The sequence below is a fragment of the Protopterus annectens genome, chromosome 1.part1 (genome assembly GCF_019279795.1).
Source record: "Protopterus annectens isolate FY-2018-M chromosome 1.part1, PAN1.0, whole genome shotgun sequence".
In the NCBI taxonomy this organism is placed as follows: domain Eukaryota; kingdom Metazoa; phylum Chordata; order Ceratodontiformes; family Protopteridae; genus Protopterus; species Protopterus annectens.
The window spans coordinates 1,939,149,616-1,939,293,794 of NC_056726.1; positions in this window are offsets into that span (position 1 = coordinate 1,939,149,616).

A 144,179-nucleotide genomic window follows, 5' to 3' on the forward strand; every position below is an offset into this window, starting at 1 on the left:
AATGTAATATACACTTATCTCATTATTCTGTTCACCCTGTGCATCAGACCATATGAGCATGTCCCTGCACTGATGGTGTGGATGACAGGGATGTGGCACAGGCATCATCATATGCACAGGGTGATAATGTTTGCCAGGGGCATAGGCTTCACCAGTGGATGACATCATGTGTGTCGGTAAGGTCCGGTGATCTCAATGGACATGTGTGGTCGATATGCATGTGGGTGTTGCGGTGCCCTACAGATGTTTCTGCTGTGTGCGTGTATGTGTGCACACAGTTCTGCCTTTTGTCTGTCCTACACAGGGGTATTATTGACAGCTCCAGATTGTACAGACCAGGATGTACAGCTCACTGTGTCCAGCCACAGCCACGTGACCTGTGCCTGCCAGGGGTTGCACGGGCACTACCAAGCGGAGGTACAGATTGTCTACTGTCTGATGACACATGTCCACTGGAACCATGGCCCCTCTAGGAATGTCCAGGGCCACGTCCCCATGGCCTGCTGTGTCCTGGTGTGAACAGCGCAGCACCAGCTGCACTGCTACTGCTACCGGCACTATGGGAGTGGGCATGTGAGGTGGCTCATTCACACTGACCTGCACTAGGTGGTGTAGCTGGCCTACGTCCACTTGACCTATGCCTCACTCCTACCAGATGTTCCAGCACAGACAGCTCACGCTCGCGGATTCCATGCCACTGTCAAGGATTCCAACCATGTCACCCAATCACCTGTCTAGAACATCAGCAATCTGCTGTTGAGCATTTGCCAATGCCTGGATGTTGTCGTTTAGAGTAATGATAGCAGCCCTCTGAAGCCTCTGCCCTTCACTGTTCTGCCATTCAGCATGTGCCTGTGCCGCCATTACAGTCTGGAACATGTGTCTGGTGACACCAGCTGCTGCGCTCTGTCCTGCAGGTGCAGGTCTGCCAGAGGTCCTCCTACGAGCATCACTGGCCACATGCCTGTGTGGCACATCTGCAGTCATTACACTGACACCATGGTGTGGAGACACATCTTCAGTGGCCACCACACGTTCCTGTTCCGAGCTAACAAATGCTGACTGTCCTTCCTCTATGGCCACTGGTGAAGGAGTATGTGTTGGCATGAGAACTGTGTGTGCGGAAGAGGGGGGCATAGTTGGGATGGCAACCACTGGCACAGATTTAGCCTCTGACAACCCTGCCTGTACCTCATGCATATGTTCATCACTGCTAGTATCTGTGGGGACACTAACATCAGATGGACCGCAGGAGGGTAACACACCTTCATCACCTGTGAATGCAAAGAAAGACTCTACATTACAATAGACACACAGACACACAGACACACCATGCATGTGATTTGACAGATGGCATGCAGCATGCATATGATACTGCAGACAGCATGCAGCTCAGACATTAATAGTGGTAGTTAGCATACCTCCCTGGGTTGCACACAACAGCAAGCAGGTGTCATATCAGTAGCAGACAGCATGCAGCATGCATGTGATACAGCAGACGGCATGCAGCTCAGACATTAATAGTGGTAGTTAGCATACCTCCCTGGGTTGCACACAACAGCAAGCAGGTGTCACATCAGTAGCCATGCAGTTCACACAATCATGGTAGTAAGCATGCATCCCTGTGATACACCATGTGGACTAGCACAGGTTAACAGTACACATGGCTGAAGTGACTTTGACATGTAATCTGCTGATGTGTGCATTGACATGCATACATGTCTGACACAATGGTGTCCTGACACATGTACAGAGTTGTAATGGGTATCACATTGCAGTGTTGTCTGTATGTCCTACAGATAGAATGCACTTTTAGCAAATGTGCATGAGCATTGAAGGGTAGTGTGAGGTATCTACATTGTTTTACAGTGTGAAGTACACTGTGCCATTGCATGGCATTATGAGGCATGTATAGTGCTATACAGTGTGTAATATGCACACAGTACATAGCCATAACTGTGTGCATACACATTACATAACTGTGGATTGTGACCCACGTCGCTTTGGTGTATACACACCAAACCATGCTGTGTCATGTGACATGACACTGGAAGACCTACTGATGACACCCCTGCACAACTACTACAAAGTCTTAGCTGCCTGGCAACCATGTCCACACATGGCAGACTTGTCAATACACCATGTCCCACATGACATTAATGTACCACACACGAGGTGCATGGCTGACAGTGATGTCCTACAGCAGCAAGGGAAATATACGGTATCTATGGCCTGATGTGGTGTTAATGTCTGTGGAAGCTGTACAGGTGACTGCTGTCATGCTATGACACAGTCATGATGTTCCACACATCTTATATGGTTGAATTAAGTGACACCTCCAATAGCTGTGCACAGGCGTTTAGGATGTCCAGTGTTCCACATCAACTATATAATCAATCAACTAAGGCTATAGTTGGACCATGTGTGGACAATGTGCAGCAGGGTGTATACACATCACAACTACTGTGTGACTACATGTGTCTGGCCATCCTCCATGGCCATGTGTGAACATGTGTTGGCCAAATGTTTGTGATGGCCATCTATCTCACATGTCTGTGTTGTCCCATATGACATACACCCATATATGTCAGATATGTCACTGTCCACAGGGCTATGCAGACAACGGGTTGCATGTTTGGTATGTGGGATATGTACTATCGGATAGTGAGACAATATTACAGCCGGAACACTACATGTCTGGGACATGTCAGATGGCACATCACAATGTGTGCACCCATTGCAGGGGCATATTACACAATGGTGACTCCTGTGGGCTGCCCATATCCCAGCTCACTGTGTGGTACTGTTTGCGTACCACTCATGTGTTGTTCCAATGTATAGTACATATGCCTACATTGAACACCTCCACCATTGTATACACAGCTGTCCACACATCCAGCAATGACAGGTACTGTGGTTTCATGTTGGTGTTTCATTTAGTTTGTATATATTGCACATGGGTAGCCAGCATGAATGATGACAGATGCGACCTGTATATCATGACTGGACCATACATTATGTGTACATGTGTTAACTGGCCACATGGTGTATAGATATATGCATTAACATGCCTGATACTGATCACTGTCTCACCTGCAATGGACTGATGTCTGTGCGGCATGCCAGAGGTACATGTATAGGGGTGACACAGCAGTTTGAACATTATCCATGACTGTATGACAGCCACAGGGTGCACTGTGCATGTTAACACATTCGTCTGTACAATAGCATATAGTATGTACATGTGTGCATACACAGGGTAGCATACTGTAGTATGTGGCATGTGTGTAAACATACCTTGCATATGATGTTACATTACATATTGTACAGTGACACATGCAACTAAATGGGATATAATAGTCATATGTGCAGTAGTGACTTACCAGGCAACTCCAGGCTCATTGTTTGGGAGACACCCACCTCCACCATGGCAGCTAGTGTTTGTGGATGCTGTTCTGAGGGTGTCCCCAGGCTGGCCAGTAGTTCCTCGGTGTGTGTGAGTGGGGGCTGGGTTGGTGGGCCACCACCTGTTCCACCTTGTTCCCTGGCGATTGCATTGGCATGTTGTTTCGCATGTCGTATCAGGTCCATGCAGTGTCTGTGCACCTGCTGGTAGGTGCGGTTATGGCCACCCACATCATTAACCCTCCTGCAAAGGTCCTGCCACAGGTCATCACACTGCTGGGCAAGCTGTGGCACATGGCTGAATAACACCTCGTAGTTCTCATGGAGGTACGGGATGAGGGTATCATCCTTCTGGCATCTATACACTGGCAGGCGTGAATGAGGCATTATCTGGAAGACATAATGATGGAGACAGGTCACAGTATTACAGAGATGTACAGAGATACAGCTGCACATACATTTGTATTAAATCTAGTACATCTGAACAGTTATCTTTGCAAATCGTCATGACACTGACATGACTGCCATGTTTGTGTCACACACATGTAACACCCGTTATGCATTGGATATCATCACCATATATGTGTGTCACCTCATTACATTGCTCATACTCCATGCGAATGCTGTCCTGATGTGGGCATATCTGTTTGCCTGTACTGGTGTTCTTACCTATCAGCACATGCCTGGATGTGTCCATAGTAATGCTGTTGACCTTGATGCTGTGTATATGTCACATATCAACACATACACTGCCTTAATGGACATGAGCAGTGATAATGCACACATACACATGGAAACCTTTACATGCATGTGTTTTGCCATATACATCTACACGGCACTGTACAGCAGTTCAACATCCTGCCACATATCGCCTGTGTTGCACATGTGATAGACATGGGACAATGGCTAGCTGGACATCATTCGCAGGGATGGTTATCAACTATGGCATGTACCCGCAAGGTTTTCTAGCTGAATCTGACAGCCATTTTGCCACCGCGAGGTGCATCAGTGCCACATTACTGATCCAGACAGTTAATAATGCATCTACCATGTGGTCATCGCATCATGTATGACAGAGATGACATGTGCAGCTTTGATGGACAGGGTTGCATGGTATGGCAGGAGTATGTAACATGTATGGCACAGGGATCTATCCAGCATGTGGTGATCCTTGTAGTAGGACGGTTGCTGTCCATGCCATATGTCTTTCGGATCAGGATACGTATGTGTAGCATGTTCAACATCACAGTGTAGCACATGTCTTTATGCAAGGTAGCCAGCATGCTGCATAGTGGAGGTGAGGATTGTGAAGGCTGGTATCGCCGATCCACGCATGGCCAATACCCCATAAAGGTGATATGTGATCCGATATTGGTCACCCGAGGGCTGAGTATGCCTGTGCAATGATCTCCATGCTCATGGATGGCACCCTGTCATGACATGGGTGCCTCGTATGACTACCTAATAGGCCTGGGAATGTCACCAAATCAGAGAGATGAACTGCATAGCACCATCCCGTACACAGTGTCCATAATGTTGACCACTGCGTAGGTGGTAGTTAATGGGTACAGGGTTATTCACCTAGCGGTGACAATGCTATTATCAGCTGTCAGATTGTCCACATATGTCACACACCTCACCCACAAAGCCCATTCTGTATGTTGCCCACAACACTGAGACAGCTATTGCTCCTAGGTCATGGACATTCACATCCTGACATACACAAATGCCCCCCATTTGTCTGTGTGGTATGGGCTACACTGAGGGGGGAGTACACAACATTAACCCTGTTTTACGGTAGCTCCCACTGGTGTGATATGCACATGTCACTCAGACACCTTTTTGTAGTGTTGCTTCTGTCAACAAGCCACTGGTAGAGCACTCCTGTGACAAACAAAGGTACATCTAGTATACTCAGTGTAGCTGGAACACGGTATGGGTGATGATGCCCTATGACCTGTCACAGGTATGCTATGCATTGTGAAAATATTCCATACTGTTATCTACTTCTGTACTGCTAACATCTACGTTGATAAAGGTTCATAGACTTGCACACCATACTCAGCAGGGTAATAGTGCAGTGCCTCCAATTATGACTGCCATCTCCACTTGTGGGTTGCAGTGGGTTGATATTATCCAACACCCTATCTGTATTGCATATTCATGCTCAGCACTTGTTCAGAACATGTGAGAACTTCATGAGCTACTGATTACTATAGCACCCATTCCAACTCATGTCTTACAAGTACACTGTCTGTCCTTACATCTCAGTGCACTTGTAACTCATGTCTTACAAGTACACTGTCTGTCCTTTCCAGCTTGCTTACAGTACAACAGCTGTTGTATACACGTAACTCACATATCTTGTGAGACATGGTTGAATATACAGGCATGTCCAAGTGTCACGTACCAGTGCTATTGCCTGTCTATATGATGAATATGGCAAACATGTGGCAATAGAGCAATTGTCTCATGTACACAGTCAATGCTCACCTCCCAACATACAACACTACAGCCTGTGGGAGATGCACATATGTGACCATGCTGGGGGTAATGCTCTCACCAACCCAGACTGGACCTGACATTCATGTGGGGATGTTTAAAATTTGCAACACACCCCACTTATCACATAGTCTCACTAGATCTCCACCACCACAGGCCACACATAGTATGAGTATGACATTTGCAGAACCTCTCCATACTCTGTGTAGGCACCAGAGGCAGCCCCCATTACCAAACACAACAACAATTACTTATAGCCCACAGACTCATGTGTGCCCATCAACTACAGCCAATAGGGTGTTATAACATACCCAACATACCGGTCATAGGTGACTCTGTAGGTGGTCACACTGATACACCAGGGATCACTGCAGTGGCCATTCTGTATGGAGGTGCAGGTAACACATGGCTCTGCTGTTCAGACAGGACACTACCTTAGAGAGGTGCCACCAGTGTAAACACTATAGTTGGGCTTACACATAGACTTGCCAGACAGCATTGTACCTCACTATGTACCTGTGAAGCTGTTACATGTCCTTTGTGCATGGTTAATTGAGTTGCTCTTCCATTTCAATTAGCTATCATGCTGTTACAGTGTCCCGTGACTACAAGCCATATGTATCCTGTTATTGTGTATCGTACATGCCAATTGATTATACCTTTTGTTTGCATGATATAACAGTTGTGCTGTGTAGAATATCTGACATATCTACCTACAATACTGTACATTACACAAACTTTACACATTATCCCATAATGCAAAACATACTTGCACAGCAGGACCACCTTAGGCATGTTATTGTTGGTATATGCCCATACACATGCCTACTGTGACGGTATATCAACATATACTATCCCCTCCTATGGCACGTACTTGTTGGACATACCCTACCACTGACGGCGGGTGGTGTGGAATTGTTCTGTTTGAAGCCCTCATGTAACATCCCTTGTGGTGTATGTGATGTTTACCTTGTGGCCCACAGCAGGACACACAATTTCTACAAGCATTGCTATGCTCAACAAGACATCACTACAGAATACCTTTTCCCACTTTATGCATTGCATACACTTTTATTTAATACAAAACAGGCTCTACGTACACTAACATACTGAGTGTTCTACATACCTTGTTAGCATTCCGAATCTTCGTAAATATCTCTCTTACACCTTTACTGTTTAAACGGTTCTATGGTATGAGCATGCGGTTTGAATGTATGGCAAGTAATCCTTATATACGTCGATACCTGTAACATGTGGTTTCCTGCCGCCAATTGGTGTTCCTGAGTAAATTATTACATGCACATCAGCTGTGCAGCTACTCCATTCACCAATTACGTGGCAACAGTGGGGTATAATTTAATTCTACACTTGGGCATTACCCTTTTGCTCTACCTTCGGGGAGACGGCCTCTATGTGTTTTGTTGTGAGGAATTGCAACTGCTATTTGTAGAGACATGGATATTTTGAATTCAAGTCCCCCGTGGATTGTGTGTGATGGCTAGAGTATGTGGTTCTACATGTGAGTGTACCTGTCATCTCAACCATCTAATAAGGGACTATTGCAAACAAATCCTGTAACATTGCCGTCTGTTCCATTATACAGCAGCTACAATTTCACTTGGCACCTTTACAAATGTGTCTCTCACAAGGTATATTAATGGTTCTGCAAATGTAATTGAGTGAGTGGATGTTTGTGATGTTATTACAGTCTGTATTGCAATTGTTTCAGGTGTGGGGGAGATGTAGGTGGGTGTACATAGCATATACAGGTTTGTGGGGACTGCATTCCTACATATTCCATATATGTGTGTGGGCGCCTTCCCTAATTGAAGACCTATCACTTAGTAGACTGAACTATGGTTGTTACGAGCTTATATATTGAGCCATTGTTAATTGGTTTCTATATAGTATGCAGGTGAGGTTGATACTTCCATACCTCCAGAAATACAGCGATATGTAAAGGAATGTTACTAAATGACAGCTGTCTCATGTATTTTTGACACAGATATTTGCACTCATTGCAGTTGTGTTGGTGACTGAGCCGTTTTGGCATGGGTTGCCACCTTTTCAAATGGCCATAGTGGGACATTTGCAGGACACACATCGGTGTTTACAGGCCGACACATACCCACGTTCATTACACAGGATAGAACATACTTTTTATCTTGAATACATACTTATTCTTGTAGCACTTTAGCTACTTATCATGTTTCATGTAACGTTTACGTTTTGTAGATACAGGCATAACTATTTAATGCAATTGTTACATAATATATGGGACATAATTGTGTCCTACAATCTTGGACATTTGCCTTTTCTGTCAGCACACAACTGCCCAGGGAGGGGCTGTCCCTCTCAAAGTGGGACAGGTGGTACTGTATGCCTTCGGCCAACTATGACCACATCTACCGTTCTGCTCTACCTCCGAGTTAGCACAAACAGACACACGATGCAAACACACACACACACACACACACACACACACACACACACACACACACACACACACACACACACACACACACACACATTACAGTCCCACGGAAATGCACATGGCACCCTCAACACACACATACACAGACTACAGCAATTACGAACACAGCTGAACACAGTACCTACGTGGACTGCAACACCGGCAGCAATAACTAAATGTCCCTTAATACTGCATTAATATTACACGCGGTTCCAGTGTCCCGGTATTGTGTTCTTTTGGTCTTTAAGCCTCGTGATTATGCGTGTCGGTTTGTGACACATTCCATAGTTGGCAGTATCCTATTTATTTCTACCTCCATGGTTGTGTACATGTCGTTGACCTATCTATATATTTGCAGATATAGGTGAATCCATATATATCAACATATATCTCTCTATCTCCCTTTCTATCTGTATTTTATATATATATATATATATATATATATATATATATATATATGTATATATATGTATATATATATATATATATATATATATATATATATATATATATATATATATATATATATATATGTTAGAGAGAAAGTGAGGGGGAGAATACACCTTTCATTGTGTACATGTCGGTGTGTACTGTTTCCTGGACTCCACACGTTTGTGTTTGAACCTGTCACATTACACACCTGCCATTGGTATATCTTGGGTAGTTTAGTGTTAGGTGCTTGTGTACATGATTGCATGTTCTACTCCTGGCAGTGGTCGTTTAGTACAGGGGTGAATAATGCTAGTTTCACCTGTTCTGGACATCACTGACCGTGATCTGTGCGAAATTCAGAGAAGCTTAGCCCTGTTTCGCGCATATCCGTATGGTCATGTTTAAATGACGCTTACCAGCACTGGGCAACGTATATTCCCACTAACATGTGCTAAACCTGATCTGATGACCTGCATCCACCATCCATTATTCGTTCCTTCGGGATTACGTAGCGTCCCTTGCAGGATGTGGTACCAGGAACATGCACGACAGTCAGTGCATTTACCACTTGGGCATCTGGGATTTGTACACGTGTTATGGCGTTTTGTATATGGACTGTACTATGGCTGTTACTCCGTACTGCAATCAAATGGGTAACTCAGTTAGTTTACATATGGATGAGACCTATTAATGGTATGTCCGAGTGATGTTTAATGGATGTGCCCCAGCATTGGGAATGTATGTCACAGTGAGCCACACACTATAATGTGCTACACCTTCACACAACCACAGGTGGAGCATGCTGGGGTGATAGATACCTGTCATGGGTACACCCCATGCTTTGCCACTACATCCATGATTACATTGTATGGAGTCCCTCATTTACATACCAGGGAATCCATGCAGAGTGTGTGGGGAACAGTGATTACACACATGGATCCCGCAATTGGCTCTGCTGCACTGAGGGTCAGTTGGTTACTCGATGTGGTGGTGACAACAGACACTGTTTGCCTCGATTGATGAATGGCCTCTAACAATTGGGCGTGTACCTACCGATGTACCTAATAACCTATACATACAGTACCAACATATGCTGATAGGTGCGTGTACTGTTCAGGTGATGACATTTCTTGTTCCAATAGCTGTTGTGTGTGCAATGGTTGAGGGCTGCCTATGTAGGATTCACACAGTAGGCCACCTATACATTACAATTTACAGGTGGTCTTGTGTGTGTGCCATCCATTTGACTGTGTGTGCAGGTGGAGAGGTGTGTCAGTCCGTAGGGGCCTACACTGTCAGAGTATGTGCTACACATTCCCTCTTTGCCAAGGTGTAGGCATATTGAGCATGCCTCCTTCTGCCTACTGGGGCTGGCACAGGGTGTTCGTGTTCTGAACCCCTCTGTGCCTGTGATGGCCTTGGCAATTGCGGTGGGCTGTGAGGGCCTTCACCATTATGTCCCTGCTGCAGCTGTTTCCGCAGGATCATATTATGTAGCATGGCACATACTATGAAGATGTGAGCACTCGTGCCTGGAGAGTACTGCAAGGCTCCACCAGATATGTCCAAGCAATGGAACCATGATTTCAGCATCCCGAACACACGCTCTATGATGATTCTGGTTTGTGCGTGTGCCTCATTATGGCATTCTTGCATGGGTGTGTGTGCATTTCTGATGGGAGTCATCATCCATGGCTCCAGTGCATAGCCAGTATCCCCCACAAGGTGGCCATGTGGGATGTCCCCCCTTACAAATAACTGATACAGCTGTGAGGCATGCCAGATGTGGGAGTCATGGTAGCTTCCAGGGCTGCCAGCACACACATCCATGATAATGCCCTGGGCATTGCACATGACCTGGCAGTTTATGGAGTGGTATCCCTTGCGGTTTATGTAGCACCTACCATGCTCACCGGGTGGTGACTTGATATGTATGTGCGTGCAGTCTATCACACCCAGTACCTCCGAGTAGTGTGCTACATGGTGGAAGAGACTCATATTGCTGGCGAACTCCTCCTGAGTTCGGGGGAAGTATATATGCTCATTGACATGTGGTAACATGGCATCCAGGAACTGGTGTAGTGTTGTATGCTGATGCCTGTGAGATGCCCATTATATCTCCAGTTGGCCTTTGAAAGGTACCTATGGCTAGTATTCACAAGCTTACACATACCTTCATGCCCACTGGGATGGGTTCCCCTCTGTTGTTTCTGGATCTCAGGCGTGGCCGGCACAGCTCAACTATTTGCTGTAAGATGCCCCTGTCCACCCTGTAACGCTCTACTATCTCCAGATCATTTAGCCCTTGGTAGATTACCCTTGGTCTGAACACTCTTCTCCTCCTCCAGGGCCTGCGGTGGTTGTCAGCATCATCCTCCACAACACCTTCAGTCACTAACACATGGTGATGAATCACAGCTATGGCAGCTCCCAACATGTACATTGTAAAAGTTCCCCATATGTTTACACCTATGGTGCAGTGTCTGGGAATACACAGGTGTGCGTGAGGTGCTTTCACACTTTATACTATTGTGCTGTGAACACTGATGATGTCATAGGGTGTGTATGTACGATCGTAGCTACAGGGTATCTTATGTGTTTTACGACAGGAACTACTATTGTGGTGCCTTTGGTGTTGAATTACATTTGGCTGCCGTGGATTACCTCTTGCCCTTCCCTTTACATTTCTTCACATTTCACCTCTCATTTTCTGGCATGCATCCAGCAGCCTGCTTTCATTTGTACTTTCCTAAACCTCGCTTATCTTGTGTAATGTGTTCTGTGGCCGGTCTACTGCAGGTTTGCTTTGCTCTGCTATGACAGTTCTCTTTTCTTTGCAATCCGACACCTCCCCTATCCTGTTTTGCAGGTTTCTGTGAGCAGACTTGTCAGCTGCCGTCGATTGCCCGCTGTGAGTTAATAGGTGTTAATTGCTCAGTTGTACTCCAATTACCCTACTGCGGCATTTCCTTATTTTCTTCCCCTGAGCTTCCTGTTTGAGCTATCGTGCATGGCACGTACGTCCACTTACCGGGTTTCGGGCATGTTTTCATTCCTGTACACATGCGCTTTCAGGCACCATATGTGCTCGCAGCTAAATGATGCTATACCTACCTCCCCACCCCTGTCCTGCAGCTTTGCTTTGCAACAGCCAGGCCAGATTTGCATTACTGCAATGTGCTTACAGCTACAGTGGCACACCCCACTGCTGATGTCATATATACCTGTAAACCACTCCTTGGTGTTGTAGCGCTGCGCCGTATGGTACATTCCTAGTCCGGCGGGACGTTTGCGATTCACTATTACCTGCCTCATTTGCATGGCATTGGCTACTAATTCCTAGTTACCGTGCCGAACACTGTCACAGACCCGTAGCGACCCTTGAAGTTCGGTTGTGGTGTACCGTGCATACCATTGAGTATTATGGTGAAATCATGATTTGTATTACTTGCGATTTTATGACATTTGTATATATTTTCTTTGTGTTCCCATTTGCGCACACATGCCCTGCGGTTGCACTTTGCGTTACTGTGGACATGACATTAAATGTTGTTTTTTAGGTGTTGTGCATTTTTTCTTATGCCATTGGCTGTATATTTAGCCATTGGCATATGTTAACTTTGTAATACATGAGTCTGGTCCACTTTCATATCTCCGATGTTCTGTTTGGAAAAATGTAAACCGTGTTTTTTGGTTTACATTTCTGTGGGCTTATGCTATGCCTGCACCACTTCTTGAATAGCTATGTACCTTTATTTGCATGGTGTGGCACTGTGCATGGGGTGATTAGCATACCTAAGCCAAGGGTTGTGCAGATCTGGCATACGCCGGTAGTGCACGTGGATTTGGATCGTACCTGAATCGCTCGGCGTCCATATTTGGCATTATACCACCTACGCTACGCCTGTGCCTGGTGCAAGCTTCATGAATCCCGGGGTGTATTTTCAGTCAATAGTTTTTATAAGTGGAACTAAGAAGTACAATTCACAGAGGGGATATCACCCAGCTTTATATTGTGGAATTCTTTCAAAAGAAAGAAACTTAACAGAAGGCTTGAAGCTTTGGAGATTTAATCCTCAGTGGAAGTGGACTATCTGAAAATGCTGAAAAAATTCAGTGTCCAGCATTCCTGCATATTTGCTGGAGAGGAAGACAAAAAGTAGTTAAGTCTATTATTTTTTTATTAAGGATATAGACTAAATAGCAGGAGTTAAATATGGTAATTGTTGCCATCCCAAAAATAATTTCCATTTGCTATTTTTTTAAATAGTAAAAGATCCTACAGAAACTATCAAATGACGTTTTTCTCATCTGAAGAATAAAATGAAATAATGTGGATCTAATGAGTTGCACAATTCTTTAATGGACTGATTAGCTTCTGATATATACATTATGAACCAAGAGGCAGGTTTTTAAGAAAAGCAGACCACTATACCAAAAGCTGTTGGTATGTAAAAAGCAAGAAAAGTTAAAGGATAAAAGTGATGTGTGTAAAATAGAGTGTGAATCAAATAATATGGAAAATGAGAATCAAAGGCAGGGAGAACCATAAGGTTGTGTAATGTAACAAGTCAAGGATCCAAGATAGAATATTTCAAATTATTTTAATTAAGGTTTGCAGTAAGTGTGGATACTCATGTGAGAAGAAACATTCTGGTTTTTAATCAAGCCTACACAATCTCCACTTAAAATAAACATTTTGAAAGATGTATAAAAACAAAACCAAGTTTGTTTAAAATAATATGCAAGTTGTTGAACATAAATATAGAAATGAACAGTATTAATAATAAACTGTTCTGATTGGCACAGTGCATGTAAAAAGGACCTGGTACACTGATATGTAAAAATATCAATTTTTTAAGATGACAATATTTAAATATAAGAATCATCATAATATATTTGGATTTGTGGCTTACAAGAAAATAAGAATGGGAAAAAAAAAAGAATTCACAGTGCAAAACCAAAGGGTATATGCATCCAGAATCAGTCACACTATTAAAGAAATTTCAGACACGGTGGAAAGCCACAACAGTGATAACCAAAATGACCATTACCATTTGATTATATGCCTAGGAAGATTGTCAGTGGAATAGTATACACTAGTAAAATATGAGAATATGATAGTGATGCATTTTCCTATGAAAGTATCTACAGAAATCAGAAATAACATAGTATTATGAATAAAGTGAACAGGGTGCTTGCATCTCATTAGCAAAAAAAAAAGGTAACAAAAAGGTTAAATATTATTAAAACTGCTATGAATAAGGGCAAAAAGGAAGATGCAATAAAACCTACACAGTCTGCCAAAACTGTGTGTGCATAACAGTGCAATACACACACACACCCAATAGAGCACCATTTTGTATTCAGTAATGGGCTCTACATACCATGTAGAGTTGCGCAAACATGGTAAATATCCTGACATGCTAATTATAGAATAAGCAGCTGAAATGTATGCTAATCAACCAATTCAAAATGGAAGACTTATTCAACTAGCTATAAAGCAACAGTGTAAACTCACTGCTGTTTTTTCCTATGAATTCCAAAACCTACTGGAATACAGTCATGGAAACTAATCCGCATAGAAAGACTGTTAGGGACTGCTGTTAATCTCATTCATGTGAGAGCATGTGCAGCAAGCCCAGATCTATGCTGCTGCTGCTAATAGATCGTGGCGAAGAAGGAGAAGGGTGTTTAGATCCCATTTAGTGTTTCATAGTCTGCATGAGGTGGAAATCGTAGAGCACTACAAGATGGGATACAGACATACTACAGCAACTCTGCAGCTTCTGTCGTCCTCAACCGAGAGCATGACAAACCAAGGGGAATCAATCCCAGTGGAGACTAAGGTATGTGTACACTTAGAATTTTAGCTACATGTACCTTCAGGAGACCAACAGGGGACATGCTGGGGATGTCACAAACATGAACATCCAGGATCCTCCATCAATTCCTGAATGTCATGCTACAACAAGCCAGTGAGTACATATATTTTGTCTGTACACCTGAGGACAGAGCCAGAACTATGCAAGACTTCTACCCTGTAGCACACTACCCTGAAGACTTGGGTGCCATATACTGTATGCTTGTAGAAATCAAAGCACCACCTGGGGAACAGGGAAAGGTGTACATAAATTGAAAGGTTTACTACTTAATTAACTGCCAGGAAATATATAATGGTAAGAGATCCATCCTGAATGTGTGTGATGGCCACCCATGCAGTTACCATGACTCGCATATCAGGCACAACTGTCAATTGTATGAAAAGTTTACTAAGGGAGTATATCCCACAGTGTAAATTACTGGGGGCTGCAGGTTATGGACTGAACTGTGGCTGATGACACCTATCAGAAATACACACACACACAATGAATAATGCTATAATGAGACACGTGCTCAAACAAGACATATCATAGAGCATGTGTCTGGGCTGCTGAACTCACAGTTTCTGTGTCTAGATAAATCTAGGGGACCCCTGCAGTACAATTCCTGTACATGTGTTGAAATATTCACCATCTGTGTCATGCTTCACAACATAGGTTCATTGGTTCATTGGAGGTTACTAGGCTAGTGGCCCTCGAACCTTTACAACACTTGTTATGTTAATCCCAAGTATCCCCATTTGTTCTTTTCGTTTAGATTACAAAAGGAATTTATGAACAGAGCATGTATGTGATTAACACTGGCTATGCCTGTCCATGAGGGACATGGGTGCCAGCCCAGGGGTGAATTTGTGGTATCCCATCCAATTATCTAGCTTGTATATGAATAGGGTCAGTGTGGAGCGCTTCCAGAGAAGTGGCCATCTCTGGGAGACATATTTGTCTCTCCCACATATTCTGTTAATGTCACAAGCTAGGTTGAGATCCCTAGAGTGAGTGACCTTTATGTCACTTGACTTTGGATATGCAGAATTTCCACTAGGGCAGGGCTGGAGATTGCTCTATAAGTCAGGCACAAGTCACCTCTCAGCAGCCTATAAGACATAGAGTAAAGTGACATAGCTTTCAGCCTTTCCATGTTGGTCATGGTTTGGAGTCCTTGTATTTCCTTAATGAGAAACCTCTGAGGTCTCTCCAGCTGCTACACATGTCTGGTGAGGTATAAGCAAAAGGCTGCATTATACTGTATTAGTGTTCTGATGAGGTCGATACAGTGGAATTTTAACATCCCTTGACCTGGATGATATGTCCTTGATTATGAGATGCCCTACATAGAAGGCTTTTCTTACCACTCTGGAAACATGGTGGTCAAAGTTCAGATTGCTATCAATCTGGTTACTCAAGTCTTGCACCACTGGGTTGGAACTTGGAGGGGGGGGGGCTGCCAATATTGTAATTTATATGGAATTCCATTTTGCCAAAGGTAATAATAATACTTTTTTTGCATTTAACTTTAGACCATGGATTTGGCACCAATAATTTATTTGTATTAGCCCTTCTTGTAATATTTTGACATAATTGGGGGAACTCAATGATTGTTCCCAGTTTGCAATCATCAGTGAACTTGGTGAGCCAAAGGCTATCACCTTTGGCCTGAACTTCTGAGAAATAGATACTAAACAGTAAGGGGCACGACACAGACCCCTGTGGTACTCCACTGGTGATGGGTCTACTGATGGAGGTGGAGTCAACAATTTTAAGAGAGTGTTTTTTGTCAATGAGCCAATTGGCTACCCATCTAGTAATGTAAGGGTTAATCCATATCTGAAAGAGTTTCTCAATGATGGCAGAGTGAGGAATTGTGTTGAAAGCCTTGGTAAGGTTGAAATAGGTTGTGTACACTGTCTTATCTTCATCCATGGCTTTGGTGACATTCTCAAAGAAGTCTACTAGGTTTAATAAGCATGATCTACCCTTAACAAAGCCAAACTGGGTATGGTCCAGCATTTGGAAGCTGCCTATATCTTTGTTGATAAGCTCCATGATAATTCTTTCCATGACTTTGCAGATGCAGCTGATTAGACTTATGGGTGTGTAGTTTCCAGGGTCAGTTGATGCCCCCCCCCCTTTGTGCAGGGGGATTACTGCTTCTGTTCTCCATTTTGCAGGAACATAGCAAGTTCTCAAGCTATGATTAAAAAGAACACCGAGTAAATCCACTAAGTCTTGTTTTAGATTGTTCAATAAACAACCTTGGATGTTATCTGGTCCCACTGAGGCCATATTTTGGCCTTGGTGAGTGCAGAAATGGCCTATTCTCTTGAGATACTAGTCAGAGGGCTGGCATCCGGTATGGTTTGGGATATGGTAGATGGGAATAGGAGGGTGATGTTTACACTGAATCTGTCAGCTAGGAGGTTAACGATATCTTCCTGTGTAGTTTGAGTGATCCCATCTACAACTAATTTGGCGCATAGCTGGGCATTCCCTTTTAGACTTCATATGTAGTTAAGGAAGGCTTTATTATTATCCTTGGCTAGGGATGTGATATTAGTTTTGTAATTTGCTTTAAAAGACTTTACAAGATTTCAGATGTTCTTGTTTGGGCTAAGGAGGGAACTCTTCCTCTGCAGAGTGATATCCCTCTTGCTTTTAGACAACAGTTTCTTCTTCTTGTTTATTTTATTTATTTTATTTTATTTTACATTTGTTGACCGGGCTAGTCTAGCTGGATATATGTCCATTTTCAGTAGAGGCCCGGGGAGATAAGCTCCAAATTTTAAAGTGAAATTACATTAAAGAAATACATGAAAATAACAGAGTAAAAGAAAGCATTATAACTGGAGACATAGTTATAAAGTGTAAAAATGCAGTAATTACAACATAAATGGTAAAAATACTGTGACAAAAAAATATTGTTACAAGTGACATTCTGAGAGAATACTAGCATAATGTATAGTAATAGAGGATAAAGGAAATTAAGAGGAACATAATATATAACGATAGTAGGAAGGAGAAATAGGTCAGTGGATGTAAATAAGAAGTAGATTTTGGGCTTTAAGTTATAACTTTTAGTCAGGTGTCAAGAGCTAGAGTTAGTCGGGATTAGTACAGGGGCACAGCCATTGTGATTTGAGGTAGAGCTTAAGTCTCTTTTTCAAGAGAGATTTTGAGGGAATAGTAGAAAGCTCAGAGGGAAGCAGGTTCCAGTGTTTTCCAACAGTGTTAGAAAAAAGGGAATCTCCAGCCTTGTTGTTCGCTTTGTCAATATTTGCAAGACGTTTGTGTGCAGATCTAAGGGACTTTAGGTTATGGTAGGGGTAAATAAGAGTAGATAGTATAGGTGTTTTGTCAGGTTGATAAAGAATGTGGTGGGCTATGGCTAGTTGATTAATTTTTAGTTGCTGCTGAAATTCAAGCCAGCCTAGTTGCTTTAGATTAGTACAGTGGTGGGTTCTGAAAGGGTTACCTGTAGCAAATCTGGCTATGTTGTGGTAGGAGTTTTCTAATTTCAAAAGATTCTTTTTTGTCAAGTTAGTAAATATGGGTGAGGCATAGAGAAGGGGAGAGATAAGGTGAGAGTGGGCAATAGTTATTCTAGATTCTGGCATGAGGAAAGGTTTGATTCTGTAAAGAGAGCCTATTTTTTTATTAATAGTTTTCAAAGTATTGCATACATGGGTATCGAAGTTAAGGTTATTGTCAATGGTAATGCCTAGTAGTTTGGTAGTAGGATCTTGTGATATAGGTGTGCCATTTTTAGATGTTATTGTAAAGTCTATATGGGGAGATTTACTGGAAGGTGTAAAGAGAAGTAGTTTAGTTTTTTTGGGTTAAGTAGGAGACAGCGTTGTGAAAACCATTCTTCTACAGAATTAAATATGTGTTGTGTAAGGGAGTGAAGATCTAATACAGATGTGGCTGAGCAAATGAGTGTAGAGTTGTCTGCGTATTGTATGCATGTAGCTAGGGAACTACTTGGTGGAGGTCATTGATAAATAAAAAAAAACAGAAGGGGACCCAGTATGGACCCTTGGGGGACACCAATGTTAACAGGTAGCTGGGAAGATAGAGTGGAGTTCCAGAGTACTGCTTGATGTCTGTTATTTAAGTAGGATTTGAACCAGTTAATAGGTTGGATTTCAAGTGACAAAGATTGAAGAATGTGTATGAGTATTTGGTGGTTGACCATGTCAAAAGCTTTGGACAGGTATAAGAAAAGTGCAGAGGAAAGGGTGTTATGGTTACCATTTTTGTTGATTGTGTCTGTAAAGGAGAGGAGGGCAGTGGTGGTACTGTGGGAAGGTCTAAAACCATGTTGGGTATTAGAGAGTAAGTTATTTTGGATAAGATGGTCAAGCAGTTGCTTGTGTATACATCTTTCCATAATCTTAGATAAGGGAGAGAGTAGGGCTATAGGGTGGTAATTTGAGATTTCAGTAGAAATTCCACCCTTATGAAGTGGGATGATATGGGAGACTTTCCAAAGTTTAGGGACATATCCCTCAGTGATGGTTCTGTTGATCAGTATGGAAATTGGGTAGGCTATGGATTTTGCTGCTAATTGCAAGTATTCTGCAGGTAGTAGGTCAGCAGAGGGAGTACATGGTTTGCGTTTTTGATAAGGGAGAGAATGTAAGTTGTTGGGACAGGTTGGAACAGAAATGGGGGAGGTGGGTTTTAGTTGCAGTTAGATATAGTTGTGTTTTTACTAGAGAGTTGACTGGCTAGAGTTTGAAATGTTTCGGTGAAAAAGGAATTAAAGTCATTAGCAATTTGGTTGGGATTGTTTATGTCAGAGCATTGTGGGTTGGGTGTGATAGGTTTACTTGGCTGTAGTAGCTGATTTATGTTTGCCCAGAACTTTTGTGGGTTATTTTGGCGAGTTTGCTGAGATTTCAGGTCATAGTTTTTTTATCAGTCATTATTGCTTTTTTGGTCTCATTTCTCAGTTGTTTGTAGTGTTGGTAATCTGTTGTGTTTTTAGTTAAGTGAGATTTGTTCCAGATTTTATTTCTGAAATCGATATTTTGCTTAGTTTCTTTTGAGAGCCAAGGGGCAGATTTAGTTCTAATTCTAATAGAGCAAGTGGGGGCGTGGTGGTTAAGTATGGCTAGAAACGTAGCATTAAAGAAATCTACAGCTTCATCGAGACAAAGGTGTTTTAAGGGGGACTAGTTACATGCATTCAGTTCACTTTGAAATAGCTCCAAGTTGAAGTTTTTTTTTGGTTCTGATTGTTCTAGTTATGTTTTGGGTAGGTGGGTTGGTTTTGAGCCTGATAATGTAGGTTAGTAAGTGATCACTTATATCATCAGGGAGGGTTCCTGTTTCATAGGTATGGGGTTGATTGTTGGTGAGTATCCAATCTAGGGTACTTTCTTTTTTGTTAGTCTTATTTATTCTAGTGGGGGAGGTGATAGTTTGTGAAAACCCATAAGGATTAATATGGCTAGTAGGGTGTTTGCTGCTGCAACATTGCCAATCAATGTTTAAGTCACCTAGAATGATTGTTTCTTGGGGTAAGTTTAGAGATAGCCAACATAGGATGTTTTTAATGGTAGAAATATTATTTCCTGGGGGGACATAGATGCAGATAATAAAGATAGATTTGACAGAGTTTAGTTTGAGTTTGGTAATAAGAATTTCAGCATTAGAGTCCTGAGGAGGTTTTTGGTGGAAAGTGGTTATTTGAAGGCTAGATTTAAATAAGATAGCTACTCCACCACCTTTTTTTGATACCCTGTCAAGACGCAAGATATTATAGCCAGAAGGGGTGACTTCAGTGTCTTTTGCTGAAGGTTTTAACCAGGTTTCTGTTAGACAAATAATATCAAAGGAATAGAGTTCTAAGAGAGCATGGTGTTGTGTTGTTTTGTGATTAATGCTACATATGTTGAGGTTAGCTATTGAGAGTGAGTTGTTATGATTTTTAGGTAGGGGACTAGCTGTGGAGTTTTGGTTAAAGGTCTGATTTATAGAGGAGCTAATTGGACCTGGGTTTGGGTGAATATCGCCATTGATTAGGGAGAGTAGTAGGGTTAGATATGCAGTGTTTGTATATTTACTTTGAGGAAGGGGTAGCCTTCTAGGATTTAGGTGAACATATTTTATGTGGGTCGTCCTATGATATTTAGGTAAAAGATAGCTAGGTGTGGAAGTAATGCTGATGTGATGGTTTTGGTAGGTAAGAATTGAAGAGGTAGAATGTTTAGTTGGGTTGGGAAGGTGTGATAGTAGTGGGTGTTCGTAGGAGGTTATAAGTAGTGCTATTATTAAAGGGGGAAGAAGTGAGAGTATGAGTAAGGTATGTTTGAGTGCTAGGGTGGGGAGTTTATACATTGCAAAGGTTGATATTTAGTTCTAGTTACTTGTACAAAATATAGTGGGTGTGGTACTGCAAGATAAAGGTAAAGGAGATAGTGAAAGGGAGTGGTTAAAAAAGAAATATGGAGGGAAAGGAAAAGATTGGATAATGGTGGTGAGGTTGTGATTGGAGAAAAAGGTGAGGGGGTGTGGCTAGATAGGTAGAAATGTAGAGGCACTGGGGGTGGGTGGGATTTGGGGGTAGGGTATGGAAGCGGAGTGAGCCCGCAGGGCGAACGGATCGGGTAGAGACAAAGGAAGAGAAGTTAGCAAGGAAACAATCAGCAATGTATGTAGCTACAGGTTGGAAGGCAGGACATGAGTGGAGAGGTTTAAGATAGAGGGGGAGTCTAGGGAAAAAGACTGCTAGAGGAGTACAAACTGAAAGGCACCATGTAAGTATGAATAGGAACAGGCAAGAAGCTTAGTAAAATAGATTGAGTTTACAAAAGTAGCACAGGGAGAGAGGGAGTGATAGATGGATGGGAGAGGGGTGCCCCCTAGTGGGCAGTTCTGATATTGTAGGTGAGTTTGTAAGGGAGCTGAGAAGTGTAGGAGAGTGGAGAAAAAGAAAACTATAGTGAGAGAGGGTGAAGGTAAGTGGAAGAGGTGTGTAGGCTGTTAGATAGATACAGAATAGGGGTAAGGCAGCTGGCTGCTCAGGCTCCCAGTGAACTTTGGAGCCCTGAAACAGGTCATGAATAGGGGTCTGCTTTACCATGTAGATTTAGTCCATAACATACTTATTTCTTTCCTTGATAGAGGGTTCAGAAAACAGGAAACTGGAGGTTGAGGCCACTGTATTTGGATAGGGTTCTTAACACACCAGGTAGGCTGTGGTTATATCAGGAGAGAGCTGGGTATTATTTCTTTCCTTGATAGAGGGTTCAGAAAACAGGAAACTGGAGGTTGAGACCACTGGATTTGGATAGGGTTCTTAACACTCCAGGTAGGCTGTGGTTATATCAGGAGAAGGACAAGGTAGAGCTGGGTACCTGAAAAACATTGATATATTCATTGTCACAGAGACCAGGAAATTATAGACCCACAAGTCTAATGAGCCTCATCTCATCATGCTCCTAAATCTGATACTCATTTGTGTCGTTCTCTACTTTATGTTTATTTGTCAGCAAATTTAACTCAGCATTGTCTGAATGCTTCATGTCAATGTTCACAAGGCTGTTACATTTTTTTTTTTTTTGCATTTTGTCTGTGCGTCAATCTAGATGCCTGATGTAAAGATACCTCAATGGCAACAAACTGCATTAAGATATACAGTGTTTTAGTTTTGTGGTGGTGCTGTGGTAGCATTGTCACCTCACAGTAAGACGCTATATATATGTTATATAATCTGTTAATACATGAAGTCCAACAGTGGTGGCTAATTTTCACAGGAAGAGCTGGTTTGATCCAGTCAGGTACACCAGAATTTATGCAGTCACTTAAGTGTTTGTACAGGGCATTTGTTTGCACTTCTGCATAGTGATCATTGTTGTCTGCAATTGCGGGTGGTATGAAGCTTTTTATACCATTGTTTATTAGGCTGTAGTTAGCTTTGGCAAAATGTTTTATAACTGTTTTTCTTGTGAGGATATCAGTTCCAGTATTAACTTCAAACAAGAATGATGTGTGGTCTGTCCTAACCAGGGAGGGCTTCACACATGGGGAAGTACAATGACCCCCCACCTTGGTGAGTACTATGTCCAGAACATTAGAGCCCCTAGAAGGAGTGCACATTATCTGTTCAAGAGCATTTGTGTTAACAAAGTCCAGGAACCTCTGGGTGAGCATGTTTTTTGCTCATGTATGTCCCCCAGTCTATGAAAGGATAGTTGAAATCTCCCATGACTGAGGTGTTGGGCTGTATGGCAAAACATTCCAGTAAACTGAGGTAGGTGCTGTTTATCCCAATTTCATGGTGGGGAATCTGTAGCTAGCAATGATGTGGTATGGTACATTCCTAGGAGTTAATTGGATATGGAGTAGTTTGAAAGAGTCATGCTGTTTGACCAGTCTCAAGGTGTATTTGGTTTTAATGAAGTTGGATATACCTCCACCTTTGGTTCCGTCATGCTTATTTTGAGGTCTGAGTGTGTGTAAGGCATTGTAGCCTTGCACAGCCAGGGTGCTCTCAGTGGCCTTTAACCATGTCTCAGTAACTGTACAGATGTCAGCATCCTCCAAGGTGAGGAGTGCTTCTAGGGCATGAAGTTTCATGTTTATACTCCTAGCTTTAAGCAACATGACCTTGAGTTTGTTTCAATTAGATTTTGCTATGTTGTCAAATTTGTTGGGTTGGATTGCCTAAAAAGGCACTATAGGGGGGATGCAAAGGTCTTTGCCAGTATCCCAAAGCCTAGGGGGGACAGCTGCAGACCATCTCAAGCAATGCATATCCTTCAGAGCTGACAGATACTGGATCCTCACGCCTGACACCAGAAGCTGAGCCAGTTGTTGAAAATATTTATTTTTTGTATATATTGTGGCATCATCCTGGGTGAGGGTAGGATACAGCTTAGGACTAGGGACATACATGTCTGGGGCACATAATCAGAGAGTTCCATCATGTCTCTCTTCATATAGTCCAGAGAGGTATGTCTCAAGTCATTCACTCCAACATGGACTATGGCAGAGTCATAACAGTACTTGTTGTTGAGTTACTTGAGTGCATGGAGGATTTGTCGGATCCTAGCACCTGATAGACAGCTGACCGTGACTTTTTCCTTGCCAGTCAGGTGAGGGGGACTTCTGTGTGCCTCACTATGGAGTCACCTAGAAACAAAATATTTGATGTTTTTTGCCTTAGGGGCGTATTTATTCAAACGTGTGTGTGTTGATATGTGTAGTGGTTTCTTTTTGCTTAGTGTTGAGTGTGGGTGGTGTGCATTTGAGAGATCTCTGTTCTTTTGTTAGGGTTTTAGTGAATACCTCTGTGTATTGGCCATTTATGTCAATACCTTATTTTGTGTGAGAGGTGAGTTTTGCATGAGATGTGAAGCATTTGTGCTGACAATCTGTGTGATGTCTAGTTTGTTTTTGCATAAGAGAATTGACTCCATTTCCATAGTGTATTTGCATCTCTCATATAGGGTGTTAGTTTGCTTTAGGAGTAAACAGTTGTCAGTATACTTGAAGAAATTGCTGTATTGCCTCAAGATGCTCATATCAATCAAGATGTCAGAAGAAATGATGGGAGACTGCCTGTCCATTGTGGCAGGATTTTTATGAATGTGGTATATGGGAAGGAAGTGGGCTAGCTGAACTTAGTTGCAAACAGCAAAAATTAAGCAGTAGTTCAATTAAATGCCAATAACAAAGTGCAGAGCTGGCTTAAAATATACTTATTTTTCAGTGTATACCTAGAATTTCAGTGCAAAATTCTGGCTAAAGTTGTCAAATGTTGAGAAGCTTTGGAAACTGAGATCAAACCCATGAAAATGCAAGGCTTTTATACAACCAAATTTAAACAGTTTTAACACAACTACCAATGGAAAACCCCCAAACTGAGCCTTTCTCCTGCAATCCCCAACTCAGATGGATTCTGAGCTACACACTTCTGCCACAAGGGTGCAGGGATGCAGTCTTAATGTACAATGGCTGGTTTAAGAGCATAGTGATACCAAACAGTCTAGATTGAGCAGGTCCAAATCTAGCCCATACTATGTAAGGCAAGCAAACACAATTTCTAGATGGGAGGGAGTAAATGAGAGTTGCTTAAAGGTCAAGGTGAGAGTATTTAGTAGTATACTATTAGATGACCTGCAGTGGTACCACCCTATGCACAAACTGACAGCTCTTTGAACAGCTGTGAACAGTGGGAAACTATGGAGAGTGTTTCCTTTACAGGATTTTAAACTGTAGATGTTTACTTATTTGAGCGATGTGCAAATGTAAGCCTTTTATACCAGCAGGATGAATTACTTCTATAACATGAAATCCTCAGACCAATCAGATAAAAGTACAACAAGCTATAGATCAGTAGTTCCCACCTTGGATGGGTTGAGTTTAGTTCTCTGCTCTCACCAGAGTGCAAAAGAATCCTCCCAATATAAAACAGACTGGCTTTGAGCACAAGTGCACTAACAAATGTTTTGCAACAGAAGTAAGAATTCCTGCAACATCAGAAATCCTCACCAACTCTGTGAAATGTTCACAACACACAAACTTTTGCAAAACTTAGAAATATTTTGACAGACGCAAGATAACTTTGGCAACTCAGAACAGCTTTTGCAGTATCAGAGAAGGTTAGGAAATATCAGAATACTGTTAAAACTACCTAAGAGCAGTAAAGTAACAAATCAATGGAGTTTCTTTAACAAATGCAGGCTGAAAAGCAGTTATAAATTCAACAAAATAAATGAATGCAGCACAGAGGTATTAAATATCACTGAAAAAGTAAGATCAATTGCAAAAAATATACTTTTATCAGCTTTATAGGTCCAGATGGTTTCAGAAGCAATCCAAGTCTTGCAGTCATGGGCGTCAAGGCAGGCACAAGGAAGCTTTGAATAAATGAGCACAATCCCACAAAAATGTAATTCTTTTATACCAGCAGAATGGAAGACTTCTATAAAGTTAAATGTAAAAGCCAGTCAGATAAAACACAATAAGCTATCAACCAGTAGTTCCCACCTTGGATCCTGAGAAAACAGCTTCAGCAGGAACAGCAAGGTGAAGGACCACACATCCCACCACCACTGGCAATGACATCATAACTACATGCAGGTGAGGAGTCAGAGGAAGAACTAGCAGCTGCTGAGGGTATAAGCAGAGGTATGTGTGCACAATACAGCCTTGCACTGACCAAAAGGCAACAGCACATACACTTACCACCTATGGGGTTAAAACCTTCATTTTATGCACATACAGTAACATTGATGCCAGGCAATACTCACAACTTTTCTTACCTATGTAATGGCTGTGTACTGCTAGCATCAGACAGAGTCAGCCCTGAACTAAAACTCTTTCAACTGCCAGATTTCCAAGGGAAGCATTGAACCTGGAATAGAAAAATTAATATCTAAGAATACAAAATAATGGCATACCCTTCCACACTATAACTTGGTAATGTAAGTATTAGATGGGTGATTTTTACACAATTACATCAACATGTGACAGTAGTGACTTATGTGAATACATGTCCTCTGTCAACTAATAGGTCTCATGTATCAAAGATTCACACATTCATACATCTAAAATGTACAGATTTTCCTCAAGTGTACACAGTTAGACCTCATACTTTTGTAATGGCAAATCATTAAAGAGGGAAGTTAGAAAATAATGACACACATTTCAGTTTCAGACTTCATATCTCTCAGGAAAAAAAACAAAAATAATAATGCAAAACCTGTTATTCTATCAATTAAGTTTTTAAGACCACAATTTTTAAAAACTCTCCCAGTTCTTGGGCCTTTGTCACACTTTTATTTTTTGGCTTGGTCTAGCTTTGTTGGTCTAAGAAGTTGGGAGGGATGCACACTTTACAAAACCTGTAAGAAAGAAGTACAATTTGAAAAACAGTATCACAAGCACAGATATACTAAGCACTAAGTTAGCTATGCACCATAAACATCAGACAAAAGACTTGCGCATCTCTGAATCCAAAAGATAGAAAACAAGGATACTGCACAGTTATCATAATTTTCACAATTATCATCATTTGCAGGAGGCTTAGGCTGACAGAAAAGGTAGTGAGAGCATGTCAGTAAGAAAAAGAAACAGGCAGACATTTGGATAAAGTAGCAAATGGCCACTGAGGCAGAATGAGCTGTAAGCCTCACAACTGACCCATTTAACTGTTATGTGTGTGTGTCTGCATGGGCACTCCAAGTGAAATTATTGCATGAGTGTCTGCAAGAACACAGACAAGCTCTGTGCTAGCCCACCATCTTGGTTTGTTGGACAGCGTGAGCTGTGCATGGTAGATGTGACAGTTCGTTATCATCCCTGGACCTGAGAACTGGCTCTGCAAACAGTTGCACTAGCACATACATGCCCACAGTCAGATGCACTGCTGCTACCTGAACATGACAGATGTCTGCTGGACAAGCTCTCCTCATGAGTACACCCAGGACCATGAACCCATGGCCTGCCACATCTGGGTGTGGACACCTCAACCACTGATGGTGCAGTGGAAGTATTGCCACTATTGGAGTGTGATCAGGAACGTCTATGTCGGCTAACATCAGATGATGTGGCTGACCTACATCCGTGTGGATTCTGTCCCTCTTCCAGCAGATGTTCCATCACAGTTACTGCCCATTCCAATGTATTATTCATCCAATCCATTAAACTGGCAACATGATGGAGGCAGTCATGCATGTCAGCCTGTGCCACATCTACTACCCTAAGTATTTCCTCGGAGGCCCTGTTGGAACATGTCTGTGCCTCCATGACAGCTGTAAACACACATCGAGTGACACAGAAAGACATACAAGGATCAGATGGAAGATGAACATCAGGCCTCCTCCAAGCACCCTTAACATCCCTCCTGCATGACACCTCACCCATGCTTTGGCTATGGCCAAAGTCAACAGGCAATGATGTCGCAATAACCACACTACACTGATAAAGTGTGTGAACCCCCACCTTTCCATGAGGGCTCACTGGAATGGGTTTGCATAGGCCTAGTGGCTGTGTCTAATGGAATTGCAGGAGATTTCTGAATGTCAACCTCAGTGTTAGATTCAACATTTGCAACCCCCGACTGTGCCTGTGTTTGGTCACCATCATCATCAGACTCTGCCGATTCTCTGACATCAAGTGTTAGGAGTCCTACACTTCCACTGTTAGGATCACCTGTGATAACACAGGAAAGAAATTAATACCTGAACTACTACAGTCTAATGTGTGCAGCAAATTAACACTGGTGCCACTATCACAGACAGTACAACTATATACACACACACACTCCTGGCACCCACCTCACACATATGGATAAATGCATATTTCTGTCAAATGCTCATCAGTACTGAAATAAAAATGTTTGGCTTACCATGTGCAGATGACTCCACACGTGCTATGGTCCTGGAAGAAGTTAAGCAAAATGTAAGGACACCATCATCACAATAACAATAACATGGGGGGAGGGGGATTTTTGGCCTTTATATGTCCATCAGCAATACATTTAAGTGAAACTTTAATGACACATCCAACCTAAGCCCATGTGTAATGAACCATGGTGTTTTGTTAACCGTATCAATCTATAAATACCCCTCCCAAAAATGTATTTAACCAATTTAACTATTGCTTTTAATATTTTCCTACACAAAAAAATCATTAAAAATTGACATATGGAATCCTACATGGAAGCTCCTCCTGGGGCATACTTGTCCTCCCAGAAACAGCAGCACCGGCATCAATCACATGTGCACTTTTCCTTGAGCTCTCTGGATCCCTGACAGTGTACAGGAGCTCTTCATTTGGTGCCAGTGGTGGCTCTGTAGCAGATCCTCCATGTAGCCTAGCTGTCCATGGGCCACTTAAGCTGCTCTCCTACTGGGCCAATTAAATCATGTCAGTGCCCCTTTGATGCACCTGATCATATGTCCTGCTATGCCCCCCAAGAGCATTGACATCATTCACTATCTGGTTCCAAATTTGCATTCTTTCACACATATCCCATGTCCTCTCTCAAGCAGAAAGGCACCATTTTGATGAAAGGCTTGTACAATCATATATTTTTCTGAGTCGCTGAAGGGGGGGTGTTGCAGGGTTTAGGATACTAAGGTGCCATAGTCCTAGGTGACAGAAAACACAAAAGAAGGAAATTGCACATAAATATCACATAAATCTAAGTCCTGCTTAGATATAACACATATTATTATTTTTTCCATATGACCCACTGGTGAAACACAAAACTTCAGTTATTCAAATGTCAAAGACAAAACCATAATGTAACAATTCCACAGACAGTTGAGCAAGTTCTCTTTTGCAAAAAGAAAACCAGAACACCAAAGTAAGGTTATAAGCACTTTTGTTCCCTTTATTACTTTAAAAAAAAAAACGGAACTTCATCAGATGAAACAACCTTATGCATTTCTTCTTTTTATATACATATCAAAAATCATTCACCGATAAAAATTCACCATGAATAACACTTATATAAAAAGGTATATATACTTGTTTTAAAATAAAACACACTTTTTCCATTAATAAGGCACTCATAAAGAATAATGTATTTTTCTTTACATTTATGCTCAATAAGTTATATTTTGTACTTTAAACACAATTTTTCTAGTCCATACTTTGACTGTTGAACTATCCTCTTTGCCCCCTAAAAAATCAGTTTGTTCATATAATTAACCCTGTTTCATTAAATAATTTTCACCTTACATATTTATTGTATAATATTATATACTAAAGTTCACTTGCCTTTAGAGCCAGAAGACTACTAATGGATATGTTAGCATTGATCTCAGGGAAACATGTGGCAATGAGTAAAGCCTTCCAGTATGTTTCCCTGTATTCCAAGTAACTTGACCAGTCCCCCCTCATTTCTGTCTCATCACCTCTTCCAAAACACAAAAAATACATTTTTTGAAATGTATACAATTAACACTGTTCCCAGGATTCAGCAAACTAAAATTTCCATGCAGGAACAGTGTAGCCATTCCTGCATGGAATATGGCCACCAAGTGATCCAGCAAATAGCCGATCTTATGTGCAAGAGTGTGGCTACACTGATCCTGCATAGATATAACTGCAAAATGCTAATTACCTCATTTGCTGGTCAAAACCATGCAAATAATGTGAATTAGTGATTCATCAAGCAGCCAGGTATCTGTGCAAGAACAGTGCTATTTGAAGAAATGTATTCAGTTACTAACCGAATACATTTCTGAAAATAACAAAATGAAGGCATGGCAGCTATCAAGAAAGCATGTATTACACTGGTTAGGCATGCCAATGGCCACATATATGGCCATTGGTATGGAAAACTGTTAATTTTTTATAAAAATCAACTTTTTTTTGGCCGATCTTGGCTATTTAAGTGTAGGGCAGCAGTGCGCAAATGGGATCTGGTGGAAAATATTTAAAAAAGGTGAAAACTCGATTTTAAGGGAAATCTACATTTTGCCATTATAGTCTATGGCATGCAGAATGAAAACAATACCAGGGAACAGTGGTTTTCAAGGAGAAAGGTTCTGTGTAAGTGCAGTAACTATGGACTAAGGAAGACATTTACTGAATCACAAAAATCTTCTAAGTGCCAAATTGCACCTAACCATGTAGGTGCTCTAGCATGATGGTGTAAACTGGAGGAGCAACAGACATGAAAAGGGTGTGTGTAATGCATGTTGTAAGCACATTGGAGCCCTAAGGCTCAGAGATAAGCTTAGCTAAGCGCAGCTAAGCAACGGGGTGTGTCTGACACTGTATTGTCTTATTCCATGAACTGAGGAGTGTGTTCACCCCCAGGGGAGGGCCATTTGTTACTGTTTACATAAGCTAAATGGGGTTGCAGGGTGCACACCCGGTCTATAAAAAAAATGTAAATAGCAGGACTATTTACATTTGGGCACCGGGTTTGCGCGGCGCACCTTGGGGATAAATAGGGGAGGAAATGGGATGGGGAAAAAGAAAAAAGAGAGAAATAGCAGAATTAAGGAAATCAAGTACAAATAACATAGCTGGCAGGTGGAATGCATCATAGTCAGCCAATCATACAGGCAGAATCTGAAGCACAACAGTATAAACTATGGAAACAACTTACAGTCTGTTTTTTCCCAGAAACTCTGCACCATTGGTGTACACATGTGGGGGAATTTTAACTGAAAATGTGTTAGGGGCTTCTACACACATCAAACCGGCATAATATCTCCAAATAAACATATATATCCCATGAAACAGGAACACCACTGCTGGACACAAAACTTCTTTTATTAACAAGTTTTTGTACCTCTGCTTCTTGCCTTCTACTGGGACATTTTAGCATCACAATTGTGTCCCTATAAATGCACATCTCCTTTTCCAATAAATTAATTAATCACTTAACAAATTAACAATTTAACAATTATAGTATTACTAAATTAGTACTTAAAGTGAACTGTGCTTCAAATAAACATTAAACATTAAACAGACCTTTAAAGTATTGCACTTTTAGAATATTACACTTCCCTTTTACATTTGATAGCACCAAATATTTAAACAAATATAAATACATAATGCTAATGCATTTTTGATGCCTTTCAATGTACATGTTATGAATACATCCATATACGCATCTTTTTTTATTCTTTTATAAAAATTGCATTAAATCCATAACTGTGCATTACATTACAAACATCAATTATATCCCCTTGCTATCTTACTGGAATAAAAAATTCTATAATATAATGCAATACAATGACCTTAAATTTCTTTCCTATTTCAATTATTACTTTGAATGTACGTTTGTGTAAAAAACTCATATCCCACTGCATGCAATTGCATTCACATCAATATCCAAACAGTTTATAACATATTTTATCAACATTTTTGAATGCATTGTAATTAGTAATAATTATCAATTTTTCTGTATTGTCTTGGATTATATGTTTATTTGAAAATGTTAGGGGCTGCCATTGCTTTGATCCATCAGTATGTGCTAGAGGCTGACGGTGGAGAGGAGGATAGTACTGACAATCACCACAGACCAAGGAGGAGAAGAGTGTTCAGACCCAGGGTAACTTACCAAGGCCTACATGTTCTGGAGATAGTAGAGCGCTACAGGGTGAACAGAGACATACTTCAGCAAATCACCAAGCTGTGTCAGCCTCAACTCAGGCCTAGAACCAACAGAGTGGAACCCATTTCAGTGGATACCAGGGTATGTGTAGCCTTCAGAATTCTAGCTACAGGTACTTTCTAAAGACCTACTAGGGACATTATGGGGGTCTCACAGGCATCTGCATCCAGGGTACTCCACCAGTTCCTGGATCTCATGCTACCACATGCTGATGAGCACATTTACTTCCCCAACACCCATGAGGAGAGGACCAGCAATATTCGTCTCTTCCACCATGTAGCAGAATACCCAGAGGTACTGGGTACCATAAACTGCACACACATCCACATCAAAGCACCACCCAGTGAACAGGGTTGGGTCTACATAAACTGCAAGGGATTCCCCTCCATCAACTGCCACATCATGTACAGTGCAATGCCCAGGACATTATCATGAATGTGTGTGCTGACAGCCCTGGAAGCTATCATGACTCCCACATCTGCCATTTGTCACAGCTCTACAAGGCATTTGCCAGTGGCAGCATCCCATATGGCCATCTGGTGGGGGATGCTGGCTATGTGCTGGAGCCGTGTATGATGACACCAATTAGAAATGCACACACACCCGCACAAGAACGCCATAATAAGGCGCATGCACAAACCAGGATCATTATAGAGCATGTGTTTGGAATGCTCAAGTCAACAGTTCAGCTGTCTTGACTTATCTGGTGAAGCCTTATAGTACTCTCCAGCCACATGAGCACACATGTTCATAGTATGTGCCATGCTACACAATATGATCCTGTGGCAACAGCTGCAGCAAGAACAGCATGGGAAATGGCCACACAGCCCACCATCATTGCCAAGGTCCCCAAAGACACAGAGAGACTCAGTGGAGGAGGCCCCTGAGCCTGCTCCTGTAGGCAGATGGAGGCATGCCCAGTATGCTCAGGCCTTGGCAAAGAGGCAATGCATAGCACACACACTGACACTGTAGGGACCCCTTGGACTGACACCTCTCTCTGACTCGCACGCACAGTAAAATGGATGACACACACATCGCATTACCTGTAACTTACCATGTATAGGCAGTGTACTTTGTACATCCAATACAGGCGGCTCTCAAGCACCGCCCTCACAACTGCCACAAGCACAAGGTAAGTCAGTCTTCTTAACAATAAATTAATAGATTAGTATGTTCTGCTAGCATATCTATGGTAATGCTGCATACATGTAAGGGAATGGGGTTGCCTACTGGGATAGCAGCACACAACTGACTGCTACTTGGGACACCAGGAAATGTCTGGCCAAAACTGTCCTCCACACACTATACAGTAGTACCCAAGGTGGCAAATAACACTGCAGTATATGTGTGGGGACAACTAACTGGGGGTCATAGGTCACAGGTATGGATGTCAAGGTGGGGGGGTCCCATAACCACCGCTCACACCCACACAGCAGGTCAGCTGAAGAAAACCACAAAGAAATGTCTGGTAAAGGCACACAAATGGCAGCAATGTTGAATTAACCCCCTACAGACTCACACAGTAATACCACAGCAGGACCCGCAGTTGCAGTAAGGCTATGAAGGGTAAGAAGTCTGAAACTCAAATGTATTCCAGTACAATCTACCTGGGCTCTTTACTGATATGCCTCTAGTCCCCTATACAGGGCACAATAGTATGGTAAATGGAACCAAAATGTAAAGCAAATATCAGCACAGTCTGTGAAAATGTGTACAGTTGACAGGTGTGCCCCTCATATACCCAGAGAAATGCAGTAACATGTATGTTTGCAGAGAAATAGCAGCATAGCACACATTGGTAGGGCTGTACCAATACACATGAAAACATGTTGCCTGTCCACAATATGAAGGGGTCAATGACCTATGTGTATGTGTGGTTAATACTGTCTGGATCTGGCCAACACATACTCCTGGCAGTTGTCTTCCAGTGCGCTAGGTATAGTGTTGCCTTTAACAGGGCCATGTGCAGATAACTGCAGTGCCAACTGTTATGCATGTCAGTGAAATCCATTGCTCTGCCACTGACATAACTGGAAGTCACAGTGCCTTGTGGAATATACTACACATATCAGTGACATCTTGAAGGATGTTTAGCAGAGGTACAAAGGCTTTTGTGAATATAAGTGCTTTGTGGTACTGTTGCCAGTGGTAATTCTCAATAATAATTTTTTCTTATGTTTGCTTTTACATATAATGGACATGCCTGCACAGCTGAATGCACTCTGTACCCACACCTATAACTCCCAACCTTTGACAGCAAGATGTCCTGACAAGGGCAGAAATAAAAGTGGAACAAAGGCACAATGATAGGCATGTGTTGTAAATATTGCCCTTACATATTGATAAAGTTGATAGGGTGAGGGGTTTGCAGTAGTGGGAATTGTCTGAAGGTTATGTATTCTGAAAAAGTAATATCTGTATTATTTTGTAACATCACACTTCAATTATATGTAACTAACTTGCCATAAAAACACAAGTTTACATAGAAAGGATGAAACATCTATCCAAACACTTGGACACTCTGCCAAAAATGTACAGGTGAGAGGTATGCCTACAAAAGGATATGACATATCAGGTTAGAAAGATACCACACAAGCAGGAGAGCCCCGGTCAGTATATCACCAGATTGCTGGACTGTTTAGACAGCCATGTGTCATTACTAAACTGGCTGTAGCCACACCTCACAAATGGCCTTGTTGATCAAGAATTTACATAGCTGCCCTCATAATATTGGTCTATGCATCATACAACTAGTATTCCTCTGGTAAAGCACTGTGATGATCTGAGGATGTCTGCCACTAGGCATTGACACAATACATGGCAGTTTCAGCTTACAGATATATCATAAAATGTCTGCTAAACAAAACATGTACCCTGAGGAAAGTTCTGTGTATTCCTAAGAGGTATGGCTGTAGCACACAAAACCCTGGAAGGTCACACTGGGCATGTTCCTACACTTAGAGAATCACAGGACATGTTGGAACCCACACTGGAATATATCTGTATTGTGTATATATGTCCATGCCTATGTACACCTCAACTGTCCCCGCACACACACACACACACACACACACACACACACACACACACACACACACACACACACACACACACACACACACACACACCAGACAGGATTAACTTCAGCTAGCTGTAGGTTGCCCATATGTGATATATCTGCAACTGTTGCAAGAGATACACACGCATGCACATATATATGGGCAACAGGTAACATATGTCAAGCATACACACAGATAGATGTGGGGAACTGAAAGGCAGGCAGTGATACAGAGTGAGACACAGGGGGACACAGACAGAGTGAGTCACACAAATGGATACCCTGAATGGCATAAAGTGATGTCCTGCTGTGGACAGTGGCATACCAGTTGTAAACAGTTGCACATGCCAGCATAAAAGGTGAGCCCCATTGTGTAACAGTACTGAGGTTGGGTTTATAATATCACATCACCTGTGTGTGCATGTGTGTGTGTGTCTGTGTGTGTGTGTGTGTGTGTGTGTGTGTGTGTGTGTGTGTGTGTGTGTGTGTGTGTGTGTGTGTGTGCGCCTGTAGCTCTAAGTATTAGAAGACTCTTCCCACTCAGTACACTTCACATTGCCCTACTTCACAAGATCTGTTGCTTTCATTCACATTAGAAGTACTATTGGACACCGATCACCCCTATAAGATGTGTAGTGCATGCAATAACTGTGTAACGCTATAGTACAAAAAACTAGATGGGTAGGGATTCTACTCTCAAATCTGGCAAATGTGCATCTTGGTGTATGTTTGTAGGAAGAAGTATATTGATAAGTTTCCCACCCACTGGCCTACTTTACCAATCATGCTGATGTCATTCCCCTTATCAGCACCTTTGGCCATTTATCAGCCCAGTAAGCTCTGTAGTGCATGCGATAATTGTGTAACACTATAGTACAAGTAAATAGATAAGCAGTGGTTCTACTCTTAGATCTGGCAAATGTGCGTGTGTGTTTGTAGGAAGAAGTATTCTGATAAGTTTCCTACCCACTGGCCTACTTTATCAGTCATGGTGATGTCACTCCCATTATAGGTTCATAGGTGTGTACCAGGCTAATGGCCCTGGAGCTGTTATAAGCCCAGCCCATAGAAGTGCCCTGCCATTGTGCCACCCAATATTAGTTCCCAGTGCCTCCATCAAGTAGACCCACTGGAGTGATCCCTGGGGTGAACTTTCTATTACCCATCCACTCATCAATATCTCTCTGGAACAAGGTCATCTAAGTGCTTTGCTTGACATGTATGAGAAATGTATTCCAGGGTATGTGCAGTCTCTCTGAGTGAGGAAACTGTCCCTCCAGCATATTGTGTTAATTGTGGTAATGAGGTCGAGGTCCCTGCAGTTTGTGGTGCAGAGGGATTGGGATGTCTTTAGATGTAGTATTTCTAAAAGAGCTGGGTCAGACATAGCTTTGCAAGTCAAGCAGAGATCATCTCTAAGTAGGTGACATGAGATAGAGAATAGCTGGAGTCTTTTGAGTCTGCCTGTGTAGGACATGTGTTTAATGCCTAGGATCCTCTTTGTGAGGTACTTCTGTGGCCTCTCCAGCTGTTGCAGGTGTCTAGTGAGGTACATTATACTTGCTGATTGGTCTAATGAGGGAGGAGTACACAGAGATGACCTCTTTCTTCATGGATGCAAAACTCTTGGTAATGAGGTGTGCCACATAGAAGGATTTCCTCACCACAGTGGCAATGTGGTGGTTAAAGGAGAGGTTGCTGTCAACCTGTGTCCCCAGATCTCTTATAATGCCCACAGTAATCAGTGGGCTCATATCGATGTGGTACTTAGTGGGAACTGAGTTTTTACCAAAGGGGCCGATGATGCTTTTTGTGGTGTTAAGCTTCAGGCCATGGTTTCCACACCCGTCAGTGCTTTCAGTGAGGCCTTTCTGTAGGATGTCTGCATCACTTGTGGAGTTAATGATGGCTCCAAGCTTTCAGTTGTCTGTGAACTTGGTCAGTCAAAGTTCCTTTGTGTTGACCTAGACTCCTGAGAAGTAGATGCTGAACAGGAGAGTACACAGGAGTGTTCCCTGTGGGACTCTACTCATGACTGGTTGGCAGTCTGACTTGGAACTTGCTACTTTTACACTGTGTGTTCTATCTGTGAGCCAATTTGCAACCCCCCATACTGATATAGGGGTTGATGTCTAGTTTGGTGGGTTCATCAATAATTCTCGACTGAAGAATGGTATCAATAGCATTGGCCAGATTGATGTAGGCTGCATGCAGTGCCTTAGTGTCATACACAGCCCTGGTGACTGACTCAAAGAAGTCAACCAGGTTGAGCAGGCATGATCTCTCTTTCACAAAGTCAAACTGTGTGGGGTCCAGAGTTAGGAGATTACCTATATGTTTGTCGATCAGATCCCTGATGAAGCACTCTATCGCTGTACATATTAGACTTGTCAGGCTAATCGGCTGATAATTCCCAGGGTGTGTAGTTGCCGTACCTTTATGGAGAGGGATGACTGTAGCAGTGTGCCATTTGGGAGGGACACAGACTGAGGTGAGGCTGTGACTGAACATGGCACACAGATGTGGTGTCAGGTATCTTTGTAGTTCATGTGGAACACAGCCAGGGATAATTTTGTCTCTCATGTAAGCTGTATTCTTGCCCATGGACAATGTAGGTGTAACCTGGGCATCAATAATCTTGGGTACCTGGCATTCTTCTGGCATTCTGATTTTTCCCCAGGGGGAAAGAGGGGTAAAGCTGGCACTGAATGTGTTAGCAAGAATGTTGGCAATGTCTGTTGGCTCAGTATGGGAAGTAGCATTGTGCACTAACTCAGAGCACTTGTGGGTATTGCCGTGGAGGTTCTTGATATAACTATCAAAGGATTTCTGATTGTCAGTGTCTGCTGCAAATCTGCTGTCATAGCTGGCTTTAGATGATTTCATGAAGGATCTGAAGTTGTTGTTGAGGCTAATAAGGGGGTTTTACCACTCTTGGGACTGCACTTTTATCTGCAACAGTTTCTTCCTTTGGTTGTATAGGTTATTAATGGCAGGGAACAACCAGATTGGCCTCCACTATTTGGAGGAGAGTGTCATGGTTCTGTTGGGTATGACTAGTTCCATGCATTGATGTACATGTTTGTGCAGTGCATTTGTGTATGATTCAGCAGTTATGCAGGTATTTTCCATTGGCATGGGTGCTGTGAACTTAGCCACCTCTGTTTTTAGGAGACCAAAGTCAGCTTTGGAGAAGTTTTTCAAGGTGGTTACCTTTGCGGGGGGTGTGGGTGAGATGTGGAGTTCCACGGTGATTACTTCATGGTTTGAACCGACCAGATAGGGATTGACTACTGTTTTCAAGCGATAGTCCCATATGTTAGTAATCAACACAGGTCAAGGATGTTTCTTTCTCTACTGAGTGTCTGAGTGAGCTCGTCCAGGGCACTGGAACTGATGAATTCCAGGAAGCATTGAGAAAGTGTATTGGTGTTTGAGTATCTTTCCCAGTTGATGGAGGAGTAGTCGAAGTCTCCTAGTATGGGGGTGTTGGGTTGGACCTTGATAGATACCATGGTGTTGAGGAATGTGGACTGAGAGCCTAGGAACATGTATGGGGACATATAGCAGGCTATGACCTGGATTGCACTATTACCCAATGTCAGTTGTACCTGAAGTATCTCAGATGCATTATGCTGGGTTACTAGTCTGGAGGTGTGCCTATCCTTTATTAATATGGAGACACCACTGCCTTTGAAGCTCTGGTCCTTGTTTTGGGGCTGACAGGTGTGGAATGAGCTATATCCTGGTAGTGCAGGGGTGCTGTCTGCTGCTGTAAACCAGGTCTCCATTACAGCACAAATGTCAGTGTTCTCCATTTTGAGGAGTGCTTCGAGTGGCTGCATCTCAAGATTTAGATGTCTAGTGCTGAGCAGCATAACCCTCAGAATGCATATAAGTATAGTTGTTACAGTAGTAATTTGATTTGTAACACCACTTAAAAAGGAACTATAGGGGTGGCAAGACACTTAGCCAGTACCTGGAAACCCAGGGGAGACATATACAGGGCATCTATGGCAAGCCATCAAAGTCTGTCAATCATGTCATCCCAAGCAGACAGATACTGGATCCCCTGGGAATGACACCAGAAGTCAATCATTTGTTGTTTGCATTGTGGTATCATTCTGGGTGACAGTAGTATACTGCTCAGGACTACTATCATACCTGCCTGGCCCACATAATCTGAGAGCTCCACCATGTCTCTTTTCATGTAGTCCAGGGAGGTGCATCTCAGGTCATTCACACACATGTGGACAATGACAGAGTGATACTTGTAGTTGTTGTGGAGTGACTTCACTGGGTGTGTTATGTGTTGGATTCTGGCACCCGAAAGACATCTGACTGTTACCTTTTCCATGTTCAACCTAATGAGTGGGACATCTGTGTGCCTCACTATTGAGTCACCTATAATTACTGTATTAGGCAAGGTGGTTAGCCTTAGGGGCTTAGGTTAAGGGACACACTGTGTATTTGAGATATATGTCCTGTGGTTTGTGCTGTGTTGTTCTGGTCGAGTGGGTGTCTGTCTTAGTGGTCTTTGCTGTTTGTGTAAATGTCTGCAGGTTAATGGGCAAAAGCACAGAGAACTGCACTTTAATCATGTCAGGAGGGGATGTCATAACTACTAAGTACTGGAGCTAATTCCATGAGGAACAACTACCGTTGATGGATCTCAGGTGTGCTAGAATAATTGATACAAAAACCTGTTGAAGTGCAAAGCTATTAGGCTATTTGAAATGCAGAAGAGAAAGAACTAGCAATATCTAAGGGAAAAACTAAAGGCAGACTTTCTGGCAACTGTAATAGTATACCTCAATACAGAACATGCTGGAGGGGCAGGTTCATAACCCAGTGACTGCCCATGCTATGGAATAGACTTCCCATACATGTCAAATAGAGCACCTCACTGGCCCTCTTCAAGAGAAACCTTGATGAGTGGATGGGAAATAGAAAATTCACCCCGGGGATTACTTCAGTGGCTCTATTTGACAGAGGCACTGGGAACTAAAGTCAGGTGGCACAATGCCAGGGTAATTCTATGGGCTAGACTTGTAAAGTCTCCAGGTAAATTAGCCTAGTACACATCTAGGAACCTATGAACCTGCTGACAGTACTGCAGTAACCTGTTCTGTATGTATAAGCCAGTGGTACTATACAGCACTGAGCTGACATGTCTGAAGGCTACCTGTCTGTGACAAGGGGTATGTATGCAAGGTCACACTGTCTGACACCAGTGTCCCTCACGCACTGCTGCATGCATACACACCTGGTACATGTACATATAAAGCTGTACCTTGCCTATGACATGGTTGCTGTATTCCCACTGTGCCATACTCCCTCTTGGGAATGTCTACAGGGTCACAGGCTGCAGACACACAGACACCTGGAACACAAACAGAATACAGCATGTCAGACTACATTCAGTCAGTTTACTAACAGCAATAATGCATACTGGCTAATAAGGTACATACACCTGTATGTGTACCCATAACAAATGCAAGTAGACAGCACCTTACATAGTATTACATAGCTATACTGTACTATATTCACCCTGTGCATCAGACCCATATTAGCATGTCCCTGCATCAATGTTATGGATGACAGGGAAGTGGCACAGATATCATCATATGCACAGGGTGTTGTGTGTGTTTGCCAGAGGCATAGGCTGGGCCATGCGGTTGACATCATGTGTGTGTGTTTGGAGGGGTATCAAACAGATGGGCTGTGCAGAGGTGCTGTGTGTGTCTGGAGGTGACCTGCCTGTGATACAGATGTGTGTGTGTATGTATGCACACAGTCACACCATGTGGCTGCCCTACATAGGGGTATGTTGGACAGCTGTGGATCATACGTGGCAGGGTGTCCAGTTCACTGTCTCTGGCCACAGACTCAGGAACTGGTCCTGCCAGGGGTATCACTGGCACCACCAGGCCCAAGGCTAGATGCAGTACTGCTTCCTGATTGTGACTGCTGTTTGCTGGATACGTGCCACTGACGGGACAAGCCAGGAGCACATGCCCATGGCCTGCTCATGTGTGATGTGGACAGCAACCCCATTCAGTAGGGCTGGTGTCACTGCCACTATGGAAGTGTGAAGGTGCACGGCCCTGTAGACTCTCAGCTGTTGTTGGTGCTGACCTACATCCATATGGCCAATGCCTATCTCCCACCACATCCTCTAGCACTGACATGCCACGGTTGAGGATTGCCAAGGTCTCAACCCACCATCTATTCATGACCTCAGTATTTTGACATGTGGCCTCAACAAGGTCATGTATGTCACCATGTAAATCAGGAAGAGTTGCATCCACCACTTTGAGTATTTGTCTGGTGTGGCATTCACTATGTGCCTGTGCATCCATGACAGCCTGAAATATGTGTCTGGTGACAACTGTTGTGGCACTTGCGAAAATGGCTTGAGAAGCAGCAGTCCTCCTGCAAGAACCCCTGTCCATCCGCCTGTGTGGGACCTTGCCTGCACTCTGGCTGTAGCCAGTGTCTACACTCACACCTGCATTGACACCTGACTAGCCTGTTCCATGCCACCACCTGGCAACTGTCCATCATCTGTGGCCACTGGTGATTGGGTATGTGTGCGCATTGTCACTGTGTGAGCTGATGATGTGGACAAGAGTGGGATGCCAACTAATGGCACAGATTCAGCACCTGACAGCCCCACCTGTACCTCACTTTTCTTAGCATCATTGTCAGAGTCTGCAGAGACAATGACATCAGTTTCCAAGCAGGAGGGACATCATACCCCATCGCCACCTGTGAGGGGACGACAACAAATGTACATTAATACCTGCACTTTGAGGTTGGCTGGTACACAGACACACACACACACACACACACACACACACACACACACACACACACACACAGACTCTTACAGGTGAGGTGGCAGAAATCTGTTACACAGACCTCACATTACCCAAATGGTGACATGCATGACACACGGCCCTCAACATCATGCATTGCAGCCAGATGTTCTTCATTCCACATTGCTGCAGTCCTAACTATTGGGTAGTCCGCTGTCCAGTCGGCCCGAATACCAAAGTATATGGCTGACGTCGGTCAGGGCGCATTAGACTGACGTCAGTACGTCAGGGTACTAATGCGCATGACCGACGTCATATCCTCAGTCTTTTTTGCCGCATGGTCCGATGCAGAAGCAGTTTTGCGAGTGCAGGTTGGCGTTCTGAAATTTTCTGAAGTCGGAGTTTCAGACCGAATCAAAGTTGGCTAAGTACCCCGTTGGGGAACATTTTGGTTTTTTCTTGCCTCAGTATTTAACCAGAAATGTCAGAAAAAGCGTTGTAATTATAAAATGCCGTCGGATGCTCCGACGCCCGCTTCGTCCAAAAAGCGCAAGGACAAAACAGCGAAGCCTAGGGTTGATGAACCGGCAGTCCGACGCCCGGTTCTTTGGAAGGCTCAGTGGAGCCAGAGGTTTTGCCAGGAGTTTCTTTGGAGTCTCAGGCAGAGACTTTACTGTTACAGGATGTGCCTTCTCAGGAGGTAGGCCAGGCTGAGGGGGCTTCTCAGGTAACTGTTCTTCCCTCTCTTCCCAAGGTAGTTAGAGCCTCTCCTTCTGTTTCCAAAACTTCTTTGAGAGGTAGGCCAAGTTTAGCTTCAGTGCCTAGCACTTCAGGTTCTGTGCCTAAGAAACATATGCTTAAAATGGCAGAAGATTTGATTACTATGATTAGAGGTTCTATGCCCCCTCCTGATAAGAGGCCTAGGGTGGAACCTGAGTTTGAGAGTTTTGAACAGTGTTCAGAGGCTTCTGAGTCTTCTGCGGAAGACTTGCAGGAGTATCCTCCTTATTCTGATTCTGATGTGGATGATTCCACTCCTACAGCTTCTCCTCCTGAGGATTTCTCATTTTCAGAGACTCTGCATTCCATGAGGGAGCACTTTAAATGGGAAGGCCAAGATTACTCTGATTCCAGGAAAAGGCTTAGGGAATTCTTGTTTTTACCCCAGCATAGGCCCTTAGCTATACCTCCTGTGTTGAATGTGGTGGAAGATGTTTTTGCAGAGGCTTCCCTGAACCCTGATTCTTTGCTTCCTGCTACTGTTAAACCTGATAGGTACTATAGGGTGCCTGAAGCTCATAAGTATCTTTTTAAGAGTCCTAGGGCAGACCCGGAAACTGTTTCTCAGGGACCTAAAGGTGTTACGGCTTCTGTTGTTAAAAACCCTGTTCCCACTGATAAAGAGGCAAGGGCTTTGGATAGATGGGGAAAGAAAGTGTATACTTCTTCCACTTTAGCCATGAGGGCATTGAATTGTCAGTTTCACATGCTAAAATATCAAAATTATCTCCTTTCACAATTGAAATCTAAGGTGGATGCTTTGGAAGGTATTGAGTGTAAAGAGTTGCTGGATTTAGTTCATGTGTCTGAACAAGTGGGTAAGCATTCTTTGCAATGTGGTTTTGATGCTGTACAGGCCTCCTCGAGGGTGGCTGCCACTAGTTCTGTTCTTCGCAGGCATGCCTGGTTGAGGGATCAGAATTTAGCTGAGCATGTTAAGACAAGGATTTTGGATGCTCCTTTACAGTCTGATGTGTTGTTTGGTTCGCCTGTGGAAGCAGTTTTAAAGAAAATGGAGGACAAAGCTAAGTCTATGCAAACTGTTAAAGATTTTTTGCAGGTACAGCCACCGAAGTTTAGTAGAAATTGGCCTACTAAGGGATGGACATATCCTGCTTATGATTCCCAGTCTAGGGTAGGTCTAGACGTGGTAGGGCAGAGCTCAAGGTTCTTTTAGGCCTAGAACAGGGAGTTCACCTGCTCAGACTTCTGGTGAGGGCAGGGGTCAGTCCTTTCGTAAACAGACCCAATGACCTGCCTTTTCAGCTGCCAGTAGATTCTCGTCTGGCAGCTCCTTTGGGAGGAAGACTGTCTCTTTTCAAAGAAAATTGGGATTTACTTACTCAAGACAGATGGGTGTTGGATATCATTCACCACGGTTACAGGTTTTATTTCCATACATTGCCCCCTTTCAAAGGCATGCCAGACGTTCCTCCTCCAAAGGAAAGAGGCTCACAAGCAAATTTCTCTGTTACTTCAAATAGGGGCCATTCAGCCAGTCCCTGTATCAGAAAGGGGCCTAGGATTTTATTCTCGCCTGTTCCTAGTACCAAAGAAGGGGAACACGTGGAGACCAATTTTGGATTTATCTATCCTCAACACTTATCTGGACATTCCCAAGTTCAAGATGTTGACGTTACAACAGCTTTTACCTCTGCTGGGCAAAGATCACTGGATGGTAACTTTAGATCTCAAGGAAGCTTACCTTCATGTGCCTATAAGACTAACTTGCAGGAAGTATCTGCGTTTTCGAGCTGGAAATTCTCATTATCAGTTCTCTGCATTGCCCTTTGGCTTATCTACTGCCCAGAGTATTCACAAAGGTTCTGGCTCCAGTGATAGCTTACTTCAGGCTAAAAGGAATTCAAATCTATCCTTACTTGGACGACTGCCTGATTCTGGCTCAAGAAAAGGAAGACCTTCTACAGCATCTGGAATATGTTATAGCAGTGCTAAGATGCCTAGGGTATTCTGTGAACGAAATAAAGTCCAGTCTAGTACCCTCTCAAGACATGTGCTTTCTGGGTGTGAGACTGAATACAGCAGCCCAGATGGCCCTTTTAACCCCGGACAAACAAAAGAGTCTATCCCTTTACTTCCATCAACTATCTCATCAGTCCGTGCTGACTGCAAGGACAGTCCTTCAAGCATTAGGGTTCATGGCATCTTGTATTCTGGTGCTTCCCAATGCCAAACTGCATATGAGGAAGCTGCAATGGTATCTCAAAAATGTATGGACACAGCACTGCCAGGATTTGGACACTGTCATTCAAATAATACCTTGCCTTCAAAAAGAATTTTTGTGGTGGGCTCAGGAATGTCACCTAAGCAAGGGACTCTCTGTGACCCGGCCAGAGGCGAGTCAGATTTTAACGACAGATGCCTCGGACATTGCTTGGGGGGCTCATCTAAATGGGAAGTGGATACAAGACAAGTGGCCTGCCAGACTACAGCATCTACATATCAACATGAAGGAGATGTTAGCAGTCCAGTTTGCATTAATGGCTTTCAAGGAGTTACTTCTTCCAGGGCAGGTGTTGATTCTAACAGACAACACAACTGTCATGTGGTACATCAACAAACAAGGGGGAACACATTCTTATCCTCTATGCAGGCAAGCAATGATGTTATGGGAGACTGCGCTCAGCTTGCAACTAACTCTTCAGGCAAGGTTTCTGCCGGGAGCACAGAACTCCTTAGCAGATGTGTTAAGCAGACAAATCATGGATCCCCACGAGTGGAAACTGGATCTTCATGTATTTCAGAAATTGACAGTGTCATGGGGAACTCCAGACATAGATCTGTTCGCTTCTCCACTAAACCACCAGCTGCCAAAGTTTTGCACAAAGGGGTTTCATCACACAGCTTGGAAAGTGGATGCTCTGTCTTTCAGTTGGAAAAATCTTCATGTGTATGCCTTTCCACCTCTGCCTCTTCTTCCAAAGGTACTCTTAAAGGTAAGACAAGACAAGCCAAGGATGATTTTAATAGCTCCAGATTGGCCTCGGCAACACTGGTACCCACTACTAAGGAGTCTGGTAAGGAAGCCTCCATGGCCTTTACCTTTGATTCCACATCTGTTATCTCAGAAGGACGGTCATCTGCTCAATGTCAAGCTTCACTCTCTTCATCTAACAGCCTGGCATATTCTGTGTTGAAACACAGCAGGTCTCAACTTCCTCAACAAGTTTTAAATGTGATTATGGAAGCTAGAAGACCTAGTACAAGGAAAGTGTACGCAGAAAAATGGAAGAGATTTTTATTTTGGAGTACAGCAAAGAATTTGGAGATTTCTGAGCCTAATTTGAGTGTGGCTCTTCAATATCTTACTGAGTTATTGGACAAAGGTTTGTCCTTCTCTTCCATTAAGATTCATGCTGCAGCAATTTCAGCTCACTATGATTGTGACCCACCATTGTTTTCGCATCCTTTGTTCAAGCAGTTTCTTAGAGGGGCAAAGAATATAAGACCCCCGTAGAGCTCCTACTCCTGCTTGGGATCTCAATTTTGTGTTGGAAAACTTACTCTACAACCTTTTGAGCCTCGGCTACTGCTGAATTGAAATACTTGTCATGGAAGACTGCTTTTCTGTTGGCTATTACTTCTGCAAGAAGGGTGTCTGAGTTGCAGGCCCTTATGGCAGTAGAGCCCTTTTTGATTTTCCATAAGGATAGGGTATCATTACGTACTAATCCTTCCTTTATGCCTAAGGTGGTTTCTAGTGTGGCTTTAAACCAAACTATTCATTTGCCTACTTTTTATGCAGACCCCAAAATAAAGGGAAAAGATTTTGCACACTTTAGATGTACACAGGCAATTGCGTTATTATTTGAGCAGGACTAAGGATTTTAGGCAGTCTCAGCAGTTGTTTGTTTCTTTTGCTTTGAGTTCGCAGGGCAAGCCTGTGTCAAAGCAAACTATTTCTAGGTGGATTGGGTTTTGCATTGCATTTTGTTATTCCCATCATGGCAAGGAGATTCCAGCTGGGATTAGGCCTCATTCCACTGCCACTTCAACAGCATTTCTAAGGGGGGTGGCAACTAAGGATATTTTGGAGGCAGCTACTTGGAGTTCAGTGCATACTTTCTCTAAGCATTATCACCTTCCTCTCTACTCTAAGTCTAGGGCTGGTTTTGCCACAGCTATTTTGCAAGGCATGTTGTCAGCTCCTGCTTCTTTATGATTTGCCAGCCTCCCTTACCTCTGCTTTGGGATTCTACCCAATAGTTAGGACTGCAGCAATGTGGAATGAAGAACATAGTACAGTTTTGTACCTACCATAAATGTAGATGTTCGAGGATCCACATTGCTGCAGTCCATTTACCTCCCTCCTTCCCCTCTGTGTTTAGGGGTGGTTGTGTAGGTGAGGTTATATGCTGATAATTTTGTATATATTGTACATATTTTTAGTGCAGGTATATTGGGCCTTGTCTTTTTAGGGTCTTCTGACATCTGGGGCAAGAAAAGACTGAGGATATGATGTCGGTCATGCGCATTAGTACCCTGACGTACTGACGTCAGTCTAATGCGCCCTGACCGACGTCAGCCATATACTTTGGTATTCGGGCCGACTGGACAGCGGACTACCCAATAGTTAGGACTGCAGCAATGTGGATCCTCGAACATCTACATTTATGGTAGGTACAAAACTGTACTTTTTACTACATGTAACTAATAATATAAAGCTCTGGGATATGTGAATGGTGTTAGTAGGTGATGCCCCTTCCCCAGCACAGACTGCACCCATGTACAGATCATTGCTGTTTACCTGTATAGCACAATTGCAAGTACTACAGAACATACCTCACAACTGTACAGATCCTCGCAGGATGTGTAGATGTCTGTCTCATATGTTTGCTCTGTTTCTCATAATCCCTGTGTTTGTCTGATTCATAACTGGGATGATCTGAGGAGTGACGTCACTGATTCATGACATACATTTGAGTTTCAGACCTCCAAACCAGCAGTAAATTTATGGTCACACAATTCCTGTAAAACCACCACCCTTCTAAGCTTACAGTGGATATAAGTGTACACAACCCTGTTAACATGCCATGTTCTTGTAATATATAAGATGAGACCACAATAATGCATTCAAATATATTACCCACCTTTTATGTGACATACGGCCTGTGCAATCCCATCGATAAACAAACAGATGTGTTATGTATAAAACATAATGACTGAAATATGTACAATATGATGGTTGTATAAGTGTGCACACCCTAAAAAAATGCTACTTTGTTGAAGCACCTTGTAAGTGACTTACAGCATTCACTCTTATTGGGAATATGTCTATCAGCATGGCACATCTTGACTTGGCATTATTTGGCCACTCTTCCTTGCAAAGGCAACTCTGTCAGATTGCAAGGGCAGCTCATGTGCACAGCCCTCGTCGCGTTACACTGGGGTTTTGCTATTGGGCTTAGGTCTAGGCTCTGGCTGGGCCAATCAATAACCATGAGTGTATTCAGGTGGAGCCATTCTGAGGTAGATTTGGATGTATGCTTTGGGTTATTGTCATGTTGAAGGATGACACTCCTTCCCAGCCTCAGCATTCTTGCACATGCCTGATGGATGTGGGCTAGATGTGAGTGTTATTTTGAACTGTTCAGAATTCCCACCACCATGACTACAGCCCAGCTCTGGCTTTAGAACAACATCCCCACACCAGGCTAATGCCACCAGCATGATTCACCTTGGAGATGGAGTTCTTTAGGTGAAGAGAGGTGTTGCTTGTCCACCACACGTACCTTTTGGTATTGTGGCTGTGAGGCCGATCCATGGTCTCATTACACCATAATGCATTTTTACACATGCCTTTGGTAGACATGATGTGCTGACTGCAAGCTGTAACCACCCCTGGATGTTTTTTTTTTTTGGTGTGGGGAAATGCTTCTATGTTCTGACCCTACCCCATAAGCTGGACTTATGCAGAATAAGGGAGATTGTTCTCACATGTAAGTACATAACACCAGTACTTGCAAGAGATTTCTGCAACACCCTTAGTGTTGTTGTATGTCTCCTGGTAGCCTACCTGACCAGGATTGGACATATCTTTTCATCAGTTTTGGAGGGATGTCAGGTTCTTTTCAACAGCACTGTTGTCCCATATTCAATACACCTTTTGATGACTATCTCCACTGTGTTCCATGGTGTATGCAATGCTATGTTAATGTTGTTGTACCCTACTCCTGAATGATACCATTCAAATATGAGATCCCTTTGCTGCTTTGTAAGCTGTCTACAAGCCATGGCTGTTGCTGTTGCAGGCAACTGAGCAAATGTCATGAATATCCTACTTGGACAGCAGACTGCTATTTGGTGTTACTCAGAGTGCCTTTACTTGATGGCAGGTGTGTACCCAAGCAGACTGAATGCTGTCAGTAAATCACAAACAGCTGCAATACAATATTATCTGAAGGTTGTGCACACGTATGCATCCAACATATTGTAAGGTTTGTATACTCCATATTTTGTGCCAAACAGATTTGTTGGTTTTACATGTGAATTGTTTGTGTTATGGGTCACATTAAAGGTTGGAAAAGGTGTAGACTGACATATTGTGGTCTCGGTTTGTATATATCACAAACACCTGGCATCTTAACAAGGGTGTGTACACATTTTATATCCACTGTATAAGAATAATGTTTCACACATGTCCCTACCGTAGGCCATTTGTCCCCCCCCCCATTTTGTTGGTCTCTGTCCAGAAGTATTGCACTGACAGGTTGTCAGGTATGCTACAGGAATGCTACATTCTCTTCAGATAGGCCCCTGTGGTGACCACTGTGATGCAATGCAGTTAACCCCACCACAAGTGAACATGCACATAAAGCAATATGGCTATGAGTGACAGTTGTGTGCATAGTAATTTGCATGCCCTTTTCATGCCTAGGGTATTGGCAAACCACAACAGAACTATTCCATACTCACCACCTTCAGGCTGCTGTCCCATAGGCAGACCAGAGGGACCTAGGTAGTTGTGGGAGAGAGATATTGTCAGCAGATTCACATGTGGCATTGGTACAGGATGGATACAGCATGTCTGCACATTTACAGTACTATCCCCAATACTACAGAATTTTCTGTCCTTCACCATAGAGGTGCACTTCTGTGAATTAGAAAATCCCATCCACAACTACAATCTGACCTGACACATGCACATAGATACTCTACAGATACAAGTATGTCTGCTGCACTAGTCTACTAATCTCGACTGGGGCCTTACCTGCACACTCCTCATCCATTGTCAGGGTGTCACCCACCTCCAGCACATGGGGGTCTGTACCCTGATGTTGTGCTGGGATAGGTGCCTCAAGGTTGATGAGGAGCTCCACAGTGGGCGTCAGTTGGGGCTGCATGGCTGGGCCCCCACTGTGGCTGTGTGGTCCCTGGCCATGGCAGCAGCCCTTTGCCAGGCATGGCATATGAGGTCGGTTACACAATGCCGGACCTGCTCGTATGTACATGCATGCAGGCTGACATCATTTACCCTTTGGAAAAGGTCGTCTCACAGGGTGGTCCTATCCTGCAGATGTTGCTGGCTTTAGCCAAACAGTTTTGCATGGTGCTGTAGTATGGCTTTGATGATAATGGTTGTTTCAGCCACTGAAAATGTTGCCCTTCTCTGATGCAACATTGCTCCTGAAAGACATAAACCAGAAATGTCCTTGTATATACAAATGAGGTTATTTCTGATATTTGCTGTTATTTTATGTGTGTCATGGAGCTTATCTCCCAGGGTCTCTACTGAAAATGGACATATATCCAGTTAGACTAGCCCGGTCAACAAATGTAAAATAATAAAAAAATAAATAAATAAACAGGGAACCACATCACAGGAGCTCATACGTTTGGCAACAGTATGTACAGAACCTGCACATGTACATTGAATACCAATAGCCACCATTCACAACCACACCATACCCCTGTAATCTATAAGCACAGTATCAGATTGCAATCCACTCATGGTCCTGATGTGTCGTAGTACCCCCATGAGGGCCAGTTAATTACATAATCCTCTATTCCTCATTCAGATCTGTGTAAACGGATGACATTGGCCATCTTCCATGTGGATGGGGTGTGGATGGTGCCGAGGCTTGATGTGACTACAGTGTGTAATGCAGCTGGGAGCACATGCCTGAGTCCATTTAGGATGTGGACAGTGATGTTATCATGTCCCATGGATACATATGTTTGTTGCCTTTCAGTAGGCAATAATTACCTGCTCACTGGTGATGAGGGGAGGCATTTGGGTGCTGTGCATATCCACCTATAGTCATGCTAAGCTAGGGGGGTGATGTTTGCCCTATCTCTATCTGCAGCAGGTTGGCTATAGCTATGTCGTGTGTGTATGTGGTCTGATTAACCACCATTACAGTTTGGATTGGTTTGTTGCCTCTGAGATTGCAGACATATGGGAATATGGCCTTGTGATTGGCCTTGGTGGATGTGTCCAATTTGTACTCAAAGGTAGCCTTACAGTAATCCACCTGTGACCTTATATGCTTGTTCAGACAATGGCTGACTTGATGCCAGGTTAGTGCCTGCTCCTACTTTGCCCTGTACAGATGATATAGGGACCAAGTCTGCGGTTTATGTATTGCTGCTGTCCAGCAAAGGGTATTACTCTACTTTGGTGGCGGGAGGTTTGACAAGTAAGATATTGCTGAGTCCATACAGCTTTGTAGGTGTTCATATAGTTGTTTGTAGTAGGCATGGACACAAAGTCATAACACAGTTGGATACCTCTCCAATTTCAAACTGATAATCATGCTTATTGTAGTACCCATGGCTGTGTCAGGGCAATGCAACAACCAGTACCTGTAGAAATGTCACTCTGTTAGATGCACAGTAATTAAGATTACACATGTGTACAACATGTACAGCTTAATTAAGTGACATTTTGAATCCCATGTCTGTTATGAGGTAGCCAGATACACCTAAACATACTGATGTGCACAAGTAATACCTGATATACATTTCTGTTCTATGTTAATATGGCGCACTGTATTCACATTCTTGCTTCCTAGTCATCCCTCTCATCCCATTAGAGCACGACATCTATAGGATGCCACACATACATGGGGGGCAATGGGACAAAATTAGTGACACTGTCTTAATATTGCTGTAACACACTTGAGTCATTCGATAGCACAATAACCTTTGCATTGACAGGCATACCCTGGAGTATGTACAATACTCATATGGCAGGAAGAGAGGAGAAAGGCTAGGAGTGTGGTAGTGAGGGTAAAAACTTTTAATGTTGCCAGTATAACTGGTATAGGGACAGAGCTAGCTGATATGATGGCCAAGGGAAGGTTGATATATTTCGTGTGCAAGAGACCAGATGAAAGGGGAGTATGGCTAAGTGTATAGGAGGCAGGTCACAATTGTGCTATCATGGTCTGGATGAGATGAGAAAGGGGGTTGGGGTTATCCTGAAGGAACAGTATGCCAAGAGTGTCTTTGGAAGATGAAATGAGTTTCTGATAGAGTGATGTTTATGAAACTGGAATCTGATGGTGTAATGACTGTTGTTAGTGCATATGCTACGCAAGTTGTTTGTGCGATGGATGAGAAAGAGAAATGTGAATTCAGCTGGATAATATGGTGGTGACTGTACCCAAGGGTGACAGAGTGGTGATTGCAGCAGATTTCAATGGACATGCTGGTGAAGGGAACAAAAAGGATGAGAAAATAATGGGTGTATGGTGTTAAACAAAGGAATACACACGGTGAAATGGCTATGGATTTTGCAAAAAGGATGGACATGACTGTGCTGAATATGTACTATAACATGAGAGAGGACCATAGGGTGACATACAAGAGTGGAGGAAGATGTACACGGGTGAAATGCATCCAATGTAAGAGGGCCAGTTTGAAGGAGATTGAAGACTGTAAAGTGGTGACAGGGGAAGTGTATTTAGGCAGCATAGAATGTTGGTCTGTAAGATAATGTTGGTGATCAAGAAGAGGAGGAGTGTGAGGGCAGCACCAAGGATCAAATGGTGGGAACTGGAAACAGTGATTGTGAGGTGGAGTTCAGGGAAGAGTTAAGACAGGCACTGGGTGGCAGAGACAATTTAGCAAATATCTGGGTAAGTACAGCAAAGCTAGTAAGGGAGACGGCTATAAAGGTGCTTGGTGTGACATGTGGATGGAGGAAGGAGTACAAGGAGACCTGCTGGTGGACTGAGGAAGTATAGGACAGTATACAGACAAAGAGGTTGGGGAACAAGGAGTAGGATTGTCAGAGAGATTAGGAATGTAGAGAGGATTATAAGGAGATGAGTTGCATGGCAAAGAGAGAGGTGGCAAAGGCTAAGGATGAGGCATATGAAGAGTTGTATGACAGGTTGGACATTAAGGAGGGAGAAAAGGACCTGTATCAATTGGCTAAATAGAGAGACTGAGTTAGGAAAGATGTGCAGCATATAAGGGTTGATAAAAGATAATGAAGGAAACATACTCACAAGTGAGGGGAGTATGTCGAGCAGATGGACAGAGTACTTTGAGAGGCTGATGAATGAAGAGAATGAGACAGAGAAGGTTGGATGATGTGGGTATGGTGAATCAGAAAGGGCAATGGCTTACCAATGAGGAAGTAAGGATAGCTATGAAAAGGATAAATACTGGAAAGTCTGTTGGTCCACATGACATACCTGTGGAAGGTGTTTAGGGGAAATGGCAGTGGTGTTTTTAACCATATTGTTTAATGATATCTTGGAAAGTGAAAGGTTGCATGAGGAGTGAAGAGAAACTGTTTGGCTACTGTTTTAAGAATAGGGTTGATGTGCAGAGCTGTAGTAACTATAGAGGGATATCATTGATCAGTCACTGCATGAAGTTATGGGAAAGAGTAGTGGCAGCTAGGTTAAGCAGGGACGTGATGAGTAGTGGTCAGCAGTATGGTGTCATGCCAGGAAAGAGCACTACAGATGCAATATTTACTCTGAAAGTGTTGATGGAGAAGCACAGAGGAGGTTGGGAGTTGCTTTGCGTCTTTCTGGACTTAGAGACTGCATATGACAGGGTGCCTAGAGAGGAGTTGTGGTATTGTATGAGGAAGTCACGAATGGCAGAGATATATGTAAGAGTGGTGCAGGATATGTACAAGGGTGGTGTGACAGGGGTGAGGTCTGCGGTGGGAGTGATGGATGCATTTAAGATGGAGGTGGGATGACATCAGAGATGAGCTGTGAGCCCATTCTTATTTGCAATGGTGATGGACAGGTTGACAGACAAGATCATACAGGAGTCCCTGTTGACTATATTGTTTGCAGATGACATTGTGAACTGTATTGAGAGTACGGAACAGATTTAGGCGAAGCCGGAGAAATGGGTGATATGCTCTACAGAGGACAGGAATGAAGGTCAGCAGGACTATGACAGAATATCTGTGTGAATGAGTGGGAGAGTAGCGGAATGTTGAGAATGCAGGGAGTAGAGTTTGGCAAAGGGGGATTGTTGAAATGATTGGAATCAACATTTCAGAGTAATGATGACTGTGGAGTACAAGTGAAGAAGAAATTACAGGCAGGATGGAGAGGATGGAGATGAGTGTCAGGAGTGATTTGTGACATGTGTACCAGTAAAAGTGAAAGGGAAGGCCTACAAGAGGGTAGTGAGAACAGCTATGTTATATGGGTTGGAGACAGTGACATTGACAAAAAGGTAGGAGTCAGAGCTGGATGTGGCAGAGTTACAGATGTTAGGATTTGCACTAAGTGTGACGTGGGTGCACAGGATTAGCAATATGTATATAAGAGGGTCAGCCCATGTTGGATGGTTTTGAGACAAAGCCGGAGAGGCAATATTACATTGGTTTGAACATGTGCTGAGGAGGGATGATGAGTATATTGGGAAAAGGATGATAAGGATGTAGCTGCCAGGTAAGAGGAAAAGAGGAAGGCCTCAGATAAAGTTCTGGAAGTGGTGGGAGAGAAGATGCAGGTGGTTGGTGTGATAGAGCAAGATGCAGAGGACAGGCAGAAATGACAACAGATGATCCACTGTGGTGACTCTTAATGGGAGCAGCCAAAGGAAAAACAATGAGATGTTAAAATGTCAGTTTTCACAAATTTGCCAAGGATTTGCCAGACATAACACAACTCTATGAGTATATGACTACATATATGAGGCATACATATTGTCAGTGAGCATAACACTGGACAATTACATAGTATGAGCTCAGTATATCACATGCAGTTCAACACACACACCTGCAACAGTACTTCACTATGCAAATACCATGTATAGGACTCTCACATGTCTGAGACAAGCAAGTATATCATGGTTGTATTCACATTAAGATATGGATATGTATGACATCTCAGTAGCTGGCCTAGCATTGTTACAGTCAGTATTGTTCAACACACACTCCAGTAGTAGTCATATGTGACCCATCCTTTCATGGGGTGACTCAGAGACCTGACCTATGATCTATGTCACTGCAGAAAGACCCAGATGCTACGGCCATCGGTTCTGATCAGCAATATATCAGTACAGAAAGTCTTGTTGAGACATATATATTAAACCTCCTATTTCCCATTCTTACATACCCTTACTGCAGTCCATTACTTGCTTACTTGTTTGACATACCTTTTTTCCCAAGTGTAGGCGGCTATATCCTGCTGTTTTTTTTTTCAATGTTTCACTCACTCTCTCTCTCATGAATGCAGCAGCTTGCCTTTTGTAGGTAATGCTCATGATCAGCTGATGGCCTATGTGCCAGTTGGTTCCCCTACTTGCTAATTGCATGCAGAACAGTTGTGTTGATATTAATAAAGCCAATGGCATGGCAACACACTCCTATAATTGAGTACATCATGTGAGCATTGGCCCTTTTCCTTGCCAGTGAGGAGATATTAATGGAGGTGTGTGAACAACAGCATCACAGAGGGTATTTGGAAATACCTCTTGGAACCAAAATTTTGGAGACAGGTCAAAAAATGGGGGAGAATGTTCCATACATACGGACAGAATATAAGTATTGCTGTATACATTTGGATTAATGCTAGTATAACAGGGTTTGTGTGGACATGGAGTTTCTGCGTGATTTTTACTCTGACAGTTTTATGTGTTTCACTACGAAAAACACTGGATGCACTCAAATAATACCAATAAACCACGAATAGAGTGCAGAAAGCCAAAGAAAACTGAGAAACTTCTATATATTCTTTTAGAAGTGTATTTAATGAATATACCAAACTGCATAGACCATCACATACAATATGAAATAAAGTGCTTGTGCTGAACTGACAAAATGTTCCTATGTCTATCTGTAGCAAGATTCCTCCCTCTGCTGTCAAAAACCTGTATTGCATGTATATATCTAAAATACAATAAAAAACATATATATGTAAATGCAAAAATTCATGAAATACTATTGTTACCAATAAAGTGCTTGTGCAAATAATCATTATAAAGTGCTTAATACTGTATGTTCTTCCTTCTGTAAATAAATGAATATGTAAATAGATAAAAGAGATAAAACATTAACACCCCACACTATTTAAAAATATGACAATTATATTTTATTTGCCCTTATTTTTAATAAGGAAACTATACTTAGATAATCATTTAACCCTGGTTTTTTACCTGCTTCCAGGTATACCTGCCACCACAATTCCTTACTCTCCAAAATCTCTTCCCAAATTCCACCCCTTACATCTTTTCTAACTTGTTGTAGAATGAAGAAATAAAATCTACATCCTTTGCATTCTTTACTATGCTTGAATAATGCACTTGTCTCTTTTCCTTTTTGAATATCATATACGTGTTCGTATATTCTTTTCTTTAACTCTCTTTCAGTTTTTCCTACGTAATATGACGAACACTTGTCACAAGTTGCCAGGTAAACCACACCTTTTGTGTCACAGTTATAATAACTTTTACTTTTAATTAAGATATTTCTACTTCCTATAAACATCTCACTCTTGTTACAAACAAAAGCACATTGGTTGCACCGACCACATCTAAAAGTTCCAACTTTTTTTCATATCTTTCTTCCTATAATCCATGTCCTTATTACTTTTTTCTAACATATTCTTTATACTTCTGGAATTTCTGTATATAATTTTAGGCTTAAAACTATTTATTTCTTCTATATCTGTTAGGGCAGCGAATTTATCCCACTCTTTATTTAGAACATTTCCTAATCCAAGATTTTGTGTATTGTATTCAACAATGAGATTCCTATGGTACTGTTTTTCAACAGTCCCTTTATTATTGATTTCTTCACGTAATGTTTTAAATTCACTCATACCCATAATGGGTTTAAATCTACCTGTCCTACCCTTTTCCACTTCCCTTCTTATGTTAGTTACAAATGTTTCTGGATAACCTCTTTCTAAAAACATCTTATTTAATTTATTACACTCAATTACAAAATCGTCATCCAGGGTAGTCATCCTTGATCCCCTCACAAACTGCCCTTTTACTATATTTCGCTTGCAGTGCAGGGGATGGGCACTTTCAAAATGTAAATATGAATTAACATGAGTATTTTTCCTATATACCCTGGATGCGAAATACTTGAGTGTATCATTCTTCACCAGCTCTATATCCAGATACTGTAACACATCACTATTAATATTATAAGTGAATTTTAAGAAGTTAGTGGTGTTACCAATATATTCCATGAATTCCTTAAACTTTTCCTGTCCCCCTATCCAAAATATAACTATATTGTCAAGGAATCTTTTATACAGAATCCATTCCTTGTTGAAATCAGAATTTAAAATATATTTTTCCTCCCATTTGGACAAAACTATGTTGGCATATGTTGGTGCACATGCCGCCCCCATGGACACCCCCGTCTTTTGCTGAAAATACTCTCCATCAAATAATAAGAAATTATGTTTTAAAATAGTGTCCATGAGATCTACCGAAAGTATCTTTTCTTCTTGAGTCATGGTTTTGTCCAAAAATATACACTCCTCAAACAACTCCATACCACTATTATGTGGTATACTGGAGAATAAATCAACAATGTCTATAGTTATAAATAAAAGGTTGGTGCTGTAAAAATCAGGTGTTAGTTGTTTTAAAAAATCCCATGAGTCTTTCAAAACCACTTTATTGTTTGTCCATATATGCTTAGTAGTAGTATCTACGTATTTCGCCAAGGGTGCTGTTTTTGACCCTTCAGCCGTGACTATGGGTCTTAGGGGGGGGTCCAACCAATTTTTATGGACTTTCGGAATTCCGAACATTGTAGCCATTCTAGGTTTTACTACTGTGAAAAATTTATATAATTCAGGCCTTAACACCCCTTCTAACATGAAATCATTCAACATGTTGTCTATCCGGTGGTATGCTACATTTACCTCATTTTTTGAAACCACCGTATACTTTGATTCATCTCTGAGTATCATGTTCATCTTTCCTTTGTAAATTATATTTTCCATAATGACCACACCCCCCCCTTATCTGGTTTCATAACCCTAATAGAATCATCACCTATTAGTTCAATTAATGCTTCCTTCTCATCCTTTTTCAAGTTATTGTGAAATTTTGTATTATTATTGTGTTTAATTCTAATTTCTTCTTCCAATATTTTTTCAAAATTTCTTAACTGAGGTAATAAGGGTGGATTATACGTGGATTTCTTTTTCAATCCCGTCTTATTTTTTTCACTCCCATAACCATTATTCTTTGCCAGTACACTCAAATTAATTTTTCTCATAAATAACTTGGTGTCTAGTATTGTGGTGGTGGTATCCCCCTTAGAGCTAGGTATAAATTTAAATCCTTTACTGAGTAAATTAAAATGGTTTTCTTTGATATCAAAATTGCCATAATTATATATGGAAAAATCCTTGTACGTATATATAACATTGTCTGTTATATTAATATTATTGACATCACCTTCCAAATCTGTGAAGCTAGAAGAGTGGGTGTTAGTTAAAACCTCCCCCTCCCTCTTCTCCCCCCCCTTCCTGTAAAAATTTCCCCTGTTATAATGAGGCCTATATTCTTCATCTGTTTCCCTTACTAATGGAGGGAAATCTTGGTCATATTGATAGTCATTCATAAACTCTGTATGACTATAAGTGGGTTTGTTCCATTTCCTGTTGTTAAAAAAATTGTTAGTGTCCTTTTTAGAAAAAGTGGGTTCTGGGTAATTAGTCCCATTTTCATACTCTGTAATATCCCTTTGTAGTTTACCTAATTTCCGTTGCATGACTTGTTTACATTTATCATCAATATCATGCCTAATTTTATAATATTGTTGTCTCTCTTCCTTTATACCATGAATTAAGTCATTTTTAATAACTCCATCTAACTCATCAATTTCCTTACTTAAACATGTTAATTTCCTTTCATTTTCCTCAATAATTAACTTAATTATATCCAAACCACATTGGTTAAACACTTTAAGCAAGTTTTTGTGAAAAATAGAACCACATATAACATTATTGGGATACTTGCAAATACGTAGTCCTTTTGGGACAATTTCCTTTTTCAAACACTCTAATAAATATGTATTTTCAATATTTAAGATTTTAAACTTGGTCATTAAACCTTTAAGCTTATCTATTTTAACTACATAAGACTCTCCATCCATGTTATCAGAGCCTACATGTACATCCACACCAAACACTACATTTCTTTTTAACCAGTCTTTAGTGCTTGTGTTGTTAAAACAAACAGTACCTGTGCTTGAACCTGTGGAAGTCGGCTTCTTAGGTTGAGCCCCTACTGCTGCTCCTTGGTGCTCAATTCTCACCTCAGCCCCTTCAGATTCAGCACAAAAAATGTTTGGAGTTAATAAAGGATTAAAGTTAGTCGCTGAACCATTAGAAAAGTCGCCGGCGTCATCCTCGTCGCCCATAAGCTCCCTTTTCCGTTTACTTCTGGTGTTAAACTGCTGTGCACCTTCGTAAGCATGTTCCTCTCCACCAAACTTGGCTTGACTAACTAACATCTTGTGGCAAAGGGGCGTTAGTAAGTCTATGAGCTCGGTCAACTGGCCAATCAGTTTCCTTGATTGGCCAAGCTCTTCCAGCCCCTCCGAACTCATTACTCTCCGTTCTCCTTCACAAAAAAGTTTATCTTTGACCCAGGACGATAAACGAACTACGAAAAACACTGGATGCACTCAAATAATACCAATAAACCACAAATAGAGTGCAGAAAGCCAAAGAAAACTGAGAAACTTCTATATATTCTTTTAGAAGTGTATTTAATGAATATACCAAACTGCACAGACCATCACATACAATATGAAATAAAGTGCTTGTGCTGAACTGACAAAATGTTCCTATGTCTATCTGTAGCAAGATTCCTCCCTCTGCTGTCAAAAACCTGTATTGCATGTATATATCTAAAATACAATAAAAAACATATATATGTAAATGCAAAAATTCATGAAATACTATTGTTACCAATAAAGTGCTTGTGCAAATAATCATTATAAAGTGCTTAATACTGTATGTTCTTCCTTCTGTAAATAAATGAATATGTAAATAGATAAAAAGAGATAAAACATTAACACCCCACACTATTTAAAAATATGACAATTATATTTTATTTGCCCTTATTTTTAATAAGGAAACTATACTTAGATAATCATTTAACCCTGTTTTTTTACCTGCTTCCAGGTATACCTGCCACCACAATTCCTTACTCTCCAAAATCTCTTCCCAAATTCCACCCCTTACATCTTTTCTAACTTGTTGTAGAATGAAGAAATAAAATCTACATCCTTTGCATTCTTTACTATGCTTGAATAATGCACTTGTCTCTTTTCCTTTTTGAATATCATATACGTGTTCGTATATTCTTTTCTTTAACTCTCTTTCAGTTTTTCCTACGTAATATGACGAACACTTGTCACAAGTTGCCAGGTAAACCACACCTTTTGTGTCACAGTTATAATAACTTTTACTTTTAATTAAGATATTTCTACTTCCTATAAACATCTCACTCTTGTTACAAACATAAGCACATTGGTTGCACCGACCACATCTAAAAGTTCCAACTTTTTTCATATCTTTCTTCCTATAATCCATGTCCTTATTACTTTTTTCTAACATATTCTTTATACTTCTGGAATTTCTGTATATAATTTTAGCTTAAAACTATTTATTTCTTCTATATCTGTTAGGGCAGCGAATTTATCCCACTCTTTATTTAGAACATTTCCTAATCCAAGATTTTGTATATTGTATTCAACAATGAGATTCCTATGGTACTGTTTTTCAACAGTCCCTTTATTATTGATTTCTTCACGTAATGTTTTAAATTCACTCATACCCATAATGGGTTTAAATCTACCTGTCCTACCCTTTTCCACTTCCCTTCTTATGTTAGTTACAAATGTTTCTGGATAACCTCATTCTAAAAAGATCTTATTTAATTTATTACACTCAATTACAAAATCGTCATCCAGGGTAGTCATCCTTGATCCCCTCACAAACTGCCCTTTTACTATATTTCGCTTGCAGTGCAGGGGATGGGCACTTTCAAAATGTAAATATGAATTAACATGAGTATTTTTCCTATATACCCTGAATGCGAAATACTTGAGTGTATCATTCTTCACCAGCTCTATATCCAGATACTGTAACACGTCACTATTAATATTATAAGTGAATTTTAAGAAGTTAGTGGTGTTACCAATATATTCCATGAATTCCTTAAACTTTTCCTGTCCCCCTATCCAAAATATAACTATATCGTCAAGGAATCTTTTATACAGAATCCATTCCTTGTTGAATTCAGAATTTAAAATATATTTTTCCTCCCATTTGGACAAAACTATGTTGGCATATGTTGGTGCACATGCCGCCCCCATGGACACCCCCGTCTTTTGCTGAAAATACTCTCCATCAAATAATAAGAAATTGTATTTTAAAATAGTGTCCATGAGAGCTACCGAAAGTATCTTTTCTTCTTGAGTCATGGTTTTGTCCAAAAATATACACTCCTCAAACAACTCCATACCACTATTATGTGGTATACTGGAGAATAAATCAACAATGTCTATAGTTATAAATAAAAGTTCGGTGCTGTAAAAATCAGGTGTTAGTTGTTTTAAAAAATCCCATGAGTCCTTCAAAACCACTTTATTGTTTGTCCATATATGCTTAGTAGTAGTATCTACGTATTTCGCCAAGGGTGCTGTTTTTGACCCTTCAGCCGTGACTATGGGTCTTGGGGGGGGGGTCCAACCAATTTTTATGGACTTTCGGAATTCCGAACATTGTAGCCATTCTAGGTTTTACTACTGTGAAAAATTTATATAATTCAGGCCTTAACACCCCTTCTAACATGAAATCATTCAACATGTTGTCTATCCGGTGGTATGCTACATTTACCTCATTTTTTGAAACCACCGTATACTTTGATTCATCTCTGAGTATCATGTTCATCTTTCCTTCGTAAATTATATTTTCCATAATGACCACACACCCCCCCTTATCTGGTTTCATAACCCTAATAGAATCATCACCTATTAGTTCAATTAATGCTTCCTTCTCATCCTTTTTCAAGTTATTGTGAAATTTTGTATTATTATTGTGTTTAATTCTAATTTCTTCTTCCAATATTTTTTCAAAATTTCTTAACTGAGGTAATAAGGGTGGATTATACGTGGATTTCTTTTTCAATCCCGTCTTATTTTTTTCACTCCCATAACCATTATTCTTTGCCAGTACACTCAAATTAATTTTTCTCATAAATAACTTGGTGTCTAGTATTGTGGTGGTGGTATCCCCCTTAGAGCTAGGTATAAATTTAAATCCTTTACTGAGTAAATTAAAATGGTTTTCTTTGATATCAAAATTGCCATAATTATATATGGAAAAATCCTTGTACGTATATATAACATTGTCTGTTATATTAATATTATTGACATCACCTTCCAAATCTGTGATGCTAGAAGAGTGGGTGTTAGTTAAAACCTCCCCCTCCCTCTTTTCCCCCCTCCTGTAAAAATTTCCCCTGTTATTATGAGGCCTATATTCTTCATCTGTTTCCCTTACTAATGGAGGGAAATCTTGGTCATATTGATAGTCATTCATAAACTCTGTATGACTATAAGTGGGTTTGTTCCATTTACTGTTGTTAAAAAAATTGTTAGTGTCCTTTTTAGAAAAAGTGGGTTCAGGGTAATTAGTCCCATTTTCATACTCTGTAATATCCCTATGTAGTTTACCTAATTTCCGTTGCATGACTTGTTTACATTTATCATCAATATCATGCCTAATTTTATAATATTGTTGTCTCTCTTCCTTTATACCATGAATTAAGTCATTTTAATAACTCCATCTAACTCATCAATTTCCTTACTTAAACATGTTAATTTCCTTTCATTTGGGAAGAGATTTTGGAGAGTAAGGAATTGTGGTGGCAGGTATACCTGGAAGCAGGTAAAAAATCAGGGTTAAATGATTATCTAAGTATAGTTTCCTTATTAAAAATAAGGGCAAATAAAATATAATTGTCATATTTTTAAATAGTGTGGGGTGTTAATGTTTTATCTCTTTTTATCTATTTACATATTCATTTATTTACAGAAGGAAGAACATACAGTATTAAGCACTTTATAATGATTATTTGCACAAGCACTTTATTGGTAACAATAGTATTTCATGAATTTTTGCATTTACATATATATGTTTTTTATTGTATTTTAGATATATACATGCAATATAGGTTTTTGACAGCAGAGGGAGGAATCTTGCTACAGATAGACATAGGAACATTTTGTCAGTTCAGCACAAGCACTTTATTTCATATTGTATGTGATGGTCTGTGCAGTTTGGTATATTCATTAAATACACTTCTAAAAGAATATATAGAAGTTTCTCAGTTTTCTTTGGCTTTCTGCACTCTATTCGTGGTTTATTAGTTTTATGTGTTTGACATAACTCTCAACTATTAGTCTATCTGAAAAATGGCCAGAGTTTGGACTCCTATGTTTGGTGTGTTCCTCAGACATTTTTTGTGTTTGGAAAATCGGTAGCATACTCTGGAAATTGCAGTCAGTAACTGCTAACATCCATTTGTGTTTCTGCCCTCATATCCATCAGAAAAGATATGCTACAACTAACCCTGTTACACCAGTAACTTTCTCAGTTTATAACAGCAATATATCAAATATGCCCCTGTTTTTGGGCCTCTGTCCCCAATTATGTCAGGCTTTGTCCAGATGTCATGCAGTAAGAAGTTGATAGGTATGGTGTATGATTACTTAGTGCCTACATTCCTGATATCATCCCAGTGATGTATCAGGCTGACATACATGTTATGTGGAAGAGGGCTTATATATGAGGGGAAAGCATGGACATTTTGTGGGACTCTGTACAGTTGAGAGGTCTGTGTATTTCTGGCAATTATTGACAGACTGTCAGGATTGTGTAGCAGTGTAGTGTGTCAATGTTATTTGGCCTGTGTAGGGAGGGGATGGATGTATGTGTTGTGGCTCCTTTTCTTTCTGCCATTGCATGCTGCACCTGTTTCTGGTGGTCTATTGGCTATATATGTTTGTAGGGGCAGACTGAAACATGTCCATACCACAGTCAGGCATCATACTACACTGGGAATAGGGCAGTATATGTAGTGGGAGTGTGTGAGTGGCAAACATGTTGAGATGTTTCTTGTTCACTCAGTCCTTATACTGTACTGATCCTTTGGCTTATTGGTATGTCACTGTGACTGTGGTGGAATTGGTTATGGATATGCACTTTCACAATGGTGTCAGTTTGTCAGTGTTTTTACATCCTTGTAGTGTCTGATATATTTGCCAATATATGTGTAATTCCCACTAGTGGATTATGGTTAGTGTTGGGTCAGTTTGACTGTAGTTTTGGCAGTGCTTGGTGACATGCTAAGCAGCTGAGTGTAGTTTCCCTAATGTGATGTTATGTCCAGATATTTGTTGGATGTGCTGTTGCCTGGCCCCCATAAGTGTTGTGTAATTATGACACATCAGTGGGATGATGTGCAGATTTCAGTCACTAACTAATGAGAAGTAATTGAGTGTTGGAGTTGTGCTATTTCAGTCAATACATGTTAGGAAAGACATGAGGGTGTTACTACAGCAAATGTGTCTGTTTATCTACTGCAGTATTTCCGATATGTCCCTATTTTCATGCCTCCCCCCCACTTTGTCAAGCTTGGTCCAGATTTGTTGCACTAAGGGGTTCTGAGACTACCTCTCGACTGTCTGGATTGTTGCAGTATGTCCAGGTTTATTGTTCATATCTCTGGTCTGTTCCACAAATTCATTATTATATTAAATACCTGGTAAATCACAGTGATAATCTATGGATTTCTGACAGTAAATGATTACATACATTTCAGTTTCAGATCTCATATCCTTCCGAACATGTATGCTGAAACAAACCCTGTCACTCTGGCAGCATTGATCCTGGGAATTATCGACCTATTAGCTTGATGAGCCTGGTCTGCAAGGCCATGGAATGTAATATTGCGGAACTCATAAACACAGACATTGGTAACCTCCAAACTCTGAATCCCATCCAGTTCGGGTTTGTGAAAGACAGATCATGACTCCTGAACATGATTGACTTCTTTGAGGCAGTCACCAAAGTTGTAGACGAGGGTAAGGTGGTTCACACAGCCTATCTTGACTTCACCAAGGCTTTCGACACCATCCCCCATTCTGGAATTATAGCTAAACTCACTAAACTAGGTATAAATCCCTACATCATAAGATGAGTTGCCAACTGGCTCCCTGTCAGAACCCACACTGTAAAAGTTGCAGACTCCAAATCTGACCTGAAAGCAGCGACAAGTGGAGTACCACAGGGTTCCGTCCTGGGACCTCACCTGTTTGGTATCTACTTCTCTGAAGTACAGGCTAACACAGAAGGCCTCTGGCTAATGAAGTTCGCAAATGACTGCAAACTAGGAGCCATAGTCAAGTCCCCAAATGATGTGGACATTCTGCAGAAGGGCCTCACTGAGACAGATGTCTGGTGTCAGAGCCATGGCCTTATGCTCAATGCCAAAAAGTGCAGTGTCATCCCCTTTGGTAAAAACTCTGTACCCATGAACTACCACATAGGCAGCAATCTACTTAACACTGAATGTGTGATAAGAGACCTTGGGACCCAGGTGGACAGTAGTCTCTCCTTTGATAGTCACATCGCCACAGTAGTCAGGAAGTCCTTCTACATGGCACATCTCATCATAAAAGGATACTCATCCAGGAAAAAAAGGTCAATGTTCCCCTCTACTCAACACTCATTAGACCCATTATAGAGTACAATGCCCCTTTTGGAATGTACCTGGCCTTGGCCTTATGCTCAATGCCAAAAAGTGCAGTGTCATCCCCTTTGGTAAAAACTCTGTACCCATGAACTACCACATAGGCAGCAATCTACTTAACACCGAATGCGTGATAAGAGACCTTGGGACCCAGGTAGACAGTAGTCTCTCCTTTGATAGTCACATCGCCACAGTAGTCAGGAAGTCCTTCTACATGGCACACCTCATCATAAAAGGATTCTCATCCAGGAAAAAAAGGTCAATGTTCCCCTCTACTCAACACTCATTAGACCCATTATAGAGTACAATGCCCCTTTTGGAATGTACCTCACAAGACATCTGCAGCAGCTGGAAAGGCCACATAAGTACCTCACAATGAGGATTACTGGCCACAAACAAATGCCCTACACTGACCACCTCAAAAACCTCCAGTTTTACTCCGTAGCATAACGCCTACTCCGAGGTGATCTCTGCCTAACATATAAAGCTATGTCAAACTCAGAGCTGTTGGACATGCTACACCTAAAGAAATCCCAATCTGTCCGAGCTACACGCTCTAGGGGCCTAAACCTTGCCACCACAATAAACAGGACATGCTGGAGGGATAGATTCCTGTCCCAGAGACTTCCCATACTCTGGAACAGGCTACCCATCTATGTCAAGCAAAGTTCTTCATTAGCACTCTTCAAGAAAAATCTTGATGAGTGGATGGGAAATAGGAATTACACCCTGAGGATCACTTCTCTGGCTCTGCTCGACAGTGGCACAGAAAAATAACTTTCTTGGGTGGCGTAAGCCAGGGAACCTTGTTGGCTAGGCTTATGTAGGCCCTTGGGCCGATAGCCTAGTGCCTACTTATGAAGCTATGAACCTATTTATAAGAGCAATATTTTAAAATATGTCCCTAGTTTGGGCCCATTTTCCCCCCATTTAGAAAGCCTTTGGACAGATTTCTTGCACTTACAGGTTGAGACGTAGGGTTATGAGGTATGACTCCACTACATGTTATCAGTATATAAAGATATATATATCTATATATCTATATATATCTATATATATATATATATATATATATATATATATATATATATATATATATATATATATATGTGTGTGTGTGTGTGTGTGTGTGTGTGTGTGTGTACATATATATATATATATATATATATATATATATATATATATATATATATATACATATATATATATATATATATATATATATATATATATATATATGGGTCTTGGGCTATTCACTGAAAGCACATTTCACTGAAAGTCAAATGACTGTGCACAAAACACTGAAAGCACAATTTACTGAAAACACAATTCACTGAAATACATTTCACTGAAAGTTATATATGGCCTTTTCCCCACTGTAGTGCAACCCTGGAGTTAGTATGTATATATATTTATATATATATATATATATATATATATATATATATATACAGCAAACAAAAAGGAAAAAAACAAACTAGTGAAGAAATGATGTGGCAATAGCGAGCAAAATGAAACAGGAAGCTTGGAACACAAATTCTGCAACTACAGAGAAACGAAACAAAACTTTAATATATATATATATATAGTAAGGGGATGCGAGAGGCACTGCCCACCACACTGGGGGGGGGTATAGCCGCCCACATAGTTTGGATATATATTATGTTCAGAAAAGAGTAATTTATTGGAATTGCAAGTATCCATGTATATAGTTCTAAATATTTAAAATAGTTGGGGGGGCTACGCCCCCCCACCTCCCAATGTGGGGGATGTTTCCCCTCACACACCCCCTTACTATATATACTAACTCCAGGGTTGCACTACAGTGAGGAAAAGGCCATATATAACTTTCAGTGAAATGTGTTTCAGTCAATTATTTTTTCAGTCAATTGAGCTTTCAGTGAATTGTGCACAGTCAAATGTGTTTCAGTGAAATGTGCTTTCAGTGAATTGTCCTAGACCCATAAATATATATATATATATATATATATATATATATATATATATATATATAAAACATGTTTTTAACTTTTTAGATATATTTTGTTATATATCTGTATATATATATATATATATATATATATATATATATATATATATATATATATCTCTAGTTATATTATGTATATATTTTTCTATATATATGCATCTTTATACATGTATACATCTGTATATGTATAAGTACAAAACCTGACTGATTCTATGGAATCTTTTCCCTACTGTTGAATGACTCTGCTGCATGATATGTTTGAAAAAGCATCAGCAGTCTTGAGAACTCAAATGGTGTAGTGGTACATTGTATTGACTATGGTGTAGAGGTCCCTGGGTTTGAGAGTTGGCAGCACTGATTACTTTTTTGCTAGGCAGAACACTGGCTGAAGGCAACAGAGCAATTAAAGCAGTTTTAAGCAGGTTTGTGTGATGCTAAGCTATGCCAAAACATACTTAACTGTACAGATGCGTGATATGTGTTGTCTTCACTTAGCAACGTGTACCAGTGTGCAAATCCACTTAGCTGAGCTACCTGCTGCTTAGCATTCATGTTTGAGCAATAATCATACCTGATGAGCATTGCTAACCATTGCTCACAGTTCAGTCTTATAAAATATATTTTATATATATATTATATTATTATAATAATGATATTATATTATATTCTTATATTATTATAATATCAAATTATATTATATTTTGATATATATATATATATATATATATATATATATATATATATATATATATATATGGGTACATGTCAGTCGAACGACAAGTCGGAAGACCGACATTCACTCCACCGACACATGAAAACATCGACAGAGCAAACATGGACATTTAACAGTTAAGACTTTTAAATTCGCTAATCATGCCTACCACACATGCATAACACTGCCACACTTACTAAAACATGGTAGGCATGATTAGCGAATTTAAAAGTCTTATCTGTTAAATGTCCGTGTTTGCGCTGTCGATGTTTTCATGTGTCGGTGGAGTGAATGTCGGTCTTCCGACTTGTCGGTCGACTGACATGTACTCATATATATATATATATATATATATATATATATATATATATATATATATATATATATATATATATATCTGTTATAACATATAAAATGTGCTTCCAGTACAGTAGCAAGGGGTGCAACTATATTGTATGGGACACATGTCTACATGGGTGCTTTCACATGTTAAATGCACTCACACTTCCATTTTACAACAGTTACACTACCCTTACTGACAAAAATAACTTACCACATATTTTAATATGAAAATAGTACTTTTAACACGGCTTTCCCTTGTAAAATTGGATTTCATGTTGTAGTACTCAAACCATGCATGCCAAGCTGGGACTCTGACCAGTACACTACCTTGGTTTGGGGATTTGAGCTATATATTTTTATTTATCTTCTATTGCATATTAATATTATGTTAGTACATTAAATGGAGAGAATTGAGGTTTTTGGCCATGTCATTGAGGACTGCTGTCATGACATAATGGCATACATTTCAGTTTTAGATGTGTATCCTTCCGAACATTCATGCTAATGTATAACCTGCTTTCTATCAACTTTCTGTATGCCCTCTGTACAGATGGGATGACACCAGTACTCAGACTGTGGTTGAGTACACTGCAGAATGGGTCTGAGAGCCCATGCCTGAGGATGCAGCTAAGAATGGTATCAGGCCTATGGAGGCCTCTGTGTGTTGCCTTTGAGAGGGCATTACAGACCTGCTTCCTGATCATGTGGGGAGGTGGGCAGGTGCTGTACATGCACATCTGTACCTATGGGGAGACAGAGTTGTGAAGTTTACACTTCACCTGTCTGCAACCGGTTGCCTATATCTATGGTATATGTGTATATGGTGTTATTCACCACCACTACAGAACAGATTTGTGTGTTGCCTCTGGAATTGTGGACACATGTCTGTAAAGCCTACTGATTGACCTTGGCGGATGTATCCAGTTTACACTCAAAGACAGCCTTAGTGTACATCACCTGTGACCTTATTTGCTTGTGCAGAACAAGGTGACATGGCTGCCAATGAGGCATCTGTTCCTTCTTGTCCCATCCTGCGATTATTTCCACCTATGATGGTAGTTGTATATTGCTGCTGTCCACCACAGGCATTCAGCCTACCTTGAGGGGATTGATGTTGTCCTGTCAGGTATTGCTGAGACTATACAGCTATGTAGGTGCCCACATAGTATTGTAGTGTGGGCCTGGACACTGCTGCTCGTTCCAACATATGGAACGGCCTTTATGTGGACCTTGTCCCTTTTCCTTGCCTGTACAGGGGACATTATGGAGGTGTCGGGGCTGCAGCTTCACAGACAGTAGGTGGGAATACCTCACATAACAGGACATGTGGAGACAGACCATCAACATGTGGGACAAAGGCCCAGCTTTCGGTACCGATTGTGTATCATTAGTGCTGTTATACACATGAAGAGTTGCTAGATTGACATGGTTCATCAGGACATGCATTTTCTGAGGTACCTGACATCTGATAGTGATATGCTTCTGATATACCTCTCAACTGGCATGGTGTCCACAGAGTAACCAGAAGTTTGCCTGTGATGTTTGGTCAGTTCCTTGAACAATGTCTTTTTTTGTGGTGTCGGTGGATAATGTGAGGATTGTAGTCACTAACTGTTGACATCCATTGGAGTTCCAGACATCATATCCTTCAGGGATGTTATGTTACAACAACACATGTAACACCAGCGACTTTTTTAGTTTCTAACACCATTATGTGTGATATGTCTCTCTTTCAGGCCCCCTGTCCCCCAAGTACATCATGTTTGTCCAGATGTCCTGCACTATGAGGTGCAGAGATATGGTATATCATTAATTACCGACTGCACTCCAGTTATCATCCCAGTGACCTAGCAGACTCCTGGCCATGGTATGTAGCAGTGGCCAGGATTATGGTTCCACACCCTGGAAATTCTGTGGAAATCTGTACTTATGACAGTTATGCATGTTTGGCCATTGTGAACAGACTGCCAGGATTGTGTAGCAGTGCTGTGTGTAGATTTTTGTTGGGGAGGGTAGGGGAAAGTAGCAGATGAGAGTGCTATAGATCCTTTACCTATCTGCCTGTGCATGCTGCTAGAGCTATGACTGCTGGTGGCCTATCAGATCTGTATGTTTGCAGGGGCAGACTGTGAAATGTCCTATAACACCTCAGGATTCCCAGTACACTGTGAGTTTAGCCAGTATATGCCAATGTAGTGCATGACTGGCAATCCGGATATGTTTGTTCAGACAGATGTACCCTGGAGTTCATTTTGGGTACTAGTATGTTGGGGTGACTGTGGTGCAAATGTTTTTGGGTGGACATTTTTGCACCACTATCTGCTTTTCACTACAGTTCCATCCCTGTAGTGCATGCTATATTTGAATATACATGGGAAATTGCCCAGAGCTGATGTAGAGGAGTGTCTTGTTGGTCTTACTGTGCTTCATAAGGTGCTGCGTGAGATGTTTGGCAGCTATCAGGGGACTTCCATTCCATTACATGACTACAGTCATACATCTATACTGTCCAGAGGCCTAGACACTGTCCAGATGCTTGTCTCATATGTTTGGCCTATTCCCCACACAGTTGTTGTCTTTGGCTAATCAGTAGGATACTTTAGGGAATGCAATCAGTACATGCTAACATCCATTGGTGCTACTGACTTAATATCCCTCAGAAAAGATATGTGACAACAAACCCAGTGACACCAGCAACTGTCTAAATTTATAACAGCAATATGTCCAATATACCCCGTGTTTGGGCCTCTGTCCCACAATTATGTCAGGCTTTGTCCAGTTGTCATGCACTAAGAGGTTCAGAGGTATGAAGTATCATTATTTATTGTCTTCATTCCTGCTATGATTCCAGTGATGTCATAGATGCCCAGACATGTAACAAGGAAGCAACCATAGATATGAGTCCTGTGCCTATACATTATGTGGGAAGCTGTACATTTGAGAAGTCTATGTATGTCTGGCCATTGCTAACAGACTGTCAGAATTGTGTAGCAGTGTAGTGTGTACATGTTATTTGGGCTGTGTAGGGAGGGGGGTACATGTGAGTGTCATAGGCCCTTTCTATCTGATTGTGCATGCTGCTCCAGTTTCTGGTTCCCTATTGCCTGTATATGTTTGTACAGGCAGACCGTGACATGTCCTATAACACCACAAGATTCCCACTACACTGGGACTTGGGGCAGTATATGTAGGGGTACTGTGTGTGTGGCAAATGGGATATTGTTGCTCACACAGTCATTATACTGTAGTGTTCAGTTTGCTTACTGTTATGCAGCTGTGATTGTGGTGCAGTAGGTTGTGGGTATGCACTTTCACACCAGTGTCTGTTTTCCACTAATGCTACATCCATGTAGTGCCCGTTATATTTGCAAATGCATGTGCACAGCCCCAGAGCTGGATTTGGGTAGTGTTATGTCAGTCTGATTGTAGTTTGGATGTTGCTTGTGAGCTGAGTGTAGTTTCCCTAATGTTGTGTTATGTCCACACATTCATAGGATGCCCTGTTGTCTGGCCGATATCATTAGCCTGGCCCTCATAACTGTTATGTATTCTTGACACATCAGTGGGGTGATGTGGAGATTGAGGTCACTAACTAATGAGAAGCAATTGAGTTGCATACTTGTGATATTTCAGTCAATATATGTTAGGGCATACAGTGTTTCTACATCAACTTTCTCAGCTTATCTACTCACGTAGTTTGGATATGTCCCTGATTTCATGCATTTGTCCCCCCACTTTGTCAGGCTTGGTCCAGATTCATTGCACTAAGGGGTTCTGAGCATACCTCTCCACTGCCAGGATTTTCACAGAATGTCCAGATGTTTGACCCATAATTTAGTTCTGTTCCACAATTTATTTGTATTTGTCTGGTAAATCACTGTGATGATTCAACGATTTATGTCACTAAATAATGACATAATATTACAGTTTCCATCCTCATATTCTTCAGTAATTGTCTGCTGAAATGAACCCTGTTGCTGTATCAAATGTTTTTGTTCCTAACAGCAATAGTTGAAATATGTCCCTATATCTGGCCCATCCCCCCCTTTTACAGCCTTTGTGCAGGTGTCTTGCTCTAAGAGGTTGCGAGGGATGGTTTTGAAGTCTGACTGCACTGCATGTTATGTACATACATTAACATATATATGATATATATGTGTGTGTGTGTGTGTGTGTGTGTGTGTGTGTGTGTGTGTGTGTGTGTGTGTGTGTGTGTGTGTGTGTGTGTGTGTCTGTGTGTGTGTATGTTTATATACAACACATGAATGATTCCACAGAGCTTTCTCCCTAATGTTGTATGCCTCTATTGCTTGATATGTTTGAAAAAACATTAAGTCTTGCAGCTTAGATGGTGCAGTGGTACATTACTCTGACTATAGTGTACAGTGGCATAGGTTTAAGACTTTGGGCTGATATTTTTTTTCATTACTGTTAAATGACCAGCATGCATGATATGTTTGTTAGAGCATTGCAAGTTTGCAGAGCTCTGATGGTGTAATGGTATGTTGCTGTGAATTCAAAGCATAGCATCTCAGGTTCAAGACTTAACAGGGCTATTTTGTTTCTGGGCAGAACAATTTCTGATGGATACAGAGTGATTAAGGGACTGTTAAGCAGTTGTAAGAGGGTTTGCGAGATGGTAAGCGATGCCAACACATGGTTAATCCATTTTAGCTTCACTTATCATTGCTTATTCCCACTTACACCCATGCCAATTTCTTTAAAAGAAAAGAAAATGGTGTGATAGGAAAGTGGTGAAAAATGGGGCACTCAGTGGGAAGTGCAGTATGAAAGGTATATAGGGATGTGCAGGATGGGTGTAGGAAAGGTCCATAGCTGTCCATTTCTTTTACAGAAATAGCTATGTATTTCTACAGAATTTGGACACTCAAACTCCTGATAAAGGGGTGAGGACAATATGTTGTCAAGCCAGTTGGACCAGATTACATGTGTACAGTGGACATGCGTGTGAAATGGACAGCTATGTATGGGGCATACTTTTTTTTGGGAAATAGATGCCCTTTTTTTTAGGTGAGAGTGGGATGTTGGGGGAGGATAGTAAGTATATTTGGGGAGGTAAGTTGGGTAGGAAGACAGGCAAGACAGCAGACAAGGATGGTATATGACACATGTGGGATATAAATACCTTGGATGGGGAGGGTGGTTGGGAATTAGATGCCCATGAGCCCCTAAATGGATACAGTGGGACTGAGTTCCCCACCCATGGTCAGTCACCACTGCACCTTCATGACCTCAATCTTGGCTGTGCTGGGGGCTGGACAGGAGAGGAAGGATGACCCTCAAGAATTGCCATGTGGCCCTAAATCTGGCACAGCTGTCCAAAAAACTCCTTTTGGATGGCACTCTGCACCAAACCCTGGACCTGGCTACAGGTGACAGTTTCCTGTCCACTCCCACTCCCGGGGGGGCCCCGTCCCCTGATGCAGTTCCACCCGAAGGTGGTGCAGGACCGGCGAATAAGGAGGTCCCAGGTTGAGTCCCAGATGTGTTGGAGCTTGGTACCATGGCCAGATGAGGTGGGACAGGCGGATCCACTGGGATCTACCTCCCCAGATGTGCTACGGTGTTGAGGTTTTACAAAATATGTTGGTTAGTCCCGAACAAAACATTTCAAAAATTACTTTTAACAGCATGCATGAGTGTTCCAATTAACCGAAATCAACAGATTTGAAACAGTTGCATAGCAAACAGAACACATGCATAAATGGAACAACAGTAGGCATCATAACACCATGCAGGTTACACTGATAGCAACAGGCCACCAATGATAGTATTTGAACATGGAACATTAATAATCAAATGATTCAATATTGTAGAACAATAAGACATATGTCCCAAAAGACGTTTTGGAGAATATCATACCCATTGATTATGTGTATAAGTAACTGATGCAGAAAGGGTGGGAGAGAGACAGAGATATCAATTAACAACTGTATAGGCTTTGATTGTTCACAACTGTACAAATCATTACTGTACTCTTTACTCTCCAGGTATGACCTCACTTTACATCTACCTATAGCCTAGGGTTGGGCAGCAGAATGTTTGTACACAGTGTATTACTAAAGCCTTCTTAAAACTAATGCATACATTTCCTTACCTGGCATACCTGTGGAGGGAATATCTATCAACACTACCTGACTGTTTCTACACATAATCACATATTCAGGGTTACATATGTGACACTGACAGGGGTGCCCTGCACTCATGGTTTGTGTGTGTGTGTGTGTGTGTGTGTGTGTGTGTGTGTGTGTGTGTGTGTGTGTGTGTGTGTGTGTGTGTGTGTGTGTGTGTGTGTGCACTACTGCCATACTCTGCCTAGATTTCTGTCACCCTGGGTATTGGCAGCAGTGACCACTAGCCATGATAGTGTGTCACTTGAGGGACATTTATCAGGAGAAATTGCTTGGTGTATGTACTTATCTTGCTGTAATTTGCAGCCTTGGGTTTGGACAGTGGAAGTGTTGTACACAGCGTATTAGTACAGTCTTCTTATGGCTAATAGAAACTTTCCTTTACCTGCCAGACCTGTGGAGAAAATTTCTGTTAGCATTATTTGACTGTTTCTACACATATTCACATACTCAAGGTTACATATGTGACACTGACAGGGGTGCCCTGCACTCATGGTGTGTGTGTGTGTGTGTGTGTGTGTGTGTGTGTGTGTGTGTGTGTGTGTGTGTGTGTGTGTGTGTGTGCTACTGCCATATTCTCCCTGGATTTCTGTCACCCTGAGTATTGGCAGTGGTAACCACTAGCCATGACAGTGTGACACTTAAGGGATATTTATCAGGAGAAACTGCTTGGTATGTACTTATCTTGCTGTCATTTGCAGCCTTGGGGTGGGACAGTGGAAGTGTTGTACACAGTGTATTAGTACAGCCTTCTTACAGCTAATAGAAACATTTCCTTACCTGGCAGACGTGTGGAGGAAATTTCTGTTAACACTACCTGATTGTTTCTACACATATTCACATATTCGCATATTCTTATATTCTTGGGTGAAATTATACATACAGCTTACTACCACTCCCAGGATTTGAACTGTGCCTGCTTGTGCAAAAAGGTACAACAAGGATCTGCTTCAATGCAATGAGGTATTGAGGAACTGCTGTCTGCTGGTTGACTGTTTTATGCCTAATAATCTCTTGATTGGACAATCTGACCTTATAATTCTGACATTCATGCATGGCAGATAGTTCTTGTACTGTGTATTAATACTTTGACATATAACAATCTGGAAAGCAATGGTTAACACTAAGCACTGCTGTATGGGATAAAGTAGACTAGTTTACAAATTACTATTCAATGATCAGATCTTGGTGCATGGAACATTTCATATAGATGATCTGTTTTACAGCTCCACAATCTTTCTCAAATGAGCCTCAATTAATTCATGCTGTCAGAGCCATAGTTGATGTGCAGAACCTGTACATATTTAGATTCATATCACCACATACCAAAGTAAACACAACAGTCTGGGGTTTTTAGTTTTATTGATGGGTACTGGCACTTTTATTGATAGATATCCTGTACATCAGTATTACTCAGCTAATGTTTTTGTTTATTCATTGCACACAGTACACATTTTAACCTACTGGCAGTTGACATTCTACTCCTTTCTATTTATTTGCCCTGAATACTGCAAGATAGATTTGTACTCAACAGCCTCCTGGCAGAGCCTTAGCAACCTGCTGGCATGGGCGCCTATGTTTGCAGCCCTCTCATCTGCAGCTGTACAGGAGATAAAGAAGCATTTATGCATATCTATCAATCACATACATAGGCTGGACTTTGGTGAACACTAATTGATACTAATACTTACACACTTCTAGGACATTTTGTGCCCATGTATCTTGGGTCCACTTGTCCAAGAGCTTCCTCTTCATATACTTGAGGTCAGAAAAATGCTGCCAGACCTGCTCATCATTTCCAGGGATGCCAGGAGCACTGATGAGATCACGTGTGAGATGGTCCCAGGCCTCCACTTTGTATTGGGAGCCATGGTACTGGCCCTGCAGCAGTCTCTCCTCATGGTCTTTCACTAGGAGTCCAACCATGACCCTGGACACCTGAATGCCCCAGCTTTGTACCAAAAAGCATGAACCCTTTCCTACACCAGCCATAATGCCTGCAAGGATGAGCTGCCATTAGTTATGGCTTTATTACAACCTGCAAGGTTTAAATAGAGCCAGATTCCCACCCTTTGCCATCATTGAACCATTTTGAATATGCTGAGCTAAGGTAAGCGATGTGCAAACCCACTTAGCTAAGGTTGGTAGCCCTTAAAGGGATAGGTGTTGAGCACTGCTTACCAATGCACAAATCTGCTTAGCTGGGCTAGTTATTGCTTAGCATTTACATTTAAGCAATGCTTACACCAGCTTAGCATGGCTGAGCACTATTTAGCATTGCTCGCATTTCATTTTATAAAGTATCAGGATTGTGGGATTGATTCCTCATTACTGATATATTATAATTTTGTTTACCTTCCATGACATCCCCCTATGTGCTTTCATTAAATTATATTCTTGTGTGATTATACTGTTTGGGGCACTTGTGTTTATATGGGGGTGTCACATCTTTTCTAGACTGACATCTCATTTTTGGACCTGCTCTACTACGCTAGTTGACAAAATACAGTTGCTACATAATTTAAGTTTACAAAAGTTATTTTAACACTACTTTCCCATAGAAGGATAAGTTGTTTGTCTTTGTACTCAAACCATGGATGCCTGCAAGTAAAGTCATAATTCTAAACACTACACTATCTCAGCTTGGAAATTTCACCTGTATATTTGCATTTATCTCCTATGGGATGTTTAAGCTATGCTAAGCACAAGACCATAATGTGCACACCCACTTAGTTATGCTTAAACATTCCTTTGGTTTGAAAAAAAAAGTTTATATTAGTTTTATATTATTATATTATATAAGTGAGCCTTGTGGTGTTCTGACAGCTCATTGAAGACTGCAGTTTTGAAATAATGTTATTCATTTGGCTTTCAAGCTTCTATTCTTCAGGGGCTACTGCTAATATATATCCTGTTATCTATCAACTTTCTAAGTGTGTGGGGGCAATTTTTAGGGCATGTCTCTAATTTATTATTTATTTCCCCATCATCTGTGCCTTTGTCAACATGCACTGCTGTAAGGGAATATTGGCATACATTTGCTTTCAGACTTCTATCCTTCTGTAATGCATGCTAATGCATGACCGGTTCTTATCATCAACTTTCTATGTTTATGAAAGCCGTATGTGTGCCTTGTCACTTTTGGGGGATTTATCCCCTGTTATGTGTGCATTTGCACACATTTCTTGCTTTAGCAGGTTGCAGAAGTGTCATACAGCACTTTAGCAATGCAGGGTGTGTGTCACAGGACCTGTCACACACCCCCTGCATTGCTTTCTTCATGCTGATGTTTCTTTCAATGTCTGCTGACACTGAAATGATCATTATCTCATTTCAGTCTCCACGAATGCTGAAATACTGGCATAAATTTAGAGTAAAGCTCTAATATTATGTCAGTTCAGCTTACTTCCTGAGTGCAGAGGGCATGTTCAGTTTCTGTGCAGTACTTGGACACACCTTCTGCACTCATTCATGGTTCATGTCAGTGTAGGAAGTACAGCAGTGGGCCTTAATGAATATTCAAGGTGCACTGCTGTGCTAAACGGACACAAACCACTCCGTACAAGAATAGTCTTATTCTTGCAAGGATGCTGTGGAATCCAGGGGTATGTCTATACAGAGCATTGGACTTATCCTGTTTCCTACTTGTGTAAACATGCTGTTAAATCCTCTTTTTTAACTGATTTTCAGTTTATCCTATATAGAAGGTGGAACATGTCTGACATAAAGCTACATAAATTACCCCTATGCTACTACAACTATAATTTCCTTGTATAGGTAGGACCCTTTTGTGTCATTCAATGACCACATTTTTGTTTCATAGATGTATCTACATTCCTTGCATGCATTACACTTATTCATCTTCTCCAAATGGATCCTATCTTTGTTTTTTTTTTCCTTTCAAACATGTTCTTCATATTTGGTCCCCTTCTAAACACAGTTTTCAGACTATGTCCCAAGTTCTCAATTAACCCATATGCCACAAAGACACAATTCCAATTCTTCTCAACTATTTTTCTCACTTCTGGGAATACTGGTCGTAAGTCACCACACAGTAAGTAGACTCATACTGTGTTTCATTCTTTCCCATCCCACTTTCTAGATTTCTCAGTAAAGGGGGATTTGTATCCCTCTCTTAGTGGTGACATAAAGTTCCTGTCTCTCCAGTAATGCTGTAGGGTAACCTCTCAACCTAAACATTTCTTTCAGTTTTTCCAATTCATTCCTAAACTTTTGTTCCTCTGTTAAAAATGTGGTCATTGAATGACATAAAAGGGTCCCACCTATACAAGGGTATTATAGGTGTAGTAGTAAAGGAGTAATTTCTGTAGCTTTATGTCAGACATGTTCTACCTTCTATATAGGAAAAAATGAAAATCAGTTAAGAAAGAGGATTTACCAGCATGTTTATGCAATTAGGAAAAAGGATAAGTCTAATGCTCTATATAGACATAGTATCAATTGTATAAATTTCAAAACATTAATTTTTTTGTTTTGGAAAAGGTGGTGAGACAGGAATGAGGGAGGAACTGGTCAAGTTACTTGGAATACAGGGAAACATATTGGTAGGTTTTATTCAATGCCACATGTTTCCCTGGGATCAATGATAGAATATCCATTAGTAGTCTATTGGCTATAAAGGCAAATGAAGTTTAGTGTATAATAATATACAATAAATATGTAAGGTGAAAAGGCTTTAAAGAAACAGTGTTAATTATATGAACAAAATGATTTTTAGGGGGCAAAGAGGATAGCCCAACATTCAAAGTAGGGACTAGAAAATTTGTATTTTAAAGTACAAAATATAAGTTATTGAACATACTTGTAAAGAAAAATAAACTGTTCTTTATGAGTGCCTTATTAATGGAAAAAGTGTGTTTTTTTTTAAAGCAAGTGTACATACTTTTTATATAAGTGTTATTCATGGTGATTTTTTATTGGTGAATGATTAGTGATGTATATATAAAAGGAGGAAATATGCAAGGTTGTTTTATCTGATGAAGTTCCATTTTTTAAAAAAGTAATAAAGGGAACAAAAGCACTTATAACCTTACTTTGGTGTTCTGTGTTTCTTTTTGCAAAGGAGAACTTGCTCAACTGTCTATGGAATTGTTACATTGTGGTTTTGCTTTGAAATTTAAAATGAACATTGTGTGCCAGGACTCTGAGCAAAGGGAGGACAAAGGCACATATATTAATTTTCTATCTATTCAATTGACTATAATAAAAACTTATGGAAGGTGACAACAATGGGAGAGTGGAAAACTCTCATAATGAAGATAATGTGAGTTTAACACAACTAATTGCTTTACTTACCCTGCCTTAATGCTAAGGTTGACCTGGTTTGTGCAAACAACAGGGAACTGGGAAATTAGACAGAAACATCTATTGGTACTAACAACAGGTGAAATACTTAATGAAGCAATCAATTGTTCACGGACATCCTATTCAGAGGCATTGGCCAGAGGAACCACCTCGATTGGTCAGATTGACAAGTTTAGGGGAGAACGATTGGCTATTTGTAGTTCTCCCCCAACAAGCAATGGGGAATTGATGTCATGGTCAAATAAAGAGCCGGTACCAACAGGTAACCTCTATGGAAAACAGCTGAATGAAAGGGAGGACCCATTGGTTAAATACAAACAAAAAATATACAAACTTGAAAAAATACTGAAGAAATTTAGGGGACTACAACTCGACAGTTTGTTTTTTGAGGGTTGCATTAGACTGCAACATGTCCCTAAAGGACTCAGCATTTGTAGATTCCCCAATAATATGCAGAACGGCTTGTTGCTGACCAAGAATTAATTGAACTATTTGACTGAACCAGCCTGGATTTTATGAGGTTGTTAATAAGGGACAACCAGCTTACTGTGGTAGCTCTCAAAGAGGTGATCCTGGTGCTAGAGAAAGAGGTGATTACCGATAATCTGTTTGAAAATTATTCTCTCTGGTGGAAACTGGTCATCGGCAGCAGATAAGCCCTCTTCTGCTCATACTTTTCCTGGTCTCATTTGAGCTTTTTCCTCGTATTGAACAACATGATGCCAATGTAAATAAAAGAAAGGAGAAAAAGCTCAAATGAGATCAGGAGGAGTATGAGCAGAAGAGAGCTTATCTGCTGCCGATAATCCATTTCCACCAGAGAGTATCATTTGTGGAAACCAATGAAGTAGTGATGGAACAACTACCTAGGGAAGAAGAAGAAAAGACGGAAGTGTTTACAGAACAAGGAGAATGCACATCAGGATTTTACACCTCAACCCAGAAGGTCAGTGAGGTTAAAAAACAAAAACAGTTCCTGGACACCAAGAAACAAGAACAGAACTGCCGGGGGTATTGAGGGCAGGATGGGCTCAAACAAGTAGGCATGGGAGTCCACCACCACCATACCACCAGTGGTAAGACTGTCTCAAAGTGACTTACATAATAATGTTCATTTAAACAATGACTGTTTTGTTATTGAAGTCATTGAAAGTGACTTACAAAATAATGCTCATTTAAATAATTATTGTTTTGTAGGTGAAATTACCGAAGGTGACTTACAAAACAAAGTTTATTTAAACAATGATGCTTTTGTTACTGAAACTACATATGTGGTTTATAAGTACAAAGGACTTAAAATTTACAATTATTGTAATTTTTTAATTGATGATAGACATGAGGAATTATTGTCTAAAGGGTTTAATTTTATTCCCAAGAAACGGAATAATATGGTTAACACTATTTTGGATTTTAAATTGTTTGCAAGGAGCACAAACTTAAGGTTGCTATGAGACAAAGGGAAGGAAAGTGATGGGAACAAGGAGCAACTGATTAGAAAAAGTACCTATAACCCCCCGTTATTGCCACTGGTTGCCCTGTTTGAAAAGTTGAGTGAAATGGAGTTTAGAACTCTACAAGAAAACAGGTCTAACTTAATGTATAACAACTTGACTAAGGAGGAATTCAATCTGTTATATTAGATCTAACAAAGAATGACACCTTAAGAATTATGAAACCGGACAAGGGGTTGGTGTAGTCATTATTAGGCAATATGATTACAATGCCAGGATGTTTGAATATTTGAACGGCAGCATATATTTCACAATGGCTTCCATTAATGAGATAAATATATTTAAGACAAGGCTTGACATGATGCTGGAAGAGCTCTTCCAGAAATATACATTTAGTGATGCTGACAGGAAATATCTCAGGGTGAAAAATCCTCTGATTCCATCCTTTTTTGGGTTCCCAAAAATCCATAAATCGGTTGAAAATCCACCAATGAGATCCACAGTAGCAGGAAGGGGTAGTAAGACAGAACCCCTAGCCAAATTGGTGGACATTCATTTAAAGGGATTCTTTGAAGGAAAAGAACATGTATTAAAAGACTCATGGCATTTGTTAAAATGCCTATCTCAAAGTCAGTACAAGGATGATATTGTATTCCTCAGTACTGATGTAAAAGACTTATTCCTGACTATCCCACATGAAGAGAGGATGTAACTGTTTCAGGAAGCACTTTAAACAAACTCAAGGGGTGGCAATAGGTGCAGCGGCAGCACCCATTTTTGCTAATATAATATTATGGCAATGGGAGACTAAGTTTGTGTTGGGTTCTAACTATATGAAGAACATTTTCAAATACTATAGATTTTTTGATGATATACTGATGTTGTGGGAAGGTGGAATGGAAGAGATTCCAAACTTTACTGACTACAACAACAAATCAGACTTTTTAACATTTACTAGTAGTGTTGAGGATGAGGCTGTGGATTACTTGGATGTCCACATTTATAAGAACAGGAATGAGGTGTGCTACGAGTCATTCATTTTCAGGAAACCAACTTACACAAACAGCTTCCTACATTTTGGAAGTGACCACCCCTTTTGGCAAAAAAAGGAACCTAGTCAAAGGACAAATGATTAGGTTATCCAGAATGACACCAGAGGAACAAAAGTTTAGGAATGAATTAGAAAAACTGAAAGAAATGTTTAGGTTGAGAGATTACCCTACAGCATTATTGGAGAGACAGAAACTTTATGTTACTAGTAAGAGAGTGATACATATCCCCCTCTACTGAGAAATGCAGAAAGTGAGACAGGAAAGAATAAAACATAGTATGAGTCTACTTGATGTGTGTTGACTTATGACAAGTATTCCCCAGAAGTGAGAAAAATATAGAGAAGAATTTGAATTGTGTCTTTGGGGCATATGAGTTAATTGAGAAATTGGGATATAGTCGAAAATTGTGCTTAGAAGGGGACCAACTATGAAGAACATGTTCGAAAGAAATAAAACCAAAGATAAGATCCCAATGGGGAAGATGAATAAGTGTAATGCATGCAAGGAATGCAGATACATCTATGAAACAAAATATGCATTCACTGAAGGACATAAAAGAGTCCTACCGATACAAGGGAATTATAGTTGTAGTAGTAGAGGGGTAATTTATGTAGCTTTATGTCAGACATGATCTGCCTTCTACCTAGGAAAAACTGAAAATCAGATAAGAAAGAGGATTTACCAGCATGTTTATGCAATTATCAAACAGGATAAGTCCAATGCTCTGTATAGACACACCCCTGGATTCAACAACATCCGTACAAGAATAAGATTATTCTTGCATGGAGTGGTTCGTGTCCATTTAGCACAGCAGCGCACCTTGAATATTCATTATGGCATGCTGCTGTACTTCCTTTACTGACAGGAACAGTGAATGAGTGCAGGAGGTGTGTTTCTAAGCTGAACTGGCATAATATTAGAGTTATTATGCCAGTATTTCAGAGTCCGTGGACACTGACATGAGATAATGATCATTTCAATGTCCATGGACACTGAATAAAACATCAGCATGAAGAAAGCAATGCAGTGGGTGTGTAACAGGTCCTGTGACACACCCCCTGAATTGCTAAAGTGCTGTACAACACTTCTGCAACTTGCTAAAGCAGGAAATGTGCGCAAATGCACATATAACAGGGGATAAACCCCCAACAAGTGACAAATCACACATATAGCTTTTACAAATATAGAAAGTTGATAATAAGAACAGGTCATGCATTAGCATGAATTACAGAAGGGTAGAAGTCTGAAAGCAAATGTATGCCAATATTCCCTTACAGCAGTGACAAAGGCACAAATGATGGGGAGAATAAATAATAAATTAGGGACACGCCTGAAAAATTGCCTTCACATACTTAGAAAGTTGATAGATTACAGGATATGTATTAGCAGGAGTGTAACAGTAACACTTGTGATGAAATTTAATATAGCTGTGTATCTGAGAAAGTAAAATGTCCTGACAAAAAAGCTTATGCCATCAGTCAACATCTAAGACGTGCATGAAGATAAAAGTTGCATTTGCTAATATATATATATATATATATATATATATATATATATATATATATATATATATGGTTTACTGTTGAAATGTCTGATGGCATTCACATGAACTGGGAATGGTCAAAAAGCTAATTTCCAGTTCACGGAAGGTCGAACCGAAAATGGTCGGCTCCACAACAGTGAATGCTAGTGTCCATTCGATTCTGAGAGGTCGAAGTTCTATCTAGAGATCACAGTTCAGTGGGATTGGGATATGTACCCATTTCCTTACTCTTGTGCAATCTCAGAGTTTGTATATATTGTTAGCAGGGGGTGCAGGGGGGGCTTCAACAAAATATTAGTTTAAGAGTGTGCACCCTTATGCAACCAGCTTATTGTACGGTTTCTATTTTTTATATTATTTCCCCTAACAGATTTGTTTTTCAATTGAATTGTACAGGTAATTGGTCACATTAAAAGTGGGAAAAGTTTTAAAATGATTTATTGTGGTCTCATTTTTTATATCACAAAAACCTGGCATTTTAACAGGGGTGTGTACAGTTTCAAAAAGTTTCCATTTCACCATCTCTGACAAATCATACAATGCTTTGCAGCAGAGTGTGGTAGGCCAGCCCTCCATGGCTCAGCCTGTCCCACTTCAGTGGCTCCTGCAGTGATTCCCAGCGCATCTGGGAACCAACCTGGCAGTAATGCTTCCACTGACCCTGCACTTCCTGGGCCCTCCACATAAAGTAGCGTTACTCTGGCAGCTGGTGTTGTGATATCCTCCAGTATTACTGGTGGAGGTGGGGATTTTATCGCCAACCAGGAGTTGCCAGGCTTGGTGCACAGGGTCATGCACAGCACATTTACTGCTTGCCTATGCTGGTTGGAGAGGATGCTCTCACTTATGGTCCATAGCAGAAGACATCAAGCACTTCAACAGCCAGGGGAGTAAGGGGACATTGATAACAGTCCTGCAGGTGAGGACTAGATTCTCACTGCCTCATGTTTGATGGGCATGGGCACCTGTTGTCCCCTCCCTAACCCCAATCATGGTATCATCCAATCTGTTGTGTGCCTCACCATCCCTGTGTCTTGTCTTGTTTGCCCTGTTTTTGCATCTATTTCCTTACCTACCCTACTTACCTGACCCAGAAATACCTACATTCCTTACCCAACATTCCTCTCTTACTCAAGTAAAAAATATATACATATATCTTCCCGTACATAAATCTCATCTTTGCACACATGTCTTCTCAACACACTTAATTTGGTCCATTTGGCTATACAATATATTTGCATTGTTGTTACCCCTTTTTGCTAAGGTGACAGTCCAAATTCAGTTAATATGCTGCACATATTTTCATTTTACACTGTTGAAGAAGTGGATAGCTATGGCTATTTCTTACTTCCCTCCTGCACATTTCTATATTGCTTTCCCTTTGTTCTTCCTTCTTCTTGCTCCCTATTTCACCTACCTACCCCATTTTAACACCTTTAATCTGGTCAAAAATAGAATCACACACTACACACATAAGTGAAAACAACTCATTGAAGCCCTTCACTTTTTTGTCCTCTGTGTTTCTGTGGAATTTGGCACATCGCACCAATGCTGAGTGATAATGAATGTCTCTTCAGTGGTGCAGTTACCTCTGCACAATGCTGGTTAAACATACTTTTCTAAGGTAACACACACAGAAAGTAGAATAAAGAATTATTTCCTTGCATTATAAGTACATATTTAAAAGTATAAGACACACCTGGATTTCATATCTAAAAGTATTAGACACACCTGGATTTGAAGCCTGTATCATCTGGGCTCCAAATGAAAACAGTTAATGCATTTACATCTGCTGCCACAGAGTCAGCTGTAGGTGTGTTTCCTACATTTAGTACTATGAACACTGCTGACTGCAATGCCTCTGCTTAAGGTGATTGCATGGAGGTAAGCAAACCAATAGAACTCTCATTATTTTTTTCAGTGAAGCAGATGCTCATGTTTGTTCTCCACTTAACTACGAACAAATAGAGAAAGCAGTATAAATGTGCATTTTGCATGCATAAACACTTTGCAATCCATTGTGCAAACCAGGTGCTTGTCTGTGCACTATAAAAAGTACACAATAGCACAAATTACTGATGTTTACTGCTTATTTAGTCTTCATCAAAGGGAAAACACTTTTTAAGGAAAGAACACATTTTTACACTGTAGTTATGTGTTACCTGCACCAATACACTTGAAACTTGTTCTCTCAGTACTTGATCCTTAATACATTAACTACACCTGAGAAATAAATAAAACATGTTTTCTTATATACCATGCATATCTTTATACTGACCATATACATTCAGATTTTCCAGTACATGTAGTTATGTGGATGGCTGGTTGAATATTGTTTGCAAAGCACTCTTTTTAAGGTATACCTGCACATTGGAAACACAACATTAAATGCTATACTTTGCACACATCAATCTGGTAGCATGCAGATCTTTAATATCTTGATGGTTGTACATGGCTAGCCATCCATTTCAGACAAGCCTTCCAACATTTTCTCTCAAACATCCAATGTCGATGTCATCCACAATAAATTGTCCTACAGCATTATAAAAGTCAGACTTGTGCAATGGCACTTGCATTAAATAATGAGTTCTCTATTTGGTATACTCAGTTTGGCAGGGGTCCTAATCATGCTGCAGTCAACTGGTGTCTGTCTGTCTGTCTAGTCAGAAGAACATAGCTATGTATCCTGCAGTCATTAGTACAATTACATGGAATACAAATACGCTGACAGTTTTACATACCTATATAGGTGGGAAGATGGCATAATGGTTAAGGTGTCTACCTTACAGACACAAGGTGCAGGGTTTGATTCTCACATGGAGTAATTGGCTAGGCTTGAAATGGCCCACAAGGGTAATTAGCCTAGTACTAACCTATGAACATATTCATTTAATTCAGGCCTCTCAACATCCTTTCTCAAACATCCATTGCTGATGTTATCCACTATAACCTGACCCACTGCACTGTAAAAGTCAGACTTGTGCTATGGCACTTGAGTTAAATACTATACTGAATTCTCTAGTCAGTGTGCTTAGTTAGTAAGGGTTCTAATCTCACTGCAGTCAACTGTTGTGAGTGTCTTTCTAGTCAGAACAGCATAACTGTCTATCCTATAGTCATCAGTAGAATCCCACAAAGAACCAGCAATTTCACAGTTGCACACATCTACACATACTTTTCATTCAGGCCTCCCAACATCTTTTTTTCAAACATTCAGTGCTGATGTCATCCACTATAAATTGTCCTGCAGCATTATAAAAGTCAAACTTTTGCTGTGGTGCTTGCATTAAGTACTGAGTTCTCTAGTCAGTGAATTTAGTTAGTTAGGTGTTCTGTTCATACTGCACTCAACTGGTGTGTGTGTATGTCTGTCTAGTCAGAAGAGCATAACTGTGTATCCTTTAGTCATCAGTACAACCCCATGGTGTACTGATGTTTTTACAGTTATACATGCCTACACATCCATTTCATAAAGGCCTCCCAACATCATCTTTCAAACATGCAATGCTGGTGTCATCCACTATAAATTTTACTGCAGCATTAAAAAGTCAGACTTTGTTCCATGGTGCTTGTATTAAGTACTCAGTTATATAGTCATCTAAACTTACTATTATTCAAGATGCCATTTTACACCAGCATGTCAGACACTGCTATTATCATCTTCTTCTCACCAGACACTGCTGATGTCATCAGCTATAAAGTGTTGTTGGTCACTGTACTGTGACACTTGCATTAACTACTGTGCTCTGCAATTAGGTAGGGGTACTATTTGTCATACAATCAAGTGTGTGTGTGCAGTCAACACTCACTGTGGTGACAATTTTTGAATGATAGGTGAGACCACAGCTATGTCAAACCATACTCCAAACATCTAATTGTAGCATACAATGCAATATTATCCTGTATTGCATGCACTCTGTATTTAAGACAAACCTGTGATGTGGCAGCAACATTAACTACTGTGTTTGCAAACTTTTTTACCTACAGATATAGGGTTCTAATCTGACATGATGACTTGCGTGCCTGCATGTACACATCACTTTTGAGACAATTTTACACAGTTATATGACTCTACAACCATGTCCTACACTCCTCCTACCATGTTCTCCTCAGCATATGATGATGCTGTCATACTCCATAAAGTGCAATGTGACACTGTTACTGTCAGACATATGTGTTGCTGGTACTGTGGCATTGCATTGCATTCATTTTCTATACAAACACAGGAGTAATGTTTAAATCAAGTTCAATCTACTGCTGTATGTGTGTGGTTGGAGGTACGTTATGGCCATTGTATGATCTTGTATGATCTTTGGAATCATTCTTCAATACCACTTGGAAAGCCTTTCACATAATGCCATGCATTCATCATCCTCCTTTTTCCACTGGCCATATGACATCCTTCCTACAGAAGAGTGGAGGATGTAATCATGTCAAATATACATGCACACATTATGAAGTAGAGTCCTTCCATGAGGCTCTGCAAGCCATTGCCAGACCTCTACATGTGTGATTGCTAATTCTGTCATGGTGTGGTGAACATGTCCCTTATGAACAGTGGCACAGTGTAATACAATCAAACAAGTATACAAATATGCACACCAGGCTTACTATTTTCCATTTTTTAATTTCTCCATATCCTTTGGGTTACTAATACTATGACAGGAATGGACCCCATTCCTAAGTTAAAGTATGATTAAAGTTCATGAAGTTAGTATTGTTTCAATCATTGATTTTAGCCAGAAATGTTGTTTGCAGCACTCGCAACATGCCCAATAAGGATTCCTTCTGCAATTCGTATGGAGTTATATGTATTGGTAACATATCTAAATATGATTGTAGATTATTTTTTATAAGACCCATTGATCCTACTACTATTGGAACTGTCTGGGTATCTTTGTTCCACGTTGTTCTTGCTTCGATCTGCAACTCCTGATACTTTATGACTTTGTGTCTCTCTGCATGCAAGGCACTGTAGTCACTGGGTGTAGCTATTTCAGTGATCAATGCTACTTTTTTCTGCATTTCATGGACCACTATATGCAATTTTCTAGCCTCTATCTTTTGAACTGTTGGTAATGGATGATCCCATATGATGTAAAGTTCATCATTTTCTATGATGCATTATGGCTCATGTTTCCAGTGTTTTTCAGCCACTTTAATGCCATAGTTTTTGCACAATCCCCAGTGCAACACTCTTGCCACATTATTATGCCTTTTAATATGCAGTCCCTCTGCAATTAGTATGTCATAATTAGCAATGAGGTGTGCGATTGTTTCTGATTTGGTTTTACAAAACCTACATTTGTCTGTTTCTCCCACATGTTCAATGGATTTTGTAAACCAAAGTGTATGCAGTCCACTATCTTGGGCCACCAATATTAACCTTTCATTTCTTGGTTTGAATTTACCTTTCCTTAACCATTCCTGTGTTTATGAAGAAACAACGAAGATTCCACATAGAAAAATATTTATTCCATAAATCGTGTCTTAGCACCTCGGCTACCACAGCCTTCAATGAGCACATAAATCATGGTAAAATTCATTCCCTTATATACAAAATAATAAGAAAAGCATCAATTAATTAATCAATTAAACAATTAAACAAAATAGCATTTAAAGAGACTCCACTCTCTCCATAGCCAAACGTACATAGAAATCTCATATAAAAACATATATAAAAATATCAACATCAAAATGTCTGTTATTTAGAGTAAATATTTCCAATTAATTTCCATATTTAAACCATTAGGTGATAAAGTATTATATTTTAATATAAAAATAGATTCTTTGTACAATAACATATTTTTTAGTAATTTATAATCACCCTTTTTAACAAAAATCTTCACTAAAATAGTAGTTTATAACAAATCCGTATTACTATTATGAGTTTCTAAGAAATGTGATGCAACCAAATTTTCTGTTGCCCCCCTCCTGATGTCATGAACATGCTCCTGTAATCTAACCCTAAATTTTCTTTTGGTTTCTCCAATATAAAAAAGATTACAAGGGCATTTAAGACAGTAAATGACCCCCTCAGTATAACAGGAAAAACATTGATTAGGTGTAAATATTTTATTATTTATTTTATTAAATTTTTTAGACCTTTTCTGCTGGTTGTTTTTCATTCCTGTGTTTATCCCTGATCAACATGAGGGTCTTCCAGACATTTTCTATACTTGCAACTATATTTATGCATTTTTCACATTTCTTGCCTTCTCATCTGGTCCTTCACCTTATATTTTTTCTTTAGTTTTTTCTTTTGTTGTTTTTGTTTTTGGCACATTCAGCTTCTGCCTGATTTGTGTCTACTTCTGGTTTGATTTCCATTCCTGCTTGATGCCAATATGCTTTTGCTAGATTAAGCAGAGAAGGCATCTTAGGTTTATTCTCCTCATCTTACAAAATTTTCACTATATTTGGGTTTTATGAGGTCAGCAGATGTGTGGAATCCCATGATTGCAGATCTAGACATGTAACCAATTTCAAGGAGGCCCATCTCTCGTTCGGAATGGGGACTATATAATCTTGATATGCACTAATTTTTATAAATCGTTTGGTGTGTATGAAGCATCCTTTTTGTTTTCCTATCTACTCTATCCAACTTGTTTTGGGGCAAGTCAATCACTCCAAAACTGTAAGTTAGGACAAGAAGAGCAAATTGGTTTACAGCTTGGGTTTTGTTCCTAGATGCCAATGCTGTTTTCAAGATTAACTTAAACTTTCTATAATATAGATATAGGGATGTTTTTACAGGACATAATAATGGCTAAGATTACATGTAATGTTGACCATTAGCCTAATAATGACCTATGACCATATGAATGGTTGACATGTCAATGCTGCTGTCATTGACATGTGCTATATTGTGGTGTGGCTGTAAAGTATGAGACTGGGGATTCGTATAACAGTTAAAGTTTTTGGCTCACAGGCACAAGGTACAGTGTTTGATTATCACCTTTGGGAGCGAAATTGGCTAGGCTTAGAATGGCTTATTAAGAAAGCTAGCCTAGTAATTAGCTATAAACTTATAGAGATCACAGAGGTTCCTGACCAGGAAAATCCAGGGTCTCAAGTGCCTATCCTATACAGATAGGCTAAAATCCCTGTCCCTCTGCTCAGTCTCTTACACACTGCTCAGAGGGGATCTGTGTCTGGCATACAAGGCCATCTTAGACCCAGCCTTAATGGAGTTGCTGCATATCTGTAAGTCAAACTCCACTCATGCAACCCACATGCAAGGCCTCAACCTGGTCTGTGACATTAATAGAAGTTGTTGTTGGGATAGATTTGTGTCACAAAGACTCCCCATCTGTGGAATAGGCTCCCTCTGCATGTCAAGCAGAGTACCTCACTAGTCCTCTTTAAGAAGAACCTGGGTGACTGGATGGGAAACAAAAAATACACCCCTGGGATCCAACCTGTGTTCCTGCTGGACAGGGAAAACAGGTGCTGACTTTGTGGGAACATGGACAAAATTCTTAGCTAGGCTTATAAGGGCCTCTGAGCCAATAGCCTTGCATCGTCCTATGAACCTATGAACCTATGGCTACAAAATGGTCTTACAATCTGTCGTGTCTATACTGTATCATGATTAGTGTTCATGCTACAACTGTCTTCATTGACATGCCCTCATCTGCTGTACATTATCATGTTTCATCTGTCTTCTTCCTCTGTGTTCATTCTATCTGTGTGTCCCTTTTCAGTATTCACACTTCCCTTGACTATGTTTTTTATTTGTTTGACATTTGGTTACCAGGAAAGTCCAACTGGGCAAGAAACCCATTTTCAGAGGCGGCCCAGGGAGAAAAGCTCCACTACAAAGAAAAGGAAAATATAGCTTTTACATAATTAATCACAAAATTAAAACAAAGAAGAGTAGTCAGTGTACAGAAGGTCCAACAAAAGGAATATACATACATTTTATATGGAAGATAAACAAGCATGTCTAAGCAAAACTGGCATAGATCATTTTTTTACAGAGAAGATTAACAATTATATTTGCAGACATACATTTTACATAGGAAGTTTAACACAACATGGCAGTTAGGATGTATCTGTAGGAGGCATGGTTATTTCCTGCAGGAATTATATAGATAGGTGTGAAAGACAATAAAAAAGAGCCTGTGTAATTGTTTGCTTTATTTGTGTAAATACTGAGATCTTTTATTTGTTAGTAGGAATAGCAGAGAAACATATTTAGAATTGGATGATAACGGGGAGGAGAGGAAGAATTAAGATATAGGTTCAATAAAGATGGAAGAGTGATTCAACAGCACAAGGAGTTGGTGATCAGGTAGAGTAGGATAGGGGGTCTAAGATGGAAGAAGGAGGTGAAACTGGCAAAGGTGATAGTCTCTTTCTATCACTCATATTAGCTTCTTTTAACATGGCATATCCCTACCCCACAATAATTTTCCTCTTCTGCCTCACACTAACTCTCACTCCTTACACACAGCACTTAAAAAACAAAAATCAATGTAATCAAAAAACATCTGACACAGGCTTTGAAATACATACCAAAAGTTACTCTGACATATCAGCTAGCCTTCTTAAGTCACACAACCTTCTATTTATTAGATATAAAATACTGCAACCCTGCTTTAATTTTAATCCATTGCTCCTCTCAGAAACAAATTGAAAAAGAAAACCAATAAGGACCAACCATTACTCCTCCGATTTATCACATCTACCCTAATGTGAAGAGATCCACCCAAACACAGGTCTTACTTCAACTCCCTTTTCTTTTAATAGGCCCTCCTCTAACACCCTCTTTTTAGTCACACTAAACCTATGCAGCATCTGTAATAAACTAACAAACTTCCATATGTGGCTATCACAACATAGTACTGATATTCTCACACTTATGGAGACACAATTAAAGCCAAATATGCAAGGCACCAAACTACTCTTTCCAGGCTACAATATAATTAAATCTGATAGAATCATAAAAAAGCAAGATGGATAGCTTTAAATTGCCCCAACTTATATACAATAGTACCCTACTCCAAGCCCATCCCAAAATTCAATAATGCTGAACTCCTTATAGCCTTCTTAAAACTCAATAAATCTAAATAACTTTGTATTACAGTTCTGTACACCCCCCACTCACAACACTCCCATACTAGAAGACATCCTGTCCTGGATGTCACAAAATATATCCAATGAAATGATAATCATGGGTGATGTCAATATCAATTGGCAAGACTTAATCTTGGACTTCCCTGACAACAGTATAAATCGTTTTGGGTTCACACCGCTTATTACAACACCAACTAGAATTTCTAAACTCAAAAACAAAGGATCAATTTTAGACTGGATTTTCGTTACAGATCCAAATATTCCAATACAGGTACACTACCAGATACATTAAGTGAGCATATACCTACAGGACGACCACCCAATCACCCAAAGGCCATAATTACAAAACCTCCCACAACCTAAATAACTTCACCCACAACACTTTGCAAATATATTAAAATCTTTAAAGTGGTCCATACTGAAAACATTACCACCAGATGATGCAGTTAATTTCTTCAAAAAACTATTTCTGGACACACTTAACAGCCTAGCTCAGCTTCAAACAAAAATAATGAAAATCAGTTGTGAACCCTGGCTAACAAAGTCCAGAAAATACTACTAGTAGACTGAAACAAAGCCTGGAAGGAATGGCTCAAGAACAGAAATGATCTAAATCTACAAAACTACAGAGATCTTCGCAATCAGGCAGAGAAGCTTATAACCATTGATAAGAAACGATATGTTACACAACAGCTAAATGATCTTAAAAGCAACCCCAAAATATTTTGATCTACTATCTCTTCAGTTCTCATCCCAAGGTCCATACAAAATCCTTCTCATTCACAACAAATCTCCATATTAAATTGCAGAATTGTTTAATACTTACTGCATGACAGTGACTGACAGTGTGTAAAATGACAAAGATGTCTCTCAGTTTCTAACCAACAAAATAGGTATTCCACAAGAATACATTCTTGGTCCCCTCCTCTTCAATGCCTTTGTAAATAATCTCCACACCCCCTCTGGCCAAAGCTCTCTAATCCAATATGCCAGCTACTCAACTGTCATCACCTCCTCCAATAACATAGCACACATTAGACAAATAACCCAAACTGCCTTCACCTCCATCGAGTCCTGCCTCAGTAATGCACAACTATTACTCAACCCTATTAAAACCAAACTTTTTGCACCAAGGGCCCTCTCAACTGACTTTAAGATATTTTCATTAAATAAAAGTAGTCCCATATACACCAAATTGCTAGGAGTAACAATAGATAAGAAAATGACCTTTGATTTTCATATACATAACACTATCAAAAGCACACCACAGACTAAAGATGCTCTAGTGACACAAATTCTTCATGGATACAGACACCAAAATTACATTAGCCACAACCTATCTGCTACCCTACTTGCTATATGGTGTCCTCATTTTAGAGAGACTTTATTTATAATCCAGTCTATGTACACTTACTGAGCATTTACACAACTTTATTCAGTATGTCTGACACAGATTTCTACAATGCTCTGCACTGTATACACTTTCACGTAATGTGTTTGAACTATATACATTACTTTATTAGTAACCCTGGTAATCACTGTGGCATTCCACACAATCCCGCAGACCTAGATTCCCTGTGAGTAAACAGGTTTGCATGACTGCTTCTGTCCATGATGCTATACATGGTTTCCTGGCTGGCCGCACTGTTGCTGACCTTGAAACTGAGCTTGTTTACATTTAAATGTGGTGCACGACATGCATATGCAATTAACACTGCTGCTAGCCACGCAAACATGTAAACTCCATGTAGGCTTTCCACTAAGCCTCCGAGGACTTTAAGCCTAAAAGGAGTTTATTGAATCTCCAGGAAGATTTACATTTGCATTAATCAGCAAGATCTAAATAGCGTGATAAGAGAGCGAGCATTGTTTATAGCTTATAGTTGATGATGCACTCTCAAGAATGCCAAATGCAAAGTTTTTTCTCAGTGCTTTAGTAAACCAAGGTTTCTGGCAGATAAGACCCTATCAGCAAAACACATCATGCACTTTTAATACATCATTAAGAAGGCACAGACTCTTTAATTTACATATCCTTTAAAATTCCATTTGATGCATCATCTAAAAAGAAGTTCCAAAGAGCTGTTGCTCAGGTAACTGATGACTTAGAAGATGTTATAAATATAAATAATGATCTTTTATTGCACTGTCAGATACACATTGAACATGCAGAGATATTGATACCATTGTTGAAAAGCTTGATAACAAATTTCAGATTAAATAAGAATGAACGTAAAATCAGAATGACAAATCAGAATTACATGTTTCATATGCTAATGTTAGGAGCTGTAACCACACCATAAAGTTTTTGAGCTACTCTGCAAATGCCAAAGCCAGAAGATAGAAAGACATTACAGAGGTTTCAGGGAATGATTTTATATGTTATAAAGTTTATATCTAATATGTATGAAATAACTCTTCACTAAGGAAGCCTGTTATATTAAGATGTAGCCCATAAACAAAATTATGAACATAATTAAAGTTTTGCAATGCTCAAGAAATGAGTTAGAGATGCTCTGACATTATGATACATACAGAAACTAGTTAGAGATACTCTGACATTATGATACAACAATGTAGTTAAACCAACAGGGTTGCAAGTAGATGCTAACCCTAACAGTGTAGAAGCTATGATCTTACAGAACAACAGACCAGTATCCCATGTGTCATTAACATTTTCTGATGCACAAAACAAATGTGCTTATAGAGAAAAGAAGGTATTGCCAGCATTGTATATATCTGAAAAAAAATACCAAAAAGTGCCTTTGTGGAAAAAAATAAAGGGGAAACAGATCACAAACCTTTGAAAGACAAGTGAAGAATGTTTTACTTAAAGCACACCTAAGACTGCAGAGGATGTTACTTTATGGAGAGACATAGGATTTTAAAGTAGGATATAGACTAGTCAAAGATCTACATATAACATATGCTGAGAAGAGCATACTTACTGGGGTAGCATAAAGACTTCTTAGAAAAAAATATAGACATTATTTCAGTAAAACTATGCAGAAAAAAGAGCAAGGGATGCAATTAGTTAATAAGTTATGTTAACTAAAATAAAATAATAACTACAGATCATTGCAATGTAATGCAAAACAAAGATCCAAAGAAAAATATCCTAATATACCCAGTGCTATCATACAGAGCTTGATCCTCAAAATGATAAATATGTTCTGTATACTTCTGTTGTTTCACTGAGAAGAAAATGAATGACAGAATGGCCACAATAGTGTATTTCAGCTTCATCTTATGAGATAAATGCAGTATCCCAAAGCTGTATTAAGGATCTTTCAGTGCTGGCCATTTAACTTTGTTGTGATTTCACATACTACCCATGGATATATATCATGACACCAGGCATCTAAAAATGCAATGAATGTACAGTTTATAACTGAATATCCAAATCTGTTTTCAATAAATTTTATGTCAAAATGTAAATCAGGGTTCATACATATGACTAGGCATTGATAATCTAAAAGCAGGAATACAAAATTTGTAAACAAATACAACTCTTCATATGCTTATATGTTAGGGATTATCAGTCAAGCAGATAATATGTCATAATAGATTGGTCAAGCTAATAATTTTTCTTGATGTATTAGTCTCCCTCTATCACCTACCTGGTTATTAAAAATTAAAGGCTGCCATAGCTGGTATTAAGCACCCACTGAACCCGTGGCTGCAGGGAGCCCTGATTATCTCCCTGCATATGATGGCTCACACATGAAACAGTTTTTCTCTGTCTCCTCCACTCCTTGCTCCGCACCTCCTGGATGTTTGCATGGCTGTGCAATGTTATCACCTGATTCTGTTTTTGAAAAACTTGCCTGTAAGCTGCACTCAATCAGGTCCACTTCAGTGAAGCAAGAGACCTGATTGGCTGCAGCAGCCAGGGATGTAAATTCTAGTTTCCTGGTTGGTCAACAACCAGCCAGGGAGTAAGGTGTATTTTTTAATGTGAAACTGGTGATGCAAGGACCTGATTGGTCCTTGTAAAGCACTTCCTCTGTCAACTACCTTTAAAAAGGCATGTATTATAGCAAACATTACTTCTGTTCTTGTTTTTCAAGATAAGAATTTTGCTTTGCTGTAATAGGTGGTCAGACAGGTTGGTTCTGTGGATGATCAGTGTGAAGATGGATGGAGGATTCAAGATTTTCCAGAAGAGATCATGGTACCAGAGAAGAAGCTGTATTTTTAACTTCCTTTTTAAGGGAAATTTCTAAAAGATCTGAAAAACTGCCTTTTAAGGGCAATTTAAAAGGGATGAACTGGTCTGGTCTTTGTGGAGGAGAAGCAAGCAGCAAATCAGTCTACAATCATGATGAGGGATCAGAGGATTAGTAGCAGCCTTCTATCAACTACAGAAAAGGTAAGTTGCTGGGTTTATTTTTAACTTTATTCTTTGTGTGTGTGGGGGCAAGGAAACCTAGGGAGAGGATTATGTTACTTTTTTGTGCAGAGTTATTGTGCTAAGATGATGTGGGGGGGTGAGGGGGCTGTGGTTCTAACAGTTTTATTTTATCTTTGACCAGAATTCTTCTTCTAAGAGATTAAGGAAGGGAGGCTTGTCTGTAATACTTAATGTCCAGATTTGATGTAGTCTGTTTTTGCCAGTCTTGTATAAGAATGTTCATTAATGTATTTTTGTTTTGTCTACAATTGTGCTGAAAAATTGGTAGTGAGGAGATATTGGCTGTGAGAATATTGCAGAATGTACAGATGCTTTAATGTATACCAATGCAGACTCTGTTAAGCTAGTATGTTTTGTGTATACCAGCAATGTGTACAACTATTTCCAATGCTACACCTTTGTTCTATGATAATTTTTTGCTATGTCAGGAATTATTGTGCTGAGAGGTTAGGAGGGGAGTTAACAGCTGTGAGAATGTTGCAGAATCTACAGATGTTATTTTAATGTATAATAATGCAAACTTTGTTATGCTATTATTGTGTATACCAGTATTGTTTACAATTAGCCTGATGGTATGCCTTTGTTCTACGATAATTTTTTGCTTTGTCCAGAGTTGTTGTGCTGAGAGGATGGTAGGGGGTGTTATGGACTGTGAGAACGCTGAACGCACAATGTTCAGATGTTTGCTGGTATTTGTCTTTTTTCATTCAAATGTGTGGGGTCACACAATGCATTTTACTGCAACATATGTTATTCCAGCATCTTTGTTTGCCCTGTCGAGCAGAGCCACAGAAGTGATCCCTGGGGTGTATTTCCTATTTCCCATCCACTTATCAAGATTTTTCTTGGAAGAGTGCTAATAAGGAACTTTGCTTGACATAGATGGGTAGCTTGTTCCAGAGTATGAGAAGTCTCTGGGACGGGAATCTATCCCTCCATCATGTCCCATTTATTGTGGTGACAAGATTTACGTCTCTAGAGTGTGTAGCTTGGAGGGATTGGGATTTCTTTAGGTGTAGTATGTCCAACAGCTCTGGGTTTGACATAGCTTTATATGTTAGGCAGAGATCAGCTCAGAGTAGGCGATATGCTACGGAGTAAAGCTGGAGTTTTTTTGAGATGGTCAGTGTAGGGTATCTGTTTGAGGCCAGTAATCCTCTTTATGAGGTACTTCTGTGGTCTTTCCAGCTGCTGCAGATGTCATGTGAGGTATATTCCAAAAGGGGCATGGTATTCTATAATGGGTCTAATGAGTGTCACTTAGAGGGGAACAATGACCTCTTTTTTCCCTGATGAGAACCCTTTTGTGATGAGGTGTGCATGTAGAAGGATTTCCTGACTACTATGGTGGTGTGATTATCAAAGGAGAGACTACAGTCCACCTGGGTCCGCAGGTCTCTTATCGTACATTTGGCATTAAGTAGACTGCTGCCTCTGTGGTAGTTCATGGGCACAGAGTTTTTACCAAAGGGGATGACAGTGCACCTTTTGTCATTGAGCTTGAGGCCATGGTTCTGACACCAGGTTTCTATCTCAATGAGGCCCTTCTGTAGGATGTCCACATCATTTGGGGACTTGACTATGGCTCTTAGTTTGCAGTCATCTGTGAACTTCATTAGCCAAAGGCCTTCTGTGTTAGCCTGTACATCAGAGAAGTAGATACTAAACAGGAGAGGTCCCAGAACTGAACCCTGTGGTACTCCACTTGTCACTGGTTTGAAGTCAGATTTGGAGTCTGCAACTTTTACAGTGTGAGTTCTGTCAGTGAGCCAATTGGCAACCCATCTTGTGACATAGGAATTTTTGCCTAGTTTAGTGAGTTTAACTATAATTCCAGAATGGGGGATGGTGTTGAAAGTCTTGGCGAGGTCAAGATAGGCTATGTGAACCACCTTACCCTTGTCTACAACTTTGGTGACTGCCTCAAAGAAGTCAATCAGGTTCAGGAGACATGATCTGCCTTTCACAAACCCGAACTGTTTGGAGTTTGGAGGTTACCAATGTCTTTGTTTATGAGTTGCATGATGATACGTTCCATGGCTTTACAGACCAGGCTGATCAGGCTAATAGGGCAATAGTTCCCGGGATCAGTGGTGGCTCCCCCTTTGTGGAGTGGGATAACTGTTGCTGTGCACCATTCAGTGGGCATAAAGCCTGATATGAGACTATGACTGAACATGGTGCTTAGGTGGGGAACCAGTTCATTCTGAAGTTCATGTAAAACGCAGCCTGGGATGTTGTCCAGTCCCATGGATGCTGTGTTTTTGGCTTTAGAGAGTGCAGATTTTACCTGCATAGTTGTGATTCCAGGGACTCTGCATTATTCCTTTATAGATATGGGCCCTTTAGGGGATGAGAGGGGGTAAAGTTAGCACTGAACCTATCTGTCAGGATGTTGGCAATATCAGTTGGTTCTGTAATGTTCATGCCATTGTGCTGTAACTCAGAGCAGATCTGGATGTTGCCATTGAGATTCTTGACATAGCTATAGAATGCTTTGTGGTTGTCCGTAGAATCAGTGGCAATTTTGTTTTCATAGCTAGCTTTGGAGGATCTTATAAGGGATCTCAGCTTCTTATTGAGGCTGACCAGGGAACTCCTCCACTCATGGGATTTTACTCTTTTTTGCAACAGTTTTTTTCCTTCTGTTGTAGAGCTTGTTTATGACAGGGACCACCAGATTGGCTTCCTTTTTTTGGAGGATAGTGCCTTGGTTCTGTTTGGGATAGTACAATCCATGCACTCGTGTAAGTGCATATAGAGTACATCTTTGTAAGATTCAGCAGTCGTAACTGTATTGTCCATCTGCATGGGTGTCATGAAGTTCGCCACTTCTGTCTTAAAAAGCAAGAAGTTGGCTTTGGAGAAATTTTTTACCATGATTTCCTTAATGGGGGGGGGGGGAGTGGGATGTGTATATCTAGGGTGATTAGCTTATGGTCGGATCTGACCAACTAGGAGTTGACTTCAGGTATGGAACACCAGTCACTCATGTTGGTAATGACTAGGTCTAGGATATTGTTGCCCCTGGTGGGGGTGTGGATAAGTTGATCCAATATTCTCTCTGTATTAGGTAAAGTGAGCTATTGACACTACACTGGAATAGAGCTGAGATAGAGCTGAACAGATGGGACTGGTAGAGGTGTCTGAAGTCAAAATATGATCTCACTGTACTCAATTGAGTGAGCAAATGAGATAGACCCAGGAAGAGTGTTCAAACACACATTGGGGCATTACCTTGCTGTTTTACAGGGGTTTGTTATAATGTAACACTGGTACTAAATACCAGTCAGTTTGTGTACCTTGGCACTTTAAGTCTCTTTTTAATAGCCTGAATGTAGTAACACTATACAGTGATCATAAAATGATGCTGGATAAGCTTGACAGGGAAGAGGGCATGATGGCAATGTGGTCGCACTTTATTCTCCTGAAACTTTGCTCGGGGGCCCCCAAAATACTAGTACTGGCCTTGAAGGCTGTCGTGTTTCATTATACTGCATTTCTACTACTAATGAGAAAACAACTTCTGCCCGAAGTGTTAGAATGCAGCTCATATACAGAATATGTCTTTATTGTGTTGGTCATTGCACCACAAGTAATAAATGCATCCTAAGCATTTTGCCCAACAAAGCAACATTTCTTTTATTACTGTAGGTTGAAGCCTAAAATCCATGTACCAAGAAAGGCAATACATAACAGTATAAATCAGGACAAAGAAAAAAAATAATTCATTGAGGACAAAGTGACAGTGCTGACTATGTGTTCTACATGACATAAATAGCTCCAGAGCTTATCTTAACAATCCTGTGTCAGTTTGGGATTGATTGTGCAGTAGCTTGGTAAGAAAATATTTATTTTGATTTATATTTTTTACCACTGTTTTTTACTGCTTGTAGGAAGAAAGGGATAGCTTGTAGACAATAAGATTTACTTTGATTTATATTTTGTTGTTCTTATAATTTTCACAGTTTATTATTAAACAGGGATAGGTTTTAGACAGGCAAGGTCTAGCCATCCCAAAGGGTCTAGTCAGTTATAAATTCACAAAGACTGGAGAGAAGATGATCCAGAGCTTATCTGAAGCAGTCATGTGTTGGTTTTTAGTTTATTGATATTTATTGTTAAAAACAAACCAACTACAAGTGACAGTGAACTGAAACTACTGCATGCATTTGTTCACGATGTAAAAGAATTCCAGCATTTGTGTGACTTTCACGACTGGAAAGGTCAAACAATGACTTTATTCTACTTAATTTAATATTTATCTGTATATTGTATGTGTGATTTTTCTCACAGAAGTTGATATAAAATCTCTTTGAATTCTATGGTAACTGATTTTGATTATCCCTTTCTTTTAGAATTCTTTATTCATTTGCAGCTGAAAATGGATTGCTTAAATGAGTATGCCATAAATAATTTGTTACAGTGTACTAAATGCTATACATATTTAAAGACAGCACTTGATAGTGCTGGTGATCTATGTCCCTCATGTCTAAAGTTGAATGCGTTGCTTACCGTTATTAATAGTAAATCTAATCTTACTGATGATGATTGTACTTGTGTAATTGGCATAGCTTATAGTACTGTTGTTACATCTATTAATGACTGGACTGATGAGATAAATAAATAATGTTAGGCAAAGAACAGACAGAACACATTTAGGAAAGGAGGTGACTATTGTCAGTAAAGAGCACTCAGCCCCTATAGAACAAGATAATACAGTTCACAACATGTTACAAAGAAGGAAAATAAACTGAGTAATGTCTATACAGCATAAAGAATATTTACTAAAAGGGCACTACTTTGTTATGTAACACACGTATTACAGAAAATGATAATATTTTTATACTAGAAAACATTCAGCCTACAAAAAAGGCATATTTTTTCCAAAACAGATTTTAGAGAAAAGATGCAAGGGGCAGGTGAAAAGGAAGAAATCAACACTGAATATGGAAGGAATGAAGAGCATTACCATAAGAACAAAGAGGAGAAAGACAAAAGTTGACAACATGATTCGAGCTGTGGTTGTACAAAGCCAGCCGGGTGAGAATCGTATGCTTGCAAATGCAATAAGCAATGAAAACTGGGATTAATAATACTAATGGTGATGAAGACCATCGCTTTATAACAATTTATAGAACAGATATTATTGAAATGGAAGTTGAAGATTCTTCAGATCTGGTCAAAAAAGATATTTTTGTAATTGAAGATTCATTTATTAAGAGAACTGATAATTACATTTGCAGGGAAGATAATGAATATCAAATGGTTTTCTGATTTCCAGCAGCAAAAACAAAGGATGTGAGAAAGGCTTTAGAATGCCTTAATGTTAGGAAATATGGATCTGTTTTTATTCAGTTTTGTACAAATGATCTCATCCACAAGAACTCTTTGACTGTCACGAGGGAACTTACAACCCTCTTAGCATAGCTTGTGCAAGTATTAAGACATATTTTTTACAAATCATATATAGAAAGGAGAATCAGGTAAAAGTAAATGAAAAAAAATGACCCGTTTAAAAAAATGAAATGTGTAGAACATCCAAGCCAAGTTTTGGGCACAAATTTGTTTAAACAGGATGATATGTACTTGTCAAGATCAGGAAAGAGAACTTTTGCAGAATATATTTAACATTTTTTGACAAACACAAAGCAGGATTTTTTCCCGGTCAAAAAATTTAGCATTTCACAGACAGCAGCATCTGATACATCTCTGATAATTGTTAACATTGGGAACTTTAATAACAAAGTTTTTTATTGAGAAATGTTCTATATTCTTACACAACTGATGTTGTTATTGCTTGTGAAACATGGTTAAAGAACAATGACTGGAAACCAATTCTATCAGGTTATAAATGTTTTTACTGTAGCAGACATTCTGACAAAAAAATCAAGTCAATGTGTTATGATAGGGATTAAAGATTTGTATTAGACCTGTGGTTCAGTGATAACATCAATACTGTAGATTGTGTAACTGTCAGAGTAAAGACAACCCTGAAACATAACAACTGGAGTGTGTAGACCACCAAAGTCAAAGTGCTGATGACCTAAAGGAATTCATATGCTTCTTGCATGAAATATAGGAGGGAAGAATAATAGTGGTTGTGGACTTAATTTTGCCAGAAACAAACTGCAAAGATATTGATTCAACAAGATAAGTGAGGAAATTATTTATACCTGATGTTCATGAACAGCAATTTCTTCAGACTGTAAAAAAAAAATACTAGAGAACAAGATATATAAAACATTGTTTGTGTTGCTAAATAAATTAATGTTACTTCATGGCAAGTTTTACCACTGTTGATATGCAGTGATCATGGAGTTATAAAGGTCAATTTTTTGCTAAATAATTCTTCCAAACTAAAATCTAAACCAATGCACAGATGATTAATAACAGATTATGTGAAGGCAAAACAGTCACTGTATAAGACTAATTGGAGTGATGCATTAAATGGAAGAACTGCTGAAGGAATGTGGAAAGTTCTGAAACAGAAATTGTTTGAAAGCAAAAAATCAAAGACATTTTTAACATCAGGATCAAGGCACACAATATCAGGAGGATAAATTTCCATAAGAATAAGATACTTGATGAAGGTGAGAGACAAAAAAAATAAGAAATGTAAAAGAGATTGAACTAACACTTTCAATAGTAAAATAAACAAGCTGGGCAGACAAATTCAACATAGTGAGAAACAAACCCTCAGATTCATGGCTCTTCTGTGCAGGACTAAGTTAGTCTTGCACAGAAGTGCCCGTGTAGGAGGAGCAGGAAGGCAGCGCACCATGCATAATAATGAAGACACGCTGCCTGAGCTCCTAGGTTTACATGGAGTGTGTACGAGTGCAGCGGGTGTGTCTTAGAGCAGAGCTCTCAGAATAAATATGCCCCTGCAATGTAGAACAGCAGAAGCTGTTAAGAAATGAGTGAGATCACTCATAAGTGTCCTCATATCCCCACCAACAGTCCCACCAGTATACAATCGCAACAGGACATATAAATTTAAAGAAGAAACCCTTTAATTAAAAAAAAAAAAAACTGATGAAAGCTAACCATAGGTGCATGGCTTTGCCCATTGCTTAGCTATGGTTAATGCAGCTTAAATGGCTTAAGAGGATAACAGGGAATATATATGCAAACAGAGCAGTATAACAATAGTGTAGTGGGCAGATCACTTGCCTTATAAGCAGGCATCCCAGTTCAAGCCCCATTGCAGCACTTTCTATGTGAAATCTGTATATGAACATTCTTTGCCTTATAACCTATGAAATAACATTTAATGTGAACTTGAGTACTGTATTAAATGCACATGTGAAGTGTCAGTGTCATAATGAATAAGGTACTAGTAAGCATGTTTTGATAAAATAAGCAGTAGTATGCATATATAAGCACTAGTAAGCGTGTTTAAGTGTGTTTGCATGGGGGTAAGTATTGCCTACACAAATTAAGCAAAGTAGAAGCTAAATGAGTGTAAGAAACTGTAACCGGAAGTAAGCACTGCTTATCTCCATGCAAACCCGCACAGACCTGCTAACAACTGCTTTAAAGTGCCTTAATCAAGCTGTATCCAATGGCCCCGTGTTCTACCCAGCAACAAAATAAGCAGCCTCTGCAAGGCTTGAACCCAAGACCCTATACACTACAGTTAAAGTAACTAACCACTAAGCCATCATAGCAGTCTGTAAAATTGAGGTGTCAACAAACAAATTCTCACCATAGGAAATCACACTGAACATGTGAAAGGAATCTATGTACATTGTGATGTTGTATAACCTGCTACATAACATAAATATGTGAACTGGAGTACTGCAGTAAGGCCAGATGTGAGGTGTTATTGTAATAAAGTGTTGAAGTTCCCAGGACCCCATACAGTGTATGTACACATGTATCATGGATACCAGACACATATATAACATGTAACAAATAATAAATCAATGCCCAAAGGAAAATATAATGCAAATTAAATATTAAGCAACGCTAAGCATTGCACAGCCCAGCTAAGTTGGGGTAAGCAATGTGTAGGCCAGCTAACTCAATCTTCCCAGTGATATGCCCCTTTAAGCAATGCCAACATTAGGTAAGCAGGTGTGCCCATAGCTTAGCTTTTCAAAACCATCCAATCACGGGAAAGTGTGGGAAATTGGGTGTATTTAAACCCCACAGGCACCAATAATTCCCATAACTGGTTGCAGCTCCTTACTGTAGGCAGAATGGCTGGCGTTGGGGAAGGTACTCAATTTAGAGTGCAGTGCTGGTGCACCCAGGAGTCCAGATTCATGGTATGGCTCCTGGTAAAACACCATGAGGAGAGACTACTGCAGGGCCAGTACCAGGGCTCTCAGTATAAAGTGGAGGCCTGGGACAGTCTCGCCCGTGACATCACCAGTGCCACAGGTATCCCCCGGAGTGGTGAGCAGGATAGGCATCACCATGCTGACCTGAAGCAGCAGAGGGGTGATCTCTTGGACCAGTGGATCCAAAAAGCAAGGCAGATGGCCGATGCCCCAGCACTAAGTACCCATTCTACTACATAGATAATGATTGCCTAGCTTGTGTATACTATGGATAGGTAATAGCTAAACATCACTGTATTTCTCTGACAGGTGCAGATGAGTGGGCTGCGAACCAGCAAGCACATGCTGCTAGGCTGCAAAGGTTGCATCATTAGGCAGGTTAGTAATATTCCTGCATGTACTGTCATAACAAATAAATATAACAGTTCTGGAAAGTGTTGTACCAGTAAAGAAGTGTATTGTGTATGGGATGTACTGAATATACCAGACAATATGGCAGGAAGACTGTCATATAGGTTGCGTGGAAATAAAGGTGTAATATCTTTTGAATAAAGGTATAACCCCTGGAGTGCTTGTGTACATCCTGCTTTCATATGTTATTGTAGTGTTGCAGTCTATAAATAGTACTGTTGTATTAAGCAGTGTTCCCACACTATTGAACACAATTAAAATGTGTAGGAATTTCAGTATAACAATGTTGGAAGTCCCAAGAGGTCAGTCATATAGAGCAACTGAGGGAAACTTAGATAGAAACCATTGGAATGCTTTTCACCAATTCCCTGGTAGCACAGTGTACTGTGATGTCAACTATAATATTTTTGCCACACACAGCAGGGGTTCGAATCCCGGGAGTGGTAGTAAGTTGTATGCATAATCATACTCCACAACTGTACAGATTTTAGGAGAATGTTCAGATAGAAAGCTGTATGCATAATTAGACCCAACAACTGTACAGACTTTGCTAGAATGTTCAGGTAGTACGCTGTAAGCATAATCATAACCATCAACTGTACAGACTGTGGTAGAATGTTGAGGTAGTAAGCTGTATGCATAGTCATACCCCTCAACTGTTCTGATCTTTCCAGCATGTCCAGATAAATGGCCTAAATCTGCTGCCCAGTAACCCGTTCCCCTGACAAATCAGTGTGCTGATCCAAGAAATGTAGGCAGCTTATACTGACATATAATGGATAGTCAGACCTGAACATAAAAAGAGAATGTATATGGATACAAACTTGTCATTGTAGCATCTCACCCAAAGTGTATGACAGCTATTCCAAAATATGTCACATTAACACCTGCTTCCTGTCAAGCCTTGACCAGAGTGTGTGCAATAACGGAATGTTAGGTATGTGTATAACATCAACATGGAGTCTTGGAGTATGTGTAGTATTTGTCAGGTAGTGTTAACAAAGATTTTCTCCACAGCAATAACTGGTAAGAGGTGTAGACTGTATGTACAACACAGGTCAGGTATATACTTGTCTACAGGCATGGAATCTGGGAGTATGTGTAGAAATTGTCAGGTAGTGTTAACAATGATTTTCACACAGTCCACGCATATACTAATCTACAATCATACCATTGTACAAAGTAAGGACATTGGGTAGTGTAATAATACATGTAAGGGACAGATCACTGCAGTGACTAAGAAAGTTGTGAAAACTACAGGGATATATTAGTTGTTAATTGACTTCTCTTTCTCACTCCCTCCATATGTGCAACAATAACCTTATTACACACCTCAATGGGTACATGTACACTCCAAACTGTTGTTGGGACATATGTCCTATTGGTTTATAAATATTCACATTTGGTTCTATGCATGTGCCATGTTAAAATTATTGATGGCCTGTTGCCATCAATGAAACTTGCATGCTATTGTAATGCCCACTGTTGTCCCATATATGCATGTGTTCTGCTTGATCTGCAACTGTTTTAAACTGGTGTCTTGGGTTAATGGGAATACCTATGCATGCTGTTATAACTAATTCTGAATGCTGTTGACTATGACTAACTATCTGTCTTAAAACTGCAACACCATAGCTCGTATGGGAAGGCCGGTCTCAGCGGACCCAACTCTCCCACCTCAGCTGGCCATGGCACCAGGCACCAGCACATCTAGGGCCCAGCCTGGGATCTCCTCCTCCATTGGCCCTGCACAACCTTTGGGTAGAACTGCCACAGGGGATGGGGCTCGACCCCCCCCATTGGGAGCGGGGGCAGAGAGGTACCTGTCACCCGCCGTCAGGTCCTGGCCATTGTGCATAGGGAGCTCGAGAAGGATATTCAAGACCAGCTTACGCCAGCTTGAGGGCCACGTGTTGCAATTAGAGGGTGAGCCTGCCCCTCCTACCCATCCCCCACCACAGCGCGCGCAGCCACCCTTGGGGCTGTGAAGGTGCAGTGGTGACTGTCCATGGGTGGGGACCTCAGTCCCACTGTTTCCATTTGGGGGCTCATGGGCTTGCAACTTCCAAACACCCCTCCCTGTCCAAGGTGTTTACCCCCCACATGTGTTATATCCCACCACTGTATGCATCTTGTTTGTCTTGTCTGTTAACCTACCCAACCTAACTTCCCAAATATACCTACTACCCCTCTGCAACATCTCACTCTCACCTGAAAAAGAAAAAAAAAGAGCAATTTGTTCCCACATAAAAATCTCGCCCCATGCATAGCTGTCCATTTTGCACATGTGTCCACTGGACACATGTAATCCAGTCTAACTGGCATCATAACTTATTATTGTTGTCCTCACCCCCCACCCAGGGGTTTGAGTGTCCAAATCTACATCCATATTCAGTGTATATGCACAGCTGTTGCTGTAGAAGAAATGGGCAGCTATGAACCTTCCCTACAACCTTCCTGCACATCCCTGGCTATTTTCTCTACTGTCTTTCCCTCTCTGTGCCCCCCTTTTCACCACTTTCCTATCAACCCCTTTTTTATTTATTTTAAAGAAATTAGCAAGGGGTAAGCAGGAGTAAGCACTTTTAAACAGCAGTAAGCGGGTTTTATCCTGTTTGCGCAGTGGTTACACTGGTTAAGCAATGTAGAAGCTAACTGAGTGTAGGAAGCTGTAACCAGAAGTTTGCAGTGCTTACCTTTGTGCAAACTCGCTTACAACTGCTTAAAAGTGCCTTAATCAATCTGTATCCAATGGCACTTGTTCTGCCCAGCAACAAAGTAAACAACCTCTGCAAGGCTCAAATCCAGGACCCTGCACACCATAGACAAAGTGATTTACCACTAAGCCATGCCAGATAAAAATAAATTTGATGTTTTCAGAAACATATCATCCAGTCCAGGCATGCAAAAGTACAGAGAATTTATGTGTATGTAAATATATTTATATTTAAACAGATACAACATATATATATATATATATATATATATATATTTTTTTTTAACTATATACATATATATATATATATATATATATATATATATATATATATATATATGGGTCTAGGTTAGAAGATCGACAGCCGACATCACCGACAACGGATTAGCGGGCACCAGATGATCGACATTCGGAAGACGGACGCTACGGATGAAAACGCCGACGCCAGGGATAGTGACTTGGAAAGAAGGCTGTGTGAGTATGCGGTGGTGACGGATGTTAGGGTGTGAGTAAGGTAAGTGTGGATAGTGACAGTCTGTGGGGATAGGGGTGGGTTAAGTGAGTTAGGCCACGGGTTAGGTAAGTGTGCGGTAGTGGTATTTTTTGGGTTAGGGGTGGGTTAAGTGAGTTAGGGTTAGGGCGCAGGTTAGGTAAGTGTGCGGTAGTGGTATATTTTGGGTTAGGGGCGGGTTAAGTGAGTTAGGGTTAGGGCGCGGGTTAGGTAAGTGTGCGGTAGTAGTATTTTTTGAGTTAGGGGCGGGTTAAGTGAGTTAGGGTTAGGGCGTGGGTTAGCTGAGTGTGCGATAGTGAAGGACCTTAGGGTAAGGGTTTGGGTTAGGGTTGTACATAGTTGTGTGTGTGAGGTTTAGTGTGGGTTTGTGAGGATTTTGGTGTGCTTGTGTTCTGTGTGTGGTTTTTGGATAGGGGATGTGTTTTGTTAGTTGATTGTTGTTATTGTGGTGTGTGCAGTGTATGGGGTTTTGTGTTTGTGGACTGTCGGTTACTTGTTTGTCGGGCATGTGAGGTGTTGTGGTTATGGTTTGTCTATTATGTGGTGTCGATGTTTCTGTTGTCGGTGAAAGTAGCTGTCGATGTTATAACCTAGAACCATATATATATATATATATATATATATATATATATATATATATATATATATATATATGTATATATATATATATATTTAAATAAATTAATATATATGAACATATATACATGCAAATGCCTACATCGACACATATATGTGTCTACACCTATATGTCTACATATACACAGCAGGTTATATATGTGTACGCAGATATATATCTATATAGATATATATGGCCATACATCTGTAGATAGCAATGGCAGATGAACAAAAATACATATGTCCACATGCACCGTTAATGGGGATGAAAGGCCCCACACACTATACGTCTTGTACGAATAGGCATCCCACCCCCACAGCCAAACACATCTGCCCTGCAATACACTATCAAGTTTTGCAGATCCCATAACCAGGACCTGACATGACATGGGCACAAGATGTTAACAATACTACATCCCACCTGTATGATGTCAGGCTGGTATTGGTAACGTATCATGCAGTACAGTCTGCCTCCCATAGGAAATGTAAAATGTGGAAGCCATCAACATCCCCAGGATACAGATACACAGACACAGATATGCAGATACAGATATACATATATATATATATATATATATATATATATATATATATATATATATATATATATATATATACATGTGACTGCACATACACATGCAGATATATGTACAGTAAGATACATATGTAGAAGGGGCACACAATATGGATCAGCCACTATGCCTACAGTTAACACCTGAACAACTGGACACTGTATGGGCCACCCATACAATTGTCAATTGCTGTCTGCAACATATACCCATGCATGTGTGTGTGTGTGTGTGTGTGTGTGTGTGTGTGTGTGTGTGTGTGTGTGTATGAGACATGGGTTGAGACTGTGCTCTGGGTAATACTGGGGTTGCTAACTGTGATTGCCTGGCCTTGATGTCACATGTATGGGTATGGTTTTGCATCCCAACCTCTTACCTATTTCATATCTGTTATCCCTGTACAGTGGCCATTGTGATATATAGTAGGGCCACCATATAAGAAATATGCAAAACCCACTCCACATTGGCCACAGATGTTACACACTCACAACCACCTCCACACAGGATATGAGTTACAAGCACACACACACCTGTTATGGAGTAGAACCCCTACCTAACTTGTTTATTACACTATAGCACTATGCAGTTAAAGTACTCGCTACAGAGATTACAGGAGTACTCCTTCCCCAAAGGTGTATATCAAATTGGATGGCATCAGCAGGATTGCCAAAGTAGGCCATTTGAATTGTAGCGAGTGTGACTAGCCTAAAATGCATTTCTCCCTACACAGACAGTGACACACACACACACAATATCCACAACTGACATGGGTGGGTATAGAACCCCTAACAGAGAAATCACACTACAGCATGGAGCTGTTATGGGATGCAAGACAGGGATTACTGGAGAACTCTTTCCCCAAAGGGGTATACACAATGAATGACATCGTCAGGATTGCCAAAGTAGGCCATTTGAAATGTGCTGAGTGTGACTAGCCTATAATGCATTGCTCCATGCACAGACATTGAAACACACACAAAACATACAGAACTGCCATGGGTGGGGAATGGAACCCTACCACAGTTCTAAATCACACTGCAGCAGTACGCAGTTATGGCATGTCCTCCAGAGACTACTGGGCTACAACCTTCCCAGAGGTGTATTTCTAGGTGGGTGACATCAGCAGCCTTGCCAAAGTTGAGTATATGAGTTGTAAGGAGTGTGAGTACCATAAAAAGCATTGCTTTTACATAGACAGGGTCAGACAGACACACAAACACACACACACACACACAGACTTGCCACGTCTGGGATTAGAACACCTACCTAACTACTTTATCACACTACAGTAGTACACAGTTACAGGATGCGCTATGGAGATTACTGGGTTACATCCTTCACAGAGGTGTATTTCTAGGTGGGTGACATCAGCAGCCTTGCCAAAGTTGAGTATATGAATTGTAAGGAGTGTGAGCACCCTAAAAAGCATTGCTCTCTACACAGACAAGCTCAGACAGACACACAACCATGCACACTTGCCATGTCTGACATTAGAACACCTACCTAAGTTATCACACTACAGCATTTCACAGTTATAGGACTTGCTATGGAGATTAGTGGGCTGCAGTTTTTCCAGAGGTGTATTTCTAGGTGAGTGACATCAGCAGCCTTGCCAAAGCTGAGTATATGAATTGCAAGGAGTGTGAGTACCCTAAAATCATTGCTCTTTACACAGTCAGACAAGCACACAAACACACACATAGACAGTTGCCAAGTCTGGGGTTAGAACTCCTACCTAACTAGTTTATTGCACTACAGCAGTATACAGTTATGGGATACACCACAGAGATTACTAGGATACAACTCTCCCAAATGTGTATTTCACTTTGGATGACCTCAGCAGGCTCATAGCCGGCCTTAGGCATAGGTCAACTAGGTGGATGCCTAGGGCACCTATCTAGTAGGGGCACTTTTCCAGTATTTATTTTGTGTAGGTAGACAAGGATGGGGGCACTGGATGGTGTGGTGGGGGGCACCATGGAGCCCTTTTGCCTAGGGCACCAGTTAACCTAAGGCCTCTCCTGAGCAGACTTGTCATAGTAGGGCTATGGGGAGGGCAGTGTGTGTGCATGGACCATAACCCATTCATCTAGGGGTTGACATGCCACATGCAGACACACATGGGGTCATATTAAACAGGTACATGTATACAGCTGCTAGATGACACTTCCTTGTACAGTCATGTTGCACAGCTGGCACGTGCACCACATAGTCTCTAATGCTGACAGATACTGGGGGCTAGTATCTGCAGTGAGTGATATCTGCACCTCATGTGTTTGGGGCCCTTTGGCTGTGTGCTGGGTGGGACAGGAATGGATGGCCCCTTGTCACAGTCAACCTGTTCCACACATCTATGTATATTTACTTTTGGCTTATAATAGTGTGTTGTCCTGACATATATGTCTGTATTCCTATCCACTGTGTGTGCAAGGCATGAGTGGTGCATACTGATGAGTGTCTGTACTAACAACTGCAACTGCCAGATATGTCTGGTCCACTGGTGTTTGCAGACATGGCCTTCATGTATTTAAGTGTGTGAGCATGCCAAGTATGGCCATCTGTATTGAATGTTTGGATCGTGTCCAGGTAGTTTGTGCTGCAGTGCTGACCTTTGTGTTGTACACCGACAGGTAGCATGTTGTCTTTGCAGGGTATCCACTGATCATTTGGCTTTTACTGTTACTACATTTCTGCATAGCAGTGGGGCACACCAGGCTCTTCCTACATTTTTACACTGGAGTGGAAGGGCACACCTGACTGTTATTACATTACTATGTAGGATGGGGGCACACCTGACTATTGCTACATTTCTTAACAGGACTGGGCAGGGCATACTGGACTGTTATTACAACACTATGCAGGATGGTAGGGGCACACTTGACTATTTCTATATTTCTACACAGGATTGGGGGGGCACACCTGACTGTTATTACATTACTATGTAGGATGGGGAGGCACACCTGTCTATTTCTACATTTCTACACAGAGTCATGGGCACACCTGACTGTTATTACATTACTATGTAGGATGTGGGGGGCACACATGACACTTGTACACATTTGCTATGACTGTACTGGTATGTCAGGTACTCCATTTCATTCTGTATTGCTAACTATCATGCTGAATAGAGGCATACCAGTGTACTACAGATCATGGCTTTGGTTGCCCTACATTTTATTGTCTGACTTCCTACCCTTCAGAACAAACATCCCATTGCCTGCCCTGCTGTGGTCTGTCTGTGTAGGCCTGGGGGGAAGGTTAACCATAGCTATCATTCAGGGATCATGACACAGGCTCTGTTTGGGTTTGTCTACACCAATCCTGCTGGCTGAGACTGTTGTTGGGCATGTGAACCATCCTGACTGGCATGTGTGGGTCTTATGGACACACATGTCACTCAGCACATTTCCTGCAGTGGGTTTTGTCACCCTGTGTAGTACTGGCTACTATGGGGACTCCAGTATGTGTTACATTTGTCATGGTGCCACTGTGGGTGTCTACTGTCTGCTGCCATAACATTCAGCCACCCAATTCCCTTGCATGCTCACATCCATACCATAACTACAGGTAATGACACATTCTACTCCATTGGGCAATTGGTAGGTTTATTGACTTATCTTGAGAGTGTGCCAGACTTGTGGATGATGCTGGAGGGCTTCCTGTATCAGATGCACATAGTGCACTCCCTATACATGGTTGAGCACAGGTAATGTCATGTTTGGCATCCCTTTTACTGTATGTGCGAGTCAGAGAGAAGAGTCATTCCCTGAGTCCCTACTGTGTCAGTGCATGTGCTATGCGTTGCCTCTTTGCCAAGGCAAGGGCATACTGGTATGCCAATTTCAGCCTATTGGGGCAGGCTCATGTTATTCCTCCTCCGGGATACTATGTGCCTGTGCAGGCCTTGGCATTGGTGGAGGGCTGTGTGGCCCTGCTCCATGCTGTTCCTGCTGCAGCTGTTTCAGCAGGATCAAATTGTGTAGCATAGCACATACCATAACAGGTTGGGTACATATAGCTGGTGAATACTGCAAGGCTCCACCAGATGTGTCCAGACACTGGAACTGTATCCAGAGCATCCCAAACACATGCTCTATTATATGTCTGGCCTGTGTGTGTGTGCCTCATTATGGCATTGTTGTTCAGGTGTGTGTGCATTTCTGATGGGTGTCATCAGCCACGGCGCCAGTGTGTACCCAGCATCCCCCACTAGGTGACCATAGGGGATGCCCCCATTGGCAAATCTTTGGTACAGCTGTGTCAGATGCCAAATGTGGGAATCATCATAGCTTCCAAGGCAGCCAGCACACACATTCATTATAATGGCCTGGGCATCACATACGACCTGTCAGTTGATGGAGGGGATGCCTCCATGGTTGATGTAGGCCCTACCCTGCTCACCAGGTGGTGCTTTGATGTGTATGTGCATGCAGTCTATAGCACCCAGTACCCCAGGGTATTCTGCTATTTAGTGGAAGAGACGCATATTTCTGGTCAGCATCTCATGGGTGTTGAGGAAATATACATGCTCACTGGCATGTGCGGACATGGCATCCAGGAACTGGTGGAATACTCTGGTTGCTGATGCTTGTGAGATCCCCATGATATCCCCAGTCATGCTTTTGGAGGTACCTGTGGCTAGTATACTTAGGCCTACACATACCTTGGTATCCACTGGGATGGGTTCCCCTCGGTCAGTTTGGTGTGTCAGGTGTGGCCAGCACAGCTCAACAATTTGCTGCAGGAGGTCTCTGTCCACCCTATAGCGCTCCACTATCTCCAGTTCATGTAGCCCCTGGTAGATTACCCTGGGTCTGTACACACTTCTCTGTCTCATCACTGTGGGTTGTTCAGCAGCAATCACATCCTCACCACCCTCAGCCTCTTGCACATGTTGTTCTATGTTGCCTGCTGCAGCCTTTCTCATTTTGTAGGTTTGTTTGTTAAAATTTCCCTGCTTGTATACACTGGTGGTGCAGAGCATGGGAAAAACCAGAGGGGAAGGTGTTTGCTTAGTTTACAGTAGTGTTCTGGGCTGGTCTGGTCTGTTGCCTGTGTAATTGGCTGATTCTGATACATTTCACCTACCAGCTAAGCTAGTTCTCCTTGGTTACCTTCCTACTGCTGTTTTCCCTTCTCATTGCCTCCCTGTTTAAGCCAGTGTGTGCGCCGTGCAAACACAGTACTCAGATGTGTACACTGCTGCTATTTCCTGATTTAACTTCTTTTTTCTTCCTGTAAAACCCGGTGCATGGCACGCACACCCGCTTTCGCTTTGTAAAGACTGCTAGGCAGGTTTAGACACACACCCTAGCTTAGCTGTGCTAAGCTATGAGCAAACCTGAGCCACAGGGCTGTAATCTGCTTACAGTATGCCTGACACACACCCCCATGATGTCACCTACCTCCTAGACTTACAGCAAGCTATTCCTACTCTTACACTGTTGGGACATGACTCACATGCTGGGGAAAACTGGGATTTACTATCCTTCCCTTCATTTGCATAGGATTGCCTGCTAATGCATAGTTACATGTCTCACAGTGAGCCTCCCCCCTTAGCAACCACGACTCACTGGCCAGGTTGTCTTCTGCCTGCCATTGACTTGCATGACAGAATACTGATTTTAGTTAGTATGCGTATTTTAGGTTTATTTTATAACCCCCCCCCCCCCAATCCCATTTGTGCATTGCTGCCCTATGCTTAAACAGCCGAGATTGGCTAAAAAAAAAGAAAAGTTGATTTTTTTTATTTTTTTGTCTGCAATGCCATTGGCCTTATACTTGACCATTGGCATGCTTACTACATGATATGCAGCCTTTATTTGGAGCTGTCATAGCTCCACTTTGGATTTTGCAGAGATTGCACTAGTCCTGCATGGATGGTCGCAAGCTTCCTGGATCGCAATATCACCTCATTTTCATGAATTTCTCCTGAAAATGGAGTGATTTACATACAATGCCTTCATCCGTGCAGTATTAATACAGGAGCTCTCGTGCACGCCCATGCAGGCTGTTCCTGGATTGCATGGTGGACATATTGCCTGCTTGAGCTCCTGCACTAATCTTGCACTCTGTGCAAGCTTTTGAGAGTCCGGGGGAAAATCAAGTAAAAAAAAAAAAATAAAGAGAATTTATATAAAGATATTGAGCATAATAGGAAACCACTTTTAGATACATAAGATGTCGTAGGAGTAAAGACATACAAACTGATAAACTGTGTATAGATTCAAAAATGTATTCTTAGGCACAAAAGATTATCCCCCAGATTTACGAAGCCCTGTAGAGTGTGTAGGATTAGTGTAAGAGCTATTTTCGTCAATATTGCCGACGTGCAATCCAGGAACAAGCTCCCGGGACGTCCACGTGAGCTCTTAGACTAATCCTGCATGGACCAAGCTCCTGTATGCAAATTAGCCTAATTTGCAGGTGAAAACAATGCAAATGAGGGTAATTTGTGATCCAGGAAGCCGGCAGCTGTCAGTGCAGGACGAGTGCATTCTGCAGAAATGTACTCGGTTAGTAACCGAGTACATTTCTGCAAACTACAAAACGGAGCTATGACAGCTCCAAATAAAGGCTGCATATTATTGAGGAAGCATGCCAATGGCCTTTGACATTGCAAACTTTTTCAAAAAATAAAGAAAACAACTTTTATTTTTTTTCACAGATCTCGGCTGTTTAAGCACAGGGCAGCAGCGTGCAAATGGGATCGGGGAAAATAATAAAATAAACCTAAAATAAGCATTCTAACTAAAATCAGTATTCTGCCATGCAAGTCAATGGCAGGTATAAGACAACCTGGCCAGTGAGTAATGGTTGCTAAGGGGGGGGGGAGGCTAAGTCTGGGACATGTAACTATGCATTAGCAGGCAATCCTATCCAAATGAGGGTAAGGTTAGTGTATCCCAGTTTTCCCCAGGGTGTGTGGCAGGTCCCAAGAGTGTAAGAGTATAAATAGCTGGGTGCAAGAGTAGGATATAGGTGACATCATGGGGGGGTGTCAGACATACTGTAAGTGGATTGGAGCCCTGTGGCATGGGATTGCTCCTAGATTAGTACAGCTAAGCTAGGGGTGTGTGTAAACCTGCCTAGCAGTCTTTACAAAGTGTAAGCGGGTGTGTGCGCCGCACATTGGGTTTTACAGGAAGAAAAAGGAAGTTAAACCAGGAAATAGTAGCAGTGTGCACATTTGAGCACTCCGTTTGCACGGTCCACAGACAGGCTTAAACAGGGAGGCAATGGGAAGGGAAAACAGCAGTAGGAAGGTAATCAAGGAGAACTAGCTTAGCTAGCAGGTGAAATGTATCAGATTCAGTCAATTACACAGACAGCAGACCAGCACAGCCCAGAACACTACTATAAAATAAGCAAACACCTTCTCCTCTGGTTTTTCCACATTCTGCACAACTGGTGTATACATGCATGGAAATTTTAACAAACAAACCTACAAAATGAGAAGGGCTGCAGCAGGAAACATAGAACATCATGTGCAAGAGGCTGAGGGTGGTGAGGATGTGAATGCTGCCAAACAACCCACAGTGAGGAGACAGAGAAGAGTGTACAGACCCAGGGTAACTTACCAGGGGCTACATGAGCTGGAGATAGTGGAGAGCTATAGGGTGGACAGAGACATCCTACAAATATTTTGGGCTGTGCCGGCCCACCTGACAAACCAAACTGACCGAGAGGAACCCATCCCAGTGGATACCAAGGTATGTGTAGGTCTAGGTATATTAGCCACAGGTACCTCCCAAAGCACAATTGGGGATATCATGGGGATCTCACAGGCATCAGCATCCAGAGTATTCCACCAGTTCCTGGATGCCATGCCAGCACATGCCAGTGAGCACATATATTTCCTCAACACACATGAGGTGCTGACCAGCAATATGCATCTCTACCACCAAATAGCACAATATCTTGGGGTAGTGGGTGCTATAGACTGCATTCACATATGCATCAAAGCACCACCCAGTGAGCAGGGTAGGGCCTACATCAACCACAGGGGCATCCCCTCCATCAACTGCCAGGTCGTATGTGATGCCCAGGGCATTATAATGAATGTGTGTTCTGGCTGTCCAGGAAGCTATGAAGATTCACACATATGGCATCTGACACAGCTGTACCACAGATTTGCCAATGTGGACATCCCCTATGGTCACCTAGTGGGGGATGCTGGGTACCCGCTGGAGCTGTGGCTGATGACACCCATCAGAAATGCACACACACCTGAACAACTCCACCATAATGAGACACACGCATAGGCCAGACATATAATAGAGTGTGTTTTTGGGATGCTCAGGTCACGGACACATCCTGTGGAGCCTTGCAGTATTCACTAGCTACATGTACCCAAATTTTTATGGTATGTGCTATGCTACACATTGTGATCCTGCGGAAACAGCTGCAACAGGAACAGCATGGGGCAGGGCCACACAGCCCCCCACCAATGCCAAAGCCTGTACAGGCACAGAGTGACTCAGAGGAGGAACAACCTGAGCCTGCCCCTGTAGGCAGAAGAAGGAGTGCTCAGTATGCCCTGGCCCTGGCAAAGAGGCAATGCATAGCATATGCACTGACACAGTAGGGACCCAGGGGAAAGACACCTCTCTCTGACTCATACAGACAGTTAAAGGGATGCTAAACATGGCACTACCTGTGCTCAACCATGTGTAGGGATTGTACTATGTGCATCTGACATAGGCAGCCCTCCAGCACCATCCTCAAGTCTGGAACACCTTCAAGATAAGTCAATCAACCTACCAATTGCCAAATGGAGTAGAATGTGTTGTTACCTGTAGCTATGGTATGGATGTTAGCATGCAAGGGAATTGGGTGGCTGAATGTTATGGCAGCAGACAGTAAACACCCATAGTGGCACCATGACATCTGTAACACATACTGGAGTCACCATAGTAGCCAGTACTACACAGGGTGACAAAACCCACTTCAGGAAATTGGATGAGTGACATGTGTGTCCATAAGACCCACACATGTTAGTCAGGAAGGTTCACATACCCAACAACAGTTTCAGCTAGCAGGACAGGTGTAGACAAACACAAACAAATGCTGTACTGTGGCCTCTAAATGAGCCCTATGGGTAACCCCTCCCCAAGCCAACACAGACAGACTACAGCAGGCCAGGCAGTTGGATATAAGTTGTGAAGGCTAGTAAGTCAGAAACTAATATGTAGGTAATTAAAGTTAAGATCCGTAGTACACTGGTATGCCTCTAGCCAGCATGATAGGTAAGACTACAGACTAAGAGGAATACCTGACATACCAGTACAGTCCTAGAAAATGTGTACAAGTGTCAGGTGTGCCCTCCCATCCTACGTGCACTTATAGTAACAGTCAGGTGTGTTCACCCCACTCCTGTTTAGAAATATAGAACCAGTCAGTTGTCCCCCCCCCCGCTATGCAGAAATGTAGCAACAGTCACTGCCAAATGACCAGTGGATACCCTGCAGACACAGCATGCTACCTGTTGGTGTACAACACAAAGGTCAGCACTGCAGTACAAACTAGCTGGACCTTGTCCACACATGCAATACAGATAGCCATACTGGGCATGCTCACATACTTAGAAGAATGAAGGCAATGTCACTCAGCAACATACTGAAAGGTCATACTGGACATGCTCACGCACTTAAACACATGAAGGCCATGTCTGCAAACACCAATGGACTAGACATATCTGGCAGTCGCAGTTCTTAGTACAGACACATATCAGTATGCACCATTCCTGCCATTCACACACAGTGGATAGGAATACAGACACATATGTAAGGACAACACACTATAATAAGCCAAACGTAGATGGACATAGATGTGTGGAAGAGGGTGACCGTGACAAGGAGCCATCCGGGCCTGTCCCACCCAGCACACAGCCAATGGGCCCCAAACACATGAGGTGCAGATGTCACTCACTGCAAATGCTAGCCACCAGTATCTGTCAGCATGACAGACTATGAGGTGCACGTGCCAGCTGTGTAACATGACTGTATGAGGAAGTAGCCATCTACTAGCTGTATACACATACCTGTGACATATGACCCCGTGTGTGCCCGCATGTGGCATGTCAACCCCTACATGAATGGGTTATGGAACATGCACACACCGCCCTCCCCATAGCAGTATTATGACAAGCCTGCTGAGGTCATCCAATGTGTAATACACCTTTGGGAGACCTGTAGCTCAGTACTCTCTGTGATGTGTCCCATAACTGTGTACTGTTGTAGTGATAAACTAGTTAGGTAGTAGTTCTAACCCCAGACTTGGCAAGTGTGTGAGTGTGTGTGTGTGTGTCTGTCTCTGACTGTGTAGAGAGAAATGCTTTTTAGGCTACTCACACTCTGTATATTTCATATACTCAACTTTGGCAAGGCTGCTGATGGCACTCACCCAGAAATACACCCCAGGGAAAGTCGCAGCCCCAACATTTCCGTAATGCATATTGTACCTGCGTACTGCTGTAGTGTGATAAAGTAGTTAGGTAGGTGTTCTAACCCCAGACCTGGCAACTGTTTGTTTGTGTGTGAATCTGTGTGTGTGTGTGTGTGTGTGTGTGTGTCTGACTGAGTAGAGAGCAATGCTTTTTAGGTTACTCAGACTCCATACAATTCATATACTTAACTTTGGCAAGGCTGCTGATGTCACTCACCTAGAAATACACCTCTGGGAAGGTTACAGCCCAGTAATCTCTGTAGTGCATCCTGTAATTCCGTGTTGCTGTATTGTGATAAAGTAGGTAGGTAGGTGTTCTTACCCCAGACTTGGCAACTGTGTATGTGTGTGTGTGACTGAGTAGAAAGCACTGCTTTTTAGGCTACTCACACTCTGTACAAATCATATACTCAACTTTGGCAATGCTGCTGATGTCACTCCCCTAGAGATACACCTCTGCAAAAATCATAACCCAATAATCTGCATAGCGTGGCATGTCACTGCATACTGCACCTCTGGGAAAAATCATAACCCAATAATCTCCATAGCGCATCCTGTCACTGCATACTGATGTAGTGTGATAAAATACTTGAAAACAGTGTTTGTGTGTGAAACTCTGTGTTTGTCTGACTGACAAGAGAGCAATGTTTTTTAGGCTACTCACCCTCTGTACAATTCATATACTCAACTTTGGCAAGGCTGCTGTTGTCACCCACTGAGAAATACACCTCTGGGAAGGCTGTAGCTCAGTAATCTCTGTAGCGTGTCCTGTAACTGTGTATAGCTGTAGTGTGATCTAGAACTGTGGTAGGGTTCCATCTCCACCCATGGCAGTTGCATGTTTTGTGTGTGTTTCAATATCTGTGTATGGAGCAATGCATTATAGGCTACTCACTCGCAGTACATTTCAAATGCCCTACTTTGGCAATCCTGCTGATGTCATTCATTGTGAAATGCAACATTGTGGAAAAGGTTTTGTAGTAATCTCTGTGGTGCAACCTATAACTGCTCCATGTTGTAGTGTGATATAGACCTTGGTCAGGGGTTTAATACCCACACATGTATGTTGTGGATATTTTGTGTGTGTCTCACTGTCTGTGTAGGGATCATTGCATTTTAGGCTAGTCACTCACGGCACAGTTGAAATGGCCTTCTTTGGTGATCCTGCTGATGTCATTCATTGTGAAATACACCTTTGGGGAAAAGCTTTTCTCGTAATCCCTGTAGTGTATTCTATATCAGCTCTATGCTGCAGTGTACTATAGACCTCATTCAGGGGTTCTATACCCACACATGGATGTTTTGTATGTGTCCCACTTTCTGTCTAGGGAGCAATGCATTTCAGATTAGTCATTCACAGTACAGCTGAAATGCCCTTCTTTGGTAATCCTGCTGATGTCACTCATTGTGAAATACACCTTTGAGGAAGAAGGACTTCAGTAATGTCCATGGTGTGTACTATAACTGTGTAGTGTAATAATCTAGTTATGTATGGGTTAAACGCCCAGACATGACAGGTGTGTGTGTTTGTAACTCTTACCCTGTGTAGAGGTGAGTGTTTGACACCTGTGGGCAATGTAGAAGGCATTTTGCTTATTTCTTCTATGGTGGCCCTATCACAATGTCAACCATACAGGGATAACAGATGTAAATTACCTGAGAAGTTGGGGAGCAAAGCCATACCAATACATGTGACATCAAGGCCAGACAATCACAGTTAGCAACCCCACTATTACCCAGAGCACACATGGGCACACACATGCCTAAGCAACAGCCAATATGTGGGTAGTACACTGCATATTGGCCACTAATAGTAACTCTGCAGTGATAGCAGTGGGCTACAGAGGGCATGTCCTCCTGCCCATCTGTCCAATATGCACGTACATGCAGACAGTGCACCTCCACCATGTTTCCCAATGGACACCTGCACCACCTATGGTGCCTTCACAAGTGACTCACAACAGACATACCATGCCTGACAACATGCCCTGTATGGACAGATGACACAGACATCAGGGAATTCTGTTAGCATACTATCAATGTAGGTACAGGGCAAACCTGCTGCCCATTACCAGTTCCTGCCACAGGTGGGCAAGACTGGCACATCTGATGATATGTGTTCACACCATGGGCCAAATACCCTAGGTACAGTAGCACATGTCACTGTACACGCATGTGGGAGGTGTGCACATCCCAGACACCATCCATGTCATGGACTAAGGAACACATACATGGCAAGTGATGCACAGCATTGGCCACACACAATAGTCACCCAGGTGACTGGATGGGGGATGCAATACCCACCTGTGTGGGCAAATGTAGATACTACAGGCCTGAGCCACAATGCAGACCATTGTCATGTGGCCTGATGCCAAGGTATACCCATCGCCTACCCTTGTACAGCCTGCTGGCCCAGTTAACCACCACACACCCATGCAGACATACACCCATGCATGTCAGAACTGGCACCTTGTGTGTTTGTGTGTGTGTTGTATGGTGGGTATGTACACATCCACACTCACTACAACCCCCCAGGGCATACTGAAGCATGCTGTCTGATGTCTGACACCTCTTCATACTCTTTGCCTATACAACCTCCATGTGACCCATGTGTTGCATGTGATACCTGCACATCGATGTGTTGTGGCAATTCCACTAGTGATGAGTTGCACTCCTGGCCCTGCCAAGTGTGTCAATGTGTGTGCGTCCCTGTGAGAGTGTATCTGTGTTGACGCTGGCATCTGTTCATGCAGAAAGACATGTGTACGTCACCTACCGTATATCTACCGTTTCCCTGTGGCAGATGTCACTCACCATTACATATATGTTCTGAGTGCTCCACAGCCAGTAATCCATGTGGTGCATCCAATAACTGCATCAAACTGTGATAGCACTACATAGTTGTTGGGGGTTTGATACCCTGTGCTGTTAGGTGTGTGACACAAACATGCTTCAGTTTTACTCTCCCACCCGTCCCTGACATGTATTTGCCTCTGTCTGCCTCCCCCACCCCCTCTCTGGTGGATGTGGAGCCCCACACTTGCTTTGCTTAGGCAGCAGCATGTGTAATTTAAGTGATGCTCATGATCAGCTGATCGCCTCTGTATGGATTGCAGCCCTCCCCTAGCTGATTGAATGTGGAACAGCTGTGGTAACATTCCCATAGCCAAATGCATGAAAACCCACTCCAGTACCTAGGAACATCATGGTGGTGTTGGCCCTTTTCAGTCGCTGTGAGCAGGAACTAGATCTGCTGTTTGGCAAACAGCATCTCAGATGGATTGGGGATTTACCTCTAACAACATACACTGTGGGAAGGTGGCAACGAATAGGAGGGGGATGTGCCTGACCTGACTACAGACTGTAAGTGCTGCTATACTGCATTTGAAGTAATGTTGGTTTAACAGTGTTTGTCTGGATATGCCTATTATACATGTCGCAATACCTGCCATGTCAGTTCCATATATATGAGGAATCCCCATCTGCAGGGTCATCTGCAGACTGGGCAGTGTTGTGGCTTTGGTTTCATGTGTTAGCCACAGTGTATCTATCTGTGGAATGCAGAAGGTAGTGTGAGGATTACAGTCTGTAGATGGTGAAGGCCATGACAGTTACTGACTTCATATCCCTCATAGGACATATGATGCAATATACCCCATTACAATGGTAAATGTATGAGGTTATCACAGCAACATGCCTATACTGACCCTGTGTATGTGCTGTCAGCCACACCTCTGTAAACCTTTGTACGTATGTCATGCATGAAGTGGTGCATATGTGCTGTACACCATAAATAGTGTCATCATGTCTGATAATGAGACAGTGATATATCAGATTGCTACACATGTCATGTACAGTAGGGGTTATATATCATTACATAACCTGGACATTCTGTGGATGTTTGTACAGTACTGAGGTCTGTGTAGTGATGGTGAATGTCGGCAGTGTGTGTATTGTTAATATGTACACTAGCCTGTGTACAGATTGTGGTAGATGTCATTGTTCTAGCTCCCCTTCTATCTGATGTTACATGCTGCCCCACTGTATGGTACTGTTTTGCTGTACATGTTTGTAGGTCCATGCACCCACATGTCCCATACCACAGACAGCCATCAGACCAAACTGTGTAGCACCCCACCATATGTAGGGTCATTCTGTGAGTGGCACATATAAGGATGGTGTAGAACAGATAGTCCATATACTGTAATAATATGCTAGTTTACCATATGTGGCTGTGGCTGTGTTCACATTGGTTGTGGTTATGCACTTTCACACAGGTGTATCTTACCCTGTGACATGGCTGTTGAGCCTGCTATATATGCAGGTACATGTGCATTCCCCATACGAGATGTAGGCCAGTGTTGAGCCAGCCTGCCTGTAGCCTGCACAGTGCATTGTTACATGCCTAGCAGCCTAATTTACTTACCCAGTGAGATGTTATGTGCAGATACTTGCCAGATGTACTGCTGCTGGGCCTCCCTTAAAGGTCATGTATGTCAGACAGAGCAGTGGGATGCTGTACAGATGTATGTCAATATCTAGTGGGTAGTATGTGTCCATGGCACCCCTGTACCAGCAGTCAATATGTGTCAGGCCAGACAGGAGTATATGAATCCAAAACCTATGGTGGCAAATGTATACCAGTCGTTATGTGTTATATCCATCTGCATGGCTGTCTACATCCATATTGTCAGGCCTGGTACACATGTTGTTCACTACAGGATTATGTGTAAACCTCTGGACTGTACAGAGTGTGTCCGAAGTTCCACATATATCGGCCAATATCTCTGTTGCACTCCACAGGGGCATTACATGCTAGTGTCAGTACTTTACAATGATTACCTTAGGATGTCTGTCAGTAGCCAATGGCACACATGTTATAAGCAGATGTCACCTTCCACACACACCATGTCTGTGAAGACAATCCCAATGACAACAGCAATAGTTAAGTAATATACTTGATATACATAACAGACATCCCCTTGCACTACGACTTTGTGACTATAGAGGCTGGGGTTGGGCTACATTCCAAGTCCAGGACATATGGTGGAAATATATGTACATATACTTATCCAGATAGCCATATATATATATATATATATATATATATATATATATATATACATATATATATATATATATATATATATATATATATATATATATATATATATATATATATATATATATATATATATATATATATATATATATATATATATATATATATATATATAAAATTACACATGTGTAATGCTTCCATTTACTACTGCCATGGCAACCACCCACTATAAATCCCAACAGCATGTGGGTGTGGTCCCTTTATATTTTCTGTGTGATGGACATCCTTCTAGTGTGTGGGCATCAGTGTTACAGACAGCAGGTAGCAATACCTCTTACAGGAGAACTTGCACACTCAGAGCAGCCACATATCTGTAGAAGGCTCAGGAACTACAGACTGTGATTAGGGTTGTGTTATGCTTTGCATAGTACTGGTGTTACAGTGTGTGTGTGTGTGTGTGTGTGTGTGTGTGTGTGTGTGTGTGTGTGTGTGTGTGTGTGTGTGTGTGTGTGTGTGTGTGTGTGTGTACATACTAGTGTACCTTGGAATGCAGTCTGTCTGCATAGCTCACTACTGTGGGCCTATCCTCTTGCTGGACAGAGGTATGCCTATATTGTGCTGTCCGTCCACCCCACAGGTTCTGTGTCAGATATTACACTGGTAGTGTATGTGCTGAGTGCTTTCAGAACATGGCTACATCCATTTCTGTGTCTAACCTCAATTCCCTGACTAAGGGTATGTTGCAGACTATCCTGTAACACCAGCACCTTGCTTAGTGTATGGCAACAGTGTTCGACATATGTGCCTGTGTTCCAGCCTCTGTCCTCCATCTACATACCAAGCTTTGCACATATGTCATGCTGTTGGGGGTTGGTCTGTAGTGGGCTGTGAGTATATCACACTGTCATTGCTGCCATCAGTCCACTGCTGTTGTATCCCCCACACATACAGTGGGTCTGGGGCCATATATGTGTGTGGGCATCACCTACACAATACATGTGTGCCCTTATGCACTCCAGAGACCAGTGTATGTAACAGTGGTATATGGGCATGGATTATTGTGTGTAGGTGGGGAGCAGCATAAATGACCTAGGCTGTTACAAAATGCAGGGGTATCAGGGGAGAGCTGCCGCAAGGTATCTGGATGTACAGTACAGTACAGTATACTTCACCTGTATTGATATTACTTACATGAAATGGGATACTGCAAGCCTACTGCCTCCTGCCATACAGACTGTTCTATTTGTCGGTGTGCTCTTGATGGCGTCAGTTATGCCTCATTATGTACCAGTTACAACCTATTTATCACAAAACATCTTTACCTCCTATTGAGTTTGTACAGAGTGTAGATAGAGGCTGCTGAACTACACACCTGCAGTACATACTGTTGATTGTTTGGTATCCATTGGCCCAGTCTGTCTTCACTATTGTACAATATGAAGGGCTTGGCCTGAACAGCAACAGTTGTGAACCTTTCCAGACTACTGTATTAGTGTAACTGTTCCACAGTTGCGGTACTCTGTTTATATGGTTGTCAGTATCTGAACGGCTATATGACATGGCATATAAAACTGTTATAGTACACAATTAAAGGATTCCCATTTCTGCAAACCTGTGTGTGGTGTCTTTCCTATGACCTTTCTATGGGTATAAGTTGCAGGCAACAACTGACATTTGTATGGGTGGCCCATACAGTGTCCAGTTGTTCAGGTGTTAACTGTAGGCATAGTGGCTGTTCCATATTGTGTGCGCCTTCTACATATGTATCTTACTGTACATATAACAGCATGTGTAGTTACATGTATATATATATATATATATATATATATATATATATATATATATATATATATATATATATATATATATATATATATATATATAGATGTGTGTGTGTGTATCTGTATCTGCATATCTGTGTCTGTGTAAGTGTCTGTGTATCTGTATCCTGGGATGTTGATGGCTTCCACATATTACATGTCCTATGGGACGCAGACTGTACTTGGTGGTGCATTGCAGGACGCACGTGTTGGGCTGTGGGGGGATGCCTATTCATACAAGACGTATAGTGTGTGGGGCCTCTCAACCCTATTAACAGCGCATGTGGACATATGTGTATTTCTTAAACTGCCACTGCTATCTACAGATGCATGGCCATATATACCTATATAGATATATGTATTTGCTAACATATATATATATATATATATATATATATATATATATATATATATATCTATATATAAAAAACTATGTCCTTATATACCTACATGTATATCTGCGTACACATATGTAATGTGCTGTGTATTTGTAGACATATAGGTGTAGACACATATATGTGTCGATATAGGCATATGTATGTATATATGTGCATATATATTGATATATATGTATATAGTTTTAGAAATCAATATATATATATATATATATATATATATATATATATATATATGTACATATCTAGATATGTTGTATCGGTTTAGATATTAATATGTTTATACACACATACATCTAGATGTTGGTATACATTCTCTGTACTGTTGCATGACTAGACTGGATGATATGTTTCTGTAAATATCCACTTTGTTTGTATCTGCCATGGCTTAGTGGCAAATCGCTTTGTCTATGGTGTGTAGGGTCCTTGGCTTGATCCTTCCAGGAGCTGTTTATTTTGTTGCTGGGCAGAACATGGTGTGTTGGATACACAGTGATTTAGGCACTTTAAAGCAGTTGTAAGCAGGTTTGTGCATGTTTGCACAGAGCTAAGCAATGGCTACCCAGGTTAAGCAATTCAGCAGTTAACTGAGTATAAGACACTGTAACCAGACTTTAGCAGTGCTTACCTCCGTGCAAACCCACTTACAACTGCTTTAAAGTGCCTTAATCACTCTGTATCTATCGGCCCTTGTTCTGCCTAGCAACAAAAAAAAAAACCTCTGCTATGCTCGAACCCAGAACCATGCACACCATAGCCAAAGTGATTTACCTCTAAGCCATCACAGATATACATAGCTTTGTTGTATTCATAAACATATCATCCAGCCCAGTCATTCAACAGTACAGAGAATATATTCCGACATGTAGATGTATGTGTGTGTGAACATATATTAATGTCTAAACAGATAGAACATATTGATATATGTATATATATATATATATATATATATATATATATATATATATATATATATATATATATATATATTTATATATATATAAATATATAAATATGTACGCACACACACGCACACACACACACACACACACACACACACACACACACACATATGTAAGCAGATATTTGTACAGTGGTGGCTGGTGACTTCAAATCAAAGGGGGGCTGCAGGGGACAGCTAAATGGGTCAGGCCAACATGAACGGGTGTGGTCAACTAGAAAGGGGTGGGTCTATGGCACATTGGGATCAGTGCTGGCCATGCTTACCAGTTTACATGAAATAAATGCTTCCAGATGTAGTTCTCTGGTAATCTGCATTTCTTCATCTTATTTACACAAAGTAAACCCTTAATATGTAGCAAAATGCTAAAGTTTATCCAATCTATTATGAAAGTAGTACTTATTTAAAGAATTTAAGAATATAATGCTGCTTTCTAAGTATAGCTTTCTGCTAAATAGTAAATTTCCTAAATCAGACATGTTTATACAGTAACGAATTGTGTGATTTTTATTTTTAATAATGTCTCCATATGCTTCTTGCCTGCTAGCTCCCATGGTCATTCAGCCAACTGAGATCTTAAATGTTCATTTTAAACTTTAGAAGACAAATGGAGATGAACTGAATGATGTTAAGTACTCCATAGAGGCATCCCATTCCACAATGCCAGTTTACTGGCATGCACTCAACTGTTTGAACTCACTTTGACTCAATCACCCATCCTTTAGGCACAATATCCATCCATAAGATCAGTACAGACTGCTGCTTTCTTTGCTTGTCACTCAGAAGTACATTCAAAAAAATCATGCCTTCCTCCTCATAAGTTATAACTGCTATGACGGTGACCACAATATGCTAGGCTCAGATGGCATGCAGTCAGAGTCAATGCACAGCACATCTGTTTGTTATACAAAGCCCATTTATTAAATGCAATCAGCACACTAACCTTTTATTATGTATCTCTACATGTATATTAGTTATAGCAACAGCTTAGTGAATGCATTTCTCTTTTGCCTGCTTTTAATTAGCAGTAGATCCTGTGTCTAGAATCTGTATCTAATAGCAGAATTGTTTTGGATGTCCAGCTATTCCTCTGTTTTAACATAGTCAGCAACCTAGCTGCCAGTTCAATAATTTTATTACTATATGTTAGTTCATCATTTGTACTTAAACAGTGTTCATTGTTCTCATTTGTTGCTGAAACGTTCCTCCAGAGTCTCCTCAATAAACAAGCCAAGCCTAATAATAACATGGAGATCAAAGTGAAAAGATAAATAACATTTACATGCTGCTACTGATCATAGGACAGTGACAGAAATGTGTCTACATAGTTTGCAAATGATTGAAATAAAAGTGGTTGCTGCATTTTTAGGTTGATGAGAAGGGAGCACTGTGTCCAGATATATTCTCCTAGACTGTTATAAAACAGCATCCCAGGTCAAAACAAAGATGAAACATTTTCCATCAGCTGTTCTGAACTTAGCATGTTACCTGTCTCTTCATGTATAGCTACATAAAGCAGTTAAAACATTAATGTAACAAATTAAAAACATATTTTGTATTATTCCATTTTCAGTCTTATCTATTTTATGCATACTTATAACAATATGCAAATTCTTCCTCCAATAACTGAATGGCTGTACAACTATAATTAACTAAAATTGTGTTATTTCAGTGGCTGAGGTACAGACTGACTGATACAAATCTCATGAAATCTGCTTTTTAAATGAAGAATTGCGATGTGGACATTACTTTGCAAAATCTGTGAAAGCATGCATTTCACAGCTGTCATGGAATATTATAGATCTTATACACACAAGACCACACATTTAAAATAACTAAGTGATGTGTTATTTAAAATAACTTTGTGATATGAGCAAATTCGCAAATATAAAATAAACTTAGTGACACACACACGAGTGGATTTTTTTGTGCATCTGTGCAAGCTTTCGAACACCTGACTGTCTTGTCTTTCATACACAGTACTACATGGTTGTGGCAAATAATTTAAAGGTGTGTAAAGTTATTACAATACATATCTTAATAATTAATATAAAATCAAATGTTGTACTGCTGTCCTAGTTAGCCGGAGAGAAATACTGGAGAGAGTCATAAGTGGACAGATAAACAGAGAAGTTGGATAGCTTTTCTTGATAAGCAGATGAAACTTCATTCTACTATTTTGCATTGCTAGCATGTGAGTGCATGACTTGGGATGTTGTTTTCCTAACAATGACTTATATCTTCCTACCGGGCTCCAGAAACGGCAAATGGGGAATTCATTTTATGGGTTAGTGGCACTCTGGCACAACACACCATATTAAAAGTTAATTTACAGCTTTTCTATGCACCTGGCTTGTCATCGAGTGATGTAAGAGATTTCACCTGGGGGTCGCCGCACAAAAAAAAAATCAAACAACACAACAGTCAACTTTTTTCAGTAGTTAACAATAATAGCTGGGTGAGATAAAGATTAAATATTAGAAGGAGTCAGACACCTACCTCAGTCAGTTTATTGTTAAAAAATGAAAAGAGTGACTGTGCCCGTCTCCATCACGATTCACGAACTGAAGTGACTGGAGCTCTTTCTTTTCTTTTTTCTCTGTCTGACTCCTTTCTTTCTCTCTCTCTCTCTCTCTCTCTGTTCGAACTCTCCATTAGTAAGCCAGGCAATCCAAAAAAACTACACAGACAAAGTTGTTAACACAATGGTAGCACCGTAGGAAGTACTACTACTGATTGTTTCTCGCTCTCTTTTTTGAGAAGAGAGCGAGAAACAATCAGTAACCATCCAGGCTTCCACGTCACATACATGACTGCAGACGTGGCAGTCTGACCCCCTTCCGATTTACTGTGCTGTTAAAGTGCATAGACTTCCGGGGCATAACACTGATGCCTTTCTCTCTCCTTAATCTAGACTGGTTTCACAGCAGTCCAGATTTACAGAAACAAAACTAATTAAAAAAAAAAAAACAATGCAGAACTCGATGAGCATGCACAGTTCGAGTTCCGGGACTTTGCGAGTCAGTCCGACTTGCTTAGAGCACTACAGCCTGAGAGCCAGCCACTAAATATTTTAATTTATAAATATTTTTTTTTTATTTTTAAAAATAATAAATGTTCCAGTCTTTAATCTTTTCCTTCTTCACAGCTGGAGGGTCTGCAGTCCTGCAGCCTGATGGCATGAGCCGCCACTGTATTTATATCTATATAGGTATATACGGACATACATCTGTAGATAAGGTGGGAACATAGCAGAAACATATATGTCCACATGCACCACTAATGGGGTTGACAGGCACAAACAACATACATCATGTACAAATAGGTATTCCCCCCCGCAGCCAAACATGTCTGCCTTGCAATACACTACCAACTGTTGCAGATCCCATATCCAGGACCTTACACAACAAGGGCACAAGATGTTAACAGTACTCCATCCCACCTTTATGATGTCAGGCTGGTATCAGTAACATATCATGCAGTACAGTCAGGCTCATAATGACTCCCATTTTGCAGTCCTCTGTTACCTTTGTTAGCTAGAGTTCCATACTGTTGGCCTGTACTTCAGAGATGTAGATGCCAAAGAACAGTGGTCCCAGGACTGAACCCTGAGGTACTCCATTTGTCACTTGTCTGGGGATGGATTTGGAGTCAGTTACACCTACAGTTTGAGTTCTGTCAGTAAGGCATGTGGCAAACCATCAAGTGGCATGGGGATGTATGGCTGGATTAGTATGTTAACCTATGTTTCCAGACTGAAGGATGGTGTTGATGGGCTTGGCGAGATCCACATAAGCTTTGTGGACTGCCTTACCTTCTTCAACAGCTATGCAGACTGAGTCAAATCAGTCAATCAGTTTCAGGAGACAAGACTGACCCTCCATGAGACCAATCTGTGTGGTCTAGTGTTTGAGTGTTGCCAATGACTGCATTCAATACTTCCCTGATAATGCATTCCATGTCCATGCAGATCAGGCTCATCAGACTGATGTGACTGTAGTTCCAGGGATCCAAGGTGGATCCCCCCTTGTGGAGTGGGATAACTGCAGCTGTAAGCCACTCAGTGGGCACCAGGCCTGATGCAATGCTATGATTACACATGACAGTTAGCTGAGTTGCCATTTCAGTTTGTAGTTCATGTAGTACACAGCCCAGGATGTCATCTGGTCACATGGATGCTGTATTCTTAGCTGTGGATAGTGCAGTTTCTGCCTGTGTGGCTGTGATTACTGAGCATTGGAACTCTTTTTGTATTGACATGGGCCCTTTTGAGGGTGAGAGGGGGTGAATGTGGCACTAAATCAATCTTCCAGGATATTGCCACAATCCATTGGAGCAGTCTATGTAATGCCATTCTGTTGTAGCTCAGAGCACTTCTGAGCATTGCCAGTTAGATTCTGGACATAACTATAGAATGTTGTGTGGTTGTCTGTGGAATCTGTGGTGATTTTAGTTACATAACCAGCTTTGGAGGATTCCATGAGGGATGTCATCATCTTACTGGGGCTGGTAAGGGAGTTGTTTGCATCCTTGGATTATCCTTTTTTTTTTCAACAGTGTCTACCTTCTGTTGTATACTCTGTTAGTGGCAGGAGACCAGAAAACTGTCTTGCTTATTTTGGAGGTGAGCGTTGTGGTTCTATGTGGGATGTCAGGAATCATGCACAAGTGGATGTGCTCATCCAGTGCCTTAGTACAGGATTCATCAGTAGAACTGTCAGCTCCTGTCTCCATGGGTGTCACAAACATTGTCACTTCTGCCTTAAGTAGCATGAAGTTGGCTTTGGAGAGGTCTTTTATGGACAACTGCATATACATTCCTTTCACATGTTCAGTTTGATTAGCCTATAGTGGGATTACTTTGGTGAAACCTCAGTCTGATGTACTGTTCTGATGGCTTAGTGGTTAGTTACTGTGACTATAGTGCACAGAGTCCTGGGTTCATGACCTGCAAAGGCAGGTTATGTTAGTCTGGTGAGAATAGCGGTTAATGCATACAGACTAATTATGGCAATTTAGGTTAGTCACACTCAATACAATTCAAATGCACTACTTTGGAAATCCTGCTGATGTTAATCACTGTGAAGTACACCTTTGGGGAAAGAGTACTCCAGCAATCTCTGTGGTATGCACTATAACAGTGTAATGCTGTAGTGTGATTTAAAACTCTGGTAGGGGTTCAAGTCTCACACATGGGAGTTGTGGATGCTTTTGTGTCTGTTCCTATGCCTGTGTAGAGAGCAATGCATGTTTGGCTAGTCACACTCACTACAATTCATTTGCCCTACTTTGGCAATCCTGCTGATGTCACTCACTGTGAAATAAACCTTTGGGGAAAGAGTACTCCAGTAATATCCGTGGCGCATTCTATAATTGCATAACCTTGTTAGGTAGGAGTTCTAATCCCAGGTGTGTGTGTCAATGTTTGCCGTTCATGTCCTGTGTGGAGGTGGTTGTGAGTGTGCAGCAACTGGGCTCAATGTTGTGTGGGCTTCTATAATTCCCTATATGGTGCCCTTAGCATAAATCACAATATCCACTGTGCAGGGATAACAGATGTGATATCAGTACATAGTCAGTCAGGGGTTTGATACCCTGGACTGGTAGGTGTGTGACACAAACATGCTTACCTTTTACTCTCCCAACCCACCCTGACTTATCTTTGCCTCTTTCTGCCTCTCTTATTCCCTCTCTGGTGGATGTGGAGACTTACACCTGCTTTGGTTAGGCAGCAGCATGTGTATTGTCAGTGATGCTCCTGATCAGCTGATGGCCTCTGCATGAATTACAGCCCTCCTCTAGCTGATTGCTTGTGGAATAGCTGTGGTAACATTCCCATAGCCAATTGCATGGAAAAACACTCCATTATCTAGGAACATCATGTTGATGTTGGGCCTTTTCATTCACTGTGAGCAGGAACTAGATCTGTTGTTTGGCAAACAGCATCACAGATGGATTGGGGACTTACCTCTAACAATATGCACTGTAGAAACAGGCCAACACTCAGGAGGGGATGTGTCAGTCTTGACTACAGACTATAAGTGCTGCTATACTGCAGTTAGGGTAATATTGGTATCAGGGTGTATGTGGATATGACTGTCTTACATGTTTTAATACTTGCCATGTCAGTGCTATGTTAATGAGGAATCGCCATCTGTAGGGTCATCTGCAGACTGGGCAGTGTGTGGTGCCTTCTGTTCCTTGTGTTACCCACAGAGCACCTATCTCTCAACTGCAGAAGGTAGTGTGAGGATTGCAGTCAGTAGATGGTGACAGCCACGAGAGTTACTGATGTCATATCCCTCATAGGACATATGTTGCATCAAACTCTGTTATGACAGGTAATGTATGAGGTTATCACAGCGACATGTCTCTTTCAACCTTTGTACATATGTCATGCAGTAGGGCGTGCATATGTTCTATATACCATATTCATTGACAGCATATCTGTTAACAAGCCAGTGAGATATCAGACTGCTACACATGTTATGTATAGTTGGTGTTATATTTGAGGACATAGCCTGGGCATTCTGTGGTTGTGTGTACAGTACTGAGGTATGTGTAAGTCTGGTAACTGTCAACAGTATATGTATAGTGCATATGTACCTTGGCCTGTGTAGAGACTGCGGTAGATGACATTGTTCTTAGTCCAGTTCTATCTGATGTTACATGAGGCTCCACTGTATGTTACTCTATCAGCTTACATGTTTGTAGGGGTGAACACACAGATGTCCCAATCCACAGACAGCCATTGGACCACACTGTGTAAGCAGCCCAGTATATGTAGGGTTGTTGTGTGAGTGGCTCATATGAGGATGGTGTACATCAGATAGTCCATATACTGTAATAGTATGCTACCTTTCTATATGTGGCTATGGCTGTGTTCACATTGGTTGTGATTATGCACTTTCACACAGGTGTCTGTTACTCTGTGATGTAACATGCCTGTAGAGCCTGCTATCTATGCAGGTACATGTGTATTCCCACATAGGAGATGTAGCCCAGTGTTGAGTCAGTCTGCCTGTAGCCTGCACTGTGCTTTGTTACATGCCTAGCAGCTTACTGTACTTATCCAGTGAGATGTCATGTCCAGATACTTGCCAGATGTACTGATGCCTGGCCACCATAACAGTCATGTATGTCAGACAAAGCAGTGGAATGCTGTTCAGATGTATGTCACTAACTAGTGGATAGTATGTGGCCATGGCAACTCTGTACCAGCGGTTATTATGTGTCAGGACAGACAGGGGTGTATGAAATCATAACCTATGGGGGCAAATGTATATCAGTATGTAAATGTTATACCCATCTACATGGCTGTTAACATCCACATTGACAGGCCTGGTCCACATGTCTTGCATGAAGGGGTTCTGTGTATACCCCTGGACTGACCTGAGTGTGTTAGACTGTCCACATATATTGGCAATATCACAGCTGTAGTCCACAGGGACGTTACTGTGCTAGCAGTGGTACTGTACTACGCTGACCTTAGGGTGTCTGAAAGTAGCCAATGGCACACATGTTAACAGCAGATGTGGCCTCCCACACACACCATTCCTGTGAGGACAATCCCTATTACAGTAGCAATAGTCTACAAATATACTTGCACTACATACGTGACATCCCCTTGCACTGCGAGGTTGGGACTATTGGGGCTGAGGTAGGGCTCCACTCCATGTGCAGGACATATGGTGAAGATATATGTATAAATATGTATACATATATCCATATAGATATGTACACATATACATATCTCGCTTACTGTATGACAACAGTTTTATGCATATGTGCCTGTGTTCCAGCCTCTGTCCTCCACTTACATACCAGGCGTTGTACATATGACATCCTGTCAGGGGTTGTTATGTAGTGGGCTGTGTGTATGTCATGCTGTCATTCCTGCCATCACTCCATTGCTGTTGTGCCCCCCACACATAATGGGGGGTCGGGGCCACATATGTGTGGGTTTCAACTACACAATACATGTGTGCCCTAATGCACTCCAGAGGCCAGTGTATGTAACAGTGGTATATGTTCCAGTATTAGTGAGTGTGGGGGGGGGGTGCACCATGACAAACCTAAGCTGTTGCAACATGTGTGGGTATCTGGGATAAGCTGCCTTAAGGTATCTGGATGTACTTTACCCATACAATCCACCTTGGGTAAATGCAGGCCTACTTCCTCCTGCCATACAGGATGTTCTGTTTGTCAGTGTGATTGTGATGGTGTCAGGTATGCCTTATTACATAACAGATGCATCCCATGGTGTCAACTGGGGTTTGTACCCCATAGGGCTTGTGTACATAGTGTAGATAGAGGCTGCTGACCTATAAATCTGCATTATGAACTGTTGATTGTCTGGTATGCTGTGGTCCAGTCGGTCACTACTAATGTACTTCTTGAAGGCCTCGACCTGGACAGCAACATATGTCAACCTTTCCAGCCTACTGTCTTAGTATAACTGTTTTACAGTTGCATTACACTGTTCATATGTATGTCAGTGTCTAAACAGCTACATGACATGGCATATACAACTGGCATAGTACAAAAATAAAGCTTTCACATTCATTTATGCACACCTGTGTGGTGTTATGCCCTTTGATATCTCTGTGGGTATATGTTGCAGGCTATGAATGTCATTCATATAGGTGGCTCATACTGTTTCCTGTTGGTAAGGTGGTGACTGTAGGAATACTGGCTGCTCCATATTGTGCACACGTACTACATATGTATATTACAGTACAAATCTCTGTGTGTGTATGTCTGGCCCTGGTTATGGGATCTGCACCACTTGGTACTGTTTTACAGGGGGGTCATGCTTGGCTGGGGGTAGTATAACTATTCGTACCAGACGTATATTGTGTGGGGCCTCTCAACCCCTTTAACATTGCATAAGAACATATATATTTTGTCACTTCCCCATTATCTACAGATGTATGTCCGTATATACCTATATATATATATATATATATATATATATATATATATATATATATATATATATATATATATATATTTAGTGGTAAATCACTTTGGCTATGGTGTGCAAGTTCCTGGGTTTGATCCTAGAAGAGGCTGCTAATTTTGTTGCTAGGCAGATCAAGGGCCATTGGATACAGTGTGATTAAGGTACTTTTGAGCAGTTGTAAGTGGGTTTGCATGTGGGTAAGCACTGCCTACACATGTTAAGCAATTTAGAAGCTTACTGGGTGTAGGACACTGTAACCGGAAATTAGCAGTGTTATCTCCATGCAAACCTGTGCACATGGCCTTAAACTCGCTTACTAGTACTGACATATGCTTACTACTGCTTCTTGCTGCTTAACCTAACTACTGCTTTATGCATAATGATACTGACACCTCATATGTGCATTTCCTGCAGTACTCCAGTTTTTTATATATATATATATATATATATATATATATATATATATATATATATATGTTCTTTCATGGCAGCAGTACTCCAGTTCATATATATATATATATATATATATATATATATATATATATATATATATATTATTCCATGGGTTTTGCAACATACATATTACTCATAATGTGCTTTGCCATGGGATATGGCATGTCTCAGTTACTTTCATGTCCCCCCCCACCTTTCTCGCTTACATCCATGCGGTGGTCCCATTAGAACGGGTCCATCCAAACCCGGCATGCCTCAGCCCATAATGTCTTACCCATCATTCCCTCCACCCCCCTCCTCCTCCACATCAATCATCCTTCCTACAGGTTCCATCCGAATCTCACCACACCACTACACATTGCCCACTCTCTACTTCTCGGGACCCATCATGTAAGTTGTCTCACCCCATGGATCTTCAGGGTTCCCACACATTCAGTCCGTAAACATATGTATCCATTTTTGCTTACCGGTGAGGCATGGTATGTTACTCCGAGAATTCTTTTTAGCAGAATTTTTGGGGTCGTCCCGCTAGGGATGAACATGCATTTGTTTAAGATTAGACTTTTCAGGTTGACACTGTTTCTCCCACTGGTAGTATCCTGCCAGTTGTCTGGGTAGCAGTGCTGTGCAATGCTTAGCGGTTTTTAATATTCAATTTGCATGATATTTGCCTTTTGGCATTGATGTCTTCTTCACTGCATGTTATATATGTGTCTTGTATCCTTGATTCATGTATACGTACACTGTATGGGGTCCTGGGAACTTCAACAATTTATTGTAATAACGTTTCACATCTGGCCTTACTGCAGTACTCCAATTCACATATTTTTGCTCTGTGGCAGGTTATACAAAATCACACTGTACATAGGTTAATTTCACATGTTCAGTTTGATTTTCCTATGGTGAGGATTTGTTTGTTGACATCTCACTCTTATGCGTTGCTATGATGGGTTAGTGGTTAACTACTGTGACTGTAGTGTAGAGGGTCCTGGATTTGAGCCTTGCAGAGGCTGTTTATTTTGTGGCTAGGCAGTACAGGCGATGTTGGGTACAGAGTGATTAAGGCACTTTAAAGCAGTTGTAAGCAGGTTTGCTTGGGTTTGTGCAGAGGTAAGCACTACTAACCTCCGGTTACAGTTTCTTACACTCATTTAGCTTCTACATTGTTTAATCTGTGTGGGCAATGCTTACCCCTGTGAAAATGCACTTAAACATGCTTACTAGTGCTTATATATGCTTATTACTGCTTATTTGTGCTTAAACCTGCTTACTAATGCCTTTTTCATTATGACACTGACACTTCACATGTGCATTTAATGAAGTACTCCAGTTCACATTTAAATTTTATTATGTAGGTTATACAGCAGAAAGATGTAAAATATGCTCATATTCAGATTTCACATGGAAAATGATATGTGCTGCAGTGAAACTCAAACATGGAATGCTTGTATATTAGGTGGATGCTCTAACCACTACACTATTGCTGTGCTGTTTCAGTTGCATATATATTCCTTGTTATCCTCTTCAGCCTTTTCAGCTGCTTCACCCGTAGCTAAGCGATGGGCAAACCCATGCACCTATGGTTAGCTGTACTCAGGGTTTAAAAAAAAAAATAATAACCAAAAAAGGGTTTTCACCTCCAAAAAATAAACACAAGGCATAGTTCCAGGACAATGAAGGCTGTCTTCCACAAATAAAAGGACTTCCTTCCACAAATGTTTCGTAATGTTAAATCCGTTCCACTACTATTACAAGAATTAAATCAGTCACATCCGAGGAAGTGGTGTAAACGAAAACGCAGTGACGAGATTCAGCGTATATGTGTTTTTGATTTTTGGCTTGTTCCTGGTGTTGCTGTGTCTTAAGGATTTTGTGGATTATACTATTAAACGTGTGGCAAAGAAGAATCTGTAGCCTTATTTCCTCCACGAGTGTTTTTGGACTGGTGAGGTTTTGCATTTTACACTTGCCTCCAAATATTCACATAGTCCTTTTGAGGAACATTTAAACAATAGTCAAAAACTAGCTAGTTTCTAAAGTTCTGTACAAAAATGTTTTGCATAGTTCTTTTGAAGAACATATAAACAATACACATAACGTAAAATACACGTGGATAACGTACGATTATGATACACTTTGAAGCATCAAATATGTTGCTACAAGAGAAGTTTAGCATGTAAAGCACCATTTACAGTTACCAATGAGAAAGGGCTGGGTATTAATTAGGTTAGTCAAGGTCTTGACAGTTACATATCCAAGAATTGAAGAGTCTATATTATATAAATGAAGTAGTAAAATCTCAACTCACCTTTGGTCGACCCTTTTTTCCTGAACCTGCACAACATTGAACAGCCAAATCACTGTTCTGTTAAATCTGCCCTTTTCCCGACTGTAGTGCAATCTCAGAGTTAGTATATTTAGTTAGGGGGGTTTGATGTTGTGCAGCTTCAGGGAACTGTGGTCATTGAAAGGTGAGTTGAGATTTTACTTCTTCGTTTATATAACATAGACCCGAATTGGATAGATAGGCCTTCAGCTGACTTTTGAAGTTGAGTTTGTTATTTTTATTCTGATTCCATTAGGTGGGGATTTCCAGATTTTGGCAACAGCACTTGAATAGAGGGAGTTGTCAGATGTATATTTGCTTGTGGATATTTCTACTAGGATTTTATTTGTGCATCTTATTTGGCAGTTGTTGTTGTAGAGATTGAATAGGCCTGCTAGAGCTGGTATTTTATTGGGGTGGTATACTATGAGTATATGAGTTTCAATGATCTATCCATTTGATCTTTTGACATAGACTTAAATAATATGCTGGTAAATGCACCGAAAACTAAGCATATAAAAGTTGCAAAATATAAATTGAAAGGTAAATAGCAAATACAGCACTCTGTGATTGAAATTGTAGATTCATTTAAGGATCTGAGTATATGGGTAGATCCATCTTTGAGTTTTTCTAATCATATCAACTGATTGGTTAATTTTAGTTATAGAGCTACAGGTTGCATAAAAGGATTTATAAAATCTGGGAAATCAGAAATTATGAAGTCATTGCTTGTTAGGTTCATAGGTTCATAGGTTGGTACTAGGCTATCAGCCCTAGGGCCTATACAAGCCTAGCCATAACAATTCCCTGGCTATTTTTTCCCACATTATTTACTTTTCTGGACCCCTGTCTAGCAGGGCGACTGACGTGATCCCTGGGGTGAATTTCCTTTCTCCCATCCAATCGTCAAGGTTCCTCTTGAAGAGGTCCAAAGAGGCACTCTGCTTGACATGTATGGGCAATCTATTCCAGAGTCTGGGGAGTCTCTGGGTCAGGAACCTATCCCTCCAGCATGTTTTGTTTATTGTGATGACAAGGTTTAGATCCCTGGAGCATGTAGCTCTGAGGGATTTGGGAATTCTTTAAGTGTAGCATGTCCAACAGCTCTGGGTTTGACATGGCCTTGTATGTTAAGCAGAGATCGCCTCTGAGTAGACAATATGCGACAGAGTATAGCTGGAGTTTTTTAAGGCGGTCAGCGTAGGGCATCTGCTTTAGGCCTGTGATTCTTTTAGTGAGGTATTTCTGAGGCCTTTCCAGTTGTTGCAGATGTCTTGAGAGGTACATACCAAATGGGGTGTTGTATTCTATAATGGGTCTAATGAGGGATGAGTACAGTGGGACAATGACCTCCTTTTTTCTGGATGAAAAGCCCTTCGTGATGAGGTGTGCCACATAGAAGGATTTCCTGACTGTTGTGGCGATGTGGTTATCGAAGGTGAGACCACCGTCCACCTGTGTCCCTAAGTCTCTTATCACACTTTCAGTGTTTAGTGTACTTCCACCTATATGGTAATTCATGGATACATGTTTTTTCCCAAAGGGGATAACAATACATTTCTTGGCATTGAGCTTGAGCCCATGGCTCTGGCACCAAGCATCTGTTTCTGTAAGGCCCTTTTGTAGAGTATCCACATCATTTGGGGATTCAATAATGGCTCCCAGTTTGCAGTCATCTGCAAACTTTGTTAGCCAGAGTCCCTTAGTGTTGACCTGTACTTCAGAGAAGTAGATGCCAAACAAGAGCGGCCCCAGGACTGAACCCTGAGGTACTCCACTTGTCACTTGTCTGGAGCTGGATTTGGAGTCGGCTACTTTTACAGTGTGGGTTCTATCAGTAAGCCATTTAGCAACCCATTGGGTGACATAGGGATTAATGCCCAACTTAGTAAGTTTATCTATGATTCCAGAGTGGGGGATGGTGTCAAAGGCCTTGGCAAGATCTAGATAGGCTGTGTGGACCACCTTACCTTTGTCCATGGCTCTGGAGACTGATTCAAAGAAGTCAATCAGGTTCAGAAGACAAGATTGGCCCTTCACAAACCCAAACTGGGTGGGGTCCAGTGTTTGAAGGTTGCCAATGTCTTTGTTTATAAGTTCCATGATAATACGCTCCATGGCCTTGCAGATAAGGCTTGTCAGACTGATGGGATGGTAGTTTCCAGGATCCAAGGTGGATCCCCCCTTGTGGATTGGGATAACTGTAGCTCTGTGCCACTCAGTGGGCATGAAACCTGAGGTGAGGCTATGATTAAACATGACACTTAGGTGAGGTGCCAGTTCATATTGTAGTTCATGTAGTACACAGCCTGGGATGTCATCTGGTCCCATAGATGCTGTATTCTTGGCTTTAGAGAGTGCGTTTTGTACCTGTGTGGCCATTATTACTGGAATTTGGCAATCTTCGGTATTGAGATGGGCCATTTAGGGGTGAGAGGGGGTGAAGTTGGCACTGAATCGATCTGCCAGGATATTGGCAATATCCTTCGGATCAGTATATTTAATGCCATTCTGTTTTAGCTCAGAGCAGATCTGAGCATTGCCATTTAGATTCTTGACATAGTTATAGAATGCTTTGTGGTTGTCTTTGGAATCTTTGGCAATTTTATTTTCGTAACTAGCTTTGGAGGATTTTATGAGGCATCTCAGTTTCTTACTGAGGCTAGTAAGGGAGTTTTTGCATCCTGGGATTTTCTTCTTTTCTGCAAAAGTTTCTTCCTTTTGTTGTAAAGTTTGTTTATGGCAGGGGACCACCAGATTGGCTTCCTTTTTTGGATGAGAGCATTTTGGTTCTATATGGGATGGCACGATTCATGCATGAGTGGATGTGCTCATACAGTGCCTTAGTGTAGGATTCAGCAGTTGAACTTTCAGT